Source organism: Enoplosus armatus, chromosome 21 (assembly GCF_043641665.1).
Source record: "Enoplosus armatus isolate fEnoArm2 chromosome 21, fEnoArm2.hap1, whole genome shotgun sequence".
Taxonomy (NCBI): Eukaryota; Metazoa; Chordata; class Actinopteri; order Centrarchiformes; family Enoplosidae; genus Enoplosus; species Enoplosus armatus.
In genome coordinates this window covers 20,241,926-20,386,104 of record NC_092200.1, presented here as the reverse complement: position 1 = coordinate 20,386,104, position 144,179 = coordinate 20,241,926, and the positions used below count along the sequence as shown (strand labels likewise).

Sequence of the window (144,179 nt, the reverse complement as noted above, 5' to 3'; positions counted from 1 at the left end):
TGGATGAGTACACAGAGGCTGTGACGTCATATATCAGCTTCTGTGAGGACTGCTGCGTACCAACTCGCAGGACCAGGGTGAGTTATAACAACGACAAACCCTGGTTCACAGCAAGACCGCGACAGCTGAGGTTGGAAAAGGAAGAGGCGTTTAAGAGTGGCAACAGAGCGGAGTTTAAGGAAGCCAAGTACAAGTTTAGCAAGGCTGTGAGGGAAGCTAAACGACTGTACTCAGAGAGACTACAAGACCAGTTCTCCTCCAACGACTATGCTTCTGTGTGGAGGGGGCTCAGGCAGATCACCAACTACAAGCGAAGAGCCCCCAACTCTGCTAACGACCGACGCCTCGCCAACAGCCTCAACAACTTCTACTGTCGCTTTGACAGACAATGGGACAGTCCTGACACCATCCCCCACCAGCTCCAGCCCACCAGCCCCAACCTCCTCATCACACCTGGGGCTGAACTCTCACACCTCTTACCACCACAGCTGCCCCCCACAGTGCCCCCCCCTCCTGCAGCATCTACACCTCTGTCTGTCCTTGAAAGAGATGTGAACAGGCTCTTCAAGAGACAAAATCCCCGGAAAGCTGCTGGACCAGACTCCATCTCCCCATCCTGCCTGAAGCGCTGCGCCGGTCAGCTGTCTCCGGTGTTCACGGACATCTTCAACACCTCACTGGAGACATGCCACGTGCCAGCCTGCTTCAAGGCCTCTACCATCATCCCAGTCCCCAAAAAACAGGGCCCACAGGATTAAATGACTACAGACCCGTCGCCCTGACCTCTGTGGTCATGAAATCATTTGAACGCCTGGTCTTGTCCCACCTCAAATCCATCACCGACCCTCTGCTGGACCCCCTGCAGTTCGCCTATAGAGCCAACAGGTCTGTAGACGACGCCGTCAACTTGGCCCTACACTTCATCCTCCAGCACCTGGACTCTGCAGGATCCTACGTCAGGATCCTGTTTGTGGACTTCTGCTCTGCCTTTAACACGATCGTCCCGGCTCTTCTTCAGGACAAGCTCTCCCAGCTGAACGTGCCTGACCCCACCTGCAGGTGAATCACAGATTTCCTGTCTGACAGAAAGCAACACGTGAAGCTGGGGAAACACGTCTCAGACTTGCGGACGATCAGCACCGGCTCCCCTCAAGGCTGTGTTCTTTCTCCTCTACTCTTCTCCCTGTACACCAACAGCTACACCTCCAGTCACTAGTCCGTCAAGCTCCTGAAGTTCGCGGACGACACCACCCTCTCATTGGACTCATCTCTGGAGGGGATGAGTCTGCCTACAGGTGGGAGATTGACCATTTGGTGACCTGGTGTAACAGCAACAACCTGGAGCTTAACGCTTCAAAGACAGTGGAGATGGTTGTAGACTTCAGGAAGAGCGCAGCCCCACCCGCCCCCATCACCCTGTGTGACTCTCCAGCGGACACTGTGGAGTCCTTCCATTTCCTGGGCTCCATCATCAGCCAGGACCTCCAGGACCTCATCAAGAAAGCCCAACAGAGGATGTACTTCCTGAGGCAGCTGAGGAAGTTTAACCTGCCACAAACAATGCAGGTTCACTTCTATACTGCCATCACCTCCATCACTGTCTGGTACGCTGCTGCCTCCACCAAGGACAGACGCAGACTGCAGCGTATCATCCGCTCTGCAGAGAGGGTGATTGGCTGCAACCTCCCATCTCTTCAGGACCTGTACTCCTCCAGGACCCTGAGGAGAGCAGGGAAGATCACTGCTGAACCCCCCCACCCCGGACACCATCTGTTTGACCCCCTCCCCTCTGGCAGGAGGCTGCGGACCAAAACCTCCCGCCACAAAAACAGTTTCTTCCCCTCTGCAGTCAACCTGACAGACTTACACTGACCCCCCCCCCGACAAACACAAGTTATACGTTATATTAACGTACATCACCCCTGTCCCCCCTGCGTTACATTAACGCACCCACCCCCTACTGGACACTTTATCTGGACACTTTACTTTATTTTGGTCACTGCACTGTTTGTTATTGTTATTTATCTTATCTTATTTTTATTCTTATTTTACCTTTTATATTCTACATATTTGTTGTCAAAACAATAGCACCTTCAGACCATGGCAAATTCCGTGTAATGTATGTTACTTGGCAATAAACAGTTTCTGATTCTGATTCTGATACTGAATCAATTTCATATAAAGGAGACATATTTTAGATGAGGGGAAAACATTGTGTTTTCTTCCAACTTTGCATCCATTCCGGTTGTCTCAAAAAGAAAAAAGCACTTTTGACATTCAAGCTACAATGCAAACCTTCTTGAACACAACAAGACACTTCTCAGCTGCCGTCCTGACAAGAGCAAAGTGAATAGGTCTGTTAATTTCAATGCTTACAATTACTTAGAGAATGAGAATTAAAGAATGGTACTTAATAAATATTGATGTTTTCCCTACAAGCATAGAAAGCAGAAATGGCTTGTCATGAAATGTCACAAGCATGGAAGAAAAGTTCTGCTTGAAAATAAGACATCCGAATTTCCGTCATGTCTGCAGCGAGGATATTAACGGTCTGTCGCCGTGAGGAGTCAGTCAGACCTTAAGTCCGTTTGTATTCCTTCACAATACCAGGTTTCTTCATCAGTGCAGATTCAACCTACTGTGAAAGGATGTTGTATAATATAAGTTTGTAAATTGGATTCTTAAGTTGATTTCATAAGCTCTATCCTATGATCAGGAATCAGAATCAGAATCAGAAACTGTTTATTTATAAGTAACATACATTACAAGGAATTTGCCGTGGTCTGATGGTGCTGACAACAAACGTAAAAATATAAAGGTAAAAAAAAATAAGATAACATAAATAACAAACAGTGCAATGACCAAATAAAGTGTCCAGTAACCAAAACAAAAAACACTGTTTACAAACAAAACAAGGCAAAACAATGCGCTCCAACAGACCGAGGCAGCCATCATAGAATTAGAGTATGGTCAATTTATATTGACCTTATGACTTGTGTAACAGAGGCGTGGCCTAAGTGTGTGGCAGGGGCGTGGCCTAATTGTGTAACAGGGGCGTGGCCCAATTTGTGCTGGAGGCGTGACCTACGTTTTGTTACAGAGGCGTGGTCTATTCATGTAATGAGGCGTGGCCTATTTGAGTGTGTAATAAACATACCACACCCCTGTCACATAATTAGATGGGGGCGTGGTCCAATCGTACAACAGGGGCATGGCCTGTTTTAGAGGTAAAACTGCAGTGTATGAATAAAATTCACACTACTCGATAGAGGGATAATACCGTCTTAACCAGTATCTATCAATCTAAAATTGACAAAACTCTTCAAATATATAAAACAAAAGTTTGTACTTAAAGTTGTTATTTTTAATGACAATTACCTTTGAGTCATTATGTGTTGAATGTTTATTCATGAAAACTGATTTAAAGTTTTGGAAATCTCTTTCCACATGAAGAAGGGTGGGCGGAGGATCCTTTAGGCATAATTAGCCTGAATAAGATGGAGGAGAGGAAAACCACTCAACAGCCAGTTTCTTGCAGTGATTTACTTGTTTCTGTCCTTCAATTTGAACTCACCTTCAAAACGTTACCTTTGCTCCCAGCCACAATAGCCCCCCTCTCTCCATCAAAGCCATCGATTGTGATCAGCAGGTCAACGTGGGAGCAGGCAAGCGCCACCTTGTTGTCTGCATCCTGTCAGGGAAATCAGAGGAAATATTAGATAAACAACAATTTGGATAATCAATTAAACGCTCTGGGTGAGAGGATCTTCGACTTTTTAGATCTTTGGTTTTGGACCTGTTGGTCAGACAAACAAAGTAAATTTATGAAACACAAGAAGATCGATATGCTGCTGGCTTTCATATTTAGCATAAAGATGTGATAGTGGTATTGATCTGCCCATCTAACTTTCAGTGAGAAAGTGTAAGTAAGCGCATTTCCCAAAATGTTTAACTTTTCCTTTAAAATAAAAAATCATAAGCATGAGGACAAAAATATCTAAATGTCTTGGAAAGTGTGATTATTTTTTGTTGATATTTTAGACTAACCTTCCCTAATCAAGTTACAGCCATTTGTTATAATATTAGCCTAGGTGGGGTGTATTTCTATATTTCATTTACTGACCACATAGATGTGTCGAAAAATGTTCAGACAGTGAACAGAAGGTTATTATATGACACTGAAGGACATTGAAGCGAAAGTGATTTTTCTTCAGATATATATTACCAATTGAACATGAACAACAAATGCAAGCAGTGCAAAAAATAATGAAAACTATCACATTCTTCAGCCTCAGCGTCTGCAGAAGGCATGCTGATGGGGACGGTGTCCAGTGCATCCCCTCTCTCATCCTCTGGACTAAAATAAAAAAGGGAAGAAAAAAAAAAATCTTTTCATCCCATTATTACTTTTATTTCTCCAGTGGATTTGTCATCCTACCTTATATTCACACACGCACAAACTTCCAAACATTTGATTTGACCGACTCTCTTCCCCATAACATTACTAGCTAATTTGATGGTATCAGTAACTGAACTGAACATGCAATGCATCTAAAATAAACAACCTTATAACAAACTACAAAAAGGGTGTAGCGTGTACAGTGACTGTAATACTTCATACACACAAACTATGTGATCAGGTTCTTTATAAATTTAATATTTATTAATCTACTAACTACAAACACACAACTACAGCTACTAAACAGACAAATTAATGAAAAAAATGCACCCATGAATTAACGTAATTAATACAGCGATGAACAATTAATAATTAATAAAATGAGGACCATTTTATACTGGACGACGCAGTGGATGAGGATTTTGGCTAGATGTATTAAAGGTCCTATATTATGCCCATTTCAGCTCTATATTTTTATTCTGGAACTCCACTAGAGTAGCTTTGCATGATTCACAGTTCAAAAAAGTCCTTCTTTATCTTATACTGGCTCTTTATGCAGCCCCTCAGTTCATCCTCTCTCTCTGAAACAAGTCGTTTTAGACAAGCGGAACAACCTCCAAAAACTCAGACAGACTGAGCAGGTGGATGAGCGTCCCTGTACTTCGTGGATGTGCTGTGCCTGGAGCAGATGACCTGCTGGGGGCATGGCTGAGTGCGGTGAATGTATAGTTGTGACATCACAACCTTACGGAAGTCCTGATAGCTTGTTTAAAGGCAGTGTCTGGGCTGTGTGCATTTCTGCATGGACTCCATGAGTGTTTTGATACTTTAACAGTATTTATATAGCATGTAGACCTCCTTTATAATCAAACAAGACATGGAACTCTCACTTTCTACAATATGGGACCTTTAATTTGGGTAAACACAGGAAACCGTTACGTTGATAACTTTTAAAATTGACCAGTGAAATCACCTTGCTGCATTGTTCAGCAGCTGAGAGGTTATGGGGAAGCAGAGTGAAATATTTTACGATTCCATATCATGATTGTGTTGAAGGGAGATCCTACTCAGAATCCGAATCCAAATCCGAATCTGTTTATTGCTAAGTAACATACATTACAAGGAATTTGCCGTGGTCTGATGGTGCTACATTTTTTTAACATATAACGTATAATCTGACAGACAACAAGCATGTAAAAATAAAGCTAAAAGAATAAGATAAGATAAATAAAAAACAGTGCAGTGACCAAAATAAAGTGTCCAGATAAAGTGTCCAGTAGGAGGTGCATGCGTTAATGTAACGCAGGGGGGACAGGGGCGGTGTACGTTAATATAATGTACAACTTGTGTTTGTGTTGGGCGGGGGGGGGGGGGGGGGGGGCAGTGCAAGATTTTGGCCGTGTTCATCAGGTAAAACACTGTTTACAGACAAAACAAGGCAAAACAATGCACTCCAACAGACCGAGGCAGCCATCCGCGGCGCCATCTTGTTGTTGTACTCTTGAGCAAATGCTAAATTAGGTTTAGTAATTTATAGCATAGCAAGTTTCACCTGGTGGTTCAGATGGCCAGGGGAGAAGTCGCGCTGAAAGGGAGGAGGGAAACGCTGGCCCATTCACCCGGAGACCTCCTCTTGGCCCTGCCTTTCGTGTCTAAGCATGAAATATGAGAGGAAAGGCAGGGCCAACAGCATGTCTCCAGGTGAACAGGCCAGCGGCCCACTCGTCCCGGACGGGGCGGATTACATGTCTAATGCTTCCATGTTAAAAGGTACTCAGTTGTTGAAAGGCACCAAACACTTTATATAAAAGACTTAACCAGGTTAACTGTAGAAATGGTAATTTTATACAACATGTTATTATAAACATATTTACCAAGTATGTCTGTATATATGCCTTTTGAGTTCATATATGCACAACACCTGAAATGAGTAAGACACAGTAAATGAAATAGTAAAATAGCCACATGTCAGCATTCCTTGTACCTCAGGAACGTAAGATATATGTCTCCTCCTGAGAGAAAGGGAGGGGTTTTGAAAAGGGGCACATTTTGTGTGTGTGTGATAATCTAAAAACAATTTTGTTATAATGACATGCGACACAAACTTAGGTCTCTACATATATGTATATGTGTATTGAAGTGGTTCCTAGATGTTATAACCGATACCCCCACCCAATGCGGATATAACACTGAGTGATGGCTGTTCTACGACCTAACACTTAGGTTTTCGACGGGTTTCCAAAATCTACACGCAAGATCACCTTAGTCTGTTTAGGAAACCGAGTTACGTTCCCAGGGTATCTCTTCTTTCAGGCCTATATAATTGACTATGTGCCAACACCCGGATATCAATGGAAATATCTGTGTGCAGTAGGTGTTTGGAGATTGGTAGTACTCCAGCAAGATCCTGAAGGAACGGATCAATACTGGAGGTGGTCCACTCTGGCGGTCTGAGGACACTCGCCTGGTTTTGTAATGAATCGCCTCGAAGCCCTAATCCCTAATTTATAATTTAGAGATTAATTTGGAAAACCCACCCTGTGCCCCAAGCATTCAGAGAACTTTCACCTTAGCTCCAAACATAACACAACAGCAACAAAACATCAGACAACCAAAATGAATCCATTCCACATGTCCTTCCATGTTGTACATTGCAATATAAACATAGCAACCATCATCAACATTCACTAATTAAAAGGCCAAATTATTATCTACTGTTGGCATATCTCAAGGAGAGTAGTCTTCTTACCTGAGGGTGGCTACCAAAAAGAGTAAATGGTTACCAGATTTATAAAAAGAAGTAAATCCAAAATCCAAAAAGGCAAAAGCCCAAAAGCTAAAAGCCAAAAAACCCCAATAAACTCAAGGAAAAGAAGCCAAAAAAAGCTGCCTCGAGCTGGCTCTTGCTTTTATAAGCAAGCTCTCAAGTGAGGCAGACAGTGTCTCCAGCACTAAGATTTACTGCTAACCCAATGCTGGCCTCAGAGCTCAGTTCCTATCCTAGTGACCCCTAACTCTGACCCCAAGAGGGCCAAGGAAGAAGATAAAAAACTCCATAACAATATTCCTTAAAAACAAAAAATATGTCTTCATTTTTTGCATTTAGTTTTTATGTAATTTTTTTTGCAGGATATGATTTGAAGATATTTGCAGTTTGGAAATGAGACTTGGACTTGGTTATGGTTCAATCTGCCTCCCAGAGTACCAGAGTACTAGTACAGATATGACTACATTGTAAGGTTTTTACATTTCTATCCCTGATTATTGAGAGTGCCTTCCCACACATACAGACACATCTCTACGCTGGGACCCACCATTTTGTTAGGACCCAGAATTTTAAAATCACTTGTCTAGAAAGTGGCAATTTTGACATCTACATGACACTCCCTCTAGCACCACCAGTCGTAATTTAAAGTCATTAAAGATAAAGCTCATAATATTGATTTTCACATGGTAAAGGGCCTTCTGAGCTGATGGTTGATGTATTCATCTAGAGTAACACTTTTTTTATAGACTATGATTTCAGTGACTACAGTACTGCCTTTCCTGTAGCACCACCCACAAGGAGTTAAGTTGGTCAATGCCATAAATTTGCTTAAATTTGATTGCGGACCTAAAAATAGTGCAGAATCAAAATATTTCTTCTGGCCACAATATCAAATGTTACATCTCCAAATATATATGTTGGATTGCTATGAAATTTGGAAAGCATGTTCACGCTACTCAGAGGATGGACTATGTTAACGTTGGTGACATCATGACCTTTCCTCTAGTGCCACTTTTTGGTCACCCTCAATTAAAGTGACTGCAATCAAAATTGTCCGACAAACAGTTGGACACAAACATGGTAAGGCTCTGAAGAGTTGTTAATAGCCTACAATATGTTTATTGTAGCATGTGGATTTTGCCTTAAGTGTAATTCACAGTGAAATGCAGTTTGTGTAAACAGAAAGGGAAAAAGACATTCAATTTCCAGTTTGTGTGTAATTTCAAGAAGAGACATTTATAAAGTCATTATTAGGAATTGTTATAGTGTAGTCAGTTTTCAAATGGTGTTTGGGTTCTACTTCAGTGTATTTCACACCAGTATATGTCACCAGCCTTTTCTTTTGTCTGATATTTTGGGCCAAAAATGCATAAATACAAACTAATATGCAGATTCATTTTACAGTTGACTATGTTGAAAACAATTCACACACAAGTTTTTTTTGTGTAAACAATAAAATGTGAATCCTTTTTTTGTCCATCAATTGCTCAACTGTTGCAGTGTAAACATCAACTGCATCCATGAGGGACACATCCCGGTTTGGTAGTCCTGCCGTCTCCTCTGCAATGAGGTTCCGAGGCAGTACAACATGTGGAATTGGAAGTCCTGTAGCTTTGTGCTCATCTGGCCCATTCCAGTCTTTGCCAGAGTCCTCCTCCACCTTGACAAGAGAAAGACAATTATAGCAACTTTCAATCAGTAGTAAACAGACTTGGGGGATGGGGTTAGGCATTTGAAATCCTTTGCATGTCACTAAAATTGGGGAGAACATATACAAAAATGGCTTTATATATTCCCTCATAGTAAATGAGAGGGCTGTCTCTCTAAAATCCTCATCAAACCATTCAGTGAGCCCTACTGCCCTGTGGATGGGAGCATTGTCATCCTGGAAGAGACCACTACCGTCAGGATAGAAATGTGTCATTATAAGATCACTCAGAATAACTTTGTATTGATTTGCAGTGGAAGTGGAAAATGCCCCACTCAGCATGACCAGGGCCAGGGGACACTCTCAGTGTAGAGGCATTGCCTGTAGCACTCTCTTGGGGGGACTCATCCACTTGTCCAGAACATGGTGAAGGATGACTCATCAGACCGCATCACTTCGTGCTCTTGCCTACCCAAAGAAGTGCCTTTTGTGGAAGAACATTTTCAACACGATTTTAAAGAGAAAATGTGAGGTCAAGATGAAAGAAAAAAAGCTCTACAGAGAACAGTATTATGTACAGCGCGATAGATTATAGTGTCACTGATGCAGATGCAGCAGGGTTGGGACAGCAGTTCAAGTGAGGAGGTTGCACCCCAAAGGAGAAAACTGAGGTAAATGCTCAAAATAAGAACTATAGTTATGTTAAGAATTGTGATGGTTGTTTTGTTATCTCCACAGCCAAAAACATGCTCCTGCCTAACCCAAGCAGACCTTTAACAAAAGAACATTGCCAATACAATTTTAAAGAAAGAACAAAGGTAAAATGTGACAGACAAAGAAGCAGCTCTACAGAGGACAACAGTATTACCTACAGTACAATAGAAGTTTAAAAAAAAAAACAACCTACCTTTCAGGGAGCTCTGAATCTAGAGCCAGATTATTTTACAAGTTACCTAAAATTCATGAAGACCATGCTGAGTGGAGCAAACTGCATGAAATTCCCCCAGGTAGACCCACTGTGTCTGGCTGGGCTGAGTTTCTGGACTTTTAACTTTTAAGGGAAACCCACAGGTTGGACATTAAGGTATTTTTCAAGGAGACAGACACTCATGCTCTACTCCACAAAACAAGTTACCACCCTAAGCACACTTATGCTGGACTGGTTAAATCACAATTGTTAAGAATTAACAGAATATGCAATCCACAGGAAGATTTTAAGCGGGCCACTAAAGTGTTGTTTGATTTTGACCACCAGAGGGTACTCTAGGTTTTCTTAGAAAATGCTTTAAAATATGTCAGCAGACCAAACCTCTCAGTGTCAGTTAAACTTGCCAGAGTGATTAAAAACATTTCACAACTGAAATGAACTGCTGCAGAACCACAGAATCATCGCAGCTTTCAGAAAAATAGAAATCTACAAGACGTCTTAGTCAAAGCTAAAGTCATACCACTATCTAAACCTAAGGGTTATGGGGATTTTTTTAAGCACCAGACTTTGTTGCGCAATCAAAACAACAACAATGTTTTCAAGACACAACATTATGGAAGTCCTGGCTCTAAACTATGTCTATGTAATAACATGTGAACAATGTGGTTTACAATATGTGGGTAAAACCAGCAACACCATCTTAACCATATGCGCTTGGCCCAGACATAATATTTTGAAATGGAGTAATACACACACCATTGTACCATTAGTACAGCATTTTCTGGAACACGGGTGGAACTCTGTTCAGGCCACAGTTGTACGAAGTAACCCAAGATGGAATTTGGGTCAAAGACAGCAGAGAGAATATAGATATCAAAATTAGATACATCCTGGAGGCATGAATGAGAGATAGGTGCATCATAGTGTGGACCCTGAACTCTGAGTTGACGAACCCTGAGATGGGAAACTCTCCTGAACAGCTGATCTGAGTTAGTCCAATCAACTCTGGGTATGTTCACATTAAGACTGTACGCAGCCTATATTAGAAAATTAGTTTTTAAACTACATTTAATCCAATTTTAAAATCTTAGTCACTTCAGCTACAACACAATCATCCTCACAATCTCCAACATGATATGCCAACTATAATAGGAATGTTCCATCAGCACGACCTATCACAACATTAAAATGTTTTATTCATTGATCAATGTCTTGTGTCTAGCTTCATACAGATTTGTTTTATTTAAATAGTGATTCCTACAGTAAATGTTTCAGTGCAGGGGAACTGATTGTGGACATTGCAGTCAGGTTGTCAGAGTCGTAATGTTAAGATATGGACTTTATTCTGAGCCGAGGATGAATCCAGGATGTGTAATATTTTAATTCAAGGACAGAGATTGCCGTCTTTGTCCTTACATTGATGACTGATTGATCATAAAAGCTGTTATTTTAAAAGACAGTCCTTGGGTAACAAACTAATATCCAACCGGAATTTGAATGTTTCTAAAGACTTAAATACAAATGATATGCACTTAAACAAAATGTATGAATGAGGAAATTAAACAACGTGTCAGACACCTCCTTCAGGCTCAACAGGAGAAACAAACTCAGTTTGAAGAAAACCTGCCAGCAAGCAGGTTGGGTTCACAACGTATGTTACCATAGTAACTGACCTAGTGTTAAAGTCATTCGTTTTTGGGACTGAAAGCAGTTTCCCCTCATCTCAGGGTTAAGCAACTCTGTTTTCACTAAACCAACTTTCTGGAATACACCCCTGGTGGCGATTATAACAGCATTTATAAATGCCTGCTGGCAATTGAAACATCCAAATTGAAATTGAGATGATGTAACTGGTAGGTATGGGACCCAATTGCAGCACAGATACAGGCAGGTATGGTTGGTAATGACTTATTTTCAGCACGTGCAGGGAATAATGCAGACAGGTAAAACTGGAAACAATGCAGGTCTTGCTTCTGGCCGTTATCCCCCCCAGAGGCTACGCGGCGCGTCGTGAGCTCAGCTCAGCTGAGCCGAACCGGGGTGGAGGAGAGTACAGGGCAGGTGGACAGTTCTGGTACTCACAGTTCCGAGAGGAGAGGAGGAGCCACGAGAAACCCGGCAGTAGAATCTCTCGGGGAGCCGGTCGGTCCGGAACCAGTGGAGCCTGTAGCCGAAGCCGAACCACCAGGAAGGGGCAGACGAAGGGAGGACTGAAGGCTGGAAGAGAGGCGAGGAGACAACAGGCGAGTATGTGCACACGGTGGTGTGTGTGGCGATACTGTGAGAGTCTCTGATCCACTGAAAGCCACAGGGGAGAAGATGACTGAACTAACGCTGTGCAGAGAATCACCAAACAGCCCAGGGGAGAGGCAGACAGAAAGCAGGAACGGAGAGGCGAAGCTCGTGGTCGGGGACGGAAGGCTGAGGTGATGTCCGGGGAAGCGACGAGGCAGGATGGTCAGAGGCAAGCAGGGTCGAAACCGGGAGATGAGTCCGAAAAACGCTGGAGAGTTTTGAATGACGAACAAAGAACAATCTGGCAACAGGTGAGTGGAGAGGAGCAGCCTTAATACCTGGCTGATTGCCTGATGTCAAGCAGCTGCAGGAGTAGGTAGCTGAGAGGTGGGTGTGGCTGGCAATCAGGTGAAGCAGAGGAGAGGTGAGTGGAAAATTACTGAGGTGACAGAGGTGAGGAGAGAGGCAGACTGTGACAGATGAATTGTGGTCCTTTTGGCTTTTTATATCTTCACTCCCTTTACTGATGCCTTCTGTCTCCTGATGGTGGAGCTTACTTTCACTTGGGGAAAGTGACACTGTGTGCACTGAATGACACGAATAAATTAACAAAAGAAAGGAAAATATATATAGGAAGAAATAAACTACTTAGTACTCAATATATTCATTTACCCACATATATATACTATTATTTGATCCACACAATCACTCAAGTAAGGGTCTAGTGAGAGTTGGGAATTAAATCCTACATGCAATGGCAGAGATGCCCTGTTGGATAATACTCCAAAACATCAGGGGCAATATACACACACGCGCGCCTTCTCACACAAACAACACCAATGGCTTAGTGTAGGCCTTTGAGAGTAAATAATTACCCTTATCTGGATTTTGAGATGAGCAGAAATAGAACTAAAATTATTAGATAAAAAAAACATATGAAATGTGATATTGTTCATATAAGTCATTGCAGTGAGATAACAATTGATGTCTGAGCTATAACCTATTCCAAGACAATAACTAAAAAAAGTTTTGAAATATATATATAATATATATATATATATCATCATGAAATATATTTTCATTCATCAGACCCACCTCTCCTCTCCTAGTTGTGTTTCAGATCAGTCAGATGTAAAGGAGATCTTCCCAATAAGGCCATTTTGTGCTAATTTTGACATTTCTGACATCACACAACTTATCAGGTGGTTCATCAACCTTTTTTTCTGTTTAAGATTAGCACTGAAGTTAATTAGCAATTTATCAAATCAAAATGCTGGTGTTGTCTCAACTATGCCTCCTTGATCAAAATTAAATTTCGCAACACAGATTTAAAAACATGCTAGCTAGATTACATGAGTATGAAAGCGTAATGTCCAACCCCTCCCACCCCGCACATTATCTGTTTAACCCCCTCCCCTCTGGCAGGAGGCTGCGGTCCATCAGGACCAAAACCTCCCGCCACAAAAACAGTTTCTTCCCCTCTGCAGTCAATCCCCCCCCCCCACACACACACACAAAAACACAAGCTATACATTATATTAACGTACACCACCCTGTCCCCCCTGCGTTACATTAACGCAAGCACCCCCTACTGGTCAATACTGGACACTTTATTTTGGTCACTGCACTGTTTTTTATTTATCTTATCTTATTCTTTTAGCTTTATTTTTACATGCTTGTTGTCTGTCAGATTATACGTTATATGTTAAAAAAATGTAGCACCATCAGACCACGGCAAATTCCTTGTAAAGTATGTTACTTGGCAATAAATAGTTTCTGATTCTGATTCTGATTCTGAAGTGGTACGATGTCCCCGGTGGAGACGGCGGTGGTCGCTGATCCAGGTGCATTGCTGGTGCACCTTGAGAAGACATTTATGTTCACTAGACACCATCTCGCTGGAACTATCTATAGCTCGAACCAATGGTGCAAAGGGAAATACAATTGACACCTTGTCCAAGGCACTGGAGAAAGTAAAAGTAAATAGAAACCAGATTGTGAAATAATGTCTCTGACTATATACAAATGCTCATGCCATTCCTAAGATATTGTATACATTGTTTTCTGACATTTATAACTGATGTTTTGTTTATATTTTCTTTCATTTCTTTTTTGTTCTCTTATTTTGTCATTATTTATTTATTTATTTTATGTGTGTATGTATGAATGAGTGGGGTAAGTATGTATGCGTGTATGTGTTTTTATGAGTATGCATATATATTTGTGTATATGTGTGAATGTATGTATATGCTTGTATGTGCATATATGTAGGTATATGTATACTTATTTACTTTTCTATTTTTCAATCTTGCTAACAAAGACAGCAGATGGTCATATTGACCTTGTTTCGGTGAGATAAGAATAATTTCAACACTATGATCAACACTGTCATTCCTTTTAGTATCAAACGTATGAATGAGAACAATAAACAACTGAATGAACATGAAGGAAAATATAGTTTGATTTCTTAGCTGTCATTTCTTCCCACAAGCTCTTCGAAACAATGTTTGAGGAAATGTTCATCGAATTCGATAATTGTGAAGGACAATATGGTGCAATTTAAGTTTCTTTCATACTGTAGAGCCAACAGATGTTCATTTTGAGCTTCCTTTAGGGATAAGTTATTTTTCCTTCTGTAAAAGTTTCACTGTCATTTCTTCCCAAAAGCTCTCAAAAACAAATTTCTACATTTGAAAGATTAAAAAGTGATGAATAGGTAGAGTAGAGCCAGCAAATGTTCATTTGAGCTTCTATGAGGGATATCTTAACTTTTCCTACTGTAAAAGTTTAAGCTGTCAGTTCTTCCCAAAAGCTCTCAAAAATGTATTTCTACATTTTAAAGATTAAAAATGGTACATGGACTTCACTTATATAGCACTTTCCAACCTTAACAGTTCCCAAAGCGAAAGTCCCAAAGATAAATTCTACATTTGACGACTTTTAATTAACACAACAGGATTTCATAGTTTCTTTTATTTATTTTTTTCACAAGTTCAGCAAAAATGCTGAGGATTCTTTCTTTCATTTCGTTCATAAAGAGCAGCATCCTTCCTTTTCTGCCTGCTGTTTGAGGAAGCCCAACATGCCCCCACCCCTCCTTGGCCTTTTAGTGGGTGGCTGGGAGCAGGTGGAGGGTACAGATTCCTCCTCACTATCTGTGCCAAGCATTAGGGAGGATCCAGAGGATAAGGCTCCAGCAGCAGACTGGCTGTAGTTTGGCACAGGCATGAGGCAATGAGGGTGGGAGGCTGAATGGACGGCCTTTCCCCAAGTGCCTCACCTGCTAATGCCTCACCATTGTCTGTACCAGTGCCGGTGGGGGGATTCTTTAACTCCTACTGACAACGTGGATAACAAAATGTTACTGAAAGGGCAGTTGGGGTAGGATGCACAGTGACCAATAAGAAAACAGTTTAACTATAACTAGCCATTCAACTTTGTGGCTACTCATAATTGCTTTCACCTCTAATGTTGAAAAGTTAATCAAATGTGTAGATAACTAATTAATAGGCACATTACATTTACATATAGAAGGCTGGGGTAGCCAATAACTTATCCAGCCAAGTACCTGTTGTAAGTGTACAACATAATATCCACTAATACTAGCCCACCGCAATGCCCAGCCATTTGATTTGTTGAACTTGTTTGTTTTTTAAATTGTTAAAACTTCTTGGAGGCCTGCATGGCAGTTGACTGACCCTCCAGCCCCATTTCCTTCACCACCTGCCTGTAGATCAGAATTAGCTTAGTTCACCATAACCATTTATTATAACATTTCAACACACAAATATACTTAGTCCCAACCTGATTTGGCTGAATTTCTCTCCCACTGAAGAGATGATCCAGTTTGACTGAAGTAAAATTAATTAATGATATTCCTAAAGGCCAGCAATACGCCCAAAATCATGACAGGAGGATGCTGTCCAAGCTGTGGGGCATCTTGGACAATGCTTCACATCCTTTCCATGACGTGCTGGTCAGGCACAAGAGCAGCTTCAGTGGGACACTCATTCCTCCCAAATGCACAACGGAGCGCCACAGGAAATCATTCCTGCCTGTGGCCATCAAACTGTTCAACTCCTCCCTCTGAGTGTCACTGACACTCAGAAGAAACAGACTGGAAACCTGGACCTACTTCACCTGTTCATATACTACCTCATTATTTATTCTTTAAATGTGCCAGTGCAATACATATATGTCATACACAACAGTGCAATACATACATATATATATATATATATATATACATTGTTATTGTATATATTTTTAACTTTTATTCTCACTTAAATATTGTAAATGTGTATATTTTTATCTTTATTTTTTATTTTCTATTTCTTATTTTTATATTTTGTACATACTTTAGCTCTAAATTTATGCTACTTTCTAATCTTGAATGGGAGCACTGGTACTGTACAATTTCCCCCCGGGGATCAATAAAGTATTTCTGATTCTGCCTATTGGTATAACATATTGCTGAAAGCTCAAAACATAAGCATATTAGCAAGTTATGGCATGAGATGACAAATGCTTAATGAGAAACATTAATTTACATGGTGATCTTCGTCCCTTGTCGTTCATGATCGTGTGTTTTCATGAATGGCCGAATGGTGCGTTGCTGCTGCAAGAAATTGTGGGACGGCGTTATCTCCTTTCCTTTCGTAAAGGATGGTCCAGTGCACCTATGTTAAGAGATAAGAAAGGAATCACTGAAGCACCTTTCCTTAGCATTTAGAGAATTTGACCAGCTTTTATCATGGTTGCCACCTAGATACCAGGTCATTTCACTCAGTTAGGAACCTTCCTAAGCTAAAAAGACTATTCGACCGCAACCCAAAACATTTCCTGAAAGGCCGTGACCTGGGGAACAACGTGTCAACATCACAGCTCTGGGACATACACATCAAAATCTGCAGGTTTGGAATGCACTTCCAAATTCGATGACCTCGATGAACTTCAACACACATGAATGGGGAGCAGAGGGGAGAAGTCTGTTTTGAACTTAGGCTCCAGACTTCCTTGTAATAATCAATGTGGTCACTCCACTACAACCTTTTCACATACACACACAGCTATGTGCTTTTACACCCCTCCCTTTCCCTAGGGTAGACAGAGGAAGATCTTGCATTCCTGATGTACAAGGAATACTGACGTGTATTGATTTTACTTAACTATTTAATTTACTGTGTTTTACTCATTTAAGGTGTTGTGCATATATGTACACATAGGCATATATATACTTTATATACTTTTCCTGTGATAGTGGGGTTGATGCTATAGATAGTACTAAACCTAATTTACCATCATGATATGGAATCGTAAAATATTTCTGCTTCCCAGTAACCTCTCAGCTGCTGAAATTTCTAGTGAAATCAATTAAGGTGATTTCATTGGTCAAGTTATCCAGTGGTTTCCTGTGTTTACCCAAATCAATACATCTTGCCAAAATAAAAGTCACCCGGTATAAATGGGTGTCCTCGTATCCTCATTTCATGCATTAATTGTCTTTCGTTGTATTCTTTATTTAGTTATTAATTGTTCACCGCTGTATTCTTTGTATTGATTCATGTTGCATTAATTCATTTGTCTGTCATTTGTCAATTTGTCTGTTTAGTAGTTGTAGTTGTCTGTTTATAGTTTAATAAATATCTAATTTATAAAGAACCTGATCATGTGGTTTGTGTGTATGAAGTATTACAGTCACTGTACACGAGTCAAGAACTCTGTAGCAACCTTTAGACTGAGACTGAACTCATTAATTGGCTATCTTTTTCCCTTTTTATGGTGGTGCCCTGTATAAAAATATAAATGTTGATTTGGATCATGGTCGTGGTTGGTGGCTGTTCTCATGCCTGGGCTCAGAGTCGATGTCATGGAGGAGCACTATATGGAGTATACATTTTATAGTCAGAATTGACATGACATAGCCTTTAATTACAGTCACAAAGCTACGCAAGCAGGAAGGCTTGTGAGAGGCTCCTCGACTAAAACGTAAATGGACGTTCATCAAAGATTGTTTGCCTTGTCAATTTTATTTTGTAATTTGAACAGAAACAGGAAAGAAAGCGAGGAAAAACGCTAAATCATGATGAAACGGCACAGACTTTAATTTGTGCGGAGAACAGGGAAACAGAAAATTCCATCGGAGTGTTGTAAACTTATGAACTGGATTGTAAAATAATTCTCCCATACGACGCACTAATATTTTGTTCTATTTGCCATTGCTTGTCAGTTCTTTTTATTATTGTTACTCCCTCTAAGCGATGTCCATACTCCCATTTCCATTAGTAAAAATTAAGCAAATTTAGAATAATCTTAATGGGAACAACCAGCAGCCAATGGATCAGAAGGTAAACAATTACAATAAATAAACATTACACATTGTGTTTTTATCTCCCAACTGTCAACACCAGCTCAATCAGACTGACCTGATTTTGTGCACAGAAGCAATGTCATGTTGAAACAAGGAAGGGACAAACACAAACTATAGCCACAAAGTTGTAAGCACAGGCCAAACCAGGAAAAACTGACCAAGACTATTATTTCTCCTCCACAACACATGACAATTTGCATCGTGCATTTGGGTAGGCACCATTTGCCTTCCACCAAACTCAGATTTATTCTAAAATACCATTCAGGTACACTTTCTTCTTAATCTCTTCTTTTAATCTGTCAGTTGCAGTTAGATCCTGACTGAACCTGTTGCCACTGACTGTCATTATTGGTAAGACTCATTGACCTTTACCATTACAGACTATGACTTAATCTTATTTAAAGTTGCATTTTGTTGCACTCTGTAGAGCTGACCTCCTAAACATGTCTTGACACTCAGTGAATACCTCTTCACCCCTGCCACAGACGAACTTTCCTCCTTCTTTTCCTCTTAAAAAAAGAAATGAACCAAAGTGTTTTTTAAATAGCATTACAAGTGACTAATGACTGAAACATGCTAAAAGCCATTTCAGGAGAGATTTTCTGGGCAAGACAAATGGATATTCAGCAGAATAATTAACTTAATTAACAAATTTGCATGCATATTCGTCAAGCCATTGAAGTAGCTCGAGCAGCAGCTTGATGAATACTGCTGTAATAAGGATCTCATTTACATCTTGCCATCCACCGCCATTTGTAGATGAGGATGACATTAACTGGAAAAAAGAGAGAGAAAGAGAAATGAAAGAGACAAACTGCATAGCCAGTGTCTATGTCCAAGGATTACCTTGAAAATACATAAATATTTTGTTAATAGAGTATGTGGGTGATGCTGGCTCCCCAACCCCCATGCCAACTTGGTCTCAGGGCTACATGATGGCAAAACAGGCTACCCTCTCTCTCAATCAGTGTGTGTGTGTGTGTGTGTGTGTGTGTGTGTGTGTGTGTTCATTAAGGTTAGACTTTATAATCGGCGCCCATATTTTTAGAAATTAGGTATCTTCCAATAAGTGTTGTCACCCTGTGATATGAATCCTCACTAATAATTCATATAAAGTCTGGTAAAATCCATCTTTTTGTCTCTATTTGTGAAAGAGTAGATCATGGATTCAACCACTGTGGCTTTTTAAATTTAAGTATGTGAACCCCTGAACAAAACCCTATTATCTACAATCCAAACACATTAGAAAATCTTTTTTTACATTTTAAATATATTGCTTTTATTTCCTCACACCTTCCTCACATAAGGAAATTCTCTTTCTTTCTTTTTTTACATGTTAAATGTATTTTATTTCCTCACGCTTTGAGTAGTTTTAGCACCCCCACACACCAACCTATAATGATTTGACAGGAAGTTTGTTTCACTTCACCAGACATGGGATCATGATGCAGTTGTTGTATGTAAAAGCATTTTATGACTCATTCATACACTACCAGCATTTTAAACACATGGTCAAAGACTCATCGCCATTCCTGCATTTTCATTCGATTTAGCCTAATCCATTCCCCAAACCAATGCAATCATTGCTTATGCCTTCAGATCTGCAAAGCATAACAGGACTTGCCTTGTGGGATTCACAGAGATAGGCATTGGGAAACATTGCCAGCTAGGCGGCAGGCAAAGACGAGGACCTAGGCATTCCAACCCCGGCATTGCAGACTGGTTCTGGTGGGGAAGTAACCAGAGCTAGTGCGGGAGGTGGAGTGTAACCAGCTCCAGACCCAGGGGTATCTGGACCGGCAACATCTACTACACAGGCTGAACAGCACTGTGGAGCTGTGGATTAATGCAGACACACGTGACAGGTTAGCATCTTACTCGCCAGCGCCATTTTATTTCTTGGTCAAATGTTACTCTCCAAAATAACAGAAAATACATTTTCCAAGATATATACTACATACTGTAGTATATGCTCAGATGCATAGCATGTTTATCCAAAGAAGGAATTATGTGCAAACTAACATATAAACCATTTGAAAACTAACAAATCAGATCTGACCCATCACTGAGACACAAACATAACAGTACAAAAAAAACAACAGCAAAGAACTTTGCCACCACTGCTCCAAGACCCCTACATCCTAATATCATCCGTTGTCACACACTGTTGACAAAATGCACAGTATGGCAGTGGCAACTAAACATGAATGAAAAAGTTACTATTGCATATAGTTAAACTCATTTGGAAACACTGGTAAAATCACATGTTTAGCAACATAAAACATCATCTTCACATTATAAAACTTTAATTAAATTAAATCTACAACCATACTTTATGCATGAAGCAGGTTAGCTAGCACATAAATCGCATTTGTGACTCTCTGCCACTTTCACCAATTAACTACAGACTAACACAATACACATCGGTCACAATCGCTCCAAATCATAACAAAGCGGTTCCTTACTCATTCCCCTTTGTATAAGGGAAAACTAAAACATTTGCAACATGTTTGTACTGTACCTGTCGGTTAATGCAGAGACGTGAGAGATTAGCGTCTTACTCAAACCAGCGCCATTTTATTTCTGACTCGCGCTACGTAGGGTTTGAAAGATATTCCAGTGTCTCAGCCTGATCCATAGAAGCGCTAGGGCGCCATCTACTGACCTGGTGGTGTAAATCCACACGAAAAAGTCAACTCTATTAGAGTAATTCTTAATGGTAATACTTATATTACTTATATTAAATAGGGGGTGTCTGTTATTAAAACAGTTTTGTCTTAGTCTCTTACAGGAGCATTACCAAGTAGTTGGGCTCACCTCTATGCATCACACTGGGTCTGTAACCAAAATCCTGGAGAGAGCTGGACTCTCTCCTCTTCAGGAGTTGCCCAGGGTGAGAGGTGGGTGTGGGTATATTTACGAGCCCCTGGCTGAGCACCGCTGTATTGTAGACCTCCCTGGAGAACGATCAATTCAATTCAATTCAATTCAATTCAATTTTATTTATATAGCGCCAAATCACAACAAAGTCATCTCATGACACTTTACAAAATAGAGCAGGTCTAGACCGACTCTTTATAATGTTATTACAGAGACCCAACAGTTCCCACCATGAGCAAGCACTTTGGCGACAGTGGCAAGGAAAAACTTCCTTTTAAGAGGCAGAAACCTTGAGCAGAACCGGACTCTAGGTGGGCGGTCATCTGCTTTGACCGGTTGGGTTTTAGGGAGAGAGAGAGAGAGAGAGAGAGAGAGAGACAGAGACAGAGAGATAGACATAGAGACACAGATAGACAGACAGACAGACAGACAGACAGATAGGTAGGCAAAGATGTATGGCAGCACTAACAGTAGAAATAGCTGTAATATTAGCTGAGATTAATAATAGGAGCTTTAATAGTGACAGAACTACGACTAAACATAATAACTGTAGTGATGAGAGTCAGGCAGGCCCATGGCGGCAGCAGCACCCAGGCGTACCAGGACCACGATCCACAGCGACCTACGAGTCGACAAAGCACAAAGAAACTCCGGGGAAGAAATAAAGTTAGTAACATGCATTGGACTGTGATGAATGTGCAAAGATGAAGAGGGAGAGGAGGAAAGCTCAGTGCATCATGGGAAGTCCCCCGGCAGTGTAGGCCTATAGCAGCATAACTAGGGGGCTGGTCCAGGCAGGCCTGAGCCAGCCCTTAACTATAAGTGTTATCAAAAAGCAAAGTTTTAAGCCTACTCTTAAAAGTAGAGAGTGTGTCTGCCTCCCGGACCCAAACTGGGAGCCGATTCCACAGGAGAGGAGCTTGATAGCTGAAGGCTCTGGCTCCTGTTCTGTTTTTGGAGACTCTAGGAACCACAAGCAGCCCTGCATTCTGGGAGCGGAGTGCTCTAGTGGGGTAATAAGGTACTATGAGCTCTTTAAGATATGATGGTGCCTGACCAGTAAGAGCTTTGTAGGTGAGGAGAAGGATTTTAAACTCTATTCTAGATTTTACAGGGAGCCAGTGCAGAGAAGCTAATACAGGAGAAATATGATCTCTTTTCCTGGTTCCTGTCAGTACACGTGCTGCAGCATTCTGGATCAGCTGGAGAGTCCTCAGGGACTTATTGGGACAGCCTGATAATAAGGAATTGCAATAATCCAGCCTAGACGTGACAAATGCATGGACTAATTTTTCTGCATCTGTTTGAGACAGGATCTTCCTGATTTTTGCAATATTACGGAGGTGAAAAAAGGCAGTCCGTGAAGTTTGTTTTACGTGGGAGTTAAAGGACATGTCCTGATCAAAGACAACTCCCAGATTCCTCACGGTGGCGCTGGAGGCCAGGGCAATGCCATCTAGGGTAACAATATCCTTAGATATTGTATTTCTGAGGTGTTCAGGGCCAAGAACAATAACTTCTGTCTTGTCTGAGTTCAACATCAGATAATTACAGGTCATCCAGGTCTTTATGTCCTTAAGGCATGCTTGGAGGTTGGCTAACTGATGAGGTTCTTCTGGCTTGATCGATAAATATAGCTGGGTATCATCTGCATAGCAATGAAAATGTATGGAGTGTTTTCTAATAATATCCCCTAAAGGAAGCATATATAAGGTGAATAGTATTGGTCCAAGCACAGAACCTTGTGGAACTCCATGACTGACTTTGGCGTACATGGAGGATTCATCGTTAACAGGTCACCTTTATGTGACTGCAAGTCATTGAGAGGAAGGCTCTAACTGTTGTTTGTGTCTATGCACCAAACAGCAGCTCAGAGTATCACAAAAGGTTTTTCCACTGTCGAGAAGTGCTTGGTCATGGTGGGAACTGTAAATGATATTATTAAGAGTCTTGACCTGTTCTATATGTAAAGTGTCATAAGATAACTTTGTATTTTATCTGGTTTATGATTTATTTTATTTGCTGTGTGTGAACATTCTTGAGCCACTTAGTTGATGAGCTCCCCTTGGTGTAGTTGGCTGTGGCCCCTCTTCAGGTTGATTATTAGTTCCTTCATCTTAAAAAGCTGTTTTATCCTGTTTTAGTTATTTTATGGTCGTTTTATATTGTGGGCATTAGTGTTCTTAAAACATTTTATTTTGGTCAATTATACCTGTTTTATATTTTTTATTATTAATAAATTATGTTTTTATCTATAGAATCCACATCTCTGACTTTAATTGTGGACTTGCCTGCGCAGGTGGGAATCCCCTACTTATGGCATAGAAAACTGAATGTATAAATTAAACAAAGAACATGAAACAAAGTAGTGTGGTGTACTCTTTGGGTTAAAGTCCCCAAACGCCCTTCTGGCCTGGTTACATGTTGTTTCTCTATCCATGTCAGATCATATGATTTTCAATTCCGGCCTGTAATTGTACAAAATAAAACTCTGATTCCAAAAGGCGGATGTGTGACATCATTATATAGACAACCAGGCAGTCATCATTACAAACTTCTTCTCTGAAAATGCAATGAAACATACACACACACACACACTCTCTCTCTCTCTCTCTCTCTCTCTTTTCAGTTAGTCCCAACGAGACAAACACATACGCATCCTCCCTTTGTATGCATGCATGCATATTTACAACTGCACACATACTCTCACAGAGATGCCACCTCTGTCCCAATTAAACATATATCATATTTGCATTTCTTATATCAGTTTGACAAAGACAACACATTTTACAAAATCTGAATAATCAATTATCATGACAGAATATTTTATATAATACAATACACTTTGCATTCAAATTGTGTACCCACACACAAGGGACTCATAGGTAATGATGCAACACATGTGATACAGAAGACAAAAGCTCATGCATAAGTGCATTTCACATCATTAAGAAAACAATACTTAATCACAAGTTCAACATTACTGTGACAATGTTGACTTTCAGTCTTCTTCATTAAATCAAGTATTTGAGGATTCCTCTCAGTCCACAGTTTGGCTGTTCTTTAGACTGCATTCAGACCTAATCAGACGTTGATGTGATTAGCGCAGGGTTGTGCAGCAGTGTGGGAGCTCTGGAGCTCCGACATCAGGTTGCGTTTCTCCAAAAGTTGAATCTGATTTGCCATGTTTTTTTCAGCGCTGTGCAGTTTTCACCGCCGCAGCCAAATGAATGTGTGGCCTGACAACGTCTGATTTGGTCTGCATGCAGCCTTACAGAGCTACACCAGTTATTCTTCTTCTGCTACATTTCTGACTGAGCAGCTGTTCAAGGCAAAGTGGGCAGCAACCAGTGGTGGAAACACAAATAATTTCCAAAATAACTCAGGGAGCTTTATTATTGAAACAAACTTGCTGTTGTTTTAGTCCAGCTAGTATCCCTTATCCCATAGTATGGCCTTTAAGAAAGAAAAAAAACACAAATGAAAATTACATACCATAATAGTGAAGTGTTCCATTGGTAAATGGAAGCATGTTCTTTAACATAATGTAGTGTTTTCTTAATTGAGGCTTGTTTCTTTGCAGGCAGTTCTTCCACATGGTCTGCGCTCTCACAGTAAGCTCCAGATCATGGATATAGGTTGACTGCCAACAAACCATTTGGTCTTTGTGTGGGCTGCAGAGTTAGTGTGTGTGCCCATTTGGAAATGTTTGGTACCAAGAGAGAAAACACATACATTTCCTTCCTTCACAAATACATGCCTATTTACAACTGCACATATATTCTAACAGAGATGCCGCCTCTATCCCAATTAAACTCCTAATTTCCATATTTTGTATAAGTTTTACATTAAAAAGGACAACACATTTTCTGACACAGTGAGAAGTATTGGGCCTGTAAGCAAGCTTTTGGCCTGACAAGCGATGTCATAAATTACTGAATGTTCAAGGTTAAATGCTGTTTGGTGAGGCTTCCAAACTCAGTGCCATGGACAGGAAGACGAGTTATATCCGAAGTTGATTTCAAACAGTTTGAGCATGTAATCATAGCGCATCATAGTAGGCTATTCAGAGATGGCCTTCAAACAGCCAAAGGTGGACATAAATTTGATTGTTGTTGAACATAGATTTGTTTGGGTGCATTAAGGTGATTTCACTGGTTAAAGTTTTCATCCACTTAGTGGTCTCCTGTATTTCCACAAATTAATACAGCTTGCCAAGATATCCTTTACGGCAGGGGTGCCAAATACGTCGATCTCGATCTACAGGTCGATCGCAAAGGTAGTGTGGGTAGATCAAATGGCATTAAAAAAATAGACGTCAGCCTATCATCCATCCTCACTATGAAATTTGTCACTTGATTGACATACAGGGCAGCCAGTCTGACATCTGATCTTTTCTAACACATGGGTCACCATGCATGCGTGTACAAGCGCGCCAAGTGCGGCAAAACGCATCCCTGGCTGATTCCATTCAGTGCAAGTCATCAGAGTAAGGTAATGACAAAAAATGTACAGAGTTATATTGTGCAATATGGGTTCATGCAGTTATGCAAGGTACACCAACATGTATTGTACATATAAAGAATACTCAATATATTTATAAATAAATATATGTTTTAGTAGGTAGATCATTTTGACTTGGTCATTTTATAAGTAGCTCGCATGCTGAAAAAGTGTGTGCACCCCTGCTTTACGGTATATATATACGATGGCCCTCATTCATTAAGTTGTCCGTCACTGCATTCATGGCTTCATTTATTAATTGTTCATCATTATATTCATTCACTAATTCACCAATTCACTAATTTGTATGTTGAGTAGTTATTAGTTGTGTGTGTAGTTAGTATAATGCTAAATTATATAATATTTATATATATTATATAAAGAACTTATTACAGTCACTGTACACAAGTCAAGAACTCTGTAGCAACCTCTAGAATTGAGACTGAATTAATACATATGCTATCTTTTTCCCTTTTTGAAGGGTGGTGCCCCAAGGTGACTTCAATGCGACTTTTTAAATTCTGTTATTCAGTAACTATTGATTTCTGATTTCTGATAGCCCAAAGTTGAGTGCAGTCACTCCACATCATCTTTCGTACTCATTAATATGTTTACGGTGCATCATTTTGGGAAGCCCTTTGAGGCGTATTAATTATTGTTACATATTTTTGGTGCTGCCTTTATTAAGTGGTATTAACACTACATTTGTATATTCTCAGTATTGTAGTAAACAATATTTTCTAAAAGCAGAATTCTTTGACTTTAAACTTAAATATCTATTTTATGTTGAATAGGGAGGAAGAAACAAATGGTATTTTTAGGGACTTTGATGGGGTCATTAGCAGTTAGTGGATGTCAGTATTAGCTGGTAATATAAATGGCCTCATTGTATGACATGCCGATCCAAATAGTCTTTAATGTGGCCCTGATTAGCCTGAGTCAAGAACAGACAAACTCCATGTAATTTGTCCAGATAGGATCAGTTCATACATATTTGATATGTAAGAACTGACATTTATTATTCATAGGTAATGGGTTTCCGGATAGATGAACTCAATTGTTCTCATTCCTTGAGGCACAAGTGCACTTGTTGGAGTGAAAGCCTTTGGATCGACACAGAAGCATATAATAGGACTGTTGCTGTCCTTTCTTGAGGTAAAAATTAAGACATTTCTCAGCATCAGGGTCAGGACCCCAACGGGGTGGCATGATATGTAGACAGCTGTACGAAGTCCCCTCCTGCTTAAAACACACAACAATCATCCCGGTCCCCAGGAAACCCTCTATTCAGGATTTATACTCTCCAGAGTCAGGAAACAGACATAAAACATCACTGCAGACCCATCACACCCTGGACAGAACCTGTTCCAACTTCTCCCCTCTGGTAGGCAATACAGAGCACTGTAACAGCCAGACACAAGAACATTTTCTTTCCACTGGCCGTCTTATAGTGTCAATAACTGTAATAATAACTGTAACAATAAAACATCCACAAATGATAAATTATGTATTTACAGTTTAAAATACATAATGTGCTTTAATATGTACATGTCATCCATCAGTGTCAAATATACATTCTGCAAGCTGTATATACTGTATACATGTGTATATAATTAAATTTTGATTACATTTTTATTTCTATAATGCCAAATCACAACAAAAATGATCTCATCACACTTCATATGTAGAGCAGGACTGTACTCTTTATAAGATTATTTGTGGAGACCTAACTCCATGCGCAAGCACTTTGGCGACAGCAGCAAGGAAAAACTTTAATAGGCAGAAACCTTGAACAGAACTGGACTCTAGGTGGGCATTTATCTGCCTTGACTGGTTGGGTTGAGAGACAGAAAGCGATGCAAAGCAACAACAGCAATAACGATTATAATAAGAATAGAAATATAACTAATAATAGCAATGACAACTATAATAATAATAATATAAATATGACAAATAATAATCATAATAGTAGTACTGGGAGTCAAGCAGGCCTCTTGGACCCAAACTGGGAGCTGGTTCCACAGGAGAGGAGCTTGATCGCTGAAGGCTCTGGCTCCCATTCTACTTTGGGGGACTCTAGGAACCACAAGTAACCCTGCATTCTGGGAATGCAGTGCTCTAGTGGGGTAATAGGGGACTGTTAGCGCTTTAATATATGATGGTGCCTGACCAGTAAGAGCTTTGCAGGTGAGGAGTAGGATTTTAAAATTTTGCAGGGAGCCAGTACAGAGAAGCTAATATGGGAGAAATATTATTTCTTTTCCTGGTTCCTGTCAGTACACTTCCACTGAATGCTGCAGCATTCTCCATCCATTTGTGGATGTCTTAGAGTGGAAAGGGATGATTGAAACGTCTTTTTACTGGAAGTGTTGCAATATAGAGACTTTTGCTGGATACAATGATTCGCAACTTAAAAAGAATGTGGTATAGGGGCGTAAAGTGGGGTGGCCAATGGCCCCTTGGACCCCCTAGTTCCGGTGTCCTAATCAAAGATAACGGTGGCGCTGGAGGCCAGCACAATGCCATCTAGAGTAACTTTATATTTAGCTAATATGTTTCAGAGGGTTTTTGGGGCCAAGTACAATAACTTCAGTTTTGTCTGAGTTTAACATCAGATAATTGCAGGTCATCCAGGATTTTATGTCCTTAAGGCATGATTGAAGTTTAGCTAACTGATTGGTTTCATCTGTCTTGATTGATAGATATAATTGGGTATCATCTGCATGACAATGAAAGTTTATAATGTTTCCCAATAATATTACCAAAAGGAAGCATATATAAGGTGAATAGTATTGGTCCAAGCACAGGACCTTGTGGAACTCCATGACTAACTTTGGCGTGCATGGAGGATTCATTATTTAACATGTACAGACTGAGATCTGATGAACAGGTACAGAGTCCTTTGTCTGATGCAATGAGGTCATTTGTAACTTTCGCACAGCTGATTGGCGACTGCTTTCTCAAGGATCTTAGAGAGAGAGAGGGAGGGTTAGATATAGGTCTATAGTTGGCTAAAACCTCTGGATCAAAAGTGGGCTTTTTAAGAAGAGGTTTAATTACAGCTACTTCAAAGGACTGTGGTACATAGCCTGTTAATAAAGACATATTGCTCATATCTAGTAAAGAAGTGCTAACTAAGGGTAAAACTTCTTTAAGCAGCCTAGTTGGGATGGAGTCTAAGAGACAGGTTGATGGCTTAGATGAAGAACGTGGTGAAGGTCAATGGGAGAAAAGCAATCTAAATATATATCAGATTTTTCCGCTGTTTCTAAGGTTCCTGTGTTTGAAGGTAAGTCGGTATTGGCTGAGGGCTGGAGGTGTCTCTAATAGTTTGAATTTCATCATTAAAGAAGCTCATGAAGTCATTACAGAGAAGTGTGTAGAACTGCAACTCTGCCTTCTGGTTTCACAACTCGTTGTCATGGTTTTGGTCTACTAACAAACTCGGTCAGATTTCTAGATAGGAGTCCAACAGCAGCCAGAGGTAGGGCATCCGCTGGCTCGGCTACAAGGCACTTTTGTTGGGGCGAAGCCCAACTGTGCCATGTGGCAGCAGAATGGCAGGTGGCAGAATTGAAAGCTCTGTCCCCTAGCCGCAAAGCGCAGGTACTTCCTGTGACGCGGCAGAATGGGGACATGGAACTACGCAATGGTCAGATCTATGGACATCATTCAGGTTCCCTGGCTGGATGCACTCCAGAAGCTGTCTGATCGTGAGCATTTGAAAAGGCCTTGTCGCAATGTGGCCGTTCAGGGCGCGCAGGTCCAGTATAGGCCTCAAACCCGATGTCTGAGCCTCCGAATGGGGAACCACCAAAAAACAGACTCAAACAACCCAGGGAGGTCGTCTTCCTTAAAGAAGGAAAGCATAAACCCAACAGTCGTCCTCCATGTTGTAGTCTGACCAAGGCTTGGAGCACGCCAGTGTGGCCTCTGTCGCCAGCACCAGGCTGGCACGACTTGACAAAGCATAGTCAGACCAGGTTTCGGCTTCTGCCTGATCCTGTCGACCCAGGCAGAGAAAATAAGCCTCATGAGAATCCGAGAGCAGCACATGCAAAACACGGCTTGCTCATTGTAACAATAGCACTTAAAGGTGAAGGTGAAATCCAAAATCGCGGGTGGTGAGATGAGATTCGCAGACTATGCTCGAGGTGGCTGAGTTGAAAAAGGGAGACAACAAATGCTTTATAGGGGAGCTACACTCCCGGTTGGGCGGTGAGTGCATAGACTTGTCCCAGGTGCTGAGGCAGAGCCTTGGAAGGGGGTAAACCAATAGTGAAGCCTGTTAGAGGGCGGAGCACGTACAACATAGTTTCATGATTGGGTATTTATATTCATGCCTTGTTTTACTTGACTTTTGCCTGTCTTTTATTAAACTACCCTTTGAATAGTTGTTTTGTATTTTGATATTGTTGAGTTTTAAATTTTGAGCTGAATTTTGTAGGGGATTTTATCAGAATCAGAATCAGAATCAGGATCAGAAATATTTTCTGATTCTGATTCTTCGAATATTTGTCACAAATTGTAAGGAAGTTCTCATAGAGGTGGTCACAGCTATTTCAGTGTAAGACTGTCTGTGTGTTAAGTGGCTCCTTTCTTTTATGTTTGCATGCAGTTACCCTGTGAGTGCCTTTTGTTTTTGCATTTCAATCGGTTTATGGTTTATGCTTGGTATGGTGTGTGAACATCCTTATGCCACTTACTTAATATGCTCCCCGTGTTGTAGTTGGCTGTAGCGCCTCTTCAGGTTGATTAATAGTTCATCTTAAAAAGATGTTTTATTCTGTTTTAATTATTTTATGGTCGTTTTATATTGTTGGCATTAGTATTCTTGGTTAATCATGCTTTATATTTTTACTGATTTATAATAAATTATATTTTTATCTGTAGAATCCAAGTCTCTGATTTTAATTGTGGACTTGCCTATGCTGGTGGGAATCCCCTATTTATAATAAATAAATATTATAAATATTATATAAATAAAGTGTGAGCATAATCTTTGGGTGAAAAGTACCATAGTGGTGTTGTTGACCTGTGATAAAAATAAAAAAGAGTCCCTTTCTGGCCCGGTTACATTTAGTTGTCTTTGTTCAGCTTTGTTGTCCCTATTTTTAGCTGTACAGTATGTCTATTTCTATCTTCCTGTAAATTGTTCCGTGTTTACGTGCCAACTCAAAACCAGTGTCAAATTTCTTGTATGTGTATACATACTTGGCCAATAACGCTGATTTTTATTCTTAGACAGATGACTGGTTGGGATATGCTATATGTTAAAGCCAATACTGAGGGTCCCTAAGTAGATCATCATGCTGTCAATAGTTGGCTTGGAGTGTTAGGGCACTGAGCCTACCAATTTCAAATATTGCACAAGGTGGCTTTAAAGTGCTCTTTTGGGAAACACCTGCAAAGATTTAAGAGTGTTTTTAGAATGTCTACATGCCATCCCACTAGCAACTAGAGTGCAGATAGGTTGGTAATGTCAAGTGAATAAATTAATGTATGAATGTGTGAGTGATTTACTTGCGCTTAATCTGAATACATGAGAAATTTCACATCTTATAAAGGCTTGGAATAGGAAGTACTCTGTTGATTTTGTTTTTCTAAACACACACAGCATAGTCATAAACACATCCTAGTCATTTCCCAGTGCTTTTTGCTAAACCTTTATAGGACAGCCGACAGCCTTGCCAAAATCAAATGTGGGATGGTGCCAAACACAGAAGTAGGGGGAGTTCTTCAGGGGCCAGGGGAGAGCACAATGAATGCCAAAGTGACTCCAGTCTAAAATGCAAATGACTTCTTGGCTGCAACCATGGTGCGACTTCAGCTTTGGAGCATCACCTGCACCCACCTCTCTTGAGGCCCAATGTTCGAAGGGGCTTAGCATCTTAAACTCTCTAATTAAAACTAGAATCCCTCCACCAGGCTCAAGAGCACCCTCCTCATCCAAAACCAGATTATTGAGAATTTAATGGAGGAAATTCTGTCCCACACCACCTGCGACCTGGGACCTGTGATGGAGAGAACAGAGTGTGTTTTTATGTGCATGCATGTCTTCTGTGCACTCCACAGACAGAAATATAACCACACAAAGACCCACAAAGAGGGCTTACATCAAAAATTGCTTTTTATAATCTTACAAAATGGAAGGCTGGGATCATTCAGTTAAATTGGTAAAACGTATATAGTGTAGTAGTATATAGGTATTTTCCCATACACATGGAGTTATCCGCTTCACCTAGAGCGTCTACAGAATCAGAATCAGAATCAGAGAATCAGAAACTGTTTATTGCCAAGTAACATACATTACAAGGAATTTGCTGTGCTGTGGAGGGGATGAAATACAGTTCAGGAAGTCCAATTTGACAGATACATCCATGAGTTTGTATCCATAAAACACTGCAAAGCAAGGTTACAACTCTGGAAATTGAAATGGCACCAATTATATTCTCTTTCTTGATGATTGTCAGATGAATAGTGGAATTATGGAGTTCCTTTTACAAAGGAATCTATCAGGAATGTATGCTTGCATTATGCTTGCATTACGTATTCAATTGGCTAACACAGTGTGTTGCAGGATGACGTTGCATTGTGTTGCAGCAAAGGTTCAAAGAGGTTGTCGGACGGTGCCAATAATCTTAATATGGCCTAACTTCCACAGTTTGGAAGAAATGATAAGTATATGCACATTGAATTAATACTCCCATGCGGGGAGATTTTTGCTGGAATGTGAACATACGTACTTTTCTTCTAACTAATACAATTCACAAACATTGTGCCTTTTAATAACAAAAGGTCCTTATGAATATACAATATTTGGTCAATATCTGCATGATTCTGCATACCAGCTTTGTTTCTAGGAATTGTTGATGAAACAAGACCCAGCTGTAGAGAAAGAGTCTGGAACACACCCAGCCCACAAGTCAGAGGAGGACATTTTTCACTGCTAATTACAGGGATATTCATTTATAGGCTATTCATTTATTAAAATGCTTCTGGAAGTATTTAGGTGCCTGCTGCTTTGTTAACCCAATGGAGCTCAAGCTTGTTTGCAACCATTAACAACACCCAGCTTCATGTGTTACAAGTCAGATTCTAGGGTCATAAATACTACCTGATAATTGAGAAGAGAAGAGAAAATCTTCAGCTGCAAGGCCACATTTCCTCAGCCTGCCTCCTCTAATTGTACTTCAATTCATAATGTTATCATTTTCCAGACTTCCTTTTGTCAGGCTCTAAAAGTCTCCTGGATTTTTTTTAAATGTAAACATTCTGCAGTAATAGTTTCATTGACGGTTGCATAACCATGATTTAAAAAAAATGCAATGTGTGAATTAACAGTACTGAGCATGTGAAAAGACAGTGCAGAAGTTATCCATTGATTTTGAGTGGATTTACACAAGTTAAGTTTACTCATCATAAGGTGTACTCAGCCTGTGAACAGTGTCTTCTGTGGCTCTTGAGTAGCTCTGTCAGGTTTGAGAAAATAACACTGATGTTGTCAAAGTATAGAGACTACATATTTGTAACAGAAAACCTGTGTTACAAACAGGAGGAGTAGAGTTTGAAAGATGTGGGTAAGGGTGAAATGAAAAATCCAACAGTTGCATCATGGGAAATTAAGTATCCAGTTTTGTTGAAACAAGACCTGTAGGGACAAAATCAGGATATCTCAGCCTCTGCTGCACATATTTTGTTCCTTTAATCTGATATTCCATTGACGCAAACAAAAAGATCAAGCACAGGTGGCACAGAGCAGGTTTTATTTCAAATAATGTGTTAATTTCATTTGACTATTCAGAAGCTGACAACTTGCAGCTAATGTTGGCGTAAGTGAGATGTTAAAGGTGTGAAGAGTGAAATGCTAGCTGTCGCCCTGTCACAGTGAGAATATGGGTGAGAATAGTGTGAAAATGCACTATGATGGCTAGACACACCTTCTCACCACACAATCAACCATTGTCAGATACAGTCTGATACTTCACGGATTTGGTTTTAATGTAGAAGGGCAGGAAATTAGAATTGAGCGTTATCTTAATATAATTACTGTCTGAAGCATTATGGGCTGGGTATGCTAAAATCCTCGTAAAGCTAAGGGCTGCTAACAGTACTTAATATTTACCTACAATATATTTTAATTTTATTGGTATGAGGGTTATAATTCTTTTTAAATGTAGATACAATTTTACCCCAACCATGATTGTTAGGACCAAAATGTGTTTCTTTTAAGAACTAAGAGTTTTACCAAGCCACAAAGGAGCAGGTGATCCTTCAAATTATCTGACAACAAATAAATGTCCAAACACGTAAAACCACGCGTTTCCCTTGAATGTGAAAATTGTGTTGTTCATTTATTTACCATGTTTGATTTTTGGCCTAAAGGCTGGATATTTATGAAACGTGGAATTTTGTTTTGCTGCATTCACACTAGGATGTTATTACAAACGTCTGTCAGTTCCAACAGATTGACATAGTCGTTTGAATTTATTTTTGATGGGCATGAAAATCGTACCCTTTCAAAGCAGCCTGAATGCAGATCTTTAAGTTTCCAAAACTTGCAAGGCAACATTTTGGAAAAATGTGTTTAAAATGAAGTAGAATGTATACAGACACGCACACATTGTCAGGAGGTCAACGTTGTAACTGTTACTGTCTTTATAGGCTCCTTTAACTTGGATTTTGATGTTGATGCTGATGTTCGTTTGCGCAAAGTCTGCTCTTTTTAAGCTCTTTGATCTTTCACTCAGATATGTACAGCCCAAATGGCTAAAATGTATAATTTAATGTGATTTTGTTCTCTTTAATGTTCTCGTCAAGAGGATACCTCCTAGCGCGAACACCCACAAATATCATATTTGCTGCCTATCACATAAAGAAATATATTGACTTGAAACGCGATAGCAAATCAGGAACATATCTATCTTTATCAAACACCTCCGCCGAGTCATGAAACAGTGTCATAAAGACCATGCTTCCAAATAAAGTAAACGCGCCCTCCTTGTCGCAGAGAACACAGTTTAGGAACATGCAGTGCAGCCTACTTTAATAATGTGTGTTTTATTAGTTGTATAAAACACATTTGTGACAAGGTTGAATGCAGCAAAAGTGTAGTGCACCAGAACAGACGCTCTCCAAAAATCCACCTCTTAGCTGATAACAATTAAACGCCAATGTTTGTCTGTAAAAAGATTACAGATATGTATTGTATTAGTCATGTTTCTGATGCATTACATATCAGGTAAAATAATACTCTCTCTGAGGGCGAAGTAGGCTCCAATCACATCACATTTCAACAGCAAATTCATCTGTCGGCCCACCATGACAACCATAGCAGAAACAAAAATGTTTGATTTGACTGTAGATTAAGAGGCTGAAAGTCTGAATAAATTCTCATTTATTTTAAATAGCTGCAATGGGAATTTATTTGCTTTATTTAATCGTTAAGGAACATCCCGAACATTTAAAGGCCTAAATGTAACGTGACATTATTACCACCAATATCTAAATCATTGTGATCCTAACTGTACAATTCCAAAACGCTTATAAACCGTCGGGTATAGTCCCAGTTTTCCCTTATAAACAAACATATAATTTATTATTAAGTTATTTACATATTTTCAAAGAAAGGTTCACTCAATACTTAATTTTGTGATTTTATGTAGACACCAAAGAAGGAAAACACGCTGATCACTCGTTATATACTCGTAGATTACATAAATTAATGATATACTAATAATAATTGTAATTATTATTATTGTTGTTATTATTATTATTATTATTATTATTATATAATAATGATGATGAGAAATGCAGATAGAAACGCGTCTTTAGCCTCTTTTCATTCAGATGTGACGCTATCTACTCTGTATTGCATAGTTCCCTTTGCCATTGTTCACTTTTATTGCAGTGTGGTCAGTTGTAGTAAAAATACCAGCTTTTGCACCCATGTCTGTGCGTGTGTCTGTGCATGTAGGTGTGTGTACCACACCATGTGTCGTATTTCCAGTATTCCTTAATAGAATGCAACAAAATAGCCTAAGAGCAATTAATTACACTGGGGAACACAATTTTTGTTGAGTTAGGTCTGACAGCTGTTTTTAACTAATTTTTGGGTGCGGAATCCAAAACTGATCTCAGTTTTTCTCTATCACGTCAAGTTTTTGAACTATAGGATCCCCGTTTTCTTAAAAAATATGAAAAATACTGTACTTAACAGATGTGTGTGATAGTACTGACCTATTGGGAGCTGCACACACCTCTCACCGCACTGTCTCAATTGTGACTGCACAAACAAGTTGCCACGTAGCTGTAGATGAGTCCAATCGTAATCAGCTGGCAAGTCTTACTACAGCTAATCAGTGGAATTTTGCTTATCTGGAGGGTAAGCTGTGGAGAAAAAACTTGACGTGCTAGAAAAAAACTGACTGCAATTTTGGAATCAGCATGCCAATTTAAGTTTTAATCAGCATAAAAATCTAACTCAACAGAATTTTTTTTTCAAATTGTTCCCCAGTGTTATCTTCCATCAGATGGGCCACAACCAAGCGGCCCCCAAAATGTTCATTCTTAATATTTATTTCGTTATCAGAGGGATGACTGGGCTTCTATTCAATCAATATAACCTATATGGTCCTTTAATTATTGAAAGGCTTGTTTAATTCCTCCTGCACCTGGTAAAACTGGCCCCGGAGGTGGATGTCATATGTGCTAAGGTCTGCAGAGGAGCCCTGGCCGATGGAGCAGTAGCGGAGGCCGTAGTGACAGCTCCGGTAATCCACCGGTTCCTCGTGTTTCAGGGAGAAAATCCCGTTGAAGTTGATGGGTGAACTGAGGATCCCTGCATCCAGAGGGCTGGAGCAGTCTGGAGACGGACTGCAAAGGGAGACGAAGGGCCGCTGGGGCCTGCCGCTGTCCGCTGAGCTGGAGTCCACTACCTCAGGTCCGTGGTGGTAGGCTGGGTAAAGGGAAAATGACTCCCCGCCTGGCTCCGAGATGAAGCTTCGGGGGTTGAGCTGCAGACAGCTGGCCACCAGGTTAGTGGTGGGCTGGGAGAGACCCTTGCACAGAGTCTGGACGAACGTGAGTAGATCCGGTCTTTTCCCGGTTCTCAGGATCTCACTAAGGGCCCAGATGTAGTTCTTGGCCAAGCGGAGCGTCTCTATTTTCGACAGCTTCTGCGTCTTGGAGTAGCAGGGAACCACTTTCCTCAGGCTGTCCAGCGCGTTGTTCAGACCGTGCATCCGGTTCCTTTCCCGCGCATTCGCCTCAATGCGCCGCAGTCGAACCCGGTCCAGACGGGCCTGGCTCAGGTTCTTTTTATGAGACCCCCTTCTTCTCAGACCTCCCGCTTGTTCCTCTTCCTCTTCCTCCTCTTCGTCATCCCTCACTTCATCCACTCTCTCGGACTCAAGCGTGTCCTCCAAGTCTCTGTAAGGCTCTGGCTTAACCGATTTGACTAATTGGTTGGTGGCCCAGCTGGTCCTGAAGGCACTGCCGGTCTGGTTGGAGGACGGCTCATCAAATGGCACAGTCAACATGTCGTCCTGCAGCATGGTTGGGGAAAAGCAAAATGAATAGGTTATTAGGTTGGACGGACAGGTTCTGAAAAAAATCACTGCAACAACCTATATCTTTAACTAAATTGCCAATAATCACTATTATAATCATTATTGTTCTTATTATGATAATAATTAAATACTACTTTGTAGTAGCTATTAGCTGTTACTGTTAAAGTAGAAATCATAAAAAAAATAGTCCTAGTGCCTGTAAACACAACACAACATAACGTAACACCAGATAACATTACATGAGATAAAACAATAATCACTCTGGGGCAAAAGTGAGATATAGCTTAAATCCAAATGGTGGGAAAACATAGTTTAGAAAAAATAAGAATTGTCATACAGCTAGGTTACTAAACATAATGAGCCCACCTCTTTTTATTACTAGCCTATTATCGTTCAACTAGACGAGTCAACCTCATACAAAAATCAGACAAATCTTATATCCATTTTTATGTAAATGTCCTTCTGTCAGTAACTGATGAGCCTCTCACCCAGTTTTAGTGTTAAATTCCCGCAAGCATCTTCCTGAAGCTTCCAGACACTCAGACAGGCTTTCAGCAGCAACGATCTGTCCTCCTCCTCCTCCTCCCTCCTTCCTCTCCTCTCCTCTGTCTCTCTTCTTCTTCCAGCAGTAAAGACATTGATGCCATCTGCTGCTGACGTCACCAGGCAGGTTTGTTCTCCAGGGATGCTCTCTCTTTTTGTGGCTCTATGTCTCTCACCCTCTCTCTCTCTCCTTCCCTAGCTACTCATCTCTCTCTCTCTCTCTCAGCCCCCCCCCCATGCCTCTTTCCCAGTACTCCCAGTCTGGCTGCTGTGCAGAGATTCAGTGCCAATCTATTCCCTGGAGACAAATTTGAGTTTAGATGAAAGTCTGCAGTGCTCATACAGCCACATGTTCTTGTAATGATACTGGTGGATTTGTTTATGCCACTTTATTGTCATTTAATCAGCTCTCTCTGCTGTCAACATGTACATACAGTGGCTTGCAAAAGTATTCAGCCCCCTTGAACTTTTCCACATTTTGTCACATTACGACCACAAACAGAAATATATTTTATTGGAATTTTATGTGAAAGACCAACACAAAGTGGCACACAATTGTGAAGTAGAAAGAAAATTATACATGATTAAAAAAAAAATTTACAAATAAAAAACTGAAAAGTACGGTGTGCAAAAGTATTCAGCCCCCCTGAGTCAATACTTTGTGGAACCGCCTTTTGCTGCAATTACAGCTGCAAGTCTTTTGGGGTATGTCTCTACCAGCTTTGCACATCGAGAGACTGAGATTTTTGCCCATTCTTCCTTGCAAAACAGCTCAAGCTCAGTCAGATTAGATGGAGAGCGTTTGTGAACGGCAGTTTTCAGATCTTGCCACAGATTCTCGATTGGATTTAGGTCTGGACTTTGACTGGGCCATTCTAACACATGAATATGTTTTGTTTTAAACCATTCCATTGTAGCCCTGGCTTTATGTTTAGGGTCGTTGTCCTGCTGGAAGGTGAACCTCCGCCCCGGTCTCAAGTCTTTTGCAGACTCCAACAGGTTTTCTTCCAAGATTGCCCTGTATTTGGCTCCATCCATCTTCCCATCAACTCTGACCATCTTCCCTGTCCCTGCTGAAGAGAAGCACCCCCAGAGCATGATGCTGCCACCACCATGTTTGACAGTGGGGATGGTGTGTTTAGAGTGATGTGCAGTGTTAGTTTTCCGCCACACATAGCGTTTTGCATTTAGGCCAAAAAGTTCAATTTTGGTCTCATCTGACCAGAGCACCTTCTTCCACATGTTTGCTGTGTCTCCCATATGGCTTCTGGCAAACTGCAAACGGGACTTCTTATGGTTTTCTTTTAACAATGGCTTTCTTCTTGCCACTCTTCCATAAAGGCCAGATTTGTGCAGCGCACGACTAATAGTTGTCCTGTGGACAGATTCCCCCACCTGAGCTGTGGATCTCTGCAGTTCGTCGAGAGTCGCCATGGGCCTCTTGGCTGCATCTCTGATCAGTGCTCTCCTTGTTCGGCCTGTAAGTTTAGGTGGACGGCCGTGTCTTGGTAGGTTTGCAGTTGTGCCATACAATTTCCATTTCCGGATGATGGATTGAACAGCGCTCCGTGAGATGTTCAAAGCTTGGGAAATCTTTTTATAGCCTAACCCTGCTTTAAACTTCTCCACAACTTTATCCCTGACCTGTCTGGTGTGTTCCTTGGACATCATGATGCTGTTTGCTCCCCAATATTCTCTTAACAAACTTCTGAGGCCGTCACAGAACAGCTGTATTTGTACTCAGATTAGATTACACACAGGTGGACTCTATTTAGTCATTAGGTCAACATTCGATCATTCAGCAATCATCAGGCAACTTCTGAAGGCAATTGGTTACACTCAGAGAAAAGGGGGCTGAATACTTTTGCACACCGTACTTTTCAGTTTTTTATTTGTAAATTTTTTTTTAAATCATATATAATTTTCTTTCTACTTCACAATTGTGTGCCACTTTGTGTTGGTCTTTCACATAAAATTCCAATAAAATATATTTAGATTTGTGGTCGTAACGTGACAAAATGTGGAAAAGTTCAAGGGGGCTGAATACTTTTGCAAGCCACTGTAACTTAATACATAACACTAAAGGATTCCTCTAAACCAGAGAGGGCCCTCCAGACACAGCCATATTGGTATAAAGTCTTAGAATATGAAGAATGGACACAATTAACACAACACCCGTCAAATACATTTCAATGAAAAAGAAAATGTTTTTCGAGAGGCACTGAATGGTAGCTTTTGTGCATATATAGTTTGTGGTGTTATATTGTCAGTCTCCATAAAAATATTACATTATTATTGACATAAAAATATAACTTATTTATGGGCTGCCATATTGGATTGTATTACAGTTAGGACCTGTACTCCTCCAGGACCCTGAGGAGAGCAGGGAAGATCGCTGCCGACCCCTCCCACCCCGGACACCATCTGTTCGACCCCCTCCCCTCTGGCAGGAGGCTGCGGTCCATCAGGACCAAAACCTCCCGCCACAAAAACAGTTTCTTCCCCTCTGCAGTCAACCTGACAAACTCTCACTGACACCCCCCCGAACACTACCACAAGCTATACGTTATATTAACGTACATCACCCCTGTCCCCACTGCGTTACATTAACGCACCCACCCCCTACTGGACACTTTATCTGGACACTTTACTTTATTCTGGTCACTGCACTGTTGTTATTTATCTTATCTTATTTTTATTTTTATTCTTATTGTTATTTTAGCTTTTATATTCTACTTATTTGTTATCAAAACAATAGCACCTTCAGACCACAGCAAATTCCTTGTAATGTATGTTACTTGGCAATAAACAGTTTCTGATTCTGATTCTGATTCTGAATTGGTATGCATTGTGTATTTGTTTTCTCACCTCACCCTGACCACCATCACTGACATATTGAGTCAGTGTCTTGGGGCCCTGACTTTTGCCTCCTAGGCAGACCCTCCTCTCCGGTTCCATTTAAAATTTACTGAAATCATTCAAAGGATCGTATCTGCACCATGTCTACATGCGACTTTGTTAACAGAATCTAAAATCTTAAAAGATCTTACAATCTAGAATGACAGCATATGTTTAAAGCCTCAATATGCTTCAAGGAAAGTCTTTCTTGGATTGTCTAGCATTCAAAACCACTTTTTTGACATTAGAATCAAGGGGGGAAAGGGGGTTTCATGGAATGATATTGAGGAAGACTATGATAGCAGGCTTTTTACTCCACCTTGTGGCCGTTCAGAACAGGTAGAGACACTTAACATAAGCATACTGTGACCTCTACAACCTGAAGAATTTAATGTAAGGGTAGATAACTGTGTAAAGGAAGTGTTTAAACAGAGGATACACGATTATAAATACATTAAAGCCTAAAAAGGAAAAAGAGAGAAAGGAAAATCCAAAAGAAGGGGGAAAAGGGGGGGGGGGGGGCAGTCATCTACCTTGATGGGCACAGAAACAAAATCAGCAGACAGTTAGAGAAATGCAGTCAAATTCTCGTCGGCAGGATAAATATGGACTATAAGTACTAATGTTAATCAATTCATTGAGACTGAGACAGACCAGCTGGAAGTAAAATGGTATAAGTACTTAGTTGAGGCCTCAAAAATCAGTTTAAAACTTTGCTTCAACTTTAACTGAGTGAGATTGTCTGATGTCTGCAGGAAGATTATTCCAGAGAAAAGGGTTCAGATAGGAAAAGGCTTCTTTCTAACTCTGGGAACACATAAAAGCCCAGTATTCTGAGAGCAGAGAGGAGAGTTGTTAGTACTATACTGTGGGATGTGATGAACATTACAGTCTCTAAGAGGTGGTACTGGGGCCTTTAACTTTTAGTCTTGTTTAATGCTATTCTTATACCGTGGATTCAACAAATTTAACTACAAAATATGTTGTTTGTCCTACACCCTAGAAAAAACACATACAAGAGTTTTCTGATCTGACGCCCCTATTGGCAGGACATAATTTCTCTGTGCCTTCAAAAACCTTTATAAATCACTGTTGAAAAATCAGTTTGGTTAGGTTTAGGTACAAAAATGGCTTGGTTAGAGTTAGGGGACTGTCATCATCATAGTTACAATAATAAACGCATGGTTTGATCATGGTCATGCTTAAAAAAAACAAGGTTGACTGCTTGAAATGAGAACCATCTGTGGTTACATATAAATGTGTACTTTGATATATTTAGAGTTGACCTTAACCTTCCTATTGTGTTGAAAGAAAATTTCATCCATTATAAATGGTCTCACTTATATAGCGCTTTTCAACCTTCAAGGTTCCCAAAGCACTTTACTTTGCTAAGTCTCATTCACCCATTCACTCACACATTCACACACCAATGGTGTCCGAGCTGCCATGCAAGGTGCTGGTCTCCATTGGGAGCAACTTAGGGTTCAGTGTCTTGCTCAAGGACACTTCGACATGACGGGGGCAGCCGGGGTAATCGAACAGAGCGACAGTGCTAACCACTGCACTACCATGCCGCCCAACTACTCTATACTATAACTCTGCCAACTTGCTACCTGCAAAAGTTCTCTGATGACTCTGCAATTGTCGGCCTCATCACAGATGGGGACGACAGGGAATACAGAGAACAGACCCAGGACTTTGTGGACTGGTGTCGTTGGAACCGCCTCCCCATCAATGCAGGGAAAACCAAAGAGATGGCGGTGCTCTGCTGAGGAGACTCAGGTCGTTTGGAGTGCAGGGGGCCCTCTTGAAGACCTTCTTAGACTCTGTGGTGGCATCAGCCATCTTTTAAGGAGTGGTCTGCTGGGGCAGCAGCATCTCGGCTGCTGACAGGAGGAAACTGGACAGACTGGTTATGAAGGTCAGCTCTGTTCTGGGATGCCCCCTAGACTCAGTGGAAGTGGTGGGAGAAAGGCTGATGATGGCTAAGCTATCATCCCTGAGGGAGAACATGTCCCACCCCATGCAGGACACTCTGGCAGTACTGGGCAGCTCCTTCAGTGATAGGCTGCTTCACCCGCAGTGTGTGAAGGAGAGGTACCACAGGTCTTTCCTCCTGGCTGCTGTCAGGCTGTACAATCAGCACTGCTCCCAGTAGACCACACACACCGAAATGGACAATCCACATATTGAAGTGAATACTGAATGTATAATGAATGGTGAAATACGTACATCTCTCTATATATTTATTTATTTTGTTCTGTGAACTTGTAAATTAGTAAATTATTAACAGTCTTTATTGTTTTTATTCATTATATCTTGATTTTCTACTTATGTCTCTTGTTATTGCACTATCCTGTATGCTGCTGTAACAATCAAATTTCCCTGCTGAGGGATTAATAAAGGATTATCTTATCTTATTTTATCTTATAGTATGGGTCAAGTTGACCTGCTCAGTTTACAATTTTGTCCTGAGGATGGCGCTGGACTAAAAGGTAAGGTAAGGAATCACTGAAGATATTACAAATCACCCTGAGGGGAAAATGAATGTCTGAACTACATTTCATGACAATCCATTCAATAATTGAGATATTTCCCTCAAAACCACAAATTTCTATCTCATAGTGGTACTAAAGCAGAAGTCACGATATTCATTAGGATTCATCATCTGGGAACCATGAATGTCTCAACTAACTTTGTGGCAGTCTAGTCTAGTAGTTGTCGAGATATTTCACATAAATAAAAACTCTGACCTTCTGGTGGCGCTAGTCAGGAAATCACTAAAATCATTAGGAGTCATCCTCTTAGATATATGCACCAAATTTCATGGCATCCATCCAATAGTTTTCAAGACATTTGACTTAAATGTATAAAGGTCAATTGTCCACCATGACAGTGGTGCACAAGAAAAAGTCAGGGGAGCACCAGTCAGTAGGATTTATCATTATGAATCATGGGATTATGAATGTCTGTACAAAATTTCTTGGCAATCCATTCAGTCTGGACTAAAGTAGTGGATGAACCAACAGACTGACATTGCCATCCCTTGAATCATGCTGCTAACGTTGCTAAAAATTGTAAAAAGTATGCAAGTTTCACTTCATACAACGTACAAATATAAAAGAAACAGCAAAAATCTCTGAATGACTGTCCTTACACTTTGCGTATGTACAGAGGCATGTTTCAGCTGTCAATTGCCCTCAACAGCTTTGTAAAATGTTTCATAACGGCATGAGTCCTCACTATCCTCATGGTCATGTGGAGAGAGCAATTGCCAAGAGAATTCTCATGCAGGGGGACCACGAGAAGACTTTGGCCCAGTCCACATTCCCCCCTTGGCCCTACCCCTCCGTTTTGTGTGCTGCCATGCAAGGTATGCCATTGCTTTTGGGGATTATGGGGAAGTGGTCATCTATCCCTGAAAATGGTCCTCCAAATGTAGCATTTTCAGATGCAGACTCCAAGTAGAAGAAACTTCCCAGAATACTTTGCAAACTAACGCAGTCTAACATGGAACCTGGTTACCATTGCGGGGAAAGAAGTCCATATCTTTGCAAGTAATCATGCAAAACTTTTAAAATTCATTGGAATATAGTTTAATGTAGATGCAAAGGAATATGTAATTGGATTATTTCCATGTTCTCAGAAAATGGATGGATTTTGTTGTAACAGGTTTATTGGACAAGTCGAAGTTGAAAATATGCAAGAAATAGACATTCAAAAAGAAAAGAGAGAGCAACAGGCTAAAATGTAGGAGTTTTCCTTAAAATGTAATTATTTTTGACAAATGGTGGAGTACCAAAATAATAATAATAATAATAATAATAATACATTTTAAGTTAAAGGAAGAGAAAGACAGGTGTTTGTTTAAATAGTTATATTCTTCTGCTTTGGACTGTTAAAATGTTCTGTTACCAAAGTAACACAAAAAAGGGGGCAATGTCATATGAGGTAAAACATATGAATTCTGAGTATTACAAGAGTTGCAGTAGAGTGTCATGATACTATGCTGCTTTATGGGAGAAAGATAGATACACAGGCAAATAAAGAATATAGCTGCTGTTGTAGAGAATGCGCTGCTGAGTAGAGTTAAATAAACATTAATGTTCAAGTTAATTTCCTCTGGATAATCAAATCAATATAATTTCATGCATAATGAATTATAGGGAAAATGGAATTCTTTTTGTTATTACAGTTGGATAAGCCAAGTTATTTGTAGATTAGGTATTTAGGTGTTTTGTTACGGATGTATTGTAGACATTGTTTGTGCATGCAACCATGGTCTTTAGTCACCAAATCTGAAAACTAAAATCTCCAGTCCTCTTTCTTGGAGGTCTGTGTGGATAGTTGGGTGTCACCGAGTGTGACCTCGACACAGCAGACAGTGGTCCTGTCTTCTACCATCAACACCGAAGATTAGTTTCTTTCAAGCATGAGAAACTTTGCCATAACTAAGTAGTTTTGGTTTAGTTTGAGTTTTAAGCAGAGCAGGTGGCAGAGCAAAAAAAGCTAATATGAATTATTTTTGGAAGGCATAGACAAACATTATCCATCTATCCATCCTTTATTTATCTGCTTATCTGAGGCTGGGTCGCGGATGCAGCAGGCCAAGCAGGGCAGTCCAGCCGTCCCTCTCCCTAGCAACATTTTCCACCTGGATCCCGAGGCATTCCCAGGCCAGATGAGATATGTAATCACTCTAGCGTGTTCTGGGTCTACCCAGGGGTCTCCTATCAGTTGGACGGGCCTGAAAGACCTCAAAAGGAAGGAGGCATCCCCCCCCCCCTCCCCCAGTAACTCTACGAGGGTAAAGAGCTGGTCCACTGTTCCATGGCCAGGACAGAATCCGCATTTTTTCTTCTGTGTTTGAGATGCGACAATCGGTCGGAGCCTCCTTTCCAGCACCCTGGAGTAAACCTTCCCGGGGAGGCTGAGCAGTGTGATACCATCATAATTGGAGCACACGCCCCTTTTTAAAACTGGGAACCACTACCCTGGTCTGCCACTCCAGAGACACTGTCCCAGACCTCCGCGCGATGCTGAAGAGGCGTGTTAGCCAAGACAGCCCAACACTGTCCAGAGCCTTCAGCATCTCAGGGCGATTGTCATCCACACCTGGCGCCTTGCCGCCAAAGAACTTTTTGACTACCTCAGCGACCTCTGCCAAAGATAAGGATGAGTCTTCCCCCAAGTCTTCAAACTCTGGCTCCTCCACAGAGGACGTGTTGGTCGTGTTATCAGTTAGCACACTAGGGACGTCAAATGAGCCTGGCCCCTCACACACACAGATTAGCTCAAATATAAGAGGCATGCCAGTTAAAATTAGGCCATACACATGCCGGGTGCCAGGTGCATATAGACACACATCTGAACATAAAATGTTTGTAATGAAAATATACTTGTGAATTCGTTTTTCATGAAATTACAGTGGCATGAGCTGAATTAATTCTGGATCATCTGTTGAGTACGAGGACTTAGGTTTGGTTACGTTTACTTTACGTTCATATCCTTTTCAAACAGTTATAATTTCTAAACTTTGCATTGCCTTGAATTTGCCAAATAATATCTCTATACTTCCCATACATCCTGTAGGAACCCTGCTTATGGGAGCTGAAAATGAAAGGACAAAATGTAAATATAGTGGTTTTGCTCTTCAGCACGATTGTGCCTGCATGCTAGTATTCACACACTCCCAGCTAATATTCTGACTTGATAAAGGACCGAAAGTCTTCAAATGAATTCAGGCCCTGAACTTAATCCTTGCTTCACATTGTTTGAAATTGGGGCCAAAGGCTTCTCAGAGGAGGCTGTCATGTGCACAGCTTGTATGTGGGTGGCATGTACAGACACGGTTGGGGACTGGGCAGGGTGGGGGGGGCTGAGTCCATGACTAATCAGCACCCTGAGCAGGCTGCCAGATGGGCCTTTTGGATCATCTATGGCTCAGGAATATAGGCAACCAACCAATCAGAGCAAAGAACAACAAAGAGAAAACTGTAGACACCATGTTATTGTTTTATTTTTGATTGTTTAATTGAAAAAAAGACACTTTCACATATAAAATCATTAAATTTGGGTTTAGGATTAAGGTTACTTTCAGGATTAGGTTGGGAATTATGGTTGACATCACTGTCAATCATTTCCCAAAGACTCCCATATTGTCTTTAGATTTCATCATGTAAGTTCCTTCCTTTTAGCAATCCATTGTGTTGGAGCAAAATGTATATTTTACAGTTGACAATTATTTATTTATTATGTAGATGTTGGTATTTCATCATATTTGCTTCTACTATATTTAATGAAAGTGATAACCATTTCATTTGTGTGTGTGTTTTTGGTATGTTATGTGCATGTCCCTTACCAGAGGCTTAGCAGAGCAGCAGCAGTGGCTTCGGTTCTCCATCTGTCTACACAGGATGCATTCAGGCACAGTATTGAGTTTAAGTCACCCACGTTTTGGCAGCACTGGGAGCCCAACACACAATTAATGTAGTTACGTAAAATGGAAGATAGAAGAAGAAGAAAATAAACTTGAAAAGTAAAAGTTGCGTTTACTCATGTTTAGCGCGAGTGAAATATGAGCAGTTATGCAGCCTGTGTAGACAGCTGTATAGATCATAATAGAAGAGTATCTGTTCCACCAGACATGAGTGAGACGGACGAAAAATTCAACTGAAATGCCTCCTGTGTAGACATGCCGTTACAGAGCTACAAGTGATTTTATGACACTAGCACTTTAAGTAGGTAGTACCCAGCACATAGTGGAGAATGAAAATAATTGTTAGTTGCAGCCCCTAAATACTATGTTTAAATGCAGAGGTATGTTGATCCAAGCATGTGCAGGATTCCCATACACTACAGATCATAACATTGTCTTTGACAGCCCCAGAGACTAAGTTCTTCCACTGGCAGTCTTATTATAGAAATAGTTATACTAAGTCTACCGCCACGCTAGCGGCTCTGTGAGGCTATACTTTGGCATAGCAGTGCTCAGAGCTGAATGATAATGTCAGCATGCTATCATGCTCACAATGTCTGTGTAAAGGATGAGCTGTTATCGAAAAAAAATATTAAAGTGAACACATCTAAGTTTATGAAATTGATTATGTAGGTAACACAATTTCCTTCAACACAGTCCAGCTACGTAAGGGACTCTTGCTGGGATGCTTCTGGTGGTTCCTTTTGATTTAGCAGGTCTGAGATTCTGGTTTTAAATGATGACAACTGAACACTCCAGAAAAAGCCATTAAGAGGAGCTTGAGTTGAGATTATTTTGTCAAACTACTATCCCCAAGGTCAGGGGTGAACTTCCATGTTCAGCTGGCTGTTTGTGTTTAATGGATAAATTAACTTACCTTTAATGGTATTCTTACTTTCATCTGCTGTGCCTGTTGCCTAATATTTTAAATGCTGCAATAAAACCTCTCCACTACTGTAACAAGGTGAGAAGTTAAATCCCTGGATGTCAAAAACAAGATTTTTAGCTGGGGTTCAGTTGCTTTTTTAACTTTCTCTCATAATTGAGGTGTTGTCCAACAAAGGATTTTTTAAGTGCATGGTAGCACAGTGGTTAGCACTGTCGCACAGGAGGTAGAGCAGCGTAGACTTGGGGGTTCAAACCCCAGCTCTCCCCTGTCATGTCGAAGTATCCTTCAGCAAGACACTGAACCCTAAGTCGATGGAGGCCAGCACCTTGCATAGCTGCTTGGTCGCCATCGGTGTGTGAATCTGCGAGTGAATCGGTGAATGAGACTTAACTGTAAAGCGCCTTGGTTTGGCTTGAAAAGCGCTATATAAGTGAGATCATTTACCGTTTCTCTCCATCCTGCCTGAGGTGCTGCGCCAATCAGTTGTCTCCGGTGTTCACAGACATCTTCAACAGCTCACTGGAGACATGCCACGTGCCAGCCCGTCCCCAAAAAACCAGGGCCCACAGGATTAAATGACTTCAGACCCATCGCCCTGGCCTCTGTGGTCATGAAATCATTTGAATGCCTGGTTTTGTCCCACCTCAAATCCATCACTGACCCTCTGCTGGAGGGTCCAACAGATCTGTAGATGACGCCGTCAACTTGGCCCTACACTTCATCCTCCAGCACCTGGACTCCGCGGGATCCTACGCCAGGATCCTGTTCGTGGACTTCAGCTCTGCCTTCAACACGATCGTCCCGGCTCTTCTTCAGGACAAGCTGTCCCAGCTTAACGTGCCTGACCCCACCTGCAGGTGGATCACAGATCTCCTGTCTGACAGAAAGCAGCACGTGAAGCTGGGGAAACACGTCTCAGACTCGCGGACGATCAGCTCAAGGCTGCGTTCTTTCTCATCTACTCTTCTCCCTGTACACCAACAGCTGCACTTCCAGTCACCAGTCCGTCAAGCTCCTGAAGTTTGCGGATGACACCACCCTCATCGGACTCATCTTTGGTGAGGATGAGTCTGCCTACAGGTGGGAGATTGACCATCTGGTGACCTGGTGCAACAGCAACAACCTGGAGCCCATCCCTTTAGGACCTGTACTCCTCCAGGACCCTGAGGAGAGCAGGGAAGATCGCTGCCGACCCCTCCCACCCCGGTCACAATCTGTTTGACCCCCTCCCCTCTGGCAGGAGGCTGCGGTCCATCAGGACCAAAACAAAACAGTTTCTTCCCCTCTGCAGTCAACCTGACCATTTTCTCCTGTCCTGGCAGGAAGATATTTCTTTACAGCATGACTAGTCCTCTGCAAACAGTGGGTGTGCACGCAAACTGAATGGCCTCTCATCAGCCATTACTGTGAAAGCAGCAGCAAGCTGTGGCACTGCCCTGTTGAGATCTGCCCTCCCCACAAGCTCCTCATTGTGGCATGCATCATTAAGCAGCTCTATTACGAAATATGACGAAGAAGAAGAATCATCATTCCCCTGGATGTTTCAGTGTGCTTGTATTTAATAATAACACAAGAAAAAAAAAGAATAGCAAAGCATAAAGTGTGTGTGTGTGTGTGTGTGTGGTAGAGATGATTGCATTGCTCTTTATACACTAATTGTTACCAACATGGTGGGGGTTGGTGCTGGTTGAGCAGTTCTTGCATTTGAATTTAAAGACCAGGAATCCAGCCAAAGCAATATTTCCCGTTTGTATGATGGCTCGGTTGGCCTTGGAACAGGGGTTTGATGGTACATGATTGCATGAGTTCCTTAGCGCAGCAGCTGGGGTCCACATCAGCCATAACCTAACCTGACTCCATCGGGGCTCATGCCTTTACACAGCCAACCGATGACTCTCAGCCATTTTCCTTCTAGTCCATATTCAATCTGGCAAAATCTGATTCTGCTGCCCCACACCTCATATAAACATGTTCACCGTTTATGTGGACACGCACCCATCATCAGAATAAGAACCCTCAAATCTTAAAGCAGATTTTATGTGCTAAGTGTGGTTCATTCATGAGTGTCAAATTACTTTCAAATTAAATATATTGTATTACATTTGGTGGCTGTATTTTTGCATTTTATCAGATGTAGTTGAGTGGTGTTTTTAACCATGCATTGTCTGTTATGTATGCCCCTTTTATGATCTACAGTATATGTTATGTGTAGCACTTAAGGACACATCAGCTATTGTCTCCATGTTATGTGCTGTACATTTTACAAGTGCTTAAAGTATTTAAGTATTTTCTCAAAACTACCCCTAGTGGTCAAATATGTACTTGCGTGTACTGGATTCACCTTAACACAGATGAATACCAAACCAACTGTTGATGCTTTCGGTTTCACCCTTGAGGGTGTCAGCATATTTTCATGTGGTAACCAAGATTTCTTTTGTCCATCCCATTGGGGGAATGTCACCATTAAAAAAAAAATCTATTTCTGACAAAAAATCTATTGTCAATTTATGCATTTGTTTTCTTATTTTTGTGGCACTTTAGGGGTCTCACTCAAGTACTATATCAGGCTTCAGTGGGACTTCTCTAACAAGCTGACAGCTCTCAGTACCTCAGGTGCTAAAACGAGTTCCAGATCTAATTAGAATTGTCTCGTGGTACACTGAAACGCCTCTGCTGCCACTAATACCAGAGAGTGTGAGCCCAGCCACATGGTGTGAACGCCACTAGCTTCATGTACAGAATGGCCTCCCATCACTTTGTCTTTAAGAGCAGGGAATGTGATAATGAATTCAGTCTGTGTAGGACTGCTAAAAACAGGCTGTGAGCTGCTCTCTCCCCCATCACAGCTTTCAATTATACTGCCTTTTCCTTTCACAGCGGTGTCAGCGGGCCAGGGATCTTTTTTTTCACCCACAATGTGAGCACAGGGGCTATTTTGGAGTATGCATGCATGCATGTATATGTGTGTGCTAAATGTTTTATGTCAAAATGGGATGGTTTGACTCTTTGACTTCTATCTGCTGCACAATGATTTATTGCCCCCAAAAGCCCAGATAACTAATTAACAGAGTAATTAATTAATACAAATTTGCATATTCGCATTTGCAATTAGTGCAGTGAAGTGATTAGTTTGAGATGGGGAGTTTGACTCATCAGATGTTGCTGTGTGCACTGAACCATGCCAGCTGAGGGATTCAGGGAGGCGGGGTGCACTCCAGCAGCTCTGTCTGTATGTGAATTGGTATGTGGATGTAAATGCAAGTGCAAAGGATATGAAGGTTAACTATGCTTGTGTTCTCATTGAGAGTGGGTGTGTTCAGTGTGTCTCTTTGCTGGTCATCGGTGTGTTTGAATTTTAGTAACACAGATCCAGAGTGTTCTGAAAGTGGAATTTCAAAAACACAAATAAATGCTTTCAAAATAAATGCTACAAATAAATAGTATAGTAAAACACTTATTGAGGTTGTGGAAACATGTTTTTTTAAAATGTTTTATGCTTTTGTATGGCCTCATTACCATGAGTATTTATAGATTATTGTTTAGATATTTATTATTTATTATGGTATTTATTAGTACCAATTTCATGGTAGTATACAGCAACCTGCTGCATTCAATTGCATGCACAGGGATAAACAAAGTTCTATTGAATTGAATTGTTAAAAAAAATTAATGTTGGTTTTAAATGGTATGTAAAAGGTGGACTAAATATGCTAAATATGTCTTGTTTCCCACAGAACACAGATTTGGTCATGTGTCATTTTGGAGTACCATTTTCTGTGAAGCCTTTTATATTATTATTATTATTATTATTGAATAACATATTCATAGTATATATGAAGAAAAAGTAATATTTCCAGAAGAACATTTGAGTGTGCTTGCTTTAGCTTATCACAGATGCAAAACACATATGGAACCAGGCAAAAAGCAGTGGTAGTAATATGTTTATCAAGCAATGTTACATGTTGGCTAAATTGAGATTTTAATCTCTCACTTTTAGGAAACAGCTGTTACCAGTTGAACTACAAGTGGTATGAAATCGGCTTCGCACAAACCTATATTTTCGAGTCGGTCCACTGTAGCAAAGAGCCCAGGCCAGAATTGAACCCAGGCTGCTGCGGTAAAGACTCAGCCTATGTGGTATGCACTCTACCCGGTAAGCTACCAGGGTGCTCCGTGCCCCCTGAAATAATTGCAAACATTTGAGATTTTACTGAGATTGATGTATTTTTGTGTGTATTAATGATGTGGTGTGTTTTGCAGACTTTTTCGCTGCCTCTCAGCTGGAACTGATTGAAGGCCTGGTCTGTTAATGAAAACATTTCGTTTTTTGTTTAAGCCATGCCAAAATGATTGAATTGAATGACTGAATGTTAAAATGTTGCTTGTTTGTTCAGTAATTAAGATAATAGTATGATGCCTTACTTCAAATCACTTACCTTTTCTGTCATGTCTCCTTTCCAGGGTGTCCAAACAGCAATTTATAGGTTCCGGGAGATACCAAGTGGTAATTAATTGTGTTTAACCTACTTCAATCTGAAGTTCAGATTTCCTATTTTTTGATGTAATGTGTACAGTAAATAAAGATAATACTTGATATTTAATGTGTGAATGTAGATTTTGATGTATTTGTTGTGGTCAGACTTCCCTATACTGTTGTAGGGTTGTGGCCAGGGCAAGCTGTAAAAGGCTGCCAGTTTCCATCAGGTGCTGCTGCTGTCAGGACCACATAATGCCTGTGGTCCACACTATTTCCGATGAGAAACATGTAATTCATCAAAATCCAGCCAACGGTCATCTTAAAGCACATTTTTTTCTAAACCACAACAGGTAGTTTACTTAATGCTAATGCGAGCTGATTCATGAACTGTGTTTTAATTATCAGCAGTACTCAGGTTTTCATCTGTTCAGTTCTCAAGTGGACTGTTTTGCAAATAACATTGGAAAAATGTTTTCCTGGTAAATATGACAAGAAGAATGTAGACAATTCTTATTATTGGGTTACTTAAAGCCACTGTGTGCAGGATTTGAAATGTTTTGGCGCCTTGTAGTGGTGGAAACAAAAAGGACAGTTGCAGTTGCACAGCTCACAGTGCAACACACACACAGTGGCTAATCTCATTAAACCATTGAAAGGGGAACAATTTGCATTTTAAAGGCAGACTATCAGCTCGTCCTGCCTGCAGAGGTCTGCTGCCTGCAACAGTAATACAAGTCACTCTGCAGACATAATACTCCAATCCAGTCATCTGCTCCAAACTTCTTCTTTCTGGTTTTAAAACCCTCTTCTACTTCAAGAGGTTTTAGCTGGCCCTTAGAGTGTCCCTTCCCAGACCAATACTCAGTGCATAATGATATAAATATATGCACAAAACATTTACAAGAGCTAACTAACTACTGAAAATACGATTACACTTATTTTACCCACTGTTTTAAATATACAGCATTTGAAATAAAGCACTACAAGCTCTCTAATGTCTTGTGAAAGGACTAACAGTAATTTCAGTTGAAATATTATAAGAACATCTATTAATTCTCTCTTGCTTATAAACGACCGCGATTATTATGTTTTTTTCTTCCAATAGTATGCGTGTTAGGAATGTTATATTTAAAGATACTATTCCAGGAACATGAAGGCTCTGGCCACAGGCAGGCAGAAACAGATAAAAAAGGAGCAGGAAGTGATGGAAGGCATTCACAAGTCAGCCAGGAAGCAATATTCCCTTGTAGGGCTGTGAAGTCTAACCAAGTAATTTGCATGTCGCTGCTGTTTACTGAGTGGGACAGTAGCCGAATGAGAACTGCTGTCTGCGTTGCCCCGCCTGTGAGCTCCTGCTCTGGAGGAATTTCAGCTCACTCTGCTGCATCTTCACGCAGGCTCCTCACTGCGGGGATCAGCTCAGCTGCTGCTGCTTAGAACAATGTAAACCAGGAATTATCTGGGTCCAATTACACCGGTAAGTTCTATGTGCATAGTTGTCTGGGCTTTTCTGGTGTTTTTCTGTGCATCTGTTGCTTATCATTTGATGAGCTGTTGATCTTTTCAGTGGTTCCCACCACTCCAGTTTCCTTCCATGGCATCTGAAGGAGCTGTGGCCAAGAGGGCCAATCTGGTGGCATCTAGGGTCCACAGGAGCCACATGGAGTCCATCATAGCTCAGGACCAGGAGGCTCACGGTATGGAAGCTCACAATAAATTCTGAAAGTAACATGTTTTTTACCTTACAGTTGTCAGTCTGTCATGTCACAATAGAATGATGATATGACAGTAGTTTCTTTTTCAGGGACTTAAAGGAGAATTCTGGTATATTGCAACTGAAGTATAGTTCTTTTCTTGTTTTTGTTTTCACGTCTATCCATTACGATAATGTTGTACTCGTAATAGTAGTAATAGTTCTGGGGACAGTGACATCGACTCAATAAAGTCTGAGGGGCAAGGAATCACAAGCAGTCAGACAATCAGCAATTACCTTAGTGAGTACAATGTCAGAATTATTAATGGGACTGAAGGCCAAAAATTTGGGCTCAAAAGAGCCCAAGTTTCAAAAAACGCTGAGTTATCATTTAAGGGTGGTGGTCTATATTGGTAGGGCTCTCTTGGAACAGGCCTGCACTATCAGTTTGCTTAACAGTGACTCTCCATAAGATAATTAGGAGGAGCAGGAATGTAGTTGAAGCTACCTATATTCAATTTACTCACAATTTAATACCAAAATGAGGGGTTATCCAGTGAAAGATCATCATTTTAAAATGAGGCACCAACCCATGACACATCTGCCAGTCACTGTGACACTTACATTTTTTAGTAACTAGTTATGTACAGAATAGTCTAATTTAGAGGATGTGGTCTTATTTCATTATTTAAGTATCTAGTAGTGGATACTGGCTGAGCTGCTCTACTGAGGCTGTCCGTATGGTACAAGGAGTGAAGCCTGTCAGATGAGATGCTGTTGCTGTTTAGTGGTCAGTTCTCAGAAGAAGCTTCCTGCTTCTGTCAGTTTTTGTGTTTGCTATGTCAAAGGCCTCATTATAATTTGTGGCATCATGTCAACCACAGGAAGTTCGAGCAAGGACAGTGTCAGGAAATGGCTCACCACCACTGTCACTGAGTGAGTATCAAGATGGGACTACAGGCTACTGCATCACTGTTAACAGTCAGATTGAATTTGTTTAATCTTTGACATTACAAAATATGCTATTGACATTGAATCTTTTGTGTTGTGTTAAAGTATTGAAACTTTTAAAAAATGTATTCATTTGTGATTTAATAATTCATACAAGTGAGGGACTGAGATGGCTTGTATTGAAAGATGTTTTACTTGGCCTCAAGGTGGCATATTATTGTTATTGTTACTAATCCATAGACATTTTGAACCAAAAAACGCACTTCTTCTTTTCAGTGTCATAACTCAGTTAAACTAGAATGCACAGACTGCACGCACACACTACAGTAATCATTGTGATTCTTTCCAGTCATAAATATCCATAAACAAACATAGATGATGGTCCTAACTTAAGATCTTCATATTCATTGAATATTGACTTTTTCTTCAGTATCAACAGTAATCCATGTCTGCAGATATGTTCAGTAAGAATATTTTCTCATTGTGTTTATAAAAACTGCAATTTGGGTAGCAAAACATTGTGTTTGCAAATTATAGTACATAAACATAATTTCTAGGAGACAGGGTTCTAGTAGCCTGACTTATTCTGAAAATAATATGACATACTCAGGTAAGACGTGTATTGACTATGCCATAAAAACTACTATACTGAAGTGTAAAAACTATATAAATAATGACTACATGTGGCACTTAATAGTTGTGTTAGTTTGTGGCTGTACTGTCTTCCTTGTGGTTATGTTGTTGTGTTAGTTCCTTAATTGTGTGCGCAGGCTGTGGAAACTAATTTCCTCTGGAGGACAATAAATTATCTATCTATACTGACTAAAGAGATGAATGTTTAAATGGATTTGCAAAATACTTTTTAAAAAGGCTTTTTTTTTTGCTGTTACTGTGTAACATTTAACGTTTACAGTTTCTATCAGGTCCTATCTTAATTTGAAAGACACATTATTACCTGGGTGGCACATTCCAGACACCATATAATATGTTTATTGCGCAATATGATCGCAATATTGCCTGCATATTGCTTTGCCTATTGTTTGTGTGTGTGTGTGCTTTCTTGTACTCTGTCCCTCCTTCTAATAAAATGTGACCTGTGTTCACAGGGAAGATGCAAAGTATGAGCCACTGTGGGAAGCTACAGGTACGAAATCCTTCCCTTCCTGTTTAACTGTAGAGAGACGTCTCTCGCCTGCATTCTGTGTCAACTTTACATTGTCTTCTTCCTCGTGTGATTCAGTGGTACATGATGGTGAGTACAATGTCTGTTTGGTTCGGAGCACTCTGTAGGAGTCTTGTGAGCTTTTTAGTGAGTGAAGTGGAATGAGGTGAAGAGTTCTAGTCAAGTTATAACTAGCTGGGAGCCTGCTAAAACTGTGGAGAAGAGAATGAATGCTTAGGCTGCATGTATTGAGTCACAGACATCATTAGTGAGTCAGAGAAAATGCAGATGAAATACACAGTTACATAACAGAATATGTTGCTGCTACTTTAGTATAAGAAAATAATATTTTTTTTAATCAAAGCCCTTTTTAATGCTCTTTTCCAAAACATCCTTTTCTTAATGTTGTTATTACTTAATATCAGTTGCTACAGTTATTATTGGCTTTCACATTTCCTTTCCATAAGACTGAATTTAAAATCTTCTTTCTGAATTATTGAGACTGAAAATAAATCTAGTGGGATGGAATCAAAGGCCACGCTTTGATGAATTTACGTATGTTGTTGTTGCGCATTGTGTATTATCTAACCTACACATCTCCCACCACCCCGCCCTGAGGCCAGCCCATTCAAACAGCATGCAAATGGTGGTTGAGAAAACCATGGGAACGGCAAATTGCTCCTCATGCTTCTGCCAGCTCCTCCCCCTCACCTTCAAGTAAGGCAGCCCCGCTTGGCTGTTTGTCACCCAAGCAAAGACTACCTCTGTCCACTGTGTTGCTGTTTGTTTGAGGCCAAAATAAATAATTCTGTGTTTTACAATAGAATGGCACGCGGTGGTGGGCAGTACAGAATAACAAACACAAATCACTTGGCTGTAATGCCTACAGAATACAGATTTAAAAGCAACGCAATCTAACAAGATTTGAATGTTTGACCTTAGAAAGGCTTAAGCAGAGCGCATGGGTGGCTGGCCATTCTACTGCTCAACAATCAATCAGGAATACGATAACCCTGAATAAAATGTTACTTATGTGATTTTCCCCCCAAGGTTACTGTATTAATCTATGCCTGAATCATTTAATAATATTGATATATTGAGAGCATGATCTGTTTGTTTTACCATTAACTCAATCTCAATGATGTGTGAATATACCAAAACACTTAAAGAGGGGACACAAGATCCTAGTGGGCTCTGTGAGGCTGTCCATGGGCACACTGGTGGTTGGAGCTAAATGCTAAACATATCCTCAGTTGAGGATGATAGAAATGTCATCAGTTTTCCAGGTATTTGATCATAAACCAAACTATTGGACAACATTTGGACCTGGTGATGGCACTACATGACTCAAACATGGATATCTGTCATCAAAGCACTTCACCCAAACTCACAAATGTGAACCTTGTGGTGGCACTAAAAGAAAAGTCAAGGGAAATTAAATTGAATTTTGTCTTTTTTTGTGTAAATCTCTTGTCCTTCTACCCATTTGATTTCATCAGCTTGTTGAGAGAAAACATTAAAAAAAAGTATAATTTAGAGCACAAAGTACAGTCAAGTACATTCAACATTAATTCTCATTAATTATCCGTATTTCTATATGGGTGAAGTATAAGAATAAACTGCAGTAATTTTTCCTGTTAAAGAAAAGGGGCAATGGAAGCATTCCTCTTTCTCTTGGATATATCATCCAAAATAGTGTTACCATCTGCAGCTACATCATGCATTTCATGTAGGGAACTAAATGAAAAATGTTATGCTACTGAACAAGTAACTTTCAGTGAAGAAGAATTGCAAAAACAAAGAAATAATATTCTTCACTCTACACTCTTGACTTACATGGTGTAGACTACCATATTTGTTTCCAGGACTGGTTTGTGCTGTGATTCAGAAGTTAGAGCTTGGTGTTTAAAAATGGCCACTGTGAAGCAGAGTTGGCTTTTATGTTTTACGTTCAAGCATAGGTGGTCATGAATATACTGCACTGAAGCTTTATGTAAAATACTTGCTGTTGTTATTTTAGTGAGAGATCAAATAAATCAAATCACTCATCATCATTGAGATCCAAGATGGCCCAACAGATGGCTGCTTCGGTGTGTTGGTGCGCACTGTTTTGTCTTGTTTTGTTTGTTAATTCAGTGTTTTGCTTTATTATCTGGGGTTCTCTCTCCAGAGAAGAGATTATAAAAACTTGTGGAAAACGTGGAATTATTGGACATTCTGGTCAAAGGTGCCGTCACCTTTGGCCATGCAGTAAAATTCAGGAGGAGATGGCTGGCATGCACTGTTACCAGTAATATTTTCTCTCCAACATGTGAACTTTAACAACTAGTGGGGAAACGTCTTTTCTTCGTCTTCTCTTTTGGGCTTTATAGAAACATGGCAGTGTGGATCAATACCAGACTCTGTGCTGCAGATGGCAGGCTTCCAACTCTTCAGAGAGGATCATGACACAGAGCTCTCAGGCCAAACAAAAGGTGGGGGTATCTGTTTTTACACTAACAATGGCTGGTGTAATGACGTGAAAGTGATCCTACAGCACTGTTCTCCTGATCTGGAATATTTTTTCATCAACTGCAAACCCTTCTACTCCCTATTCAGTTTGCATCCTTCATACTGGTCGGTGTTTACGTTCCACAGCAGGCCAACATGCAAGGAGGCACAGCGCAAGCTTGCTGACCAGATAGTGTGTGGAGCGGACAAACTAGGACTCCTTAGTTACTTTGCTCTGCAAGTTTTACAAAGATAATCACTAGGGGTGTGCATCTCTCCCTTATAAGATGATCTGATACATATCTAGATACATGGGCTAGGATACAATTCAGGAACAGGATACATTTTAATACAGAACGATTCGATGCAATCCGATTCGATGCAATACAATGCAATCTGATACAGTTCTTAACATTTCTTTGATGTAGGCATTCATTTTCCATTTTAAACTAAAATAAGCCAATTCTATAAACGTAGCATTGCTACTTCAGATAGATACTGTATATTTCATAAAAGACCAGGGAATTCCAAATATTCTTGTTGCTCAGAGTGACAACAAATTATGTATGAACAAGCAACGTTCAAAATGCGTTAGTAGTGTGACACGTTTCCTCAAACAAGACTCCAAAGACTAATCAAATAGGTGTGTTAATGAAAAACTAAACATGTCTCGTATTTACCTTGCAAGAAACACTACGCTAATGTGACTCTCGTGAGGTTATCTATGACCTTGAAAGCTTCAGTCAACTGATTTTTAACTTAAGGATCGGGCCATCGGCCGTTTCGTGGTACATTTAGATCGATCCAGGTTTCCGCGTATGGATGTAGTTGCATCTTTAACGTTAAAGCCGGATTCCGAGACGTATTGGTGAATCGTTACACCCCTAGTAATCACAGCCATGACCTCCCCAAATATAAACAGTTAAATGCCCGAGTATTTTGGATCACTGTTACTCAACAATTAGTCTAGCATAGCCAGATCCATCTCCTCACTCCACAACCCATCGTCAAGCTGGGACAGGGGAAAAAACGCTCTGAATTGTTTGTTTTTCTTTAAAGCAATCACAGTCGTCTTGGGTGGCGTGGAGTCCAGGATGCCGTGACGGTGCTGTTTTAAAATAGTGTCCGAGGGGAACTTGTTTTGGTGGAACATTTGCATATGGGGAGGCGAGCCCTGGCATTAAAATGGTTCACCTGATTCCTGTAGAAATTAAAGCTGTCTGAACCTGTTGTGACGACATCAAAGCAGTGGACCAGTGAAGCTGTGGAGGATCTCCGAGCATGCTTGGACTGTACTGACTGGGATGTTTTCAGGACTGCTACCAACAGTCTGGATGAGACTAATAACTGTAGCAACTGATATAAATAACAAAATTAAGAAAAAAAATTTGTGGATCTTTTGGAAAAGAGCATTAAAAAGGGTTTGATAAATATATATAAACATATTGTGATAACCAGACTGTAATGTAACTGTATTTCACAGCAGCTTCTTTATGTCTGCATTTTCTCGTACTCACTAATGATTTCTATGACATAATACATGCAGCCTAAGCATTCATGAGGACCGTACCAACAGGCATCACGTGAATTATGACAACTGGTGGTTCACAGCTAAGGAAGAAGTGTTCAGGAGTGGGGATAGGGACAGGTCTAAAGAGGCAAAACTCAGCAAGGCCATCATGTTGTATCATGCTGCTGTGTTATGTGTCCCCTGCAGAGCCTCTGAGGAGGAACCCCAGCAGTGATGATGACCTGGCTCTGGGTGTAGAAGGTAAACAGCCTCCTATCCTGGACTTGTAAGGTGGAATCCTCAGCATGGAATTTTTACAGGCACACTCTGGCAACAGACTCAGCAATTTAGGAAAACAAGACGATTTATCTATCAGTGTGTGAAATACAACACCAGCAGAGAGAGAGTGTTGCCAGAATCTCGTGTATTTTTACTGAGGAGGGTGCCGAGTGGTGTGGGGAAGTTCGAGTGTTGTGTTACCTCGGTATACCCGGGTCCAGACCTCTAAATTAATCGAGTACTTTGAGTTTTCCAGTGGTGGTATTGCGCAACTTTCAGTCCACAAGAGGCCAAGGCATACTAAAAGGTTATGCAGGTTATCAGAGAGTCGGAGATGGAGATTCTTTGTTTTTGGTCTGATAATAACAGTTAAATTATTACAATTACATGAATGACATGTCTTCTTTCAGGGCCTGTCCAGTCTTTTTCTTTTAGACTACTGAAAGAAAAAAAATCTGCAGTCCAGCAACAAAGATTTGGATTTTTAACAAGTAACGAAAGACAATTTATTTTGAATTAGTAAAGGGAGATGAAGATTAAGATGAACACATTCAAAATACCTAGTATTTTAAAATACATGCCAGCAACATAATAAAATTACCAAAACAGAATAAAAATATTTAAATGCAGAAACTACTAATAAACTTCAAGGGCTGCAACTGATTATAAAAAGAGGAGGTACAAGGTAAGGCAAATGGCTTACTGCCTCCACTCAAAGCAAAAAAAACCCCCTGCAATAAACAAAACAGATGAAATAAATACAAGGGCACGCTTTAGTTGAATGCATGCAAATAATAAAGGGAAAGGAGGCACTTGTCATACTGCACATCCCTGCGTTAATATAGACGCAATTACCTCCTACAAGAATATAATTACAGTTGAAAAACATTTTTAGTCAGTAGTTGTCCAAAAAGATATATTAAATATTGTGGGTAAACACTACCAAAATTAAAAGCAATCTCAAAGAACCACCATTAATGTTGCATCCATCTATCCATTACCTAAATGCAAAACAGAATCATCAAAAGGTAGTTTTTGGTAAAAACCAAGCAAAAAACTGCAAAGACCAAGCTTAAAATCAATACATGCATGTTAATGCGAGCAAAGCAATTCAAAGCAGCCTTAACTGTCTGAAACACTCCTCCACACTGGGCAGGAAGAGGTAAAAAGAATAAAAGAGACTTTTAGTTCTTATCTGGTATCTGAATGAATGAAGGTTGTCAGACTGTCTGTGGACACAACCTCCACCGCTTCCACGACCGTCCACTGGGCTGGGCTCATCATCACTGAATCCTCCAGAATCTATCTGGTAGTTCAAAAAACCAACCCACACAAATAGTGCAGAATACTAAGTTATTCTGTTCTCTTTCTATTTCTAACATTAACTTCTTTTTTTCATTTAGAACACTTTTATGTTTAACCAATAACCAAGGATCTATTTAAATTACATGATTTACCATATATCACAACAACAATTAGTACTTTAGCATAAACAAAATATTTATGTCACGACTGGGCAAGGCAAAAAATGAACCCACACGCACGACTCAAAAAAAGTACAAATAAAGAGTATTTATTTGTAGCAAAATATGAAGCTTGACAAAGCAAGAGATATCTACAAAGTTAACAACAGAAAATCACTCCTGAAAAGTGGAGGAACAAAACTGGGAAAACCAAGACAGCAAGGTGAACAAATTAACAAGAACGCTGAAACAACTCACACAGGGACTAACATGAAATCTTGACATGGAATTACCGCTGGTTATCATGGCACTGAGGACAAGACAAACTGGCACAAGACAAAGGGAGACGCAGACTATTTAAACACGAGGTGAGTGAACACAGGTGGAAGCAATCAGGGCGGGACTGACAATCACAAAGGCGGGAAACACGAGGGCAGGAAGTAAAGTGATCTGAAACGAGAGGGAACACAGTACTACAAAATAAAACAGGAAATGACAAGACAACATGACTAAACGACACAAAAACAGTAACTCAACTTAACGTAAATGACGAGACATGACAATTTATCTTCTTTTTAAACACCTTAAACATGAATATGAATTGAATTATCACTACTAATTTACTCTGCGTATATTTTAATAACCAAAATCAGGTCAATCATAATATAGTTGTACAACAAACCATTAAAGTGTGTTAACCCCACTAAACTGAATGGCTTTAATGTCTTCTGAATAAGTGCAATGCGTCTTTGATATTTCATCCCGCTATCAGCACTAACCAAAACTAGCAATTAGCTTCACAATTATTGTTAGCAATCTTTTAGAACGTTAATACAATGATACAGCACCAAAGTAAGTTGAAATATGGTATGATATGGTGTATTCTTTCATCACAGTGGCTAGCAACAGACTAGCAAAGAAAACGTGTGCCTCCACTAACCAGACCACGAATAACTTGACAGAAGCTGTCCCCTCATGTTCAGTTGGGATTCCGATAACAGAACAGCTTATTAGTGTTGATACGCATGTTTCATACCAAGAATTGTTTAGTGCAACAACATCTCTAAATTACATGTGGAGTTTTAGTAGCTGTATATTTCATATGGGTTACAAATTCATTAGGAACTAAAGGTATGAGTACGAAAAAGTAGACGCAAATACAAGACGAACATAGTAACAAAAAAGGGATGAAGGAAGAAAACTATGTCTGAACTGGCTGCAGTTTTAACAGAACTGAAATGACTCCTCTTGGATTTGAACGCAGAGATGACAAAATGGAAAAAATGCTTTGGAGAGATGGAGAACAAAATATGAAAAATACCCTTCAACAAGAGGAGAGCCGAGACGATACAGTAGAGATTGCTGTGGGGGAGTTGAAGGACAGATGTCAGAGAGAAGAGAGACAATATCAGGATGTATGGATTGAGAGAGTTTTCTTTTCATTAAACAACGCTCTCCTGACTGAGATTAACATGGGGCTACAGAGAAGCCACAGATCGCTGGGGTCACTACCTACTGGTCCTAAAGCTCCTCCGAGGTCTGTCATTTGTGGCTAACAGACAAACCAAGCAGAACATCCTTACTGCAGCATGGCAAGCAAAGGAGTTAACATTTCAAGTTAAGCATTACATTCAACCATGACTACTCACCAGAAACTCAACCGAAGACAAAAAGAATGTGGAGAAATTAAGAAACAGCGGATGCAGCAGATTTAGACCATTGTGCACAGGTGTTCCCTGGGAAGCCACGGATGGACTATGTGAACTTGGAATAAAACTGAAACTGTCAGACGATGAACAAATCTTATTTTCAAGCATAAGTGTGTCGAGATGAGGAATATACATATTTGCATTAAAAGAAATAAAAATCAGTCACTAAGTAATTTCCTGTGATATTAAGGGAATCGATGGGCTCTGGGCCCAGTACGCGCAGTAAGCATATTGCATCACTTCCGGTTTCTGTGTCACTGGTAGCGTGTGTGTTTGGCTGCTCCAAGCTCAAACAAGTTATATTTGTTTGTTAATCAGCCGCTAACCACTTAAATGTACACTAGTTCTGCTTAACACTGATAGTTCTCTCCTTCTTTTAGCGACTTATTTGCTAATCTCACAGTTGTTTACACACTATTCTGTCTGTTACATTAGCTTAGCAGCTAGCAATGGCTCTCTCTCCTTCTCACTCTCCTGCTCTGTTCTGCTCGGTGTCTCAGATGTTTAGTTATTCCTCTGCCTCCTGTAGTGATAATGGTAAATGTAATAAATGTAGTTTATTTAGCGTGCTGGAGGTGAGGATCAGCGAATTGGAGGCGCGGTTCCACACCATGGAGACGGCTGTAGTGAGTCAGTCCCCAGTAGCCGGTGCGTACTGACTCAGTGTAGCTCCCGCTAGCCACCCCCCGGCAGTTCCCGAGCAGCCAGGAAGCCAGGGAGGCTGGGTGACTATCCGAAGGAAGCATAGCCCTAAGCAGAAGCCCACAGTTCACCACCAACCACTTCACGTTTCTAACAGATTCTCTCCACTCCACTCACTCATTATTTAACAACTTTTTACTGGACTACATGCCATTAGGCAAAAAAGTCTACACCAGATATCTGATAGTGCTGTAGCTAAATTTAAGGAAGTGATTCCATCGGCATTTAATTCAATGCCATGTCTCAAAACAACTGAGGATTCCTATGCTAACCTTAATCCCTCACAAATGGACGATCTTGTTGACAGTGCTACAGGCTCAATGCGATTGGCACTTGACTCTATTGCCCCTCTTAAAAAGAAGATAATAAAACAAAGAAAGTCAGCTCCATGGTATAACACCGAAACCCGCAAATTAAAGCAAACAGTGCAGAAACTTGAATGGAAATGGCGCTCCACCAAACTGGAGGAATCACGTTTAATTTGGCAAGATAGTAAAACTTATAGGAAGGCCCTCTGTAAAGCCAGAGCAACCTATTACTCATCGTTAATAGAAGAGAACAAGAACAACCCCAGGTTTCTCTTCAGCACTGTAGCCAGGCTGACAGAGAGTCACAGCTCTATTGAGCCATGTATTCCTATAACCCTCAGCAGTAATGACTTCATGAGCTTCTTTAATGATAAAATTCTAACTGTTAAGAACTTTGTAGGTGAGGAGAAGAAGAAGAAGATTTCTATTCTGGATTTTACAGGGAGCCAGTGCAGAGAAGCTAATATTTGAGAAATATGATCTCTTTTCCTGGTTCCTGTTGATATCCAGAATAAAATATTTAACAGTAAATCAGTACTAAAAAATATATTGGGCCAAATAAATGGCATTCAGAGCTCAGACAACATATCAAGAAAATAAGTATGAAAGAAATACAACAATGTCATTATTAATGGAAACTTGAAAGACTTGAAAGAAAATTGTCAACAGATAATTTCTAACCCAAACACAACAGGTAAAAATAAATCCGAGCTTCCAGGAGCCTGCTGGAGAAAGCTTCTGGATGAAAGTCTTTCTTTATATAATTAATGTTCTGTAGATACCCTTGCAATTGAATTCTGAAGACTGCAGAACTGGGAGTAATCCCTGAAGATTGTAGACATTCTTACAAATAAGTACATTGAATATTATTTTGGTTACAGTGAGGATACGTATGAGTGGACAATGACTCAGCAAGGATCCACCTTCCTAAAGAGAATGAACAAGCAGATTAAGGAAGGACGTGTATAAAACATGGTATTAACTATGGGTTCCTCTAAACCAGCAGTTCCCAGCCTGGGGGGTCGTGAAGCCCTCTTGATTTTAAGGGTGTAAGAATAAATATAGATATAGATAATATACTTGCATTTAATTAACTTCTGGTAAGAAGACAACTAAATTTAAGGGTTATTTTTGAAGTGTATGTCTTTATTTATTAATCATAAAGCCAGAATGCTTGGACTATTAAAACGTTTGTATGATAGTGAAATAAAAAGAAAACCATGATACGAACATAGAATTGTGTTCCAAATAAATATAAGAAAAAATCGTCTGATACATTGCAATATACACAGGAAATACAGAGTTTTGGAATGGCCACCACAGTCTCAAGACTTGATTATATTATTATTACATCCTACTGGGTTGATCTGGGTGTCGACGGTGGAACTCTCTGATGAGTGAGGGGTCGTAGATGTCCCTGGAAAGAACCCAAGACCTCTCCTCTGGGCCGTAACCCTCCCAGTCCACCAAATACTGGATGTCCCTCCCACGACAACGAGACTTGAGGAGCTTCTTGATGGTGTACACCTCCTCCCCATTGAGGAGCCGGGGAGGAGGAGGAGGAGGAGGGTTGGCGGGTGGGGCGAGTATGCTCGTACGTGATGGTTTGATGCATGATACATGGAAGGTGGGATGGATTCTCCGAAGGGTCCGGGGCAACTGCAAACAGACAGCAGACTGATTAATAATTCTTGACACCAGAAATGGACCAACAAACCTAGGAGTCAACTTTCTGGAGATGGTCCGGAGGGGTAGGTTCCTGGAAGACAACCAGACCCTTTGTCCAATTCGGTACTGAGGGGCAGCAGAGCGGTGGTATTCTGCCTGTTCTTTTGACGGGCTGAGGGTCGCAGGAGTTGGGCCCGGGCACTTCTCCAGGTCCGGTGACATCTGCGTACAAAAGCCTGGGCAGAGGGAACCAATGTCTCCTCCTCTTGTGAAGGGAACAGTGGGGGTTGGTAACCAAAACAGACTTGGAATGGGGAGAGCCCTGTAGAGGTGACAGGCAACGAGTTGTGTGCATACTCCACCCATGGAAGAAGTTGACTCCAGGAGGACGGATTGTGGCTGACCATACAGCAGAGAGCGGTTTCCAGGTGCTGATTGGCTCTCTCAGTCTGACCATTGGTGATTGATGGTAGCCTGATGACAGCTAAGCCGATGCACCTATGAGGGTACAGAAAGCCTTCCAAAAACGAGAGGTGAATTGAGGTCCCCTGTCAGAGACCACAGAGTTAATTCAATTTCAATTCAATTTTATTTATATAGCGCCAAATCACAACAAAAGTCATCTCATGACACTTTACAAAATAGAGCAGGTCTAGACCGACTCTTTATAATATTATTACAGAGACCCAACAGTTCTCACCATGAGCAAGCACTTTGGCGACAGTGGCAAGGAAAAACTTCCTTTTAAGAGGCAGAAACCTCGAGCAGAACCAGACTCTAGGTGGGCGGTCATCTGCTTTGACCGGTTGGGTTTGAGAGAGAGAGAGAGAGAGAGAGAAAGAGGCGGGGGGGGGGAGACAGACAGACAGACAGAAAGAGACAGAGAGAGAGATAGACGTAGAGACACAGATAGACAGACAGACAGACAGACAGACAGGCAGAGATGTATGGCAGCACTAGCAGTAGAAATAGCAGCTATAGTTATGATAATACTGGAAATATGACTGATAATAGTAGTTACAGCTGTAATACTAGCTGAGATTGATAATAGCAGCTTTAACAGTAACAGAACTACGACTAAACATAATAACTGTAGTGATGAGAGTCAGGCAGGCCCATGGCGGCAGCACCCAGGCGTACCAGGACCACGATCCACAGCAACCTGCGAGACGACAAAGCACAAAGAAACTCCGGTGAAGAAATAAAGTTAGTAACATGCATTGGACTGTGATGAATGTGCAAAGATGAAGAGGGAGAGGAGGAAAGCTCAGTGCATCATGGGAAGTCTCCCCAGCAGTGTAGGCCTATAGCAGCATAACTAGGGGGCTGGTCCAGGCAGGCCTGAGCCAGCCCTAACTATAAGCGTTATCAAAAAGCAAAGTTTTAAGCCTACTCTTAAAAGTAGAGAGTGTGTCTGCCTCACGGACCCAAACTGGGAGCCGATTCCACAGGAGAGGAGCTTGATAGCTGAAGGCTCTGGCTCCTGTTCTGTTTTTGGAGACTCTAGGAACCATAAGCAACCCTGCACTCTGGGAGCAGAGTGCTCTAGTGGGGTAATAGGGTACTATGAGCTCTTTAAGATATGATGGTGCCTGACCAGTAAGAGCTTTGTAAGTCAGGAGAAGGATTTTAAACTCTATTCTAGATTTTACAGGGAGCCAGTGCAGCGAAGCTAATACAGGAGAAATATGATCTCTTTTCCTGGTTCCTGTCAGTACACGTGCTGCAGCATTCTGGATCAGCTGGAGAGTCCTCAGGGACTTATTGGGACAGCCTGATAATAAGGAATTGCAATAATCCAGCCGAGACGTAACAAATGCATGGACTCATTTTTCTGCATCTGTTTGAGACAGGATCTTCCTGATTTTTGCAATGTTATGGAGGTGAAAGAAGGCAGTCCTTGAAGTTTGTTTTACGTGGGAGTTAAAGGACATGTCCTGATCAAAGACAACTCCGAGATTCCTCACGGTGGCGCTGGAGGCCAGGGCAATGCCATCTAGGGCAGGGGTGTCGAACTCATTTTCACCGAGGGCCACATCAGCGTAATGACTGTCCTCAAAGGGCCAGATGTAACTTATAAATAATATAATAAATATGTTGCTTTTCTTGAAGGCTAGCTTTGGCGTACTTGGCTCCATGTTTGGTGTCAAAATGCCGCCGTAGATTGTACTCTTTGACAACCAACACCGCCTCGTAACACAAAAGACATACCGGTCTTTCTCCTTGAAGCACAAACAAGTATTCGCCTTCCCATCTTTCTTGAAACAGTCTTCCGTCTGCGTCAACTTTTCTCTTCCTGGACATTTTGGGATCATTATTTATTTCTGAATTCCACTCATTAGCATTGATGTGGAAACACTGCCGTGTAGTGGCGGTGAGCCGTCACTTCGTGGGTATCATAGTCGACAGGCATTGTGGGAAATGTAGTTTTTGGTCAAAGCACTCTTTTGACCTATTTATTTTTAGACACTCAGACCTTTTCTGAGTGTCTAAAAATAAATAGGCTCTCTCGGGCCACATAAAATGACGTGGCGGGCCACATTTGGCCCGCGGGCCTTGAGTTTGACACATATGATCTAGGGTAACAATATCCTTAGATACTGTGTTTCTGAGGTGTTCAGGCCCGAGAACAATAACTTCTGTCTTGTCTGAGTTCAACATCAGATAATTACAGGTCATCCAGGTCTTTATGTCCTTAAGGCATGCTTGGAGCTTGGCTAACTGATGAGGTTCTTCTGTTAGGCAGACCATGACTTCTAAACACATGTTGCACAAGGAGTTGGGCAGTTTGCTTTGCTGTGGGCAATTTAAGCAGAGGAATGTAATGCCCAGACTTAGAGAAACGATCTACAACCGTGAGGACCACTGTGTTACCACCCGAGTCGGGGAGACCGGTGAGAATCAGAATCAGAAATACTTTATTGATCCCCGGGGGGAAATTGTACAGTACCGGTGCTCCCATTCAAGAGTAGAAAGTCGCATAATTTAGAACTAAAAGTATGTACAAAATATAAAAATAAGAAATAGAAAATAAAAAATATACACATTTACAGTATTTAAGTGAACAATGAGGTAAAAAATATATACAATAACAATGTATATGCATGTATGTATTGCACTGAACTGTATGACTATATATGTATTGCACTTAAAGTCCAGGGCTATGTGTAACCAGGGTCGGCGAGGGATAGGCAGTGGGTGTAGCAGTCCAGCTGGGGGCCGGTTGGAAGGCTTACCCTGGGCACAATTCGGACAGGCCGCCACATACTCCAGTACATCCTTCTGCATGTGGGGCCACCAGAATCTCTGGCGGAGACTAGCCAATGTGCGCTGGACCCCAGGGTGACAGGCGAGTCTGGAAGCGTGAGCCCACTGAAGAACCTGGGAGCGGACAGACACCGGGACAAACAGCCTTCCACTAGGCTCATTACCTGGTGATGGATGTTGACGGAGGGCCTCTTGTACTTCTCGCTCAATAGAAAACAATGCAGTGGCAACAAAACATTGGCTGGGCAGGATAGTGTCAGGTTTGGCGAATACTTCCTCTTTGACAAATTGGTGTGACAAGGCATCTGGCTTCCCATTTCTGGAACCTGGACGATAGGAAAGAGTGAAGTTGAAACGGGAGAAGAAGAGGGCCCACCTTGCCTGCCTGGAGTTGAGACGTTTCGCAGTCTTAATGTACTCTAGGTTTTTGTGGTCAGTCCAAACCAAAAACGGTTTCTCCACCCCTTCAACCAGTGTCTCCACTCCTCCAATGCCATCTTGACTGCCAATGTCATAATTTCTTTCTGTGGAAGACAGACGGTGGGAGAAGAAAGCACAGGGGTGCAACTTATTATCATTGGAAGAGCGCTGAGACAGGACAGCCCCCACTCCCACATCAGAGGCATCCACCTCAACCACAAATTGGAGCTGAGGATCAGGCGTGATGAGAATGGGGGCCGAGGTAAAAGCTCTCTTCAGTTTAGCAAAGGCTTCCTCTGCCGCAGTGGACCAGGAAAATGGAACCTTGGGAGAGGTCAGGGCAGTTAGTGGGGCTGTAACAGAACTGTAGTTACGGATAAACCGCCGGTAAAAGTTAGCAAACCCAAGTAACTTCTGAAGTTCCTTCCGGTTGGTCGGCTGGGGGCACTCCAGCACTGCCTTGACTTTGGCAGTATCCATCTCCAATCTCCCAGCAGACTCCACAAACCCCAAAAAGACACCGTGTCCCGGTGGAACTCACACTTCTCAGCCTTTACATACAGCTGGTTCTCCAATAGACGTTGCAGGACCTGTCTCACATGCTGCACATGCTCCAGAGGGGACTTGGAAAATATCAGAATGTCGTCTAAGTAAACATAGACAAATTTATTAATCATGTCCCTCAACACATCATTCACTAGACCTTGAAAAACAGCTGGGGCATTGGTCAATCCAAATGGCATTACCAGGTACTCGTAGTGTCCACTGGGGGTGTTAAAGACAGTCTTCCACTCATCCCCCTCGCGAATGCGCACCAGGTGGTACGCATTGCGGAGATCCAGTTTAGAAAAGATGGTCGCTCCCTACAGGTTCTCAAAAGCAGAGGAGAGTAGAGGCAGTGGATAACGGTTCTTAACAGTTACATCATTGACACCTCGGTAGTCGATGCAGGGTCGGAGTGAACTATCCTTCTCTACAAGAAAGAAGCCTGCAGACAAAGCATCATTTATATACTTGATCATGGCCTCCCTCTCAGGGGTAGTCAGTGAATAGAGCCTACCCTTAGGCGGTGACGCACCAGACAACAGATAAATGGCACAGCCATACGGTAACAGACAGTAAGTGCTCCATCCCAAAATGGTTTTATTAACCCAGTCAATTTGGGGATTGTGTTTGACCAGCCAGGCGTAGCCTAGTATTATGGGAACCTGTGGAGTGTCTATGAGATGCAATTGGATCTTTTCACAGTGGTTACCAGAAACCAGGAGAGTAACAGGCTCAGTTACATATTTTACCTTGGCTAGGGGCTGGCCATTGAGAGCGTTGGCTTGCATGGTCTGGGGTAACCTTCGGGTGAGAATGCCCAGTTGTCTGACCAGTGCTGTGTCAACCATGCTTTCATTCTGCACCTGAGTCCAGCAATACGGCCACCTCCAACCGCTGGTTCCTCCACTGTAGGGTGGCAGTTAGTAGACAGCATTGGACAGGAGATTCGGAGAAGGGAAGGACACTCACCAGTAACTCCGGCCCTACTGGTGAGCGTTGTCTTTTAACGGACAGGAAGCAACATAGTGTCCTGGTTGACCACAGTAAAGGCAGGAACCTGTGACGAGGCGCCGTTGCCGCTCTGCTGGAGACAGCCTGGTTCGGTCCACCTGCATGGGCTCCGGATCTGAGGAGGTCACAGCTTGCTCTGCTGTCTGCGATTTGCAGGGAGACAGCTGAGGGTGCCTGGCTAAACTCTCTTTCTGCCTTTGTGACAATCTGGTGTCAATGCGAATGGCCAGGTCAATAAGTGAGTCTAGTGTGGTAGGTAATTCAGAGGAAGCTAGCTCATCCTTTATGGCCTCCGAAAGTCCATTCAAAAAAGCATCGTAATGAGCCTCAGCGTTCCAGGAACACCATCATCCCCGTCCCCAAAAAACCAGGGCCCACAGGATTAAATGACTACAGACCCGTTGCCCTGACCTCTGTGGTCATGAAATCATTTGAACGCCTGGTTTTGTCCCACCTCAAATCCATCACTGAGCCTCTGCTGGACCCCCTGCAGTTCGCCTACAGAGCCAACAGGTCTGTAGATGACGCCGACGACTTGGCCCAACACTTCATCCTCCAGCACCTGGACTCCGCGGGATCCTACGCCAGGATCCTGTTTGTGGACTTGAACACAATCGTCCCGGCTCTTCTTCAGGACAAGCTCTCCCAGCTCAACGTGCCTGACCCCACCTGCAGGTGGATCACAGATTTCCTGTCTGACAGGAAGCAGCACGTGAAGCTGGGGAAACATGTCTCAGACTCGCGGATGATCAGCACCGGCTCCCCTCATGGCTGTGTTCTTTCTCAGAATCAGAATCAGAATCAGAAATACTTTATTGATCCCTGGGGGGAAATTGTACAGTACCGGTGCTCCCATTCAAGAGTAGAAAAGTAGCATAATTTAGAACTAAAAGTATGTACAAAATATAAAAATAAGAAATAGAAAATAAAAAATATACACATTTACAGTATTTAAGTGAACCATGAGGTAAAAAATATATACAATAACAATGTATATATATGTATGTGTTGCACTGAAGTGTATGACTATATATGTATTGTACTTAAACATTTAGAATAAATAGTGAGGTAGTGTATGAACAGGTGAAGTAGATACAGATTTTCAGTCTCTTCCTGAGTGTCTGACACTCAGAGGGAAGAGTTGAACAGTCTGATGGCCACAGGCAGGAATGATTTCCTGTGTCGCTCTGTTGTGCATTTGGGAGGAATGAGCCTCCCACTGAAGGTGCTCTTGTGTCCGACCAGTACGTCATGGAGAGGATGTGAAACATTGTCCAAGATGCCCCGCAGCTTAGACAGCATCCTCCTCTCTGACACCACCGTCAGAGAGTCCAGCTCCACCCCCACACCATCACTGGCCTTGCGGATCAGTTTGTTTAGTCTGTTGGAGTCCGCCACCCTCAGCCTGCTGCCCCAGCATGCAACAGCATAGAGGATAGCACTGGCCACCACAGACTCATAAAACATCCTCAGCATAGTCCGGCAGATGTTGAAGGACCTCAGAAAATAGAGATGGCTTTGACCCTTCTTGTAGAGGGCATTAGTGTTCTTTACCAAGTCCAGTTTATTGTCTATGTGAACTCCCAGGTACTTGTAATCCTCTACAATGTCCACACTGACCCCCGGATGGAAACAGGGGTCATCGGCACCTTGGTTCTCCTCAGATCAAGGTCAGTTCCTTTGTCTTTGTCACGTTGAGCTGTAGGTGGTTCTGCTCACACCATCTGACAAAGTTGTCCACAGCAGCCCTGTACTCCTCCTCATCACCTTTGCTGATATATCCAACTATTGCTGAGTCATCAGAAAACTTCTGAAGATGGCAGGTCTCAGTGCAGTAGCTGAAGTCCGTGGAGAGAGGACAGTCTCCTGCTCGCGGCTTATCCAGGTGGGCGTAGACGCGGTTGAGCAGGTAGATGATGGCATTCTCCACTCCAAGTCGGGGCTGGTAGGCGAACTGAAGGGGGTCCAAGTGTGGCTTGACCAAGGGCCGGAGCTGCTCTAGGACGAGTCTCTCCAGGGTCTTCATGATGTGGGAGGTCAGTGCCACGGGTCTGTAGTCCTTGGAGCCACTGGGTCGCGGCGTCTTTGGCACAGGAACGAGGCAGGACGTCTTCCACAGCACGGGGACCCTCTGAAGACTCAGGCTCATGTTGAAGACGTGGTGAAGTACTCCACATAGCTGGGGGGCACAGGCTTTAAGCACCCTGGGGCTGACACCATCAGGGCCTGCAGCCTTGCTGGAGTGGAGTCTCATCAGCTGTCTTCTAACATGGTCGGCAGTGAAGCACACTGTAGAGATGATCGGTGGGGGAGGGGTGGAGTCGTCAGGTTGAAGAGTGCCGTCAGCTTGGGGACTGGGGAACGAGGTGTGAGGAAAGCTCTCACAGGGGGGTGGGGGGCTGTGAGGAGCAGGAGGGGGAGGGGGGAGTGGAATAGGTGAAGGTTGGAGGCAGACTCTTCTCCCTGTACACCAACAGCTGCACCTCCAGTCACCAGTCCGTCAAGCTCCTGAAGTTCACGGATGACACCACCCTCATCGGACTCACCTCTGGAGAGGATGAGTCTGCCTACAGGTGGGAGATTGTCCATCTGGTGACCTGGTGCAGAAGCAACAACCTGGAGATTAATGCTTCAAAGACAATGGAGATGGTTGTGGATTTTAGGAAGAGTGCAGCCCCACCCGCCCCCATCACCCTGTGTGACTCTCCAGTGGACACTGTGGAGTCCTTCCGTTTCCTGGGCTCCATCATCAGCCAGGACCTCCGGTGGGAGCTGAACATCAGCTCCCTCATCAAGAGAGCCCAACAGAGGATGTACTTCCTGAGGCAGCAGAGGAAGTTTAACCTGCCACAAACAATGCCGGTTCACTTCTACACTGCCATCATAGAGTCCATCCTCACCTCCTCCATCACTGTCTGGTACGCTGCTGCTGCCTCCACCAAGGACAGGTGCAGACTGCAGCGTATCATCCGCTCTGCAGAGAGGGTGATTGGCTGCAACCTCCCATCTCTTCAGGACCTGTACTCCTCCAGGACCCTGAGGAGAGCAGGGAAGATCGCTGACGACCCCTCCCACCCGGTCACAATCTGTTTGACCCCCTCCTATCTGGCAGGACGCTGCGGTCCATCAGGACAAAAACCTCCCACCACAAAAACAGTTTCTTCCCCTCTGCAGTCAACCTGACGAACACGGCCAAAGTAACTGACCCCGGAGTGGGGAGAGCAGGCGGCGGAGATGGAGAAGGGATAGTCTGACTGACTGGGACCGGGGTCTGAAGCTTCTGAAACTGGGTAGTCAGGAGATCAAGATTGCCAGTGATTGCTTGCAGGTGCTGAGTCACCATGGCCATGTCCTTCTGCTGAGAATTGAGTGCAGCTCCCTGCTTGTGCACTAGTGCACAGAGCTGCTGGGTCCATGACTGGCCAGATCGTACCGTCACACATCAGAAGGAACCCACACGCAGATTAGCAGATAGAGAAGAGGGTAGAGCAATCACAATGTCTTTACTAACTTGTATGCAAGGTACAGACAATTCCAGGGTCAAATCCAAACCTTCAAGGAAATCAGGCAGAGGTACAAAGGGAACAGGCAGAAGCTCAAAAACCAGTAGGCAGGTATACGCGGGATACGAAGCAGGCTAAGCACAAACAACGATCTGGCAGAGAACAAAGGAAAGGTGACTAGTATAAATACTGGAGGTAATTGGGAAATGGGCTGCAGGTGAGTGTGTGTGGGAGGAGCAGCAGGAGGGTGGGGTTCAGGAGTAGCAGGAGGCTCCAGCAGAGTCCATGGCAATTATATGGAAAAATCATATCAGACACACATTATTATTCCAAGCAGAGTATGTTTATGTCTTAAAACATGTCTGTAGTGGATTTTTCACTTTTTTTGATTACATTGTCTGGGCTGCTTTAAACAGCAAAGAGAATAAGTAGTTCACAATTTCAACAAAGTAATTTGCACTGCCAACATTTCCTCTGTAAATTCAATAGATCAAATTCAACCAGTTAGAGATCAGTTTACACAAATGCCTGCATTATCTTCACGGTTTGATGAGAGCCTCTCTCTTTGGGTCCTCCAGTGCCAACCTACCTTTGCATCTGTGTCTGCTGTTATGTAAGAGCAAATTAAGTGACAGTTCAGAAGATCAGAGCAGTGTGGGAGAGAACACAACTGGCACCAGCCATCACCTGAGGAGTTGGGTTTTTTTGTTTTGCTTTTGGCTTTTAAAGGAAACAGATAAATCTCTCAACGAAATACATGCAGATTAACTTTGATTTGGATTAGTTTTTGACAAAAATGGTGTATGCAAAAAACACAAGGTATGGCAGTACAAAGGCAGAAAAGTGACTTTGTTCTTGACACCATGCCAGTGTCAAATGGAGTCCCAGTGTGGGAGAGGGAGGTAGAGGCGACTGCCAAAACCCAAACACCCTCCGGAGTAAAAAAGAAGAGAGAGAGGGAGGTAGGGAGGGTGAGAGACAGAGACAGCGAGAAACACTTTCCTAATATAGCTCGAGGAGCCTTGACACCAGACCTGGACAGGATGTACTGACTTGCAACAAGCAAAAAATCGAGATGTTTCCCTGTTTTCTGCCTTCCTCCTTTCCTGATGTTTCCCGCTCTGCTTGTGTCATTTATGGCTCCACATGCCATTTGCTTCCTCATCCAGATAACCTGACTTTTCTCCCCTGCAGCGTCTTTATATGGTAACCAGGGAGTGAGGACAGTCCAGGAGTTTCTGCGGTAAGGACGCCTCTCTTCTTCTTGTTCTCTTCTCCTGTCAGACATACAGAGCTACACAGCCAGCAGTGCAGAGTCAGGTTGAACTCCCACAGCACAGTGCTGAAAGTCATATCCCACAACACAGTGCTGGAATTCAGTCTAACGCAACTGTTAGATATCCATTGTAGGAAATTCAATTATGTATGGATACTTTGATTGAAGTGATTGAAAGTGAAAATGATCTTACTTCAGTAGTACGAAGCTTCAGTCAGTTTAAATCAACGTGTAACTGTTTATGATCTTTGAAAGCATCAAGATTTGTATTGCAGTTTAAACTTCCACTGAAATTGATCCAACACAATTCTAGTTGTATTTCAGTCCTAATTTAAGATATATTTTAAATTGTCATTTGAACAGATTTACTTTTCAAAGACAGCTGTGTTTCAGAGGAATGTGAAACTTTAATGCTTCATTGTTGGTGAACCATCCTAAAACACAGTGGCCAACTTCTGCTGTGTTCAGTAATCTGTGTTGAGTTGGACTAAGCATATTCCATGTCAAAAGAACAAGTATGTCACATTAACCCTGTGATGGGACCTTTTCTCTCTGCTGCTGTTAGTTCATTTCATGTTATGCAGATCTGAGGCAGGAGATTCTTTCAGGTTTTAAGGCTTCTACTTGTATATTTAAACATTGCTGTGACTGTAAGATGGCTTTAAAAGGCCTTTGTTGTGAGGTTTTCTGAATCAAGTGTTATTCAGAACATCAGTCTTGATTATATTGAACAGCAGTCTTGATTATATTGTCATGTTCATAACCCTGTTTTGCATGAAAGGTTTATGGGGTTATGAACATCACAGTGTTCTCTCCAACCACAATGGATGAGGAGTGTTGGTGTATAGTTAAGGCTTACCATCACATGTTTATGACAGCTCATTATCTCAGAGTTTACAATTACTATTGTAAGAAGTTGGGAGATAAATAGAACACAACACAAAAAGTATTTTTTCTGGCCTAGGGTTTAAAGGGTTAAAGGGTTTCTAGAAGTGTGTGTGTGTGTGTGTATAAGAGAGAGAGAGAGAGAGAGAGATTACATAACATTCACAGCAGACAGTGGGTTGTCATAAAGGAATGAACTATAATCTGGTTACAGAAAGCAGCATTATGTTGAGAAGACCTGATAACCTTATGCAAACTGGGCAGAGTGATTAGAAGAACTTTTAATAGCTGTTGGGTAATGTGTTATAGATATGAGCTTCATAGAAAGTATAAAAAGGACATGTGTGTCTTTGACTGACAGTTGGTTCAGGCTGCGGTAACAGCTTCTGGACCTGAACAGATAGTTAAACACGTAACTACAAGTCTTATTTACTAGGCAAATAAGCCTCACCTACCCACTCTGCACAGCACGCAGCTCACAGCACAGTTTGCATAGAAAGCGAAAGGATCAGAGGAAAGTTATGACAATGTCTGACAGCTGCACAGAAAACATGAATCAGCTAAGTAAGTATGGGATAAGTATAAAAGATCAAGGACAGCAGGTTAGACAGGGTTCTGATCAACAAACACCAGGAACAAAATGTGAGTACACAACAGATGTTCACTATAATTCACGACATGTATGCATTTTTCCTTTTGTGTATTGAAGATCTATGTTAATTAAAACCTTACAGTTTTTAATCATTATTCAACAATGCATTTATACTTTTGGCTTCTTTGTTTATGTGCATGGAGATAAATACACAGAAGATTGGAGGCTGCAGTTTCTCTGACTGTTGGTTTTGAACAGTACACCACAGGATGTGTTAGAGTGTCCAAATAAGGCCACACCACTTAGAATGGGTGTAAAATACTAGTAATCAGTGGGGCAATTGATTGTCAAATGATAACCTATAATTCAACAAGTCTTGTGTTTTACTTTGTGATTGAAAGAAGTGGGGCATGGTGAACATACTGCATAACATTAACAGACATGTAACACAGTTACAGTAACACAAAAGATTCTTAATCTAACAGTTTGATCTTTAATATCACTCCAGTGTCAACTGGCTATAAGTGGGTTTAACTCACAATGATTATGTTATGAAGATGTTTGGGTCTGCACATGGGATTTGTTTACAATAAAAGTCCTTTATTCATGATATACTTAAACTGTTTTTTAAAAAAGGCAGATCACAATTTGAACTTAACCGTTAAACTAGCTGATCAATGCAAATGTGATGTTATGCTCCCTGAAGCTAACATTAACAATCCATAAATAAAGCCATGAAAAAGAATCGCTTGTGACTGGAGCTGCGAACCCTTTGTTGTGTATTGTACCTGTTCAGGTGGAGCAGGTCAAGTCCAGCTCTCAGTAGGTGGAATAGCTTCAGCTCAGCAACTTCAGGTCACTGCGTACCACTCAGGTTAGACACTGCCTCTCTCTCACACACACACACACAAACTTCAAATGGAACTGTTTATTAGTGTATAAGAGTGACGCATACTCAGTTCTGTACAATGCTCTCCCGTCTCCTGTTTGCAGTGTGATGGACATACTCAACCTGTGGAATGATGACCCAGAGGAGATTCTCTTAGACCTGGGCTTCGGCTGTGATGTACCTGACCTTTCTGGACGGATCCCTGCTCGATTCATCAATCATCAGTCTCAGGCAAGAGGAATAAACCTACAAGTGTTTCTGGAAGCCCAGAAGAACCGGCTGGACTTGGAGAACCCGGATGTCAGCAGTAAGTCTGAGTTTTAGCACTATGACCAGTGGTATATGTTTGTGGGAAAGCATTTCAAACAAGTGATACACATATGGTAATGTTTAATTGTACCATGCTATCCTAAAACTGGCATCATGCATCCTGTTTATCCTTTTTTGCTCTACAACATTTTTGAAACCTGACTGCGGGGACTTGCTCCCAACCAGCCACAAAAGCATTAGTGAGGTCCCACACTGATGTTGGGTGATAAGGCCTGGCTCGCAGTGGGCGTTCCAGCTCATCCCAAAGGTGTTGGATGGGGTTGATATTAGGGCTCTGTGGAGACCAGTCAAGTTCTTCCACACCAAACTGGGAACACCATTTCTTTATGGACTTGGCCTTGTGCATGGGGGCATTGTCATGTCGAAACAGGAAAGTCCTTCACTGCTGTGGTCCAGGTTGCAAGTCGTATAAATGTAGGGAATCTGACAAATCGGGCCATGTTTCAAAGTAAAACAACATACTTGATAACCCATTAGCTACTGTTGGACGACAGTTAGTAGTCAACCACTTCCTAGCTAACACTGATCAATTGCTGATCACTCAGGATAACGATTTGTCAGATTCCCTATGTTCATACGACTTTGCATTTGAGCTTCCCACCCTGAGCGTGATGTCAGAGGAAAATGGCCGACATGTGAATATGGTGAATGCCCAGAACAACTGAATTTATGTATTGAGTCAAACAGAACTTAAAAATTCAGTTTCAGATTCAGTTTCGCTTATCATATGACCAGCAAAAAGTTTACACTTTCAAAGATAGTTGTGGCAACTGTTTGGGATATAGTGGCAAAATATCCACATTTATAGTACATTGAAATTGAATATACAAATCATATACAGAAAAGTATCAATTTAAGGTACAACTGATATAATGGGATCATAAATTGAAAAAAGTAGATGAAAGTGAAAGTCTAAATTGTGGCCAGACATGAGGCAGAAGACATGACGGTGTTTGGCCTACCCATTATTTCGAATGTGTGAAACAATATATATATATATATGTATAGTCTATATGAGAAGGGAGGTGTGCAGAGCAGACATCGTTTAAGATTCACTTATTTTCGTTTTTCGGTTTAATTTTTCTTTTACTGATATGTGTAAATGTGTAAATTGTGTAAATGTAGTGGATTGTTATTCTGCATGTCAGTTGGGGTGGTGTTGTGGGGTAGCAGAGGTGGTTTTGCTTTGCTTGTGGATTAGGTTGATTATGGCAGTGCTGATGGTGTTTGATATTCAGTCAGTGACTTTAGTCGGAAAATCATGGTTTTAGAAATGTCACATCTGGTATAATATCATTGTATACTGTAGACACTGGTGTCAGAGACTTACCTCTTCCATGACAATCAACAGATCTGGCAACTGTACTTGTTTCAAATTTGTTGTCAAACTTTTTCCTTGTATTCTTTCTTCCCCTCTGACCCAGATCGTTTTAGACAGCTCGAGGTTCTGCAGCAGGTAACTACAGCATTCTCCTCCTTGGTGGGTTCTTCCTCCTCCTCCCCCTTCCCTCTCAGATCACAGCAGGGGAAAGACCTGCCTCCTGAGGCCCGGGAGAGGAGGAGGCGCATGGGCATGCTTTTCAGACGAGCATCAAAGAAGTCACTCAGCCAAATCCACAACCATAAAACGCAGAACCTAACCACACCTGCTGTGACCACTCCTCCCTGTGCTGCTCCTGAGTCACTGCAACCTCCAGCCAGCCTTGAAGACAAGAAGGTTCCCTTAAAAAGAGTCAAACCTGGACTTCTGGACACTGTGTGTCTGAGCCCTCTGGCAGAGGAGCAAGGAGCTGGTTCAGATCCTCAGCCCCAGCCTCATGTGGCTTCTTTGATAGCCCATGAAGGAGCACTCAGACCCTGGCCCTTGAAGGAAGGTCAGCCCCTGACAGTCAGCACTGTTTTACAGAGAAAGAAGAGCGCACGGCAGGCCAGGGAATCATTTGAAATGGAAGAGGCAAGTACTGCAACTGCATCAATTCAAAGGCATTATATTGTTATATTATATTATAGCAGGGTGGTTTATCAGCAGGATATGTACAGTATGTATATTTGTGTCCAGTCATTTGCATTCATATATAAGATTTTAAATACGAGAGGGGCTTATAGAAGTCAGGTTAGGACTTTTTTATTATGTTGAAAAGACATTTAAAAAACAACTATGGTCATCGGTGAGAAGATTTTCAAAATCAGTCAAAAAGTGAATGTTTTTTCACCAATTATTTCAAGAAGTTCACACAGACCATATTTTAAACATCTTTTCAACTTAAAAATGATCACTGTAAAATTAAACTGTAAAAGTAGTTCTGGCTATAGGATGGCAACTAGCCAATCACCAGCACATTACAAGTTACATACTTAGTCATTCTTACACATTAACAGTTTCCACTCAAAGGACAAAGAAACCCATGTAACACAGGCTACAATAAATTTGTATTTAGTGAGCAACAATTTAAGTATAACATGAACATTTTTTAAATATGATTCCAATGAAATTGAAAAATACACAATTGTTTTAAGGAAAATGACAACTGACTGGCTGCATGTTTATGCTAAACCAGAAATTTGCGATTGTATTGTTACTTTAGCTGTTTATGTTTTGAGATAGGAGTTTATTTTTTATTTCTAAATGGTGGTGATGTGCTTTGGGATTCAAGATTGTGCAGTGGTTAGCACTATCGCATGGGAGGTAGAGCAGGGTAGGGCGGGTTGGGGGTTTGATCCCTGGCCCCCCTTGTCATGTTGAAGTGTCCTTGAGCAAGACCAGCACCTTGCATGGCAGTTGGATGCCATCTGTGTGTGAATGTGTGAGTGAATGGGTGAATGAGACCTTAACTGTAAAGCGCTTTGGGAACCGTGAAGGTTGAAAAGTGCTATACAAGTGAGACCATTTATGACTTGAGGAAATTTATATTAATATTCTTAAAATATTAATGTTGTCTTATTTCATATCTCATTCCAGATCCACAGTTTTGATGAATGTAGTGTCACAGGGAACTTCACAGGAGGAGCAGAAAATTCAGGTGGGTTATAAAGCATATACAGTAGGGTCAAAAGTCTGAGACCACTAGTGAAGATACTTCTATTTTGCATGAATGTAATACTATTTCTTTCATTAGAAATGATAATATCAGCTTAACAATTTGAGAGAAAAGTTGAATCTTTGAAAAATGTACAGGAATTTCAGAAAATCTTAGTATTTGGTATGTCCTCCTTTTACTTTAAAGACAGCATGCACTCCAGCTGGCATGGACTCCACAAGTTTGTGTCTGATGACCCATGTTATCTGACAATTTGACAATGTTCAAAAGGGCTTCTTGTGATGTCACAGAATGCTTGGCTTTCAAGTGCCCCCATAAATAGTTCAATGGGATTGAGGTGAGGTGAGTTCATGACAGTCAGGACTCCTTGGCTTTCTTTGGTCTTCAAGTAGTTCTTGCAAAGCTTTGAGGTGTGTTTGGGGTCCTTATTCTGCTGCAGTATGAATCCTTCTCCACAAAGATGCAAACCAGAGGGTATAGCATATCTCTTAGCCCACGCCAAGTGTTTCGCCTTGTTTCCCCTTCTGAGAAATGGTTTAGAAACTGCTACTCATCCTCTGAGACCACTATAAGACAGCCTTCTTTTGACATTACTTTTTCTGATTGGAGTCTTACGTTCTTTATTTAGAAAATTCTGTATCTGTGATGAAGTTTTTTTTTATCTATCAGGGAACTAAGCTTGATGTATTGATCTTCTGATGGGGCGGTCACTTTTGGGCTGCCTGATCGCGCTTTGGATACAAATGATCCCATTTCTGCAAAGCGTTTTAGAGTTCCATGCACTGCCTCCTTAGAAACCTTAGTCTAGCCATGATTTGACACTGAGAAAGCCCTTCTTTCACTAAGTTCTGATGCCATGTTTCCCACTATCACGATGCTACTTAATAATCAAAGAAACTTTAGGTATTTGTAACAGGCGAACACTGGCTGCAAGCTGAGTTAATTTAGCAAGCCTCTGATGAATAGATCAAGTCCACCGGAACACATGCTTCACTGGAAGAAACTCAAAGAAATCTGACCTTTTGTACGAAGGAGTTAAGTTGATCAATGTCGCAAATTTGCTTAAATTTGTTTGCTGGCAAACATTTTGCAGAATCAAAATATTTCATCTTTATTTTATATGTCATAACTTTTTTGTGTGTTTTTAAATGTTTCTGAATCCTCAAACATTGTGATTATTTCCTGGTTTACGAGAAAATATTTGAGATTTTCAATGTGGTCTCAGACTGTATATTTAATAAAGTTTTCACATTTTCGCTCTCATTTCTCACTCACACTCAACAAGCAACTTTTGAGAGTGTTAGTTTTAGATATGGGCACATGAATATGTAAATTGTTTGTATACAGTTTCAACATCATGGGACAATCTACCATGACACAGAAATGCAAAGTCATTCGAGGCTTTGGTCATCGGGATCATTGCTGGTTATACTGCATGTCACAGGTTTTCCATCAGGGCATTGAGGTGAGTTTTACAGGTCGAACTCTTGTTGGTTGTCCTGTCTTTCTCCCTCTCTCTCCCTCAGGTGCAGGGACTACAGTATAAAGTACATTATAAAGTAGGAGCACCATAACAAATTAAAAATTCAGTATGAAATTGCCTGCAATGGAACATTATTGATATTAGGAGCCATCTTAAAGGACAGTCAGAGTTAGAGGAAGACATTTTCCCCCTGTTTCCAGTCACTGCGTTAAGCTAAGCTAAACACACACTGGAATCTATCCCTGTACTGGCCACACAGACATGAAACTGATACCCTCTCACGTACTTCTTGGAAAGTAGGAATACAACCACATTTCCCAAAATACTGGACTGTTGCTTTAAAACCTTAACAAATTGTAATTCTGGGCTGGATACACTGGGTGTTGTTAAGTCGTGATTATAACTGTCCCTCCTTCCCTCTGTTTTCCCTTTCTACCCTCGTGTGTGTGAGCAGTGCGGGGTGTAATACGGACCAACAGCTGCCAGTCAGACAGCAGTGGTTTTCTTGAGGAGCCCTTCATACCCTCCCTCTCTCAGCAGGCGTCACCTGGACCTGATCTCATCAAGGTCTCCTCACTTACTAATGCATACTCACTTTTCTCACAAGCCCCCAACTTTATGGAAGTTCAATGCTAAATCACTGTAGCCCTTTAGGTCACTCACACTGACTAGGTGACAGAATGTGCTAAGTCACTAAAATGTGATGTATAGTATAAACAATACATATAGAACAGTTCACGTGTCTGGCTGTTTGACTGTCTGTATGGTCTGTTTGGTTGCAGGCTCTGTCAGTCCTGTCAGGAGGGAGCAATGACAGCCAGAGCAGTGAGAGGCCAGGCTCCCCCTCTCCTTCTTCCCCTCATATCTCCCCATCTCTCCTGCTCTCCTCATCTCTGACTTCTTCTGGTGTTGACAAATCTCTCCCCTCCTCACCCTGTCCTTCACCTGAGCATTCATCAGTCTTTGGCCCTTCCCCTTCCCCTGTCTCGTTTTGTCTGCCAAAATCTGACCTGCAATATTCAGAGACGGAAACACCAACAAGTCAGGATCAGTCTCCTCCTGCTTCATTGCCTGCATTGGTGTGTGAGGACCTTCCTCCTTCCTCTTCCTCAACCGAGTTACAGAACTTAACTCACCCCCAATCTCCAACACTCCTTTCTCCTGCGTCCTTTCCCCCCATGCAACCAGTCTCATTGATTAGAGGGTCAGGGGAGATTAAAACTGAGGACAAGGACGCTCCATACCTCTCTACTCTTTTTCATGACTCTGAAGGCACAGCAAGCTCTACCTTTTCAACTGTCCTTTCTCCTGTCTCATCTCCTTCTCCCTCTCCAAATTTGGATTGTCCATTTTCTGCCTCAGTTGCAGAACTATCTTCTACACAGTCTAATTCCTCTGGGAGTCCAGAGAACACACAGTCAGAAAGGACTGAGGTGGCTTTGCATGAAAACTCCCTCTCTGCTTCTGGTGGCTTATCATCTCTGCATCCCTCCTCTCTCTATTTACCTCCCTCTGCCCCTCCTGATATTCATCGTCCATCCCCATTAGCATCTAAAGACTTCCCCCTAATAGAGTCCCTCTCACAGAGTCCAGAAAACATTAAAAAAGATTCCCTTTTCCCAGACTCAGGTGGAATATGCATCTCTGATCCACCCACCGATACACAAAAGAAAGAGGAAGAAACATCCTCCTCTCTCTCCTTTCAGTTGGACAATCCCTCAGCTCCACCTTCTCTTGTTCTGGACTGCTCAAAGTTTGAGAGGGGTTGTGCCACACTGCCCTGTCTTTCTCATGACCCTTCCATTCCAGTTTGTCAGTCTGCCTTGTCATCACAACTGCATGATCCAGATGGTTTTATAGATCCAGCTGTTGGAAGAATTTCAGACCTGACAGAGCAGTCCATCTCCCAACAGGACAGATCATGTTCTCATGATGATAACACAGAGCCTGCTCCAGACTGTCCTGTCCAAGATGTTATTCATCTTAAGATGGATCACCTCTCCTTGGACTTAGAGGATACCCTCCAGAGGAATGGAAAGGGAGGGGTAGAGGGTGAGAGACATACTGACACTGTGCAGACTCGAGAGGCTGTTGTTTACATCTCAGATACAGAGAGTTCTGCCGGTCTGTCAGAAGGTTCTAGATTAGTCTCTAAGGAAGTATGTAACCAAACAAAAATAGACCCACAGGTCCCCTCTTGTAGTTTGCATGATGAGCTTTCAGCTGAAACCAAACCAGAGGAGTTAAAAACAACTTGTCAAATGGAAATCAATGTCACAGAAAGTGAATTATCCAGAAGTTCTTTAGTTTTACATGAGGAAGTTCCAACGGATCTAATTGAGATTGAGAGCTTAGGTCTGGTATTTCAAACCTCAGTGGATGGCTCGGATGGTGAAAATGGAGATGTGGATGCCTTTTTTCAGCAGCTTGATACGGAAGGACGAGTTTATTGGGCAGAACCCATCCAGGTTTCCAATCCAACCCCTGTGCTTGGAGAGTTAGGCAGCTTTGAAGCCTCTGATGGATCTCCTGGGAATTCTCTGTTGCCTAGAGGCCAAGCTGATTCATTTTCATCCACGGGCAGAGCTATGCCTTTATCTTTGTCATCCTCAAACACAATGGACACTGACCAGACCTCAAGAAATGCAACTGCCTCCATGATTCTTGCTCCATTTCCATCCCTGTCCGCAACCCCAGACCTTAAGCCATCAAGCCGCTCTGTTTCTGTCCAGATGTCTTCATCTCTATCTTCTCATATTGTCCACAGAAAGGATGTTCCCTACATGACTGACTCAAAACGCACCCTTCTCCCTAGTATTCTCCCTTTGGATACCTCCACCCCTTTTCGTGCTGTCCAGTCATGGGCAGACCTGCAGATTCAACGAAACACTCTCACCAAGAAGTTATCACATGGGGCTCTTCATACTGGCCCAAACGAAGTGACTGTATCCACAAGTGCCTCAGAAACGACACAAAGACATGCACTGATCTTCTCTTCGTCTCCATCTTTCCCTCTGCTGTCTAATGACTGGCAGTCACATGACTGTCTCCCTGGGATGGATAGAAATTACTGCACTGTGTCAGTCTCTGTGGATAAAGGCCTGTGGCCTGATGAGGAGGAAGAGGTGGACAGAAATGAAAATGAAGATGAGAAGCTTTGGGAGGGAAATCAGACAGCCACCATGGCATGCTGCTGCTCCTGTGACCATCAGTGTACCTGCTGTACTCAGAAGAGTTACAACAAGCAACACACTCTGGGAAACATTCCTGTGAGTAATACTACACTCTCCATAGTGTGTCCTTATTTCACTTATTTGTATTCAGTCAAACACAATTCTGTCAGTCTGTTCTGTCAGGTTTCAATGTCCACTAGAAACATTTTAGAAATGGAAAGACATATAATATAGTTTAGAATTGTTTTGTGCTGTAAAACATTTTTCGTGTTTTACAGCATAAATACACGTTTGCAGTTAGATGTGGTACCAGATGCTTTGTGGCTGTACTTGAATATGACAACTTTTTGCTCCTAACTTTTAGATTAAATTTAAGATGTAATTGAATTAATTGATTAATCTCTGGTCACTCATTTGAAATGTCAGTATAGCTGATCTCACAGCACAGCTGCTATCATTGTTTATTTTTTCTGACGATGTTGTGATCATAAAATACTGATTTTATCTGGAGCTCAGCCGTAAACGTATTTAAAAGCTGCAATGAAATTTCATCCTTCTTCTGTTGACAACACAAAGAAAAAAATGGCCTCCCAGCTCGTGTCTCTTTTTTCTCCCATTCAGAATAACTATTCATGTCACCTTCAACTGTGCATAAAAGAATCTAATTTCTCAAGGGTCAATTATCTAACATCTATATTGTGAAGTTTATTAATGCGTGTTGAAAAGTTGAAAGGTTAGCAGCACATACGACTGACGGTGAACAGACAGGTGATGTATGGCTGGTGGTCCTGTGCTACCTGTTATAGGTTAATTGTGCAAACTATGAATAGCCTCTTGGCTAATGCATTTAAACTCTGCAGTTCTGCTCCTCCTCCATATGCAAAATATCAGCCCTCCTTTGTCTACTTGAATAAAAGGAAAAGTCACTAAACAAATACAAAATGGGGTTTGGAGCAGCACACATGGTCACTAATCGCTAAATCCTGGTGTCTGTCAAAAGATTTAAATAATTAATGGCGGTGTCCATGCTGCCAGCTGTGTGTAAAGTCCGCTGGATTTTGGAGAGGTCTGAGCAATGAGTTTGTCTGAGCAGGAGGAAACACAGCATACAACACAACATACTCCATTGAAACATTGAGGGTGGTATAGGTACAGTATAGGAAGGTATAAGCTGATAAACTGGTAAAGTGAAGTTAATTCTCAAACCACCTCCCAGACTGCCCTTACTGGCAGCAGTTAACATTTCCAAGACAAAAGACTACAGGCTACAGGTGTACAGTACAGCATGTCTCTTTTTCTCTTAAGGTGCAAACACACGCAACATGGTTTCCCCTTGAATAAACTATGTTCACTTACCTGACATATGCATCAGATTTTAGGATGCCGAATATAGCCTATTGAGATCATTTAAACAAGCCATCCTGACTGAGCATTGAACTAAGCAGCCAATCTGGCATGACCACGTACCAGAGAGAGTTGCAAGCTTAGTAGCTGTCAAATACACTACACGCAATCAGGGCGGCAGGTTGTCTTTAAAAATAAATAAGCCATTGAGGCCATGGACGCACACACACACTGGCCAGAATGGCAGCCAATTGCAGCTCCGCTGGTCATTGGCCAGAAGACAGACAGCTTTTCTGTGTATGTCTAATGACTGTGCTACAGGTTGTATGTAAGGAAAAATGCAGTTGGTCAAATTAACTGTCACAAATGAACGACAAAGCCCATCAGCATCATTTTGGTCAGTGAAACGGTTTCCTCTGACTACTGATCTTGATTTTTTGTATTCACCAATATTATGAACAGAAGTGAGCAGTGAGCTATGACATGTCCTTCTTCAAATGAGTCACGATGTATGCACTTTGATATCAACAGTATATTTGTTTTCATGTTGCCATAGTTCTTGAGATGAAGGCCTTTCAAATCCAGGACCATATTAACATATGAATGTCTCATTTGCATGTGGAGCTTGAGGAGCTCACTCTCCATTCTCGTGTTTTCTCTCTTTAATTATGTGTAATTCAGTAACATCCATATATGACACCCAAATTAACTGTCTGGTGAATTTATATTGAAATATGGAAAAGACAAAGGCTTGTTTTATGTTTCAATCTTTCAGAACATATTTAAACACAAGAAAGTTGTTCCAAAAATGTATCATTAGCAGTAAGGAGGATGGATGGATGGATGTAAATGTGTTTTTTTCTATACATGAAAAATAAATATTACAAAGAAATTATTACAAATCAGAATACCAGAAGTAAAGAAAAGATTAAATTAATGCTGAATTAATAAAATAAATCAGGTCATCATTATTCCCACTTACATCATTAATCCATAATATTGGCATTTAGGTCTTCAGGCATTACTAAACACAGCAATCTAATAAACAAACATTCTATTAAACACCCCAAAAAATCCATGTAATATTTAATTTAGTTAATTTGGGCGGCATGGTGGTGCAGTGGTTAGCACTGTCGCACGGGAGGTAGAGCAGGGTAGTGAAGACCATTTACCATCATGCACACATATATTATCTCTTTGTTCTGCACACTGCAAGGGTTTGTAGGGAACAAATGACAGGCCTAGACCAAGGGATTTATAACTTCCTGGGAGTGTGTAATCAACAGCAAACATGGGGACTTCTTCTTTAATACTCATTATGTGTGTAGTGGACTAGAAGTATGAAGTAGCATTAAATGAAAAAATGCTCAAGTAAGTACAATAGCCTCAAAACTGTACTCAAATACTTTACAGGTGTGTAGTTGAGATCAAAATGAAGGTCGACTTTAAAGATGGATGTGGCCTGAGCAAGGGCGCCGGAAGTAGGGGGGTAGGAAGTAGGAAAGGGCCCGACTTATATATATAAGTCTTAGATCACTGTATCCCAGTATGTTAGTATGTGGGTGTGGGCCAACCCAGGAGTACCGAGTACTCATGTAATAATGTAGTAATGACTACCGAGTACTCATGTAATTATGTTGTAATGACTACTGAGTACTCATGGGTCAGCAAGTCAACATGTTGACGGGTGTCGCGGCTGCTGTAATCCCATCTCAAAATGGTCTCTAGTTTCATCTATAATCTATTTGTGAACTTCCCCATCACAATGGATATTAGGTTAGATCACTGTCACATATTAAAACATTAAAACTTTTCACATGTATTTTTTGTACTGTATGTGGTTTTTATGTCTGTGCTTCTGCTTTAGTGTATGTGCCTCTGCGTTGATCATGATCAACTTCTTTTGGATTTCTGGACCCACATTGCATAAATGTAACTTAGCCTGAAAATCTATATATATACATTCTGCAGTTTTCATATTTTCAATAATCTAGATATGTAGTTGAAAGGTAACCATATAGTACTGTATCTGTTCTCCACAGTACTCTCTGAATGAGTTGGAGGAGATGATGCTGTGTCTGCAGCAGTTTCGCTCTGTGCTCAGCAACATGGAGGAGCAGCTCTCTGAAGACCAGGCTGCAGTTTACAGTTCTCTCTCTGACCAGGACAGGTACACACTCTAGTTTATAGAGCTCTTTTTGGACCCTGACATGTACACATGCAGCTTCCACTTTAAGTAAGCTCTAAGGTCATAACATTCTGACACCTGTCGTTTATAATGCTAAATTAGGTTTAGTTTACACTCGGAACACATTGGGCCTCAGTTTATGAAGCTGTCTGACCCTGACATGTGCATGGAGGCTCTGTCACAGATATTAGAGCAGGAGGATGCTACACTCTTTCCTGAGAAACAAAATAGACAGAGGTCCTTGTTAAACAACATCCCCCACACAAGCATCTAAATGTACACTCTCTTGTTTTACATTAGCTTCCAATAGCACCTGCAAGTCTAAAATTCTCTATAATTGTTTGAAACTCAGCTGTGAACACACTCTTCACTCTTTCAATTATGAACATCAACAGTGGGCTGAAAGAATATTTGTGAGATTTAAGATGTGGTTGGGTGGGACACTACTAGATACAATGTGTTTTAAAAAAACAATAACATATGGAGTGTGTGTAGTTTTAAAGACACATTCTAAAATCTGTAATTCATCCTTTAACGTTAGTGTTTATGAAGTAAACTTGATGAAGAGAGTTCTCCCAAACATTTTTACTGAACCAAATAATCTATACACATCTGCTGTCATGATAACAGTAAACCATTCTCTTCAAATGTATTTGCAATAAGGAAGATGATTTGTTTCAAAGTTCATAAAAATACTAAAATCAAGGCAAACAATTTGTGTGTCTGCCTGTGTGTGTGTGTGTGTGTGTGTGTGTGTGTGTATGTGTGTGTGTGTAGGGAGAAGATTCGAGACATTGAGGAGCTGAGGCGAACAGTGAAACAGGAGGCTGGAGAGCTGGAGATGCAGTTGAACGAATTGGCCCATCACTATGATGACAGCTTGAAAATGGTAACACTCATACCTGTCTGCTGGGAGAGTGGTCACTTTAGAAAGGATGTATGAAAAGACACTGAATGCCATCAGCACAAAGTACTACAGTAATGGGCCCTTGAGGAAACAATGTTCATTACACAACACAACACAAAAGTGTTGAACAGAACATACATGAAGACTTGCTACTCCTTGGAGTTGTAAATTTTATGGGTGTCCTGGTGGCCTGACATTTTGTCCTGAGGGTGGCCCTAAAGGAAAGCTGGGATGAGAAAGTGTTAAAGAGAAAGTGTTGCATGTTTATTATGTATTTGCTAATCAATTGTTCCTTTTGATCATGTTTTTTTTGTTTTAAATTAATATTTATCCAATTTTCAGTTTTTCTGTCCTGTATAAGTAAAGTTGTATTATTTTTTTACTGATGATTTGTTTTACTGTATGTTTTCTGCTTCTTCTTCTTCTGTTTTTGAGTAGAAGATGCACAGACTGTTGGATGAGCAGTCTCTGCTCTGCTCTCAACTCAGAGTCTTTCTACCTGGAACGGTGCCCACATCATTGAGTCGCGCCCCCAACAGGACAGTAGCCACTCAGTGCTGTCTGCTGCCCTGGATCCCTCCAGCTCATATTCAGAGTGGCCAGGTCTCCTCCTGGAGCAAAGTGAATGTGGACCCCGCCAGGCAGTCGCCTCCTGGATCAGAGAGCACTTGTGAGGGTCTGGGCTGTTCTCCCACTAAGACAGACAAGCTGGACATTGTGGGCTTCCTCCAGAGAGTAAGAACTTCACATTATGATCTGTAAGAAAACGAGAAGAGAGTGAGGAATCATGTACTGTTGCATGCTACCTTTAAGACTGGAGATATTAAAATGTGGAATGTAATCCTGATACAGTTCAGGGATCATATGGGTGAATGAGACAACAGGAGACAGCAACTGATGCAAGTGACCTGTGAGCAAAATAATTACAGATACGACCAAAAATAAATGTTTGCGTCAGGGCTGCTGTATGTTTAATAATGAACACAACGCAATAATAAATATATTAATAATTAAAATAATGATAATTACAATTTTCCAAAAAAAGGTGAGGACAACATATCAGCATATACATACAGACACACCCATTAAACGATTTAAAAGCAGACAAACAGAGTCAGCTGATCTGATGCTTAGTGGAAGGCTGTTCCAGAGCTGAGGGGCCAGAACTGCAACAGTACAGTACAGTATGAACAGCTCAGTTACATATTCCGGCACCAGATCATTTAGAGCCTTGTATGTGATTAAAAGCACTTTAAAATGGATTCTAAAAAAGACTGGGAGCCAATGCAGTAAAGCCAAAATTGGTGTGATGTGTGACAATTGGTCAACAGTCTAGCAGCTGAGTTTTGAACAGTTTGGAACTGCTCCATAGCTCGATTATTTAGGTAAGTAAATGAGGCAGGAGGATATAAGAACATGACTGGACTACTTTCTTTACATATTGCTCCAGGCTCAAGTTACTGTCCAGGATACCCAGATTTTTTGTAACGAACTTCCTGTTGGGAGTGAGGGGACAAGGAGTGGCTGTATTTGTTTTGAGATATGTTCAGGGCCAGTGATGAGAACTTGAGTCTTGAGTCAGAGTTTTGGGACATGCAGCTTTTAATGTCACATAGGAAGCTATGTAGTGAAGCTAATTTACTGGTGGCTGAAGGTTTAAATGACAGGTACAGGTGTACATCATCCATGTAGTAATGGGAGGAGATGTTGTGATGATGGATTATCTGAAAATGTGAACATGTACATATTCAACTAAAATGGTTAATGCTGTAACAACTCCAAAATCACAGAACCCAAAAGCACAACTTCAGAGGCAGGAAGGCGAATGTCCAGAATATTTAGTCAGGTCCAAAACAACAGACAAGGATAGGCAAGCAATCTTCAAAACGGGAATCAGGCAAGGGATCAGGCAGGCAGAGTCAGACAGGTCGGGAATCGCTGGAGAGCTAGGCATGACACACTAGATAATCTGGCAAGAGGGAGTGTGGATCTGGGCTGGTATATGAATGAGTGACTGATTAGGGTAATGAGATCCACGTGTGGAGATGGGCTGGGAAGCTCAGGTGAAGGGACAGACGGAAGAAGGGTAACTTTGGGGCAGGAGGGAGTGGCAGCATCTGTAATGACAGAAGAACATTTGCATTTATTAAGCAATTCAATTTTTTCGTTTTATGTATAAAACGCCAAATTACAACAAAAGTGATCTCTTGAAATGTACATATAGAGCAGGACTACACTGCACTCTTTATATTATTATTTACAGAGACCCAACAGTTCCCACCATCAGCAAGCACTAGGCGACAGCAGCAAGGAAAAACCTACCTTTAACAGGCAGAAACCTTGAACAGAACTGGACTCTAGGTGGGTGGTCATCTGCCTTGACTGATTGGGTTGAGAGAGAAAGAGAGAGGGGGAGGGAAAGACAGAGAGAGAGGCACAGCAACAGTACTAGCGATAACAACTATAATAATAATAAAAATGTGACTAATAATAGCAATAACAACTTTAATAATGACAGAAATATGACTAATAATAATAATTGTAGCAGTGGGAGTCAAGCAGGCCCACGGCTGCAGGTGGTCCGCAACAACGATCGATGTAATTCATGCCAGGCATACCGGGACGACAAAGCACAAATAAACTCCAGGGAAGATATAAAGTTATTAACATGCATTGCGGGACATGAATGTGAACAGATGGAGAGGGAGAGGAGGAAAAATAGTTCAGTGCATCATGGGAAGTCACACAGCAGTCAAGGCCTATAGCAGCATAACTAGGGCCTGGTCCAAGGCACGCCCGAGCCAGCCCTAACTGTCAGCTATCAGTTTTAAGCCTACTCTTAAAAGTAGAGAGTGTGTCTGCTTCCTGGACCCAACCTGGGAACTGATTCCACAGGAGAGGAGCTTGATAGCTGAAGGCTCTGGCTCCCATTCTACTTTTGGAGACTCTAGGAAGAGTAAGAGCTTTGTAGGTGAGGAGAAGGATTTTTTTTAACTATTCTGGATTTTACAGGGAGCCAGTGCAGAGAAACAATATTGGTGAAATAGCATTTATTCACTCAGAAAGAAGAGGCCATATTATACAAGAAATATTAGGTAGGTATTTACTGTTTATTTGCTTCTTTCGGGCCCTGTTTTGTACACACTCAATGATTATAAATGAGACCCCAGAGCAATTCCAGTAATACCACTGTTTTATCCTGCAGTGATATTGGTCTGAAACAATCCTCAACACATCAAAGGAGGGGCAAGGGAGGTCAATTGCAGAGGTGGGAAGGGGGATATTTGCCCTAATATGATACATTTTTTCGATGAAGAAGGTAAGAATTTTGTTGCAGGCGACTGGAGAAGAAGTGTCTGCACTAGGGGGAGGAGAGTTTATAAGCTGATTGATGATATTAAACAGGGTGTGTTGGTTGGCTTAGACTAGCTGTGAGAAAAACTGGTCCCTGGCTTCCCTTACCTTACAATCATATGAAGTTAGTCGTTATTTGAGCAGCGAGTAATGAACCGGCAATTTACTGGAATTACACCTGCATTCAACTTTTCTACAGGTTCTTTTCAGCAAACGAATTTCAGTGAATTCTTCTTTCAAATTTAGTTTTAAGAGGAGCAACCATTTCCAGGGTGGATAAGCATAACTGATCAAAGGCTAATAACTTTTTTAACATAATTTGTGTTTGAAAGAATGGGCAAATTGTCACTAGTATTGTTTATAAGTGAGGAGAAAGACTGAGCTGTGTGTTTTTGGAGAAAGCGGAACCACACCTTTTTCTGATGGGGTTTTATAGTAGCTTTATAGTAGTAGAGCAGGGCAGAGCGGGTTGGGGGTTCAATCCTCGGCTCCCCCCATCCACATGATGAGGTGTCCTTGAGCAAGACACTGAACCCTAAGTTGCTCCCGATGGAGACCAGCATCTTGCATGGCAGCTTGGTCGCCATCGGTTTGTGAATGTGTGAGCGAATGGGTGAATGAGGCTTAACTGTAAAGTGCTCTGGGAACCGTGAAAAGCGCTATATAAGTGAGACCATTTAATATAATTCAGTGATGAGTGATGCAGAATATCATGCTAGGCAATTGATATCACTCAACATGTCATTTTACATCATCATCAGATCAGATGTATCTGAAATCATTCTACTTTCTAAACGCTGAATGTTGTGTGTTGTGTTTTCCAGTTGAAAGAGTCTTTGCGTCCTTCTGTCAACATAGACTCACTGGAATAAAAGGTGAGTTAGCAAGAGCTGCTCTTACCAGCCTGTGACCTTTTGACATTAATCATTGTTGAACAGTCCACTCTTGATTCAAAGGTCATGTATTTTCTCCATAGAGAATGCTCATTGACATGCACTGAAACTAAGCACAGACATGACAAAAAGCTTTATATTTTTACCTTACTTATATATTATACACACTAAACACAAAGTCCATGTGGACTATAATGCTATACAAACTATTATTCCAAATGGCATTTTGCATGAATAACAGAAGACAAGATTTTAATTAACAGTGTGCCATGATCATCGTTTATGCATCTCACACATTAGAGAACTGAAGAACTAATCTGACTGCTCTGTCCCTGCTCTGTTTTTTTTTTAGAACATTCCTTCTACCAGCAACAATACATTTAGTTTTGGAAATGCTCAGCACCAATTTGTTCATTCTCACCAATTTAGTAATGGTATGCAACTCCACATGTACAGTGTATCCGGAAAGTATTCACAGCGCTTCACTTTTTCCACATTTTGTTATGTTGCAGCCTTATACCAAAATGGATTAAATTCATTTTTTTCCTCAAAATTCTACACACAACACCCCATAATGACAACGTGAAAAAAGTTTTTGAGATTTTTGCAAATTTATTAAAAATAAAAAACCTGAGAAATCACATGTACATAAGTATTCACAGCCTTTGCTCAATACTTTGTTGATGCACCTTTGGCAGCAATTACAGCCTCAAGTCTTTTTGAATATGATGCCACAAGCTTGGCACACCTATCTTTGGGCAGTTTCACCCATTCCTCTTTGCAGCACCTCTCAAGCTCCATCAGGTTGGATGGGAAGCGTCGGTGCACAGCCATTTTCAGATCTCTCCAGAGATGTTCAATCGGATTCAAGTCTGGGCTCTGGCTGGGCCACTCAAGGACATTCACAGAGTTGTCCTGAAGCCACTCCTTTGATATCTTGGCTGTGTGCTTAGGGTCGTTGTCCTGCTGAAAGATAAACCGTCGCCCCAGTCTGAGGTCAAGAGCGCTCTGGAGCAGGTTTTCATCCAGGATGTCTCTGTACTTTGCTGCATTCATCTTTCCCTCTATCCTGACTAGTCTCCCAGTTCCTGCCGCTGAAAAACATCCCCACAGCATGATGCTGCCACCACCATGCTTCACTGTAGGGATGGTATTGGCCTGGTGATGAGCGGTGCCTGGTTTCCTCCAAACGTGACGCCTGGCATTCACACCAAAGAGTTCGATCTTTGTCTCATCAGACCAGAGAATTTTGTTTCTCATGGTCTGAGAGTCCTTCAGGTGCCTTTTGGCAAACTCCAGGCGGGCTGCTATGTGCCTTTTACTAAGGAGTGGCTTCTGTCTGGCCACTCTACCATACAGGCCTGATTGGTGGATTGCTGCAGAGATGGTTGTCCTTCTGGAATGTTCTCCTCTCTCCACAGAGGAACTCTGGAGCTCTGACAGAGTGACCATCGGGTTCTTGGTCACCTCCCTGACTAAGGCCCTTCTCCCCCGATTACTCAGTTTAGATGGCCGGCCAGCTCTAGGAAGAGTCCTGGTGGTTCCGAACTTCTTCCACTTACGAATGATGGAGGCCACTGTGCTCATTGGGACCTTCAAAGCAGCAGAAATTTTTCTGTAACCTTCCCCAGATTTGTGCCTCGAGACAATCCTGTCTCGGAGGTCTACAGACAATTCCTTTGACTTCATGCTTGGTTTGTGCTCTGACATGCACTGTCAACTGTGGGACCTTATATAGACAGGTGTGTGCCTTTCCAAATCATGTCCAATCAACTGAATTTACCACAGGTGGACTCCAATTAAGCTGCAGAAACATCTCAAGGATGATCAGTGGAAACAGGATGCACCTGAGCTCAATTTTGAGCTTCATGGCAAAGGCTGTGAATACTTATGTACATGTGATTTCTTAGTTTTTTATTTTTAATAAATTTGCAAAAATTTCAAAAAAACTTTTTTCACATTGTCATTATGGGGTGTTGTGTGTAGAATTTTGAGGAAAAAAATTTATGTAATCCATTTTGGAATAAGGGTGTAACATAACAAAATGTGGAAAAAGTGAAGCGCCGTGAATACTTTCCGGATGCACTGTAGATTCTCCTCAGCTCCACTAATCTTGGTGGAGCACAGAACAAAGTTGAGTCATCAGCATACATAACTACATCGGCATTTTTAACAACATATGGTAAATCATTTATAAAAATTGAAAATAAAAGTTGGCTCAACAGTGCAATATTTTTTTGCTGTCAGAAAAAAAAGTCATTGAAACACTTTTGAGTTGTTTGAAAAACTGGTTACCCTCTCTTTTCCTCTCTGAAATCCTTTCACTTTTCCTCATTTAGGGTTATGACCTTTGAGTAAAATGTGGACACATTGATATGTTGTGGAATCTTTGTACCAAATTTGTATTGTCAATTTCCCACATGCTTTCATGTAGACAAATAGTTTCACAGACACAAAATATCTTGTCTTTGTTGTTGATTTTATTGTTAATTGCTAGTTCTGATTGGTTTGTCAGGGTAGAGCTCAGACAGAATACAGATTTTGCCAAAAATGAACTCCAAAAGACTGAAGGGAGAAACAAACTTTTGGACGTAGGCAAACCTGAATGGAGGGACATTTTGAGACACTACCTGTTTCTTTTATACTTGTGCACCATTTATTATTTTTAGCCTTGCTAGTTGCAGGGTTCTATGGATGGCAATTTTGGTCTGTTGGTCAGTCGGTCAGTGCTCAATTTGGTCCAGACTGAAATATCTCAGAAACTATTCATGAAATTTGGTTCAGACATTCATGTTCCCCTCAGGATGAATTGTAAAAAGTTTGGTGATCCTCTGACTTTTCATCTAGCGCCATCGTCAGGTCAACATTTTAATCTGTCCAATACTTAGGTTTATGACCAATACCTGGAGAACTAATGATGTTCCCATTAGCCTCTTTTGTACTTGTTTAGTGCCAATAATAAAATGTTAGCATGCTAACACACCATATAAGATAGTGACCAGTCTAAACATTATACCTGCTTAGCATCAGAATGTTGGCATCGTCATTATGAGCATGTTAGCATGCTGATGTTAGCATTTAGCACAAAGCACCACCATGCTAAGTTCAGCTTCACAGAGCCACTAGCATGTCTGCAGACTCTTTGTCTGGTTTTCTTCGCTGTTTCGAACCCATCTCCTGACAGGAGTTGGATTAACCAATCAGGTTCTTTGACACTCGGCTCCACACAGCACGCTGTTGATATTCACTTTTACTTTGTTTTGTAATAGCCTGCATGCATTTCATATATTTTAGTTGCGGGGCTGCCCTGGATTTGTGCTGTGTTTTATTCAACATTAATGATGCATCATGTTTCAGATACTGTAGATATCCATCCTTCTGTCCATATTTCTCTTCTGTCTGTCCGCAGAACCAGTGGGTTAGTTGCTTCTCTGTGTATGCACAAGAGAATTTTTGAAGTCTGAATATTAGTTTAAATTAAGCCGTAGTCAAAGTCCATTTTTGTGAAACCGACCCCATGGCCTAATTAACATTGATTCTGTAAAATAAAACATAGTTGTGTGTGTAATGTGCACTCTGCAAACTGGTGTCCGTCAAAGATCATGACAGAAAAGAACCATCGTTTGTAGTCACAGGTTGTGTCTTTTAAACATACAAAGTTGAACAGAGATGTTTGAGTGAGAGTTATTTAAAATTATTGAATTTACTTGGATAAGGATTGGACGTGGCAATTGCCAGTGTTACCAATAACGATAGCAATTTATACCCTCAATTAATCTATAATGTTAGGTTATTTGCTTTTGCGTTATGCATTGTTGTGCATTATTTTTTGCATTTGTGCTACTTTCACAACTTTTATATCATCTTGTGTTTTAGGTGTCACGGGCGCTGCATGAGGCTGCATCTGATTGAAGAATGCAGAAGTTTCCGGAAGTCTTCCATTCACTGAAGAATATGCCTTATCTTATCAGCTTTTACTGGGCATTCATCACATTTTTGTGTTAAATGTTTCACATTTGACTTTGCAACAGTAAAACTGCCTTGTTAGAGATGCTGAGACTAGAATCACAACAAGCTGCATGAGATGCAAACTTCTGAGTTTTATATATATTCAGAATATATATTCTGAGATTAATAGTATAGTATAGTATAATCCCAGGAAGTAAAACAAAAGCAATTGTAAATGCTTATTTACTAGGTAAAATATTTCAATATAAATCAAGATGTTATTACACACCAGACCCCTGCTCAGTGAATGCACAATGCTTCATATGAATAATACCACTACAATAAACCTTAGAACAGTGAAGCATGTTTTTCTTGTTTGTATGTTCCTGTTTTCTATGAGTCTTTCTTTTATTGTTTAAAAACACATTGAGGCCGTCGTGCTACAGAAGAGGTTTGGAACAATAGCTTCAGCGAAGTACAACACACACTTCAGAGTAGGATGGATACCCATTACCACAGTACAATCCCTCATCAAGACTTCAAAAGGCTTTGGTTTGATTGGTTGGTTTGTAGGAAACAGAGCTTATATAACTCTGCTGTAGAAAGAACATGACCAAACAATCTGTTGCTCCTGTTCAGTTCCATACACAAAGTCATTGCCTATTTAAAAGTTACATACTTGTGCAATATAAATAAATATGTTCGTGAAATGAAACTATTTACTATTTATTATTTGCATTTTTTGTTCTTACAAGAGTCCAAGGTCTCATATTTTCTACATTTGGGGACATTTGGAGCACCTGTTTGCTGATGTAGCTGCTTTTGATTTTGATTGAGTGTAATTCATTTGCACATGCTGTAACTTGATTGGTCTAGTCTCTTGGTGGTTTTAGTGACTATTCTATCTCTTCGTCACTATAGTTGTCCATTAAATTATGTCTTAGGTCTTAACTGGGCCTTTATTTTTTAACCCATCATTATTTGGCCTTAATAATTCAGACCTCAAACCCTGTGAAAGCACACTGTTTTTCAGGGGGATTTAAAAGAGGATAAGCTTGCCAGTCTGATCTCCTCAGGGGGGTTGTTCCAGAGAGTGGGGTCCCTAACAGAAAAGGCCCTTGGTCCTCAGCCTTGATTGTGGAATGGCTAGCAGAGCCTTGGCTGAGGACCTCAGGTTGTGCAAGTCCAGAGTCGGCCTTAATAATTATGAATAATATCTTAAAATCAATTCTAAAATGTAAGAGATGCTAAAATAGGAGTAATGTGCGCTCTTTTTTAGGTTTTGGTGAGGAGTCTATGTTTATGCAAACTCTATTGACTAGATAGATAGATGAGATATGTACTGTGGCGTGATAAGGACGGTGACGATGAATAATTCTACATATTTCACTGAGAAGGAATGAACCTTCCCTGAAGTGTTGTCCACCTGGCCTCTCTTGGTCACGAAAACAAGATCTGTTAGGACTCAAAGATGAACTTTCCTCAAACACCCTTTACTCCGATTACATCTAGGTCATAAAACCTCAAGACTGGACACTAATGGAAGATAAGTGACAATTTATGACAGCACCAGTCTGAAAACTGCCAACACTCCCACATTCCAGGACATGGGCAAATGAAGACTCAGTTCATCAAGAACAAAGAAACTGACTTAAAAAAGGCATTCAAATGCTAATAGTGAAAAACAATGACTCAAAGGATGAGAAGTCACCCAAGGAGATGATTTTATTAGGGGGACCGAGTCACTAACATTAAGCCAGCTTTCTGATATCATAAAAAAGTCAAATTTGCTAGCGGAGTTGGATTTGAAATAATTAAGTTACATGTGTTTCTATGATTTGTGTGGTCTACAATGTTTTTGTACAAACCATTTAAAAGTATTATGGACCTGGCTATTAAGAGCACAGTTATTTCGTTTTTTTCACACGTGATTGCTTTATGATCCTAAAGTAAGTAAAGTCTATTTTTAGAGCACGTCTCCAAATCAGACGACATTAAGTGCTTCACAATAAGCGACTAGAGCAACACATACCATATGGACACAATACAATAGTAATGAATAAGATAGAGATACAAATAAAACATAACGTAAAACATTAAACATAAAACTAAACGAAGCCAGGGCCAAACAGGTGGGTCTGATTTTAAAGAAGTCTAGTGTCCAGAATTTCAAAGCCTGGGAGTAGAAGGCAACAGCCAACAGGGGTGCGGACACTGGCGTCTGTTTTATCACCATTAAGCTGTCAAAAATTGTCAGTCTCCAATTTTTTATTAGTATTTAGGCAATCATGTAAAATAGACAATTGTCTCATGTTTTGAGGGTATAGTTGTATAATTGAATATTGTCTGTATAGCCGTGATTGCATATACCTTTAAAAGTTGTTATCTGCTCAAATGGGAGTCATGTACCAAGTGAATGAAAACACTAGTTTGTTGTATATTGTTTTACGTTTACGAGTGTTAAATAACCGCTGTCTCTCCCTCTTAGTCAAAATTTGAATTCTAGATGTACTAAGTAGAATGTGAGGTGCATTCAGATAATCAGTCTCTTGGGAGCAAATTAGACATCATGGATATTCAACAGCTCCTCCAGTAGCTCTCCAGCCTGTGGGGGTGGTGGTGGGGTGGGGGGTAGATAATGGATGCAGAGGAGAGAGGATGCTCCTCCTCCGAGCTTCATAACCCAGAGTCACACTGCTCCATTCTGTCTGCGTGACACTGCTGAGACTGAGGTAAGAACATCCTTTGATTCTTTATTCATCAGGGCTGCTCTGTTTTGTCTTTAGTTTTTATTCCTCTTTTAGCCGAACCTTTCTATGCTTTTTTCTAGCCAAATTCTACACCCCTTTTGTTTTTTTTAGTTCTTCTGCTTTCCTTCAGTTTCTCTTTCATGCACCACGCTGGCTGTCATCCAGGAGATTAGTGACAAAACTCTTGCACTGCTTACTTGACAAAATGTTAAAGCACACATGTGCGATAATATTTGGAGGTTACATTTAAAGACTTAAAAGCAAGGTATAAAAGGTATACGTATATGTATAAAAGGTCTTACAGACAAAGAACTGCTGTTTGAATGTGGTGATTTGTTTAAAGCTTGTGTTGATGTAGTTTTGTCTAAAAGCGAAGCAGATGTCAGTGAGGCAGTCACACACACAGCCTTGTGCTTTATCCTTTGTTAGTGTCATAAGGTCCACTAATGAATAATGCATTGTGAATGTGCATGTGTGTGTGTGTGTGTGTGTGTGTGTTATGTGATCTGTGTAGAAAGCCCAGAGGGCCTCAGAGATGACGACTGGCTGTATGAGGCCGACCCTGGAGCCTGAACATCGACCGATGACACAGGAGAGCAAAAACTGTAAGCACAGAGCTCCGCCCATTTTATTTCAAATAATAATAATAGAATGTTTTAATTCAAACAGCTTACATTGTGCTTCAGATAAGGAAACACACTAAATGGCACAGAGTAAAGAATAATCAAAAAATGAAAAATTAATGAAAAAAATTATTTAAGCTGTTTTTCTTCAATTTTCATTAACAAAAACACCAAACTTATTCAATGAGCTTACACTGATTTTCACCTGGATTTTATTTCCCATGGATACGTTTATAGTAAAAATCCTATGGGATGAGAAAAGCTCAGTAAGTAGGAAAAAATGCAAAAGAGCTGCTCGGTTGTACTGTACATTAATCACTATATGTGTATGTCGACAGGTGCTGGTGTTCCAAATTGAATTTTTAAAATTTGACCACTAATTTAGTATGATTTATTACAATTTGACACCAATAAATTCACCCTGTTTTAGAAGAAATGAAAATAACAATCCTTACCAAGAACACTGCACACTGCTGAAATACTGTTGTTCTTACAGGCTAAATAGTTGTTGTAAGAACCCGAGTTTGTCCTGGGTGTGACATTATTGAAAGGGTGGCATTAGAGTCAAAATTTCATTCATTTGTGGTCATCTCTCACAACAACACAGTCATGTGTGAAAAGTCTTCACAGAGAGATTTGGGTAGTAACCAGTCCAGGAACCACTGCTACTTTAACTATTTGCACCATGTTTCATCCACGTGTACTTTTGTACAAGTCTATTTCTTCCTATGGAGACAGGTATGGGGAAATTGGTCGACAATGTAATGTAAGTTTGTCTGGCTGTGTGACAGACCAGGAGACGCTGGAGAGCCTGGGGGACAGGAAGTCAGGGATGAAGGATGACGAAGAGGAGGAAGCACTCTGCGCAGAGAATCAGGAGGAAGACCAGCTGAAGAAACCTCGCAGAAAAGACACACCTGTCCTCAACTCTCCTCCACATATACCAGGTCAGCACACACACATATACAGGGCTTAACCATGATTTTCTTAACAGATGAACAGGAACTTAAGCATATAAATGATAATATTCTTAGGCCGTCAAAGTCAATACACTCTGTACATTTAAGAATGGTAAGTTTATTTTGAATTGTAGAAACCATACTTTTGTGATGCCTTTTGGAGCTTTGTGTCTACAGTATTACATATACAGAAGGTTTGTCATGATCTTACAAAACAACCTGTATACTACTAGGACAATACTTTCTTCAGTGCTTTATAAACTGCATATCAAGGGGTGAGAACCAGAGGCAGAGGCATAATGCGTAAGCAACATTTTGGGTGAAAATGAATTATATATATTAAAAGAAAGTTATTTACAGAATATTGTCATCTACATGTTTATGAAGTAAACATTAAAGACAGAATTTAATTAAATAAAATGAGGACAAAGTATGGTAAGTTTTTGTTTTGCTCTCCTGTAACGTTGGTCAAATATCACTTGACACAACTCTGGTTCTCACCCCTCGATATGACAACTACAAAAATGATTCTTCTTAGTATTTTCTGATATGCCACCACAACAGTTAAGCTTTAGTTAAGTTTTGGCACAACATGTTATTTGTCAAAAGTAGGGAAAGAGCTTGGCTTTAAATAAATACTTTGTTAACATTGTAAGGGGATTCTGCCTTAAAGGATACCAAATGATGTAACTATGATTAGTAGGCGTCAAAGAGGCACTAAATTATATATTGTCAACACATTCATTGGTACAAAAAGATGGAGTGATTGCACTCACTTCGGTCTATCAGAAATAATTAATATTTACTTTGACTAATAGAAGAACACCTTAAACTCACTAAAAGCTGAAAGCCAACTCTTGTACAACATTAAATACATGTATATTTCAAAGCATTTATTAAAAATATAAATGAAAAAACAAAAACAAGAGGGAGTCCTCTCCACCTGTGTGTGTCTATGTTTGAGGCTAATTTGAAGTATGTGTGTGTTTCGTGGAGAATAATGGTGCCAGTTTAGAAAAGAGGAAAGTTTGTCGTTTTATTTTTAGTAGTCTCAGTAAAACAGATCAATACACATGTACATAGGGTAACTGTAACTGTTTCGCTATGCTAGCTGTATGAACCCAGTTAGTTCAGAGGGAGTTGTTGCTAATAATCCCTAATTGCACAGGAAACAACTACAGTAAGTACAGCAGGTCACAGTTGTAGCAGGAAGTGGCTTTGTAAACTGTGATGGATGTTTTCAACAGACAGCTTGGGCAATCCTCTTACGGTTCACCTTCATTTAGTTTTTCAAATAAGTTGAACTACTCCGGGGATTGTTTCTTGACCTGTCACACCTCTTTTTAGTGATGATGCCACGTTCCTAGATCCCAGCTATTTAGTTTGTGCGTTGGTGTTATTATGACTGTTGGAACCGATGGCCAGATCTAAGAAAATAAAACTCAAGTTGCATAAAATTCTCATGTCCTCATCCATCTCCTGCTGCATTCACCTTGAAAACAGGAAGCCTCTTCAACCAAACATCACAGTGAGCTGGTTTAAAGCTGACAGACCATTTTTTCCTTCTCTTTAGGAGTGAGACTGCTAAAGGCGGAGAAGCAGATGGTCCACTTAGAGGATGAGGAAAAGGATGTGAAGGATTAAAGCCTGTCTTTAACTTTTATTTTGTTGTCAATAAACATTTTTATGTCCATAGTCTTCTTCCCTCACTGCAATTGAACTACTTTAGTTCACTGGCCACACACACATCTCCTTGGTCACACTGAATTGACAATTAGCTGCACAAATGTTGACATGTATAGACTTCTTGAGAGGCTGTACACAGTACATCTTTAAGGCATTGTATGACTACAGGAAATACCCCATTGCTATTTTGAGCACACATGGATTCGCAAAGTTTTAAACAAGGGGCCCCAATCAGTGTTGAATATAAAAGTATTCTAGTCATTCTAGTCATTGACACGATGACAATAATTAATCCATGGCACATTCAACAGACTTAAACTAAAAAAGGTGTCTCCAAAATGGTTATCATGACAGGTATTTCTATGGTAAAGAGAAGTATTAAAGAGGGATTTAAGGCTGAATAGAAGGCTGAAGAACAGTAAGTTATGGTTACTACACTTCAATGTGTCCTGAATTGAAGTACAAAAGGAAAGCTCAGGCAGGCCAGTCAATAAGATGCTGATTGTACATAAAGTTCAAGGAGGAGATCATTTCAGTACTTCAACAGACCAGAGCAGCACTAAAAGGCACATTATAGGGCCAAAAGTACTGTAAGTCTGTGTTTTCCTGGTTTGGGCCTCTTAGTTCCAATGAAGGGAATTCTTAATGCTCCAGCATACAGTAATATTCTAGACTCTGGTTTTAAACAGTTGAAACCTCTCCTGTTTCAACATAACAATGCCCCCATGCACAAAGGCAGCTCCATCTAGAAATGGTGTTCCCAGTGGTGTGGAAGAACTTGTGAACTTGAACAGGTTGTTGTGTTGGATTGCATTATATTGTGAGATGTTCTTGTTAAACATAATATAAAAATGTTATATAGTTTTTGTTTTCATGCATCCATTAAATTAAGTTGAATTAAAATGAATGAAAATAAACAGTCTGTGTTAGTCCGTCCTTTTGACTTTGAGAGCGGAGGATAGGACAGATAGGAGCAGACTTAGGGTTTACTGCAGTCTTCTCCACAGCTTGTAAGGTACCAGCGAGCATGGCCAGATTCCAAAGGGCCCACGTTTGGGTATTGCATTATAGGGACAGTACTTGTACTTGTTAGAAGCCCAGCAACAAACACAAAGCAGTAAGTGCTGGGTGCACGGAACGTGTGGGCATCTCCAAGCGCACCTGCTACTTTGGTTCATGTATGTGGAGCAGCTGAAAGTGCAAAAGGTCAGGGTGATGTGGAATATAGATCAGAGTGATTAATAAATACACTGGTCACTAGCCAAAACAGCCAAACCAGTCACAGTGAGGCAATAACTCAACATGACACAATGCACTCAATAAAACATGAACTACTTTTTTTTTTTTTTTAAGTTGGAACCGAGTCGGTACACAGTAGTGTTCCAGGCAGAACAGCAGGGACCCTGACCTCACCCTTGGACTGCCCCTGCTGTAGACCAAGGGCGTAAGTTTGGTTTTAACTTTTTTTTGTCAGACAAAAAGCACATTTGTGTATTTGTGCACATATTCTTAATTCGTATTTGCTAATATAACGTGCCTAAAACTGGACGTGTATCATATACATTTTTCTCTTGTGTTAAACAGATATTTTACAATTTATTTTAATTATATAAATCTGAGACTAAAATTTTTAAATAAAGAAATGGGATCCGATTGATTTTCACAATGAATGCTATGAAAATACATGCATAATAACCTGTAGGAAATCTGTTACTTGAATCTGAACTAACTGATCTGTAAAATGTCTTCAAACCTCCCCTGGGATTCTGTAACTTGAGATTTGGCGACACAAATGTTTCCTGAAGCAAATAAAATGGTGCTTCATGAGACACAGCAAAGGTCAAGCATGAAGCTATATTTAAACCCACTCAAAAACTTCACCTTGTATTTAGTATTTTTTAATCAGCTCATTAACTTACAGCCAGACATTTCACTATAACATCAGAGCTCACCTGCAGCTCACCTGTCTGTGTGTCTCTATTGCTATCAAGATTCTCCTGATAAAAAGATGCCTGACATTCAGCTGTGGATTATTTACATTATAATGTAAAATAAAATATGCGTTAGTTCAATAAACATTAATCGTACACGTTCATTTCAAAGATGGTAAGTGTTTGTGGTCCTCACTGTTCAGACTCTACTACTACTGACACTGCTGCAGCTAGCCGACAATGCGCAGTACAGTGGGCTACCAGATCATCAGGTCAGGTATCCCCCATATCTCACTCTTTCACTCTTCATTGAAATAGCCCACTTATTGCAGAAAGCACACAAACCTGGTTCTGCACAAACTCTGCATAGGTCTTACCGGTAACACTGTGAGTAGTTGAAAGGACCAGAATGTTTGGGATCTGTAAAAATATCAGTAGGGACAATTCAGCAGTGCCTTCACATTGTCAGTGTTGTCAGCCCTAAAAATAACAAATAGGCAGAAACACACAATGAGAATGAGCTGTAAAAACATTAGTACAACTATGTTAAAGAACATGCATTGAAAGGAATGGAAAACCCTATAGACACATTAAAATATACAGTATAATCATAAAACTACTAAAAGAAAGCATCAACAGACCTTTAAACAATCAAACAAAAAAATCATTAAGAAAAAGATAAAAATGTATTTTGCAAAAAACAAAGTTTAAGAGAAGTGATAGGTCAGGAGGCATAGGCAATGGTAAATGGGAGAGACATCACCAATAAGAGGGAAGTGATTAATTAAAATGTAATACAGGGCTGCAATATGCAAATATAAACAAATATGTAATAATATCTTATGATGTGACATCACACTGATGTCGCACTCCACTATAAGGTCACTTTCGGCGACGCAGGGAGATGCGCTGCAGTCTCCTGGCTTTTCCCCTGGCATCAATGGGCCGCATCTCAGTGACCTTTGACCTGACCAGCCGATAGGAACTGACACAGTAGCTTGGTCTCTTGCAGTAATGGATCAGAGGGAATTCAGGCTGTGGGTCTGCAGAGACAGCAAAATCTAAGTTAGCATGGAATCTAGTCTTTGAGCTGTGTGTATGCATGTGTATGTGTGTCTTATTAAGTCTAGTTTTAACTTCCAGCAATTTTGTGACTTTCTAAAAATCTACAAAATCTCAAAAAGTCAACATTATATCCCATTTACACTTTATCCGGTTCGGATGGATTTGATTAATGCAAACAAGGAGTATCAGAGACAGATTTCTAGGCTGGATTATTGCAATTCCTTATTATCAGGCTGCCTCAATAAGTCCCTTAAGACTCTCCAGTTGATCCAGAATGCTGCAGTATGTGACAGGAAAAGAGATCATATTTCTCCCATATTAGCTTCTCTGCACTGGCTCCCTGTAAAATCCAGAAGAGAGTTTAAAATCCTTCTCCTCACCTACAAAGTTCTTACTGGTCAGGCACCATCATATATTAAAGAGCTCATAGTACCCTATTACCCCACTAGAGGGCTGCGCCTCCAGAATGCAGGGTTGCTTGTGGTTCCTCGAGTCTCCAAAAGCAGAACAGGAGCTATCAAGCTTCAGCTATCAAGGTCCTCTCCTGTGAAACCAGCTCCCAATTTGGGTCTGGGAGGCAGACACACTCTCTACTTTAAAGAGTAGGCTTTAAACTTTTGATAAAGCTTATAGTATGCTTCAGGCATGCCTTGGACCAGCCCTGCTAGACTGTTAGGGGAGTTCCCATGATGCACTGAGCTCCTCTCTCCTCCTCTTCCTCTCAATCTGTAGGCATTCATGTCCCCCTAATGCATGTTACTAACTTTATATCTTCCCTGGAGTTTCTTTGTGCTTTCTCATTTCGCAGGTTGCTGAGGATTGTGGTTGTGGTACACCTGGCTGAGAGTCCAAGGATTGTTGTTGCGGATCGCCAGCCGCTGTGGGCCTGCTTGACTCCCACGGCTACTATTATTATTAGTCATATTTCTGTTATTATTAAAGTTGTTATAGGTATTATGAGTCATATTTCTATTATTATTATAGTTATTATTGTTATTACTGTACTATTGCTGTGCATGCTCTGTCTGTCTTTCAGTCTCTCTCTCTCTCTCTCTCTCTCTCTCTCTCTCTCAACCGGTCAAGGCAGATGACTAGACTACACAACGTTTCTGTCTGTTAAAGGGAAGTTTTTCCTTGCTGCTGTCGCCAAGTGCTTGCTCATGGTGGGAACTGTTGGGTCTCTGTAAACAATATTAGAGCACGGTCTAGACCTGCTCTATCCGTAAAGTGTCATGAGATAAACTTTGATGTGATTTGTGATATAGATAAAATTGAATTGAAAAATTGAATTGAAATTACATTATGACTATTCAAAGCACATCAGGTCTCCCCAGATTTCTTTTGGTTTGGGCTTCCTTCATTTCTCACTGATGGAGGTGCATATTGTTCCTTGAAAAAACAGTGGTAGTGAGAAAAACTAGCATCACCACATTGTACGTATACTCCACTCCAAGTAAATACCCTACATTCAAAATCTGACTTTATTACAAAACTACATTATCTGTGAGTATTATCACCAAAATGTACTTGTATATGTGAAATCTCTGCTAAAAACTATATCTGTCAAATACATTTAATGAATTCAAAAATACAAAAGTTATTTTTGAACGACTCTTAAAGAGGTATGAGTTAACTCAAGTTAACGAGTGAATCCAAAATCTGGATCAGCTTAATTTCCAACTCAGAGAGTCTCTCTGAGTTAACTCATTCGTTCTGCACAAACCTCCTGAGCCAAAGAACGAGTGAGCCGCTGCTCAGCGACAATGAAACGGAAGGCGAGAACACACAATTAATAATTAAATAAATATTAAATAAAGCCGCTATTTTGTTTGTGTTTACATTTACAGTGTGTATTTGTTGGTTTCCAAGTGAAAAAGTTGTCGGGTGCGTACCCTGCGGCTGCTGCTGCTTCTCTGTGTGGCCATCAGGCTTCTTCTTGTCTGTGTAATTTGGGCCTGATCCCAGCAGGGAGCCTGCAGACCCTCCTGGAGTATTTTCTCCTTCCTCCTCTTTAGGCTGTTGCTCCTCCTGCTGCCTCCTGTTCTCCACCTCCTCCTGTCCTTCTACATCTGTTTTCATCTCCTCCTTTCCTGTGTTGAGTCTGCCAACAGTTCTCTTTGACTCTTTCTCCTCCTCTGTCTTATTGTCTTCCTGGCAGCCCTTCTCTGTCTCCTGCTTGGCATTTTCCTCCAAGTCTACCCACACACAAACACACACACACACACACACAGACAAACACAAATACACACACCATTTAGAAACACATACATTAATAGATAAAAATATTCTGTACAATGTCATATGATGTTTATCACTTGATTAGGACACACTTAATGAGCCAAAAAGTCAGAAGAAGTCATGTGCTGAGCCAGGGAGCAAATAAAGTTGTTGCTTTTCGAAAAAATAGGACATTGGCGTATACTGATGCTGCCACATGGTGGCTGAATTTGTACCTCTATGTTAAGGCATACTGATGACATACCAATGGAGCCAACGCATTTAGCCTTTGTAGCTATGCCATAGCTAATGTGCACTTTCACTAAAAAAAAATGATTGGTGGCTACGGAGGGACCCCAAGAACTGTGATTGGTCAGCTGGGTCAGCTTGTGTTTTGGTGCACATGCTCGCGATGCTGGTGGAGAATTTTGATACTGAAGACCATAGATGCCGATTACATGGGTGCTCAGGAGCTCAAATCATACTGTGGGGAAACCATATCACAAGAATAGTAATGTTGTCCAGTGAAGACAAATAGAAAATGGAATGCAGTGTCAAAGCAGAGTTTTACTGTTACTGAGAGTCAAACCTTTGTCCATTCCTACATTTAACTTTCTTGCTGTCTGACAGTGCCCTTTAGGCTCTGACCACTGCTTTCATAAAGTGATACACAGCGCCTCATTTTGCCTCACCTTGTGAACCAGCTGTTTGATCTAATTACACATTAAACAAGCACTCGATAACTGAGGCTGTTGCAGAGTTAACCAGTATAACACACCCTGTGTGTTAAAAACCAGACATCTCATATGAGATTTTAAACATTAATATAACAGCAAACAGCTATTTGCTTTGTAAAGATACAGTGGAGTGATGGCGTCCTGAGCAGAGAATGAAATCACACTCCCTCTGTGTGTGTTGTAATCCCAGTTTCTCTGTTCTTTGTTTTGGTTAATCCTCAACAGCAGGTACCCACTGTGTCTGAGGTGGTCGCCAGAGACTCCAGTTATTTCCCTCTAGTCTCTCTTCTTTTTCCCCTCTCCTCTCTGTACTTTCAGGAAGTACATTTTCCCTCCAGTCAGCAGTCAACATAGACTAATTACACAACACCCTAGTGGCTCGCTGCTGCTCAGCTCTGGCTCAGCATTGGCCTTGTCCCTCTGCTCCGCCCGGTACCCCCCACACAGAGATATAACAGCTGTTTCTGGGAAGGGGGAGGTGTGGCTGTTAATGTTAAGCTGTTCAAATATATTACTTCAGCCAGGTCACTGTACTTCAAGACTGGTGTCAGGCAAGTAAACTGGAAGTGAATGTGGCCAAAAGAAAATAAGTTATAATGCAAACAAAACCAATTGAAACCAGTAACATCTTCCCTGTCATACTCAATAACCAGCCTGTCTTAATAAACCTCATACTTTGATGAGCGAACACACCGGACCTCTATTTGCCCATGTATGCCCATATCACACATCGCAGGATATCTACTCAGAGCAAGTTGGCAGATCTGTATTTGAAAATGTGGATCTGGCAAAGATTGGAAAGAGCCTTGTACAGATGAACTTATTTGAGTGAGAGGGTCAGTGTGGCTACCTTTGGCTGCCTGGGCCTTCCATGTCTCCCTGTTGTGACCAATCTCTTGGTTCCATGTGACCTTGAAGCTCTTGAAGTCCACTGTGGTCAAAGAGCAGCTGCCCTCGGAGCCTGTACTCTTCACACTGGAATGCTTTCCATCACTGCCGCAAATACTGTTGACACTATGGACAGTGTAGACATGCATGCGCACAACACCAACACATACACACACAAACATTCAGTCTTACACATGCACATGTACACCAACTGTTAAAACGGTGTAACTGTATGGAGTGCTGTGGTAGTCCTCTGGCTTCAGTTGTCATATGAATCTTCACATACAGTACATGTTTGGGCTATAAAACCAAAGAAACTGGTTAAAGAGGCTAAAACGCTCTGTAGACCTGGTGTCTCTTGTCACTCGGACAGACACCTTTCATATTATTATTATTATTATTATTATCATAGAATAATATGACCATGCTGACACACCACACTGTGGTCAAACACAACGGCTAATGAAATTGCACACTTTAGGAGAAGGGATTAATATAGTTGACAAAATAAACAAAAAGGAAAAATGTCTGTTTAATCATGAAGACTAAAATGTCCATATCATCTTAATCTGTAAGTCATAAATCTTATCAAAGTAATGACAGCTGGTTCCTTGTAAGGAGCCAGCCATGTTACCCACTCCTCATCTCATGGCCTCACACTGACATCTAGTGTTGAAATTGTACATTGATTCATGTTTTTTGTGTCATGGAAAACACACAGATCCCTTTATACGTGTTTAATTCTAACACGTGTCTGGGTCATAAATGCTGAAAAATGTCAGTCAGGAAAAAAGCACATTAATGTTAAAGCAATCTACAAGTACGTTTTATATGTTGAAGGTCCATGCTACATGCCATTAACTAATACTACAGTGTGAACTATATACTCATCTAATGAACAGTAGAGTAAGGGAGATGTTTGTATTCGCCCCCACAGAGAAGTGTGCAGTGCTTTTAATAATGGCACTGGCTAACCCTGAGTTTGTTGATTGGTGTCAGGACAGTTTTCCTCAGTTAAATACAAACAAAACTAAGGAAATTATTTGGGATTTCAGAGCAAGCAGAAGGCATACGTGTCATTTACATGAGATGATTGTACTGTGCTTCGACAGTGTGGACGGACATGTACTTGTCTGTCTTTATTGTTTATTTGTGGAGAGTATTCTAACTTTCTGCTTTATTGCTTGGTATTCCTCACTGTCAGTAATTAACAAGAACAAACTTAACTAGAGAAGAAGAATTTCTGAAGAAATTGCGGTGTGAATACTGGCTGTTAAAAAGCCGGCTGGCTTTAAAAGTTGAATAATATAACGTATGTTAATATAATGTTGTTGAATATTTTAAGGATTGTTGAAAAGCTGACACTAAACTGGATTGCTGGCTTTATGAAGAAGCAGCTGAATGAGTATGAAAAGTTGTGTTTAGAAGTTTAAAAGTTGAATAAACCTTATATTACATAAAACATATAAAGGTTTGAATGGAGTTTCTCGCTGAAAGTATGAATAAATAGAGACAAATCTATCAACCCCTGCCCTCAGGTGGTACCTTACCTTCAAACACAGGAATCTCAGAAACAGCCGTAAAACCTGATATATATTTAGATTTCTTTTCTCCCATCAGCCTTCACCAAATAACTAAAACGATTTCTTCATCTAAGCCATCAACTGGTCTCTTAGACCCCATCCCAACTTGGTTTCTTAAAGAAGTTTTACCTTTAGTTAGCACTTCTTTACTAGATATGATCAATCTGTCCTTATTAACAGGCTATGTACCACAGTCCTTTAAAGTAGTTGTAGATGTAGCTGTCCCACTCTTGATCCAGAGGTTTTAGCCAACTATAGAACTATATCTAACCCTCCCTTTCACTCTAAGATTCTTGAGAAAGAAGTCACCAACCAGCTGTGAAACTTTCTACATGACAATAAGTTGCTTGAGGACTTTCAGTCTGGTTTCAGAGCGCATCATAGCACAGAGACAGCACTGGTGAAAGTTACAAACGACTTGTCTCTGTACTTGTTTTGTTAGATCTTAGTGCTGCAACACCATTGACCATCATATCCTATTACAGAGACTGGAACACTTAATTGGCATTAAAGGAACTGCATTAAGCTGATATAAGTCATATTTATCAGATCAATCTCAGTTTGTGCACATTTACAATGAATCTTCCATGCATGCCAAAATTAGTCACGGAGTTCCACATGGTTCTGTCCTTGGACCAATACTCTTCACCTTATATATGCTTCCATTAGGCGACATTATTAGAAAACACTCCATTTTCATTGCTATGTATACTCAGTTATATCTATCAATCAAGCCAGAAGAAACGAATCAGTTAGCTAAGCTTCAAGAATGCCTTAAGGACATAAAGACCTGGATTCAGTTGAACTCATGTTGAACTCGGACAAGACTGAAGTTATTGTTCTTGGCCCTGAACACTTCCAAAACAAAACCTGTCCTTTAACTCTCACATGAAACAAATTTCAAGGACTGCCTTTTTTCACCTCCGTAACATTGCAAAAATCAAGAAGATCCTGTCTCAAACAGATGCATAAAAACTAGTCCATGCATTTGTTACATCTAGGATGGATTATTGCAATTCTTTATTATCAGGCTGTCCCAACAAGTCTCTTAAGACTCTCCAGTTGATCCAGAATGCTGCCGCACATGTACTGACAGGAACCAGGAAAAGAGGTCATATTTCTCCGGTATTAGCTTCTCTGCACTGGCTCCCCGTAAAATCCAGAATAGAGTTCAAAATCCTTCTCCTCACCTAAAGGTCAGGCACATATCTTAAAGAGCTCGTAGTACCCTTTTACCCCACTAGAGCGCTGCACTCCCAGAATGCAGGGTTTCTTGTGGTTCCTTGAGTCTCCAAAAGCAGAACGGGAGTAAGAGCCTTCAGCTATCAAGCTCCTCTCCTGTGGAATCACCCCCCAGTTTGAGTCCAGGAGGCAGACACACTCTCTACTTTTAAGAGTAGGCTTAAAACTTTGCTTTTTGATAAAGCTTATAGTTAGGGCTGGCTCAGGCCTGCCTGGAACAGCCCCTGGTTAATGCTGCTATAGGCCTAGACTGCTAGGGGACCATGATGCACTGAGCTTTCCTCCTCTCCCTCTCCATCTTTACAGACACATTCATGCTGCTCTCTGTCTCTCTGCTCTCTCCCTCCCCAAACCAACCGGTCAAAGCAGATGGCCGCCCACCTAGAGTCTGGTTCTGTTCAAGGTTTCTGCCTCTTAAAAGGAAGTTTTTCCTTGCCACTGTCCCCGAAGTGCTTGCTCATGGTGGGAACTGTTGGGTCTCTGTAATAACATTATAAAGAGTCGGTCTAGCCCTGCTTTATTTGTAAAGTGTCATGAGATGACTTTTGTTGTGATTTGGCGCTATATAAATAAAATTGAAAATTCTTGATCGTTGGTGATGTTGTTGTGGACCACTCTGCTGTTTAGTGTCTGTCTTTATCTGTAATGTCTTTTGTTGTTGTTTTTTTCTGACAGTTGGCACAGACACAACGGGAATTTCCAAAAGGATAATAAAAAACTAAGTCCAGGCTGACTTCTCCAGGAAGAAAAATAATGTTATTGTTAAGGTTTAACAGAGACAGGGCGTGATATTATGGCACCACAGATTTTGCAGGTACGCCGCTGTCTTTTGACCAACAGTACGGTTCCATAATATACATGAGCAAAATGACATAGTGACTTTGTGATTGAGGCGTATCAGATGAGTCAGGAGGGATTATGGATATCAGGATAATGTCAGTATAAGTATCAGGAGTGTCACACAGGACATGACAGTCTTGTGTGTGTCACCTTGAGTGTCTGAAGCCAGCCAATCCAGAGCGAGATGCCTCTTCAATAAGCGGTGTCACAATCTTCTCAATCATTTCTGTCAACACGTTGAATGTCGGCTCCACAATGAAGTCAATGAATCCTGCAGGAAACAGTAACCATGCCAGATTAACGTTCACCTTGTACCTTCAGCGCGTTCTTCTGCATCGGTGGTATGAGAAGAGAGCAGAACCATCTGAGACAGTTACACTCAAATAATTCAGTAACAAGTGTTTGTTGTTTATCCCACAAACATGTACCATCATTCTAATTTTTATGTTTTCATTTCAGGGATTCAATTCAATTCAATTTTATATATAAAGCACCAAAGCTATAATAGGGCACTTTTCATAAAGAGCAGATCTAGACCGTACTCTTTATAATATTAATGGATGTAAACAATTCATTGTGATTTGGTGTGGGTAAATAGGCTAATTTAATAATTATTACATTACTATATTAATTATTAATTATTGGTTGGAGCAATACAGGACTTGACAACTTGACAACAGTGACCTCTAGGCGACTGTCCCCACTAGCCCTCTCTACTACACTATCACCACAGGCAGCTAAGTTTAAAGTGAAGTCTTTTGAGTTTTTGTCTTTCACCCAGGTTCACTCAGGTGCTTGGCTCTAACAAACCTGCCTTTTCCTTCCTCCACTCAGTTGCTCAGAGCATTAAAATCTTTAGGTGATCTGATTTAATTCCTGGATTGACCTCCAAGATCTACCACTCTACCTCACCTCAGGTGACAGACTTAAGACAAATCCTCAGTTTCACCAGTATGATTGTGTACCTTATAGGGTAGACTACTACTTATGATAACTTCAACAGAGAATGCATGAATCAATAGGCCATGTTTCAATCAGGTTGAGGTTGCATGATTGTTATGGTCATGTCACTGAATCCACAAAAAGGAACTAAATGCAGAATCAATTCCCAAGAGACACAGTAAAACAATGGATACCTGAACTGTACAATGGCTAAACATTGGCTGTTGGACTTAAACATGTAAAACTGCCCTCATAAATGTACTAGATCAACAAACACTAAGATGAGATAAATATCAGTGTTGAATTAACGGAGTTGAAATCTAGAGAATCCCATACTGAGCAGCATTATTTGTATTTGTGTACCTTACCGATCTGGGACTGGGCCACCATAGTGGATTGGCGGTCACAGAGAGGGGAGAAAGGTAGACCAAGTTGTGCTTCTTTATCACCCTGAAAACAAATTTAAGGTAGATCACAAGGTACTGTCAGCACAGGTGTTTTAATATCACAATGTCAGTAAGTGATTGCTTATTGACCTGTGTTTTTTGGATACCATAAGCTTACAATCAAGTAATGCTTAGTTGCCTTTGAACAACAGAGCCAAACAAACATACTACTGCCCCAATTAAAAGGCAGCGGAGACTGTAAATCAGGCCAGTTTTGCTTATAAAATACATATTTCTCAAAGACATCCAGCAGCTTATGCAACTATAAATGATATTATGAGTATTCTTAACTCTTAACTGATGTCTGAAGCCTTGTTTTTACACCCAGATATTTCTGTGGCAGAAATGCTGATGCAAGCTGCCAGTCTGTGCTCATTATTACTTGCTACTTGACTGTAAATAGTACTCTTGTTGATACCAGGATCCTGTAGCAATAATGACTCAATTTTTCCTGTGTGTTGATTGGTCAGCTTACATGTTTTGATCTAATCCTTGGTGCAGAGCAAGTTATCCCATAGCATAGAGCATAGGTTAAAATTAGCACACAGATTAAAAGTAAACCGGTGTTAACATACAAACAAAGTTAGCTTAACCCAATAATTTTCCATTATTAACAGGCCCTAGGCCAGCTTTTGGTGACTACCTGTCTGAAGAACTCCTCTAGCAGGGACGTGGTCCAGCGATGATGGAGGTCCCAGTGTTTGGCAGGGTGGCTGATGTCAGCAGTGTGCAGCAGAAGGGATAAGGCCTTTGGTTTGTCAATCCTGCCAATACAGTCCAGTCAGTCACTTCTGGGCTGCTGTCAATGACACAACCTGCTGCTGTCCAACTGCTAAAAAAAAAGTACTTGCTTGTGCACAAATTTGGTAGCTCATGTGACATTGTGCAGTCTTTTAAGTAATGAAGACGCCCTGAGACATTTCACTCAAAACCTGGTGCCAGATGAAAAGTCACTTAAGGAAAAATACTACATGTCGATGTTAAGAGGTTTCAGATGTATTTCAAAGTGAAATCTTTGATCTGCTGGTGGTGCTAGAGGAAAAGTCAGGAAATCCCTCAAGTCATTAGGATTCACCCTCTTGGCACCATGAATACATATACTAAATTTCATGGTAAAATATGAACCTCATGGTGGCATAGGAGGAAAGGGCAGGGGATCACCACAGTAGGGTTCATTCTCTGGTGATCATGAATGTTTGAACCAGATTTCATGGCAATACCACGAGCATTTCTAAAAACCATAAATGGTATAAAAATTGTACGTTACACAGCATAGTATGAAAGAAACACCTAAAAGCTTAACAACTTTAGCTCAACAACTCTTCTTGCTCATTTTCATTCATGTCAACCCTCTTGCCCCCATCTCCCATCAGGGGATCTCTAACAGCTCTCCAGGGTCAATCACTATCACTGAGAGAGTCCAGTAGACTACACCCAGAAAAGGCTGAAGGGCCTGACAGCCTCAGTCCCAAGGTGCTCAAAGGAAGTGCTACTTAGCTGTGCTGCCTGATGATGGTCCCTGTTCTGTGGAAGACATCTTACACAAGTCATGAAGTCACTGGAGAGGGGAGTCCTGAAGCACCTCCGTTCATTAGTCGAGCCATCACTGGACACTGCAGTTCTTCTACAAGCCCCGCATCGGAGTGGAAGACGCTATCATCTTTCTGCTGTACAGGGCTTATACTCATCCAGACAAGGCAGGCAGCACTGTGAGAGTCATGCACTTCTCCAGTGCTTTTAACACCCTACGACCTGCCCTGCTCAGGAATAAGCTACTGGACATGCAGGTAGATGCTCCACTAGTGGCCTGGATCACCAACTACCTCACAGGTCAGCCACAATATGTGGGCCTGCAGAGCAACATGTTGGACATAATAGTGAGTAGCACGGGGACACTTCAGATACTGCTTACAGTCCTGCCACCTGCAGAAGTTTTCGGACAACTCTGCTGTTGTGGGCTGTCCTGAGCATACAGTCCATGGCATGGTGACCATACAGTCCATGGCATGGTTCAAGCTCATGCTTTTCTGTGTTTAATTACACTTGACGGGGTGGAGGCAGCATTCATTGTACTAAGTGTAGGGGCGTACCACAAAAGAAACAAAAGAAGAAGATACTCCGCGTGCATATAGAGTGTTGCAGGGATTTCAGAATCAGATAAACGAACTACACCATGGTTGCATTACTTCAATGTCACCACCGCTAAGCTTAACTTTTAAGACAATATAGATAGATATAGATATATAGACAGACAGATATAGAGTATAAACACAATGAGGCTGTAAAGGCGGACTAGTGAGTAGATGACTTTCCGTGTTCGACATGAAGATGTTAATGTCTGCAACAACAACTTAAGTCTCATTTAGCCACTTGTTAGCAACCGCCTCTTTAAAGACACATAAAACCTCCAAAATTCACGAGTGGGGTATTGACTGGCGTATTTTATGTCATAGAACAAAACATTAAAACCTCTTAAGCTTGTGTGTAACCACAGACCTTATTTCAGTCATCCAACCAAAAACCCATTCAAAAATCCAAATTACTTTGAGACGAGGGAACCGGAAGTGTAAAAATGCTAACTCATTTCCGGGTTTTAGGACTCATTCCTATGTGTGTGTGTATGTGTGTGCACCTTCTGTTAAAGTGAGACAACAGAGGGAGCAAAATAGGCAGACGGAAAGTGGAGTCTGTTTCAGTCAGTCACTGATAAGATGCAAGTTCGAGGTGAGCACCACAACTAACTGTCCTGAGGTCTCGGTCTCTCTTCGAGTTATTTGCTTCACTAAAACTATCATTGGTGATCCTGAATAACCAGTATCATGAAGCTGGGTATCATCTGTCTCTGTTAACACTGGGGTTTCCAGCTATGAGCTGAAGATGCGGGTTGCTAAAGTAAAGTTACTTTACAAGCCAGATAAAGAGAGCCACAAATGAAATATTGAGATGAGATTAAACAGGTGATAGTACCCGAGGGAAATATCGGTTACAGCGACAATTACAAGTGATATTCAAACAAAGTGAAATAATCACATAACAACAAGCTTTTATATATTCGCTCCAGACCTGAGATCTGTTTGTCACCAAAACTGACACTGACTCAGAAGTGAAATCCACTACTCACGCCTCAGGCTGCTGCAGGAGGCTTTTCATGGCTTTGATCTGCTGGAAGTGGCAGGACATGTCTGTGGCCAACACCATCTCCACTACTAGAGTCCGCAGTTCTCTGAAAGAGTGAATAAGAGTGAAATATCTCAACAACTATTGGATGGATTGCCATGAACATTCATGCCCCCTTCAGAGTGAGTCAATATAATACTGTTTTTGGCGTGAGCCTTCAAACTCTGTCTATTGCTCTCTCACTGCCCAAACAAAGTCACAAAGCCACCCCTTAATGGAAAATATATTGTAGCTTCATTGGTTCATGAGGCATTTTTCCCACATTTCATCTCTGAGAGAAAAGTCACAATTTGTGTGGCTTTAGTAGGCAGAGGAGCACACACAGACCTCACACGCAGACGTCTCTGCTAAATACCTAAATGCCGATTATGTATGTTGATAGCCTCTTTCACTTTGCTCTACAATTTCACAGCGTCGGCAATCCATTAGATTAATAAATCTTATCAATAGAGTAATTGGATGACTTTATTTCATTATCAAATACCTGTAGCTAAAAATCCCATGGCTGCAGCAATCATACATGCGTCTCCAAATTAAGAAGCATTTTCCGCATGTGACGCAGCAGTGGATACTCTGATTACACTGGGGAACACAATTTTTGTTGAGTTAGGTCTGACAGCTGTTTTTAACTAATTTTTGGGTGCGGAATCCAAAACTGATCTCAGTTTTTCTCTATCACGTCAAGTTTTTGAACTATAGGATCCCCGTTTTCTTAAAAAATATGAAAAATACTGTACTTAACAGATGTGTGTGTGATAGTACTGACCTATTGGGAGCTGCACACACCTCTCACCGCACTGTCTCAATTGTGACTGCACAAACAAGTTGCCACGTAGCTGTAGATGAGTCCAATCGTAATCAGCTGGCAAGTCTTACTACAGCTAATCAGTGGAATTTTGCTTATCTGGAGGGTAAGCTGTGGAGAAAAAACTTGACGTGCTAGAAAAAAACTGACTGCAATTTTGGAATCAGCATGCCAATTTTAGTTTTAATCAGCATAAAAATCTAACTCAACAGAATTTTTTTTTCAAATTGTTCCCCAGTGTTATTAATTATCCCGTCATGGCGACACTAATTGCAAATAACATACGGTACCTTTGTACACATCAGACAGATAAACTGTAACACAGAAATTCCAAGTTTATCCAGTTAAATATTTTGGAATAATGCAGCCGTCCTCAGATTGAGTCTTGAGCTCCGTAACTATTTACTTACTGTAACTTCTGTAACTTCCACCAACTAATGTTTATGGACGATCTCTGAGATGGAATGTGTTTCAAGAAGAAGTGGCTTTGTGGCTTTGTCTGTACAGCGAGAGACAGAGCTTGAAGAATGAAATAATCCGTGCACACAAATTATTAAATCGAGACACCTCCTGGTTTCCATAGGTTTATAACCAAATACTTGTGAAAATAATGACACGTCAACCTTAGCTGTATGTTGAGTTTAGTGTTATTTGGCATGTCAGGAAATGCACATACTAAGACTGCTGAACATCAGCATGTTAACATTGTAACTGTGAGCATGTTAGCATGCTGATGTTAGCATTTAGCTCAAAGCACCTCTGTATAATGGAGACGAAGTCTGTTGTTTGATTGGTTCCATCAGAGCAGCCATTGTTAGTCTTGTTGATTTATAGCCAGTAAAAAGTCATAATATAGAGATTGTCTCCTCTCACCTCCAGTCATCTTTGGAAAGATTAGAGAGGATGTTCATTTCATCATCATCCTGTAGGAGGCGATAGGCAGCGCTGACATGGTGGTTCTCCAGAACAGCTCGGTCATTGTACAACATGGCTGTGTCTGACCTGAAAATCCCACACAGCTACATTCATAACAAGGCTCATCTTTTTTTTGAAAAAGTGTTTAGTTTTAAAGGGAAACAATAATAATATTAATAACGTATGAAAAATGACCAGTGATGCAAGATGATTATAAAATATCAAACAACCACCAGTTTCATCATTTTTGTAAATGTGTTTTAGTGACTTGATGTGCACAAAATGAGCTTTTTAGTATTTACCTTTCATATCTCTCTTCACTTCCTAATTATGGAATCTTATTCTAAGCTGTCCTGAACATCATCAGCAACTACAGAGATTTTTAATGGCACAAATGATGCTGGGTGGAAATTACCTGGTCTGAATATGGAAGTTATTGGTTGTTCCTGTATGTTCATAGTCATGGATGGCAGCTGCAAAAATTATGGCAAAGATCTCCAACTCAGTAAGCCAATGCTGAGAGAGAGAGAGAGAGAGAGAGAGAGAGAGAGAGAGAGAGAGAGAGAGAGAGAGAGAAAGACATGTGATGTGATATTTTGGGACAAACACACAAAAGACACACAGGTCAGGAAATGTTCACTCCAGTCTAAGCTGCAAACTCGTTTAGGTATCGATTTTAACAATGCTTTAATGATGCCACGATTTTGTTTTGCTTTACTGAACTTCTTGTTTGCTGTCACAACCGCACAGTGTGAAATAAAAGTTGCAGAAGTCACAGAAACAGTAGTTTAGCTGTTCTGTGTTGACAACTGTTTTAAAGGGGTACTCCGCCAATTCAGTATCGTACTTCCAAAAGGTTGGGGGACTCACCAAAGACGGATTAAAAAGAATGGTTAAAAGCAGAGGCTGTCACAGTTTGCTCCTCAGTTCCCCTCAGCCCTTGTTCACTTCTCCCAGGCCATGTTCACGCCTGCCTTCTCACCTGAGCTTCCCCACCTGCTCCTCATTCCCTAATCACCCCTCACTACCGGTTCACTCCTTCTGTTCCTGGTCAGATTGTTAAGTCAAGTTCATGTGCTTATTGTATCCGTTTGTTTCAGAGACCTGTTACCTGTTTGTTTTGGATTCTGGCCTGCTCCTTGTCGGATTTGTCTGCCTGTTTGGACTGCAATCTCTGGTTTTGACCTTTGTTCTGCCTTTGTGCCTCTTTTTCTTAATAAATCCTCTTACTGCATCAGTTTGCCTCCTGTCTGGGTTTGGGTCCAGTCCCCTGTCTTCCAGTTATCCTGCTTAACCCACCGTGACAGAGGCAGCGATATCCTTTTAGTTTCCAATTAGGTTCAGATTCCAAAAACTTCCCCCCCGCATCAATAGTTTCCTTTGAGACTCCAGCTGCTGCTCAGGTTATGCACTCACAACCATGTAACCATGAGAGACAGACAACTAATCTCAGGCAACACCATCACATCAAATTCATATTAAATATTACTATCTGGAATCAGAGGGAGGGCCAAAATATTACAGGTTCAAGCCCCTCAGAAGCACAGCTGGTGGCTGTACCCTGCTGTAGATTAAGGCAGGCAGCAGGATTGGCTAGATTCATTTTAAAAATATATTCAGATTTGGTGAATGGCTTTGTGCAATGAAGTGTCCTGTAACTGATGATGTTATGGGGGAATGCCCTCAATCAGTACCATGATGCAAGTCCATTTTAAAACTGAAGATTAATATATCCAAAAACTCCAGATGTGTCTGCTTTTCCATCAGCAGCAGTGCTCACAGGCAGCAGACTGGACTGTGACTGTAAATTCTATAGTTATAATTCACACCTGAATGCATCACATGCCTGGCACTTTCCAAACAACAACATTAAAGGATTTTTGGTGAAATTAAATGTGTTTAATACTTAAAAATATGCTGATTTCAAAAGATGGAAAGTTGTGTGCTATTTTCAAGACCGGCCCACTTATCTTCATTATGTTTTTATTTTCCACCTGCCTGGATAACACACCTATGATGAGCCGACACCTTCACGGATAATGTTCACTTGTGATGAAGGTTAAAGGAAATTGCTGGCCACCTGTCAGTCACGTTGATCAGCAGAGATTCCGTAACCACTCAGAGGGGATGCTGTCTTGATGGCTGACAGAAATGTCTCCAACAGTATTGGACATGTAACCTGACATTATGTAATTTGTTTTAATTTATGACAGACTACAACATCATGTCAAACAATGCCCATTATTTTATTGTGTCGTCCCTACTGCTGTGTGACAGCTACAGGTATTTAATTATCAATAATAAACCCATTATTCAGTAACATGTGAACACAGACTTAAGTGAAAGAGGTGAAAATCATATGAAAGTGTTTTTTGTTATTTTGGAGAGTTCTGTGTGTGTGCATGCACATCCGCCAACTAATGTTTATGGACGATCTCTGAGATGGAATGTGTTTCAGGAAGAAGTGGCTTTGTGGCTTTGTCTGTACAGCGAGAGACAGAGCTTGAAGAATGAAATAATCCGTGCACACAAATTATTAAATCGAGACACCTCCTGGTTTCCATAGGTTTATAACCAAATACTTGTGAAAATAATGACACGTCAACCTCTGGATCCTAGACTTTCCATAAGCCAGCTCATTGGAGTCTTCTCATTAGACCCTCCCTGCCAGGTAAACACCCATGTCTTTCATATTTCACACCTCCAGTTGATTATGCAGGCTTTCATTAATTTATAGTCTCCCAGTCAAAGTTAAGATAACTCTGATGACATCACTATTACAGCATCAGGGTTATTTTCTCAAACTTGACAAAGCTCCTCCAGAACCACAGATGACATGAGTAGCACCATTATGACTGGTAAACAATTGACCTTTTTAAAGGTAAAATTGGTGGAACTCCTTTAAAACATAATTCATTTATAATGGCCGAATGTTTCTTTGCTTTTGGGTTTTGAGCTATGAAAGCTCTATATGTGTGCGTGACTTTAAGCACTCTTGGTATACTGAGGGCTGATAAAACCTTCTGAAATTATGATGAGACTTGATGGATTCACTGAGAAAATCTACATTCTTTCATAACATTTTTCCAGTCTGCATCAACCCAGCACAAGACTTACCACCATGCCAGTCTTGAGGAGCAGGTAATGGATGGTCTGTGTGACATCAGCAGCATGCATCAGATTGTGGTAGGGGTTCTTGTGTTTGCTGTAGCCCACCTCCAACGAGTCCACAAATGATATGAGAGCAGAAATAGGGACCTGAAATAGAGGCAACACACAAAGAGGAACAATGACAAATACTGCAGCGTTAATGTAAATTAACCATGGTTACATCACCTTAAAGGATAAATCCAGATTCCAGATTAACTTGGATGATATTGTTTTGTAGGCCAAAACTATGAATTAATTTGCAAATTAGAATCTCCCATCCAGACTTCTCTTCGCAAGCTCACGAAAGATGTAATATAACAGGTCTTAAAATGATTTCGGTATATTATTTAAGTACTTCAAAACATCGTTACCTTTTCTGAGCTCATACGGTGAGACCTGTAAAGGAGTACTCCACTGATTTACCACTGCACTCCTGTAACATTGTCAGATTCATGATTACAACGCAACCCGACCACTGACAGTTTGGTCGGAGATTCGGGTATTTTATGCTAGTAGCAGCTAATGTAACCTCAAGCCCCTAGCTCAGAAGTGACATCACATGAGGACATCCATCATCTCTCCGGAGGCACTGAAGGCTTTATACATCTCTTTCCACAGATGCAGTAGAACTCCCCAACACCTTTTTTAAACAGAGGTAAAATCGGGGGAGTTTCCCTATAATGTTTGCGCCATCTGCTTTTACTTGCAAAATCAAACAGAATAGTAATTCTACAGTAATGCAACATTGGACACAACCAAGGTGAGAGTATAGTGCACACATTTTTAAGCTGTGAAGACCTCCAAAGAATGAAGACATTGCTGTTTTGTACATTCATAGTACAAAAGACCAAACCAGTCCTGTGCAACATCTTCAATTGCTTTTCCTCTTTGAGTTTTTGTTCCATTTATCAATAAAAGTGATCACCACCTGGTTTTCCAAATTTGAACCAGGTATTAGAAAAATGTCTTTGGGAATGGAATAATACATCATGTGACTGACGTGACAGTGATAATAGCAATGGAAGTTTGTTGGCATACCTTGAAACGATTGATCAAGTCATATCTGGTGAGCAGCTCATAGAGGACAAATTTCAGAGCATGGTCTCCACTAGCATCATTCAGCGCAAACACATCAAAGGACCACATGTCCACATGCTAGAAGAGATACACACAAACAAGTTTCATTAGCACATGAATATCAACATACCCTTTCATTGCTATGGTACCTTTTTCAGAATCAGAATCAGAATCAGTACTTTATTGATCCCCAGGGGGAAATTACACAAGTTACACATGCTCCCATTCAAGAGTAGAAAAGTGGCATACATTTAGGAATGAGAAGCAAGTACAAATAAAGATATAAAGAAAATTGAAAATAAAAATAAAATATATACATTTACAATCTTTAAGTGAAAAAAGGAAAATAAAAAATATATACAGTAACAATGTATATGTATACTTATATGTACATATATGTATATGTATGTATTGCACTGATAATGTAAGTATTGCACTGGTGAATTTAGAGAATAAATAAGGAGGTAGTATGTGGCAGGTGAAATAAGTCCAGAATCCAGTCCAAAAAAAGTCCAAATAATTTTTGACATTTCAGTGGACATACTGTCATGTCCATGTAATGAAGAACTGGGAACAATATAGCAACGTGATGGGTAATGGTTGACTCATTATAGAAATATTAACATAACATAACAAATAATATAATAAATAAATAAAACACATACTAGACACTCTCATGTTTTCAGGGTTTTATCAATTCAACAGATATAATGACACAGTAGTTAAATAATCAGTTTAGAGGCAGTGTTGACACTGAACGTTTGGTGGAAATTCAGATTGCCCCAGCTGTGGCAATCTACCTTTGTTCCTTGCATCAAGTTTCTCCATTTCCTACTGATTTACCCTTTCAGAATCAGAATCAGAATCAGAAATACTTTATTGATCCCTGGGGGGAAATTAGATCTCCCTTCACAACCCTTCCCCAGCACACTTTCATGCATTCAGTCCATTATATATTTATAATTTCCCCCCGGGGATCAATAAAGTATTTCTGATTCTGATTATTGAAACTCAGAAAGTGCTGGGAATTTGTTTTAAAATGTAAAAAAATTAAATGCTCAATGCTATTTGTAAATGAATCTATTATATGCTTGTCACCATAAACAGACAGACATACACATGAATACCTTGAGCACAATGATGACATTTGGGGGATAACTGAGACCAGCCATGTTGGAGGTTCGTCTGTACATCCTGTCACAGAGATATAACACACACATAGACACATACCACAACACAATGTCAAAACAAGCCAACACATATTGAATTCTACACCGGCTTGTATGGTAATTCTTACTGTTCTGTTTTCTTTGAAGAAATTATTTTCTTATAACTATTTCTTAAATGTGCAAAGAGGGTTTGAAATTGGGACATAATATTTTCAAAATAATAAAATAAGACAAAAGCTCTCACAAAAAAGTCCCATGACGCAAGTTCAAGCCACTATCTCCGACATACAGTACCATATCAGTTTATACACCTTCAAATTAGGTAACTCATGTAATGGTTGCTATTACCTTTCCAAGAACATGCCACTTTAAAACTGGAAATCACATTTCCTTATGTCTGTATGTTGTTTATATAGCTGTATATTAGTTGAGAAATTATCTGTTTAAGTTAAGTCAATTAAATAATAGAAAATTATTTACTTTATTATGTTCAGTGATTGCTGGAAAGTACTGTTGACCAATGTCTAGTGTCTGTTTCAACATGTGACAAATATATTTGCATTTGACCAGCAAACTTAATTACTAGTTAAATGCAGCAAGCAGCACAGTGCTGAAAATGCCTTTTTGACGCAAAAGCTGATTTCAGAAGAGAAAAGAGAAAAAGGAGCTGAAAGATAAGTTTGCCAAGCTTTTTAATAATAGTCGCCCAGTTAACCAGTGAACCCTCCTGCTATATCCGGTCACGGTACACTAGCACACTAGCAGCAGGTCATCGCCATCAGAGCTCCCAACTTTCAGAGATGCTTATTATGGATCACCATTCAGTCATATGTACATTCAGTGATGTTTGCACTGCCCTGCTATTCATTCATGACGTTACCTGTCACTGTCCAGCAGCACAGAGATCCTTTTCAAAGTTAAAGCTAATTAAAAGCATCTTGCACCATGGCAGATGAGAGACTGAATGGACTGGCAATTAATGGCAGCTACAGTTAGCAGCAGTGGTTACTTTAACGCCATCTGTCAGCAAACTCCGTAAATCACAGAGAGTTGAGACAGAGCGGCCGGGGGACATCAGAGGGAAAACCAGAAAATATTTTCCCCATAAAATATGATCTCGCTTCACCAAAATCAGTGACTAAAGTTTTAGTTGGAAGTTGTGTTTTTGTACAGTAATCAGTGACGGCCAGTCCCCAGAAACACTCTGCTACTCATTTGTAGTCTGATAAACAGTAAGTTCATCAAATTCAGTGCCCCTTATCGCTATTTTTTAAAATAAGTTACTGTAGCTGTCATATGCCGTCCAGCACAGTGGATGAGGCGGTGCAGGCTCAGAGGCTTCTCCCTGCCCCTCTGGGCTTGAGGGAGCTGGCCAATCAGAAGAAAGTGGGCTTTTTTTGGGGGGGGGGGGCTTAAAAAGACAGGAGCTAAAATGGCTTGTTTCAGACAGAGGGTGAACCAGAATCAGAATCAGACTGAGGGGCCACATAAAGGGCCAGTATAAGATAAATAAGTACTTATAATAATTATATTAATATTATACTTTTTTTTTTAAACTCTGAATCATGCAAAGCTCCTCTAGTGGTGTCCCAGAATAATAAAGCCAAACTAAAGTAAACCAAACAAACCAAACCTCTCCACAAAGATTCCAGCCTGCACTGCATGGACGATGCTGCGGAAGCGTGGCTTGTCTTCATTACGGCGCAGCATCAGGCCCCTCTGCCGGGTAAAAGTGGAAGCCAACCAGTCACGAACCTCTGACGGCACAGAGTCTGACTGGATGTCACTCAGCTCATCCTCTGGATCCACCAATCGCCTGCAGGGAGAGGCACATTCATAAAAACCAAAAACTCATACAATGTAAAATGTATGCAGGCTACTTTATGTATGAACAAAAAAATAATAATCTAACTTATCACTGTGGTACTGTTTATTTACATGCATTGTTTATTTATCACACTTTCTCTTCACAGCTGTTGATTGATGCTTTAACTTTATCTTTAATATCTTAATCTGCAAAATCTTTGATAAGCAATTGAAAAAAATCAAAATCAGGATGCCAAAGCACTACATGCTGTGGTAGCAAAAACACACACATCTCTACCATAGACCCAAAGGATTAATAAATATAGAATCGTGCAGACATTATCATGTTTGACATTGTTCTACTCACTATCCAGTTAGTTCAAAAATCAAGTGTATTTCAAATTAGATACAATTTATTCAATTAAACATTTCTTTTATTTCGTCCTGTGCCATGCTGAAAAGCTTGGATGCCCTGGTTGTGCCTCGCTTCTCTTCTGCTCTCAAAAAGTAAAAAAAAAATAGGCCTGCGCCTGAGGTTTGGATCGCAGGGAGCTGGTGATGGTATTGCAGATGGCTTTTGCAATAGAATGGAGCATTACCATTTTATGCATCATTTCACCAGTACTGCAATCGTAGAAAATAATAAATTTTTTACTTGACAACTATAGGTACTAGTTGGAAGATTAAGATTTTGCTCATCATTGAAGTATCAGTACAAATAAACCAATTATATTATAATGGTACATACAATAATATAAAGTTCTGAAAGGGGCCGTCCTGCATAATGAGGATTCGCACTTTAGTACTGATAATATTTCTCTCAAGAGTCTTTACTTTGTAGTATTGCTACATTTACGTAAGTAAAGAATCTGAATACTTTACATTAAATTACACTTATTTAGCTAAAGGTTTTATCCAAAGCGACTTCAATTTCAACCATGTGGATACAACCCAAGAATTGCAAGAATCATGCAAGTACATCAACTTCATCAAATATGCTGAAAGTACTACATTTAGAGACAATAAGAGAGTTTTTTTTTTACTTTTTCCATCACTGCTCAAGAATCTAATTAATGACCAATCATGACAGCACCAAGCAGCATTTGTATGGAAGCAAATAAGGTATATGTAATATTTTGAGCTTGTGTATATGATGTTCACAAATAATTACACAGCCTGCAGTTGTATATCACCTTTTGTGTGCATGTGAAAAAAAACTTGCATGCACGTATCTGAATGTGTAAAAAAAGGTTTGTAGCTGTAGAAATATTTTGTGCATGTGTGAAAAAGTTTTGTGCACACAGATAAAATTTGCACATGTGTAAAAAGGTTTTGTAGCTGTAGAGGCGCCAACTCATGAGGACGACTCTCTGTTTATGTAAATACACAGCATGTAGCTTGAGAGCAATTTACATAGTGATTTTGCCGTATTGCCCAGGTTAAAAAAGCTAGATACACCAACCTCTGTAGCTAATGTTAGCCTTGTTATGCAGTGTGTCCATGCTTTATAAACACTTGCAGATGGAGCCGCTGCATAGACTGAAATAAAAAACAAAGTCAGATTGTAGAAGTTAGAATGTCACTGTAAAGTTGATTAGCTGAGAAGCCCCCTTCCCTGCCCATACTGTCAGTCAGGAGGAATTGGTGCTATACACATCTAAATGTTTGTGTGTAGATGCTCCAGCAGCTTTGTGATGTGTGATGTGAGCTGCTTTTTTATTCATAATTAAAATCCCTCTTTTCCCTCACATGTCTCCTGTAGTGATGCTGTGATCATCCTGCTTATAATCAAATCGTAACACTACATTTTAGTGTCAATTTTGCCTTTGAGGTCATTTTTTGGTTTCACATGCTTTTTATTCACTTTCAATAAATTTTTTTTGTTTGATTCCTGAGAGAGTTCACCGCTGTTTGTTTACCATTCATTTTCATTTACAATGGTATTTTTTTTGGCACCCCCAGCAGTTACCCCCGCTGCAGCCTAAATTGACTACCCACATTCAAAATGAATGGGAGGACTGCTGTTTTCGGCGTAACGTACACATTCACACATTCAGATACGTGCATGCAATTATTTTTCATCGACACAAAAAAGATGACTGCAGGCTGGGAAATTATTTGTGAACATCATTTTACAAGCTCAAAATATTAATTACCTTTATTTGCCTCCATACATTAGAGAGTGTTGGTGTACTACTGGTATCACACAGTGCATGTTTAAGTATGGTTATATAAAAGCAGAAGTGAGCTGAAAGCTCCTTGCCTGTTTTCCTCAATGTATAGAGACTCAAGGACTGAGGCGGCATATTCCAGATTTTTCTTCAGGTCCACCAGAGATGCCTCCCCCCTCTCTAGCTGCTTTACAAGACATCGCAACCTGCAACACATAGCCACCACACCAACATCAGCCTCACCACTTCATTAAACAATACCACTTGCTTGATTTGGGGGATAGAATCAGTCAGGGAGAGAAGGAAACTTACTGCTTGTTACAAGCATCACAACTGTCCCTTAGATTGACATAATACCTTCAACATTTGGCCTTCCATAACTTACAGAACTCCTAATCTTTGAATACCTTTCACTATAAACTGTGTTTTACCACAACAGATGTCGCTGAATGCACTCATGTGTCCATATCTCCAGGATGATAACATACAGCCTTAAATGAATAAACACAACTGTAGTAACAGTGTGACAGAGCTTTATTGATTTTGAGTTAGGAGCCAAACTTTGTTAACCTTTTAATTAGAAACTGTCCTTTGAAATGGAACTAATTCCTCTTGGGACTAATTTATAAAATCTTGAAATGATTCCATTGATTATTTTTAACCCAGGATAAATATAAATAATAAATAATGATAAGGAGAAACAAAGACAAGGTATGTTTCTGTTTCTGTATATGTGTGTTGTTTCTGTGTGCATGTGTGACCTGATAGCAGTCTTCTCCATGGCGTCGGGTGCATCAGGGATCGGCAGCTCATCAGCCAGGATCTCCTCTGTGCTGCGCCGGTCGATCAGAATTCCTTTGTGGTCAGTGACACCGGCTGTGACAGCTGTACATAGTGCATTCTGGGACCATGAGCCTGGACAATTTTCATACATAGAAACATCTTTTGCTTGCTTTTACGTGTATCTTCCACCACGTCATGTCTACCTCTGTTGCACACCTCATGATAAGAACTACTGAATTTCCACAGTTGAACTTGAAATTGAAAAATGATCAACTTTGGTGAACTCACGTGCAAAGCGGGCCAGTGGACGGCGGTTGCCTTCCCCCGCCTCATTGGCAACTGTAAAGAGAAGAATTAGAATTTACTTAATTTTATATTCTCATTGGTAATATCAGTCAGATGTTGAAAGGCCTCAAACAGCAATACTTTGCCTGATCAGACCTCTCCTCAGGACTGTGTTGGAGTGTTTGACTGACATCTCCCATACTCTCCTGTTGTACCTGTTAAAGTGGGATAACCTGCACCTTTATTATTTCTACTAGTACATTCTGTTTGGTTGACCTCATGTAATTCCTAGGATACCGCCGCCCAACTTCAACCTGTGCGGAGGTCAAATCAGCCAGAGCACCTGAAAACACCCATGTGGGCAGGACAGTGTGGGAATTCACAAATTAAAGCTGCACTAAGAGAATAATTGAGAATAAATGAGTGAAAGTCAACAAGTAATGTGTTGCATATCAATATAGAAGAATCTGTGACCCAGGAGGACAACTGACCCTTCCAATTTTTAATGGAAGGCACCCAGAAAGAGTGAAGGATTAATAAGTGTGTGTGTGTCTGAAAGTCATAGGGGGATGGGGAGCACGGCTGAAATCAGGCAGAGGAGGAGGAGATAAAGTGCAGCCAGATTACGCTCTGTGACAGAGGCCACTTCATTAGTAATAATGACTCCCTGGGCTGAGCACCCTAACAACTGACAACACACGCGCACATTTATTTGCACCAGTCAAAATGATGTCACAGTCATTTCCCATCTCTTCTGGTTCCCATAGAGACAGCAAACACAGACACATACTGAAGAAGTACATGGCCCTGAGTTCTACTAATGTGAATACAGAAATGTAAGTGATTCACTGATTCATCATACATGCTATTTTCTGTAAAAATGAAAAATGTTATCATCCTATACATTGCATATACACACATTTATATTTGTGTGTCCCAGTAAACAATAGAACAGCTCTGATCTGAATGTGCTCGTCAATCCAATCCTAAAATATCTAATGAGTGCAGTACTTCAATCATTGTTTGTATGCATGCACCCTTTTTAGCAGCATATGCTCACCATAAACATTTGCTTGCATTGCAGTCACATCTCACAGCGATAACAGTGGCAAGGCGTTAGATCATAGAATGTTCATATGAGTCATTTTGGATGGTACTGACAAACGTCCATTTTGTCATATGGTTACAGGGTCTTGTTCTTATATTTTCATTAACACCGAAAATGGTCAGCTAATGTAAAGCTTTCTCCCAGAACTAGATTGAATGATGTCATTCACTGGCCTACCTGTTGAATGACATCACCAGGGACTACTATGGTGTCTCAGACAAGCCGCTTGCTGAATAGGAAGTGTGGCAGGAGGAGTGGAATGTGTTTGGGGAGCCAACAAACTACCACTGCTGTCTATATTACTCTGCAACATGTTCGATGAGCTGCATTGAAATGTTGAAGCCTGCTTCAAGTATTGTGAGTCTAGCTTTTTGGTATTTTTCAAGGGATTTATGTGTGCTGTTTCCACCAACACCTATTAAACAAGCCTGAAACACCAATGGTGATCCTGTGTATATATACATGTATATACTGTATATTTTTTTGTTTTGTTTGTTTCTTTGTTCACACCAATGCACATTTGTAAATGCACATTTCTAAATTAAGTGTGTTTTTATCGTGACACCACAGTGGGATACTTACACAGGGAGCTTGCTCTGAGAAGAGTTCCTCCCAGTGTCCACAGCCTGACTGAACTTCACCATGTTCATAATCTGGACGGACCTCCCCAAGTTAAGAGTGTTCAATAATATTATACTGTCCCTAACTTCATGTCCATGGCCAGAGCCAAAAACTGACAGGGATTTCCACTTGGTCAACTGTACTGCCTCCAAACTCACTGCAGCAAGTCTGTCTGGACAACACCTCTACTTTCCAAACTCTTTGACCTTTAAGGGTGGAAATTCTTGTCAGTATTTGGCTTTGGCCATGGACAGGAAGTTAAGGACAGGTACCTTTTGGTGGTGCCTTGGTCCTCTGTTTTTTTTTTTTTTTGGTTGTACATGCTTCCTTTAGGTGATATTGTCAGAGAACATAAGCTTAATAACCACAGCTATGCTGATGACACACAGCTGCATATTTCGTTGGACCCATGTGATGACCAAACCCTTTGCCATTTAACAACTGGTTTGGCTGCAGTAAACAAGTGAATGCAGACCAACTCTCTTAAATTAAATGGTAAAAAAACAGAAATTGTTTTAGTTGGTCCACAAATAAAAAGAGAGCTAGTTCTCACCAAACTTAATTTAACCCAACTGGTTAAATCAGAAGTCACAAGCCTGGGCATTTTCCTAGACTCAAACTTACATTTTAAATCCCCCAAAGAGAAGGTGACCAAAGCAGCTTTCTTTCATTTAAGAAATATTGCAAAGGTCAGGTAGATTAAACTACTGTAATGCTCTCTTCACCAGTCTCCCAAAACAATTTATTGATAAACTACATTTAATTCAGACGAAAGAGAGAACATCGCCCCAGTTTTAGCTAGCCTGCACTGACTACAAGTGTGTTTTAGGATTGATTTTGAAGTTCTTTTACTTGTTTACATGGCTCGTAATGGTTTGGGACTGGCCTACATTACTAATTTTTGGTCGTTTTATAATCCTTATTATAGCCTCTTAGATCCTCTGCAGCCGTTTTTTTAAAATACAAACTATCACACGAACAAGAAAATATGAGTAGGAATTCTCTAAGCTCTGCACTTGATTTAATTTGCCAGTTTTTATTTATTCTCTTGTTTCTTCACTTTTTTGTAAAGCACTTTGAGCAAACCGGGGGTTTGAAAGGTGCTATATAAACACAGTTTTATTATCATTATTATTATTAATATTATTATTATTGTTATTATTAATAATAATAATAAAGTTGCTTTTCCTGCTGTACCAACCAAACTATGTGGACCTGCTGACAAAGCACTGTATTGTTTCACATTTTATTAAAAAAAACCCAGCTACTGCTGTTTCAGGCTTTCCACCACATGCTGAATCTGGCTGCAGGGATTTGCTCCCATTCAGCCTCAAGAGCATTAGTAAGGTTCAACATTGATGTTGGGTGATAATATCTGGCTCACAGTCACCATTCCAGTTCCTCCCAAAGTTGTTAGGGTCACGGCTCTGTGTAGGCCAGTTAACTTCCTCCACACCAAACTGGGAAAACCATTTCTGGCTTTACAAATGGGGGCATTGTCACATTGAAACAGGAAAGGGCCAAACACAAACTGTTGATGCAAAGTTAGAAGAACACTATTTCCTAAAATATCAGTGTATGCTAGAGCATTAAGATTACCTTTCAAAACAGACCCTGACCAAACATACAATAAAGTATGTGGACAGGGACGTCCACTTTCACCATAGACAGAACGCAAAAATGTCACATTCAACTAGATCTCACATTCACATGTCTTCAAATTTAAAGAGAAAAAGACCAGGTCTAGACGGTATGAAGCAAAAATGATAGTTATAGATATTCAAAGCTGTCCATTTTTCTCTTGAAGCAAAGAAGGAAGACAGAGGAAAATGTACCTGGAGAGTGAGCATCTACAATTCAAATACAATAAACCTTAAGTAAAGAACACCATCTGTTCAGCAACACAATCATCATACCACACTGTAACAAAGTGTCTCTTACCGATGGTGAAGCTGAAGCCATCAATGCTGAAAGTGGCACTCCGACACTTTTTAAATCCCTGTTTTTTAGATGTCTGTTCTGTCATTGTGGCTCTTGATGTGCTCTCCCCTGCTCTGTCTTTCAGTGGATGAGCGTGGAGAGCAGAGCACTGTTTTCCCAGGAGAGGAGTAAACCCAGCGGCTGTTCCCCTCTGAGTGGCTGTAACCCTGGCAGTGCTTGTAGTCCCGCTGGAGGCTAGAGGTGCTGCCAAGCCTTCAGCAATCGTGTTCAGGAGGAATGCTGGCCTCCTCCCCCTCCTCCTCCCTGTTCTTCATCCCTCAAGGCCACTGTGATCCTGCAGGAGCACTCACAATAGCAGCTCTCTCGCTCTGTCTCTCTCCTGCTTCTCTCTTATCTCCATCATTCACAGCTGACTCAGCTGCAGATTATGTGTCTCTTTCTCCCCCGTGGTCTGCTATATGGCCAGCCTCACTTATATCCAGTAGTCTTCTCCTTCTTCACAGTCTCCTTGTTCATCCCCCCTCTACCTTACTGCCTCCCTCCCTTCATCTCTCCTTTGAACTCACTTTGAACTTATTTCCACCTATTCTTTCATTTTCATTTTTCTCTTGAGGCAGCTCTGAACTGTGTGAATATTTATGTTCAAAGACACTTGATAAATTCATTTCTGCATATTACTGTATATTTTTAAGTGTATATTATAGTATGTGTATGCCCAGGAAACACGCAACATCAGGGAGACATTCAGATCATGTCTGTGTACCGTCCATCAGTCTAGACCCACAATGTCTGGTGGACATGCAAAACGGGTTCAATATCTGAACGTCAGACTAGGACCCCTTTTGGACATCTGTGGACATGCAACACAGGTTCAATATATGAAAGTCCAGCTAGGGACCCTCCTGGACGTCTGTGGACGAGCAAGACTGGTGCAACATCTAGACGTCTGACTAGGACCCCTTTTGGATGTCTGAAATATCCCCATTTAAATTCAGTTGAATGGCAACCTTGCACATTTAGTGTATAGCATCACATTTAAGAGGAATTCAGTATTCAGTGCATCACTTCACAAATGTGTGTTACATTTGTGAAGTGATGCAAACAGCTGTGATGCAACACATTTTGCAACACGAGAAAGCATGAAATGAACAGGGTTGATTGGAAGGGGACCTTTGAGTGTTCAGACCTGGTATCAACATGCGTCCTGGGTGATCCGATCACAAGTGGACAGCTCAAAGTACGTCTCTGCACACCTGGCATCAACATGTGTCTCCAGTGACCACTTGTGATTGGATCTCACTTCTGCACTCTACATGCAAATAAACACGTACATCATTTCCATCTGCAATGACCAAATGCATTGTTGTTTTTGACCTGAATTTGACGAATTCACGGTTTATCAGACCACAAATGAGACAAGAATTAGGTTGGGAAAACAATAGGCTAGATGCCGCCGGAGCGGAGTGTTTCTGGGAGCTGCGCCTCACTGATTACCGTACAAAAACAAAACTTTATAACTTTATTCACTGATTCTGGTGAAACTTAATCATGTTTTATGGAGAAAATACGTTCTGTTCTGAATGATTCCAGGAAACAAACAGTATGCCTGATTGAGTCACATAAGATGACTGAAGGGCTTTGCCGCCTTCAGCAGGGTCAAATTATAGAAGACCACAAGGTTAAATGAGAGGGGGGATGTCTGATAGGGTGGAAAAGAACATGAGATGCCTAAGAAGCCCTTGCAACAGAAGATGAGTGTACCCCTCATTAGGGTACATAAGGCTATAAATATTTCCAGAATGAAGTGGAGTAAGGGAGAGCAAGGAGGGATCCTCCAATGTGAAGAGAAAAAGGCAGAAAACAGATACAATACATTAAAAGTCTTCAGACAAATATGGGAGTAAGCAGCAACTGACCTTCAATTGAAAGCTTTACATGCAATAACATACAAAAGAGGAATGAAAAAAATAGCTTTGATAACAAATTATTTTGGACTAATAGTCCAAGCCTAGATTGATTGGTAAATGGTAAAATGGTCTCACTCGCTTTAGCTTTACAGCTAAGTCTCATTCACCCATTCACACACCAATGGCGACCAAGCTGCCATGCAAGGTGCTGGTGCTGGTCTCCAACTTAGGGTTGGAGGGTTGTCTTGCTCAAGGACACTTCGACACGATGGGGTGGAGCCAGGGATCGAACCCCCAACCCACTCTAACCAGCTTCACCTCCCATGCAATAGTGCTAACCACTGCACCACCTACTGTACATTCATTAATAAGCATCTAGCAGGAAGTAACAATGTGTGGTTGGTAACAAATAATGCAGTCTTATTAAAACTACTATGCTTGCCTGGAAGAAGGAAGAAGACGCTGTGACAGATAAGATCCATACAGATACTGTAGATATGAAATTGCACATTTTATGTCTGTGCTCACCCATGAGTGAAAGACAGCAGTCTGTCCAGAGCTGACAGGGTGGAAGAGGTTAACTGTGTGATCACTCTGCTTCATTATTTCTGTTTTACTTCTTCCAGTTGCAGAGGTATAAATGGGAGATGGGGTGTGACATACTGTCTTTTGTCGAGAAACGACTGTCAAGAGTGTTGAGCAGCCAAGCAGAAATGAAGCTGTATGCTCTCTTGGGAGCGTAGCCGGTGGAGCAGGCTAAATGACTGTTGCAATAAATGTTTTTATGAAAGTAGGAAGTATACGAAAGGATTTAAAAAAATAACATAATAAGCACACGCTCTCTTGGGCTAGAACTGGACCCACCTGGGACGGTGCCAGCAGTGGTCACTATAGTATTGGTTACAGCAGGAGTTGCAGCAGTGAGGGGACAGACAGAGGCAGAGAGCAGTGTGTCTCCTCTGCTCTATCACAGACTGCCTCTAGGTGTCTCTGTAAACCAAATATCTTTCAGCTTCTCTTCATTGACTCTTCCTCAGAAGTAAATTGAATTTAGGCTGTTTCCTTTTCAGAAACGCACATGATCATCCTGTGATTCTTTGCCTTATTTCTCCGTTCACTCTCAGTTACTGGAGCTGTTGTCTGTTTGAATATCAAGTCCAGACTGAACTTTGCTAAGGCAGTTCGAGCAGAATGCATCCAGTCCGTTGGTTCCTTGCAGTTCTCTTTGCAGTTGGCACCTCTGAGCTTTGTTGTGCCGGACCTCTCCATGCCCAGTGCAAAGTAGAATGGTATGCTTTATTTCTTTTGTACATACTTTGATAGAAGATGTGTTATGTTTGGTCTTCATGAAAAAAATATTGCTTAATTCTCCACAAAATGACTATCTAAGAAAACTTTGGGGATTACCACAGTCAAGTCTCAAGTATCAGTTACAGACAATTATCTATTAAATGGGCTAAAGTATGAATTTTCTTTTAATGCTGCCTTTATATTTCATTCACTGTACTCACAATTACTTTGTACTCCACCCTACTTTCTCTGCCAGGTTGTTGAGTTTACATTCGGCGCTCCTGCTCAACTTAACAGGAATGCCTTATAATACAATGCAATGTATTTGATGCGTGTGTGTGAGAGGTTTTGGTTCAGGTTCTTGTGATCTTCAGCAAATATTCTGTTTTGCATCATTCCATCAGTGCTGATGAGGGTCTGCATGTGATCGTGGCTCCCCTTTGCCAATGCAGTTTTACTGTATTTGGCACATTACATCGTTTTATAATGTCTGTGGTTGATGCATCATAAAAATAGACAATGGCTCTTTTCTTTTCAGTGTTGAGAGAAGTCACAGTGAATTGTCAAAAGACCTCTGTGGCAACTTGCCACCTTTAACTTGTATTAATTCTAATATTACTTGCGTGGCTGCTTTTGTAAGCCGTGTTTGGGGTGGACAAAGTAACACAGAGGCAAGAACAAGAAGAGGTCATCACAGTCCACATACCAAAGTGATGAACACAATTACGCACACGTTGACTATTGCTTCATGCTGCTATACTTACAGCTTGTTTGTCCAGTGGGTGGCACTACAGGAAAGGCAATTTAAAGCATGGCAGGTCATTTAAAGCATGGCAATCTGCCCATTAGATTTTGATATTTCCTCTGTACAACTGGAAGTTGTGGCCCAAAAAAAGCACTTGAGGCCATGAATACACCATTAATATTGCCAGAAAATCTCAGTAATTTGTAAGTAATGAGTGAATGAAAAAAAAAAAAAGCTGCTACACAAATGAATTAAAGTATATTCTTTAAGTATGTCTATAATTCCTGATGTTACACTGCATTTCTGGCAAGCAAATAAGAAATTGTGTCCACTAGATGGCACCATGTCATTTACAATGCCCACTTTGAGTTGTTTCAAAACACCCAGAGTGCTCATACAGACCTAAAGCACATTCAGTGACTGCTTCTTTTTCTCATGCAGGTACTTTGGGATACCATGTCAAGTGGTTTATGAATCCTTGGTCTCACAGATTAAGAAGTGGAGAACCCCGGCTGGCTGCACCATGGGAGGACAGAGGTGCCTGTACAAGGTGTGTGTGTGTGTGTGTGTGTGTGTGTGTGCCCCTCCCACTTCCTAAAACTGTTAATCCAGCTGACTGGGGGACAGCTGGGTAAAATGTTTTAACTCAGCAGGAGATAACCTGTTCTCCTGTTGTTTTCAGCCCTGCTGCTGGCATGGCTGTATGGATGGCAATATCGGTCTATCGGTTGGTTCACGACTTTGGTCCAGACTGAAATAACAAAAAAAATATTGGATGGATTGAAATGAAATGTGTTTCATGTGTTTGATCCTCTGACTTTTCCTCTAGAGCCACCGGCAGGCTGACATTTTTTGGTTGTTATTGAAACATCTCCACAATTGGATTGCTGTGAAATCTGAAATACCTTTAAATGGTGACTGGTAATGGCTGCATTTATATAGTGCTTTGATCTACAGGCCTCTCATTCTCACACACAGACACCAACAGCAAGCTACAATGCAAGGTGATGGTCTGACCATTGCAAGCACTATGGGGTTCACCTCACATGTGGCCATAATGCAAATATTATTTCAATTTCAATTAGTTCACAGAGCCACGTACCAGCATGAACTATATAAACTCTAGCACTATATTTCCCTTCCAGCGCGAGGGCTTGGTTTATGTTTTGCCTTTTTCAGTTTATTTCAAATTTTATTCATCTACTGCAGGTTGATATTTGCATCAAAATACAGTTTTTAATGTGATTGAGGAGTCTTACCAATAATATAATCCACAACGTAATTCCCACAACAACTTGTAGAATGTTGGATCTTTTCCGTGCAGTTGATTGACCTGAAGTTGTCACGTGAGTTTCAACCTACAATCTCAAAACAAAATGCGCGGTTGTTTTTTATCTCCAAACCAGAGCCTAGCATGGGTCAAGTTTGCAAACCTTTACCTATAGCAAACCTACATAGCCCATCACAGACTATAAACCTCAATTATCTCTGAGTCAATTCTGATCCGACCTGTGTAATCAAATATAGGCTCAGAGCTGCTGCTTGGCAGTGCAGGCAAATCCCAGAACGCCAGATATAGTCGGGGCACACAACTGCAGGGACAACAAATAAATGATTAAAATAAATAAGTAAAGAAAATAGACCCGAGCCCTTCTCGGAGATTCAAATAATTAATGAAGTTACACTTTGTGATGACTACATGTGTTTAATCAACTGCATGGAAAAGATCCAACATTCTAGAAGTTGTTCCGGGAAACTCGCTCATCGAACAGAACATTTCTTTTTAATGAATTTATAGTAATTTGATTAATGGCAGATTTCTTTGGTATTGTGCCCCACATTTAATGATACACTGAATGTTTATGCTTAAAATTAAAATCCAGTTGTTGCATTCTAGTTCACTAATTCCTCCAGCTACCTTATCTAAAAATATGCTGAGAATGACAGTCTGTGACGTGGTCTTTACATTGGTTCAAGTACAGCAACAACACAAACCACAACCCCACCTCCTTGTCCACCAAAACCGAACCTCTGATGTGTTATGTGGTATTTCATTATATTTATTATATTTTAGTATCAAATTTATTGTAATTTATTTGGCCTTTCTTTACCTTTTTTCTTTCCACTATTGTTCTTTGACTTTGGCAAGCAATTATAATATTATATACTGAAATGGTTTAATCAGGTGATAGAATAAACAGACCAAAACCAAAGAAAAGTTCATATAGTTCCATGTAACTGTGAGTTTGATCAGTAAAAACAACAAGTAAATCTATAAATAGACAGTTTTATGTTACTGGCTTTTAATCAAACATGGTTTGGTCTCTCTGCAGCTGCAGTCTGCCTCTGTCCACTTTATAGCAGCCAAACACACCACTCCCTTTAAGAGGTATGTGGACAACATCAACTTCCGGCTGGTCTCCTATCACTTCTTCACTTGCTGTCACGTTTCGGTAGGTCTTCACTCACCCGCAGTCATTATCTTACAGTTTCTGGAAATCCAAACTAGCTAAATGTCTGTTGTCATCCAACCCTGAGTGGTTCCTCTCAGTCTGAGTCTCTGTCCTCATATTCCTCCTTCCTCTCTCTATTTCTGTCCCCATCTGTGTCCTCTCTGTCTCAACCTCTTACTGTAAAGTTGTTCCTTTCATGATATCTGTCCTAATTCCTACTGTCTCTGTCTGTGTCTAAATCTGTGCATCCTTGTCTTTGTAACTCTATCTGTAGGCCATGTCCGTCTCTGAGACCTGGTATACCATTAAAGACCACGGCACCAACTACTGCAACCTCTACAACCTCATGGAAGGTAAGATCAGACAACAGTATGGTGAGGAAACCATTGGCAGCCATTTAATAACCATTCAGTTTCATGAGTTTGTCCTGGAGCCTGATGGAATGGACAGAGGCAGACAAGAGGCAGGGTTGGTGAGGCAGATCTCAGTGATACACCGATGAGGTTTACAATTTATGATGCCAAAACAGTGAGACAGGAATTATTACATTTATTCATTCGTCGCATCCCCAGTCTTGATGGTCACAAGCATGAAACACTTGCACATTTGATTGGCCAACATAACACATTGCGGGGTTGAACTCGTTCTCTGGTCTCACAACCAGAGGAAGCTGGTGTTATTATTTTCTCTGAAGCTTTTATTGAATTTTTGAATATCTGTTACCTTTTAGCTGATGATTAAACTGATGACAAGATTTATTTGGATTCACTAGAGATAAGCAGGGAGCAGTCCCACCCTCACAATGGTCATTATTGAAGGGCAAAATAAGTTTTAAAATCTATCACTTATGTAACTTTGTAATCTTTTCAACTCTCCACTGTTTTCCAGCAGTGATACCGCTTCCTCTCGCACACCAGGTGCCAAACATCATGCATAAATGTGCTGTAGTGTATATAAAGCTGCAAGGCTGTAACCTACAACTTACCGACAAATCACTTATGTCAGCTTGATCAAGCCAGCAGTATTACATATACATATAATATTTACCATCAATTAAACATAAAATATGATGCTCATTTTTGTACAGTTCTGCCAGTTCTTGTCTTGTTCTGTGGACAGATGATCTCAAACCTGTTTCTTCTGTCATTTGTTGAACAGGAAGTGGACTAACTGAAGCCAGAGGTTATAAAGAGGTCACCAGTGACTTCCTGTGTACCCAACGCTCCTCTGCTAACTGCACTGTCTACTGACTGAATATTTAGGATGACCAGAGAGTAATCACTGGACAACTTAGAAGTTT

At 40.9% G+C, this 144,179-nt stretch overlaps 4 protein-coding genes and 1 long non-coding RNA gene across 5 annotated transcripts; 2 read left to right on the top strand and 3 right to left on the bottom strand.

The window, feature by feature from the left end:
- Window positions 1-16,260: 16,260 nt before the first annotated feature.
- Window positions 16,261-20,913, bottom strand: LOC139304614 (uncharacterized). The gene is made up of 3 exons (XR_011599137.1): window positions 20,869-20,913; window positions 19,972-20,183; window positions 16,261-16,656 (listed from the first exon to the last, which is right to left on the bottom strand). It is a non-coding gene; the product is annotated as an uncharacterized lncRNA (long non-coding RNA).
- Window positions 20,914-36,367: 15,454 nt separating this feature from the next.
- Window positions 36,368-37,270, bottom strand: neurod6a (neuronal differentiation 6a). The gene has a single exon (XM_070928386.1). It carries the CDS (start codon window positions 37,268-37,270, stop codon window positions 36,368-36,370), a length of 903 nt encoding a protein of 300 aa, XP_070784487.1.
- A 38,860-nt stretch (window positions 37,271-76,130) lies between these two features.
- Window positions 76,131-99,928, top strand: itprid1 (ITPR interacting domain containing 1). Its single transcript, XM_070928579.1, has 14 exons — window positions 76,131-76,312; window positions 76,552-76,673; window positions 78,817-78,894; window positions 78,980-79,216; window positions 80,664-81,193; window positions 82,199-82,259; window positions 84,215-84,327; window positions 84,543-84,592; window positions 86,528-87,029; window positions 90,320-90,447; window positions 91,243-91,354; window positions 91,811-92,107; window positions 95,551-95,601; window positions 99,496-99,928. The coding sequence occupies exons 1-13, from the start codon at window positions 76,131-76,133 to the stop codon at window positions 95,596-95,598; spliced, it is 2,460 nt and encodes an 819-aa protein (XP_070784680.1). The 3' UTR covers window positions 95,599-95,601; window positions 99,496-99,928.
- A 2,924-nt stretch (window positions 99,929-102,852) lies between these two features.
- On the top strand, window positions 102,853-105,543 carry ppp1r17 (protein phosphatase 1 regulatory subunit 17). The gene is made up of 3 exons (XM_070928578.1): window positions 102,853-102,922; window positions 103,732-103,887; window positions 105,473-105,543. Exons 1-3 carry the CDS (start codon window positions 102,853-102,855, stop codon window positions 105,541-105,543), a joined length of 297 nt encoding a protein of 98 aa, XP_070784679.1.
- Window positions 105,544-108,398: 2,855 nt separating this feature from the next.
- LOC139304091 (dual specificity calcium/calmodulin-dependent 3',5'-cyclic nucleotide phosphodiesterase 1C-like) lies at window positions 108,399-136,569 on the bottom strand. The gene is made up of 17 exons (XM_070927932.1): window positions 136,485-136,569; window positions 132,818-132,868; window positions 132,508-132,661; window positions 131,839-131,952; window positions 129,403-129,585; window positions 127,728-127,794; window positions 126,562-126,678; window positions 125,491-125,631; window positions 122,789-122,889; window positions 122,332-122,460; window positions 120,598-120,699; window positions 118,120-118,240; window positions 117,399-117,480; window positions 116,239-116,359; window positions 112,386-112,549; window positions 110,474-110,776; window positions 108,399-108,559 (listed from the first exon to the last, which is right to left on the bottom strand). The coding sequence occupies exons 1-17, from the start codon at window positions 136,567-136,569 to the stop codon at window positions 108,399-108,401; spliced, it is 2,196 nt and encodes a 731-aa protein (XP_070784033.1).
- Between the last annotated feature and the right edge of the window lie 7,610 nt (window positions 136,570-144,179).

Coding starts and splice junctions, on each gene's coding strand:
- LOC139304091 (XM_070927932.1), bottom strand. CDS start 136,569: ATGACAGAACAGACATCTAAAAAACAGGGATTTAAAAAGTGTCGGAGT. Junction 110,777..112,385: donor GAAGGCCCAGGCAGCCAAAG/GTAGCCACACTG, acceptor GTGTGTGGGTAG/ACTTGGAGGAAAATGCCAAG. Junction 108,560..110,473: donor GAAGCAGCAGCAGCCGCAGG/GTACGCACCCGA, acceptor CTGTCTCTGCAG/ACCCACAGCCTGAATTCCCT.
- ppp1r17 (XM_070928578.1), top strand. CDS start 102,853: ATGACGACTGGCTGTATGAGGCCGACCCTGGAGCCTGAACATCGACCG. Junction 102,923..103,731: donor GACACAGGAGAGCAAAAACT/GTAAGCACAGAG, acceptor GCTGTGTGACAG/ACCAGGAGACGCTGGAGAGC. Junction 103,888..105,472: donor CTCTCCTCCACATATACCAG/GTCAGCACACAC, acceptor CCTTCTCTTTAG/GAGTGAGACTGCTAAAGGCG.
- neurod6a (XM_070928386.1), bottom strand. CDS start 37,270: ATGTTGACTGTGCCATTTGATGAGCCGTCCTCCAACCAGACCGGCAGT.
- itprid1 (XM_070928579.1), top strand. CDS start 76,131: ATGCCAGTGTCAAATGGAGTCCCAGTGTGGGAGAGGGAGGTAGAGGCG. Junction 84,328..84,542: donor CTGGACCTGATCTCATCAAG/GTCTCCTCACTT, acceptor GTTTGGTTGCAG/GCTCTGTCAGTCCTGTCAGG. Junction 90,448..91,242: donor TCTCTCTCTGACCAGGACAG/GTACACACTCTA, acceptor GTGTGTGTGTAG/GGAGAAGATTCGAGACATTG.